The sequence below is a fragment of the Ornithorhynchus anatinus genome, chromosome 8 (genome assembly GCF_004115215.2).
Source record: "Ornithorhynchus anatinus isolate Pmale09 chromosome 8, mOrnAna1.pri.v4, whole genome shotgun sequence".
NCBI lineage: Eukaryota > Metazoa > Chordata > Mammalia > Monotremata > Ornithorhynchidae > Ornithorhynchus > Ornithorhynchus anatinus.
The window spans coordinates 19,704,859-19,849,037 of NC_041735.1; the positions used below are offsets into that span (position 1 = coordinate 19,704,859).

The 144,179-nt window shown below is 44.3% G+C and overlaps 1 protein-coding gene and 2 long non-coding RNA genes across 3 annotated transcripts in view; 2 read left to right on the plus strand and 1 right to left on the minus strand.

The window, feature by feature from the left end:
- Window positions 1-48,291: 48,291 nt before the first annotated feature.
- Window positions 48,292-115,055, minus strand: LOC103170484. The gene is made up of 3 exons (XR_486209.2): window positions 115,005-115,055; window positions 63,345-63,428; window positions 48,292-48,599 (listed from the first exon to the last, which is right to left on the minus strand). It is a non-coding gene; the product is annotated as an uncharacterized LOC103170484 (long non-coding RNA).
- Window positions 115,056-121,771: 6,716 nt separating this feature from the next.
- On the plus strand, window positions 121,772-123,617 carry LOC103170485. Its single transcript, XR_486210.4, has 3 exons — window positions 121,772-122,003; window positions 122,253-122,455; window positions 123,129-123,617. It is a non-coding gene; the product is annotated as an uncharacterized LOC103170485 (long non-coding RNA).
- A 5,411-nt stretch (window positions 123,618-129,028) lies between these two features.
- Window positions 129,029-144,179, plus strand: part of LKAAEAR1 (LKAAEAR motif containing 1) — a 17,853-nt gene continuing 2,702 nt past the window's right edge. Inside the window, exons 1-2 of the mRNA XM_029071033.2 lie at window positions 129,029-129,105; window positions 141,013-141,357. Coding sequence (XP_028926866.1) covers window positions 141,046-141,357 — 312 coding nt within the window. The 5' untranslated portion in view covers window positions 129,029-129,105; window positions 141,013-141,045. The remainder of the gene's footprint in view (window positions 129,106-141,012; window positions 141,358-144,179) is intronic.

Genomic DNA, 144,179 nt, shown 5'->3' on the forward strand with positions numbered 1-144,179 from the left:
TGAGGAAAAATATTTCCCTACTCTCATTGTGTCTCCAGTGAAAACTCTGCATTTGCCTCCCCTCTCTGTTCCTTCCATAGGCCCAAACCATCAATTAATCGTATTTATTGGGCACTTACTCTATGCAGAATACTCTACTAAGCCCTTGGGAGGGACATGATCCCTGACCTAGAGAAGGAGCATGGCATAGTGGATAGAGCGTGGGCCTGGGAGTCAGAAGGTTGTGAGTTCTAATCCTCCCTAAGCCACTTGCCTGCTGTGTGCCTTGGGCAAGTCACTTCACTTCTCTGTAAAATGAGGATTAAGACTGTGATCCCTGTGTGTGGCGGGGTCTATGCCCAACCTGATTTGCTTGTATCCACTCCAGCACTTAGTACAGTATCTGGCACACAGTAAGCACTTAAATACCACAATTATTATTATTATTGCTATTAAGGAGCTTGCAGTCTAGAAAAGGACCTTCTTCTCCTGACCCATTAAGTGCCAAAATCTTAGCAAGATAAAAGCACCCCAAAAAACCTAGAGCCTGGGCCTTATTTCTAAATAAAAATAGGAAAGCGAGCCTCTGACACCTCTTCAAAGCCCTGAAAGAAATTAAAAAAACTCAGTCTCTCCTGATTCTCTAATAGTTTTGCAGGGGAATCTGGTTTTGAAGAAAAACTGCCTGTGGCTAGGATTGCCAGAGTCCTCTTCCAGCAAACACATCCACAATTCCCTCCGGGCACAAATCTGCTTGGAAGCTTAAGCCCTAGTGAACAGAAAGGAGATGGAGAACTTAAATGTATTTGGGACCCATTACTCACTTTCTTAAGAACTTGGCACAGCAGGCCAGATAGCTAGCAGTACTGGTAACCCAGGCTGTGTAATTTGTAAAAACCTAGATTTTACACAGCCACAAAACTACTCTGCAAAATCTGCAAGATTTTGAAGAATCTTGGACCAGATCCCTAAGACAGATGGAGGCTGACTTTAATGAAGGTCTCCAGCCTCTTCCTCCTCACAGTCACACACAAAAGCCTCAGCTGCTCCTTACCTGTCCCTGCCCACTGGAGCATCACACGGTCACAGAGCTCTCCAACACCCACTTTCTTGCTTCATTCACAGACAAGAGACAATGTTGTTCACTACCTAAGCACCAAGCTCAGGCCCAGTGCTCTGCTTTTTACCTTCATCCTTAGAGATTTGGTCTTATCCTGTAAACTGTCACCTCTTTGTGGACAGAAATGGAGTCTACCAACTCTGAGAAGCAGCGTGACCTAGTGGATAGATCATGGGCCTGGGAGTCAGAAGAACCCGGGTTCTAATCCCAGCTTCACCACGTGCCTGCTGTGTGACCTTGGGCAAGTAACTTAACTTTTCTGTGCTTTGCTTCCCTCATCTGTCAAATGGGGATTAATACTGTGAGTCCCATGTGGGACCTGGACTGTGTCCAATCTGACTAGCTTGCACTATGTGCCTGGCACAGAGAAGACGCTTAACAAATACCATAAAGAGCTCTGTTGTACTTTTCCAAGTGCTTTGTACAGTGCTCTGCACACAGTAAGCATTCAGTAAATACCAGTGATTGATTACTAGGCCTGGCTAGTGTGAGTCCCCGAACAATCTGCCCTCAAATGAGCAGTAGAGCAGAAGCAGTTCCAGCATCCAAAGGAGGTAATAGCTGACAAGGTTATGAGGGGTTTATGCCTTGGATGTGGAAACATCAATCAATGGTGTTTATCGAGTATTTACTATATGCAGAGCACTGCATTAAGTGCTTCATCAGGGTTGCTGGGGGGTTGGGAGGTAAAGGGGCTGTCAGAGCCCTGGGGACGTGCTCTTACAGTATGGAGAATGTATTTCTGAGTACCAGATCTTCTCATTCTTGAGCATCAGAGCCCTGAGGACGTGCTCTTACAGTATAATGTATTTCTGAGTGCCAGTTCTTTTCATTCTTGAGCATCAACGTCTCCCCTGATAGAATGTAAACTCCTTGTGGGCAGGGAATTATTCTGTATTTCCTAGGGACCTGGCACCAAGTGGGCTCTCAATAAATATTATTACCATTACTACTATTATGACTATTATTAAGCTGCGAGAAGCAGCATGGCCTAGTGGATAGAGCACGGGCCTAGGAGTCAGAAGGACCTGGGTTCTAATCCTTGCTCTACCACTTGTCTGCTGTGTAAAACTGGACAATCCACTTCACTTCTCTGTGTCTCAGTTAACTCCTCTGTAAAATGGGGTTTAAGACTGTGAGCCACATGATGGGCAGGGACTGTCTCCAACTTAGTTATCTCATATCCATCCTAGCGCTTAGTACAGTGCCTGGCACATAGTACGCTCTTAACAAATACCACAATTATTATGGGAAGCAGCGTGGCTCCTTGGGGGCTTGGGAGTCTGTCCCGGCTATGTGACCTTAGGCAAATCACTTAACTTCTCTGTGCCACAGTTACCTCATCTGTAAAATGTGGATGAAGACTGTGAGCCATGGGACAACATCATGGGACAACCTGATTACCTTATATCTACCCCAGTGCTTAGAACAGTGCTTGACACATAGTAAGCGCTTAACAAATACCAACATTATTATTATACTACTTCTTCAGAACTTAGTTCACTGGGGCCCTTATCTCTGTCTCCACCACTCATTCCCTTTCAAAATACCCCCAAGACCCAACTGTGAGGCTAGGGAGAACTGAATACACAGCTTGACAGGGTATATGGTGCAGGAGGGCTACCTCTGACAAAAGGCGAGAAAGAGCTGGCAGGGCCTCAGGCAGAGACTTCTCAGAGATTCTCGGGATGGCTTAACTCCATGCTTTGATCTGTCAAAGGAAATGTAGCTTTCACTCATTATCTCTGACACCGGGAAAACACAGCTACTTTTCTGGGCAACAGTGTATTCCATCAGAAAAGCTTAGAGCCCCTTATCCACTATCAAACTAGGTTTCAACCCAGCTCCTCCTGTTATTCTTTGGAAAGAGAGCCTATCTTATCCTTCCAAGCACAGCAGATGGATCGGTGCCATTTAGATCTCTTTGTATCCATTTAGTGATTGTGTGGCACTTATCTGGATCCTTGCCAGAATCTCTGCATGCTTTTTAAAGGGAACTGACCGAATTTGAAAAGCAGAATTTTCATTAAGGTCTGACCAGTCCAGGATAGCAGAAAGAATGGCTTCCTGAACCAAGTATGCCACATTCCTTTGGAAGCATCTCCATATCAAGTTGGACTTTTGGACCCCTTCAGCTACTGATGATTGACTATGAACACCCTAGATAATAGAGTAACTAATAAAGGGGCAAGAACCAAATGGGGTCAGTTGTGTAGCATACTCAGCCCCATTTTCTGTTGCAGACTCACAGAGTGGGCAGACAACATTCAAACAGGCATTAGCAAATCTACTTCAGATTTCATTTACAGAGCTCTCTTCAGAGAGTCTTTCCTTGGACCCTGGTGGCAATTCCTTGCAGTTTGAGAGAAGAATGTGAGAACATGAAGAGAAGTAGAAAAAGCCATCAGCTTTATAAAAAATAGTGAGAGGCTTTTGCTGGAATGAGCTATTTAACCAAATGTAAAAATTCATATTGGAAATGTAATGGGCTGCCTAATTTTTTTATCATTATTATTATTCATACTCATAGTGATTTTGATACTTCTTTAGCACTTCGTATGAGCTAAATGCTGGAGTAGATATAAAATATTCAGTTAAGACTTGATCCCTGTCCCACAAGGGGCTCACCATAAGAATTATAATAATAATAATGGTATTTGTTAAGCATTTACCATATGCCAAACACAATATATTAGATAGAAGATACTCAAGTAAAGCACCATCTAAGAAGGAGGGAAAACAGATGTTTAGTCCCCATTTTACATAATACATTTCCCATTAATGACCACGCTCTTAACTTCTTTGTTAAGTGACTCGCCTATGGTTACAAAGCTGATAAGTACAATTTCTGGGACTAGAACCTTGTGTTTTGTCCACTAGAGAAGCAGAGTGGCCTATTAACTGGAAAGAGCCCTGACTCGAGCGTCAGAGGACCTGTATTCTGATCCCAGTTCCATCACTTGTCTGCTGTGTGACCTCAGACAAGTCACTTAACTTCTCTGTGTCTCAGTTCCCTCACCTGTAAAATGGAGGTTAAGACTATGAACCCTAGATGGAACAGGGACTGTGTCCCACCCAATTATCTTTGGCCTACCCCAGCACTTAGTATAGTGTCTGGCACATAGTAAGAGCTTAACAAATACCATAATAATAATTAGACCATATCTTCTTACTTTCTTCCACCTGTCTGGCTTCCCTGGAGCAGCCCATCCACACCTTGGTTAGGAATACAAGGGTCTGTGCTAATGGCTGACTGGTGTTGATATGCCAAAGCTCTTCCAGGTGCGATTGATGGGGCATCCCAAAATGACAGGGCAGATCAGCCTTTCCTTGGACATTGCCATTTAACTGAAAATACCTTCCAAAGGAAATCATAGACCCTGTTCCCTAGAGATTCTACTTCAGAGTGCCTCAGTGACCAACTCCTTCAATGGGCAAGTAAACCAGGAAACAGCAAAACCTCTGGACCAAACCCCTAAGCTTCCTAGCTGAGACATGACAAATTCACAGTCCAATTTCTACCACAGTCAGGATTAAGGAATAATCCTTAAAACATAGAGGTAGAGGACTCCCAAAATAAACCTTAGCATCTTCCACGCTCCATTAATACATTTCCCATTAATGACCATGCTCCAAATATAGGAGAACATTCAGAAGAATATGTAGAAGAGTTTCCTTATCTGAACTGTCCTTACAGAACACAAGTGACCTTGGAAAACTTAGCCTATTTGGAAGCTCAGCTTTTGAGGCAGGGGGTTTAGGGGTGGATGAGGGTGGGAGGGAGAGGCTCAGGTAGCTTCTAACCCAAGAGTTAATTAGCAGAACTGGACAATAGATCTTTCTAGCCCCACTAAATAGCTGTGGGTCTTTCAGAAAAAGTGACAGCATCCCAGCAGGTGTGGCCTTTTAGAGAATCTGCATGCTTCTGAACCAGTGTTGCTATGACACTCATATTTGCAGTTGCTAAGTTACCTGGACTAAGAACACGTGTGGAATGCCACAGAGTATCTATCAGAAGTACCTAGGGTACTGTGTTCCGTACCCCCATCTCTTCCTATTCCTCATGAATCTGCTTTCAGCCTCCAATTACACACAATTCTCAATCAGAGGTGATGATAGAAGTGACACTGTGTGTCACAGGATAACAACCTCGGTTGCACAGTTACAAGTCTGCTTAAGAGAGGCACCTAAAGTGACAGCTGGGATAGAGCAACTAACCTAGCCATGGAATTAAGATTGGGCCCCCATGTCTAGAAGAAAAACTGTTTCATCTTGTGCTTCTCCTTCCTAGCCCATCTGATTCTATTTCTAGAATTAGAAATCAGAAATTTTTGAGAGGGTTTTACTGCAGGCAAATTTCAATACTCATAGCCTAATATAGGAGGCAGTAAGAAACGGTGGAGATTGCTTATTGGTAAATGCGTTTCATAAAATAAAAGCTCCTGACCATCCAATTCAAACCTCTCCATCGGCTGTTGTGGCTTATCTACCTGCTCTCAGCTCCTGCTACACCCAGCTTATGTTCTTTATGCCTCCCAAAGAAACCTATTGAGTTTTGGACTCATCTAGCTCACATTAACTCACACTTTCTCTTTCCACCTAGGATGATAACTGTGGTATTTGTTAAGCACTTACTATGTACTGAGCACTGTACTAAGTACTGGGGTGGATACAAGCAAATAGGGTTGGACACAATCCCTATCCCAGGTGGGACTCACAGTCTCGATCCGCATTTTACAGATGAGGTAACTACGGCACAGATAAGAGAAGTGACTTGCCTAAGGTCACTCAGGAGACAAATGGTGGAGCTAGGATTAGAACCCATGACCTTCCAACTCCAGGTCTGTGCTCTATCCACTAAGCATAATGCTTCTTTGTCCTCTTGCCTCATCTTCATCAAACCATGTCCTTCTCTTCTTTCATAGCTCTTCTCATAAAAGTCACCTCCCCTAATAGGCATTTCCTGGTTAAGCCCTTCACTTTTCTGGGAATTTTTCCCTCGCTTCTCAACAGTTCATCTCTCCTATGCACCACTTTAATTTGCTTGTGATTTATCAGTTCATTTGTGTTTATCGTTTATATCTACCGTAACACTCATTTAACTGTGATGTATTTCTCAATATATTCTTGTTAGTCTTCACCACTAGCTCCTTGAAGACAGGGACCTTCTATACCACATTTTTGCCAAGACCAGAGCTTCACATAGTAAAGTTCTTAATAGAGTACTCAAATGTAAACTCCTGAAAGGCAGATGTTGGGCTTTTACCATCCCCGAACACTGGATAAAGCCTTTGTAATCTGTGACTTTCTGTAGGTTTTTCTTTTAATAATTTGGTTTCATTCAGAGTATTTTCAATCACATTTATTGAACACTTACCGGGTGCTTGGGAGAGTACAATATAATAGAGCAATTAATAATGATAATAGTATTTGTTAAGCACTTACTAGATATCAAGCACTGTTCTAAGCATTGGGGTAGATACAAACTAACCTGGGTTGGACACAGTCACTGTCCTACATGGGCTTTACAGTCTTAATCCCCATTTTACAAATGAGGTAAGTGACACAGAGAAGTTAAGTGACTTGCCTGAGGACACATAGCACACAACAGATAAGTGGTGGAGTAGGGATTAGAGGCCTGATCTTTCAGACTCCCAAGCCTATGCTCTATCAGCTAGGCTAAGATGCTTCTGACATATTCCTGCCTTCAAGGAGCTTACAGTCTAGTGGGGGCAACTACGGGGCAGAGATTTCCTGGGGAAATCCTCCCCTCTCTCCTCACCTTCCCGCCACCTCAAGCAACTTTACATTCAGGGAAAAATCTGAGGACATCTGAAGTTCTCCCACCTCCCCATTCTCAACACTGCTAAGAACTAAATAAATACTACTGATTGACAATGAAAATGCCTGTCAGTTCCCCTTAGTGACAGTGTGTCCCTAATCTGTAATGGTCTGGGTATCTGTAAAAATGTCTTCAAAAGTATAACTGTTAGCACAGGGTCTATTTCCAAAACAATCAGGCACTCTCACCTTCTTTTGACCTGGTCATTTTTTTTCTTTTAATATCTGATATTAGTTTTAAAAAGCAGTTTTTTAATCACCATAAAATTACACTTCAGATGGCCTCCTATTTATACCAACTCACTTCAGGTGAGAAATTCCCAATCTGATGATGAAGGACTCAAAGAGCTTTAATGAATTACCCTAAAGGGTTATTTAGATTGCCTTCTAAATCACCCAGGGGATGGACCAAATCTTTCTTCCTATTTCCTGAGTCCACTAAGACAGCAGGTGTATAATAACTACATCACAAGGGATTTCAACATGCGCAAGTCAGTCACAAAGCTCTACTACCACAAACATAACTCAGCACGTAATGGTTCTCCTGAAAGACTCAATCAATGATATTTACTGAGTGCTTACTATATGTAGAGCTCTGATGTGGTGTCCTGCCCATCAATAGGGAGACTACAAAAAATAAATGTCTCCTGCCTAGTGAAGAGCCGGGAAGGGGACCTGCTCTCTCATAAATATGCCACATGTATGTGTAAACAAATTAAAGCCCAAACTCTAGATCAAGTGTTTGATTTCTTCCTGAGAAACAATGTCTCCTAGTGAAAAGAATGCAGTCCCAGCAGCCAGAGGTCCTGGGTTCTAATTCCAGCTTGGCAACTTGCCTGCTGTGTGATCTTGTGACTTCTCTGTGCCACATTTTCCCCATTTTTCAAATGGGAATGCAATACCTGCTCTCTTTTTCACATGGACCTTACTGGGACTGACCTGATTACTTTGTATCTACCCCAGGATTGACATCCTTTAGTGTCTCCTTCACTCCTTGTCATCCCTGCATATCAGGTTTTCACTCAAATTCACTTCCAGCCCCATAGCATTTTGGGTGGAATGGTTTGCCATCATCAGACTGTCAGGCCTCTGATACCTTGAATCACTGTAGAAATCAATCAAACTTCAGAAGTCAAGCCCCTTGCATTCTGCCACTTTGTGAAAGATAGAATTCTGCCACTTTGTGAGAGATACAATGGGGGTGTTGAGAAGTCTGCTAATCAAAGCAGCCTTAATGAGTCAAAGAAATCTTCCTGCTTCTGGGCAGCCAAATCAAGCCCTATCTTGCATTCCAAAACACCTGAGGTAGTTTCAGTCTGTTCCCATCTCACAAAAACATCAGCTCTTTGGAAGAGGGAGCCTGGCTCTTTCATTTAATGGTTTTGTTTTTGCTTTTCCAGACTGATATGAGGATGGTCGTAAAAATGAATTTTTTCCCTTTAGGATTTTGTAGGAACTCACTGGAGCCACACAATTTGAATGCCCCAAGATTAGAGAATGGAATTTGAGTAGAATATTAGGCAAGTCTCTTAAATCTATGCCCTCAGTTTTCACATCTGTAAAATGGGTATTAAATAGCAGTTGTCCCTCCCACATAGACTGTGAATCTTACATGGGACAGGGACTGGGCCCCATCTGATGGTATTTACCCCAGCACTTAGCACTGGGCTTGGGCCATAGTAAACACTGAACAAATACCACATATTATTATTACATTAGCTCATACAGCTAAGCAGGGGAATGTTTACCCACCAGTGATTAGAAACAAACTATGAAAAACCCAAACGATATTCAACCCCCAGCCAGCCTCTCCTTTCCCTGGGAAGGGAATCGACTCCAGAGATGGGAATCAATTCAGGAGAGAACTCGTGGGATGAACCTGCTTCAAGGGAGGGAATAGTTTTTCACTCTCTCTCCCAACCTTGCCTCCATCTAGGCTACTTCAGCAGGCTCACAGATGTCCCTGCCTACCCCCTCTCCAACAGAAGTTGGTGGAAGAGGATTTGACAGGAAGGAAGAGACACCAGCATTACAAACACTTGTTACTCCAGGGCGTAGCTATAACAAGTCTCTATAACAAGCTGTAACAAGTTCCTGGCTCTTTTCCCTGGATTTTCCATTTTCACTCTGCACTTGCGCTGTCTTAACATGCATATCTGCTGCCCACATGACATACTGTAAATAGAGCTCTCTAATAAAGATTCCAAAGCCATGGAATTAAAAGCTCTACTGTCTCCACAAATTATTTCATTTAAAGTATTTGTTAAGTGTTTGCTACGTGTCAACCACTGGTTTAAGTGCTGGGGAAGATACAAGTTAATCAGGTCCAACACAGTCTCTGTCCCACCTGGGGCTCAGTCTAAATAGAAGAGAGAACAGGTTTTGAATTCCCATTTTACAATTGAGGAAACTGAGGCACTGAGAAGTTAAGTGACTTGCCCAAGGTCACATTGCAGGCAGAGCCAAGATTAGAACCCACGAATATCCTCCCAAGCAGAAGTCAGGCTTCCAGAAACAGCAGTGAAAAGGGTGTGCCTTCCAATAATAATTATTATGGTATTTGTTAAGTGCTTACTTTGTGCCAGGCACTGTACTAAGCGCTGGAATCATGGTGAGGCCTGAGACCTCTGCTGCTGCCTCTAATACAGACACTTGTTCCTCACAGAAGCAGAGACTTCACCAGAAGCCTTGGAGAAAGGTTAACCAGGTCTTCCCTTCCTTCCAAGTCTCCTCAGAAACTCTGTGCCCACAAGGAGTCCAAGTTCCTCTTTCATTGGTTCAGCTCCTGGGAGCAGCTGAGGAGAATACCAGGACAGGAAACTCAAGGAAGAGAGTGGCTGGGAGCATAGGCTCCCAGAATTGCGACCCAGGAATAATAATTCTAATGGTATTTGTTAAGTGCTTACTGTGCCCCACATCCTGAACTAAGTGCTGTGGTAGATACAAGCAAATCAGGTTGGACACAGTTCTTGTCCCGTGTGGAATTCATGGTTATCAATCAAGAAACACAAGGGGAGGGAAGGAAGAGAGTGGAGAGAGGCAGAGAGAAGGAGAAGACGGGGAGGAGATAGGGTATTGAGAAAGTGAGCAAGTAACAGGAAAAAAAGAGGTTTTGAAGGAAGGATTTTTTTCTTATGGTATTTGTTACTTTGTGCCAGGCACAGTACTAAGTGCTGGGGTAGATACAAGCTAACCAGGTTGGACACCATCCATGTTCCACAAGGGGTTCCCAATCTTAAATCTCATTTTACAGATAAGGTAACTGAGGCACAAAGAATTGAAGTCACTTGTCCAAGGTCACATAGCAGACAAGTGATGGAGCCATGATTAGAACCCATTTCCTTCTCACTCCCAGACCTGTGCTCTATCCACTGGGCCACTCTGTTTCCCAAAGATTGTTGATAAGAAGCCAGGGGAGAGGGACAGACCTAAGGGGAGAGGGACTGGAGGAGGAGCAGAAGCCACAAGACCATCATAAAATGGATGGAAAGGGGGCCATGATAATTACAGGAAGTGGGAGAAGGGGAAAGAAAGGGGGGCTAGAAAAGAGGGGAGCAAGAAAAGGGGGATTGAGAAAGGGGGGAGGGAGGAATGAGAAAGTGAGGAGAGAGAAAGGGGAGGGAGGAACGGGGAAGAGAGAAAAGTAGAGAGAGAAAGGAGGAAGAGAGAAATTGATTGGCAGACAAATACATCTCCTCCTATAGGACTTCCATGATTAATATTTCTTTTTCCTAAGTCCTATACCTCTGCTCTATCCTCAGCACTTCACAGCCAATCATTCATTTATACACTGGTAACAATATGTACATATCGACTGACATACCCTACTATTTAAGAACATATTCATCTACATATCTACTTTTCCTTCTCCTGCCTAGCTGTATATTACTTTAGTGTCTGTCTCTCCCACCAAATTGTAAGCTCCTTGAGGGTAGGAATTGGGTCGACTAACCTATTGAACTCCCCCGCCCCCCCTCCTCTCTACCGGGGTTTAGTATAGCTTTCTTCAGAGAGCAGTTGCTCAATTAATCCTACTGATTGATTGAGAGGAATGAAGAGGGGACAAGAGAGTAGAGACAGGAATTGCAAGAAAAAGAGAAATAAATCGATAGAGACAAGTAAATGGAGAAAGGAAGAGAAAGCCCAACAGATGAAATGATTCATAAAGGTGAGGAGAGTGACAGGGAGTGTGCAAGAGTGACAAGAAGAAAATTAAAGAAAGGGAGGAAAGGGAAAGAGTCAGAGAGAGGGCAAAAGCAACACGTCTATCTAACTCCTTGATGTCTGTTTGAGGGTTTGTGACTTTGTGTTCATCTCTTCTCATTAATCCTATAAACTTTCATTAAATGACAGCTCCCTACAGACCCAGCCCAAGGCTCTGCACGTGGCAGACATCCAGTTAATGACAAGGCCGACTTAAAAATAAGTCCTGTTACCAAATCTAGGTTAAAAGGACTCTAATGAGGATACAAATGGGGTTGGTCCAACCACTCTGATGCCCCAGTGTGAACCATAATAGGAGGATTGGACTGTGGGATTTCCACTGAAAGGGAACGTCTCCATTCCACTCAAGACTTCCTCCAGCGGGAGAGGCTGGGGTCAAAACCCCAGAGGCAGGAAGAAGCAGGAATAGAAATGCAAAGTCCCGCCAACTCTGCTTTTCCAGAGCGGAAGTCAAAGTTCACCATTGGGGCGCTTTGACTTTAATCTCACTGGTCATCTCCTCAGCACAGAAAGCAGCTTGGATTCCAGTTCGAAATCCCAAAAGAGACATAGCAAAAAAGCTGGAGGGTCCACGCCTAACCAACTCCATTCACTCAAGTGTCTGTTCAAGGCCCTGAAAGTTTGCCATCAAATGGCTGTATTTTGACTTGAGGTTCAGCACATCCCAAGGTGACTGCACTCCACTTGCCAATGGCGATGGAGAGTGGGAAAAGTCAAAATGGGTAATGCTGTAAATTGCAGAGAGTGAACGTCATGAATTATTCTCTAATTACATGTCAAGTACATGGCGCTTACTCACCAAACTCACTCTCCCGAAACATGTTTTAATGTAATTACCTTTGCCTATAATTTAGTAATTGCATATTAGGGGTTCAAAAGTAATTATCTTGGAATCTGCGCTCTAATTTGCCAAGTGAAAAAATAGCTCTACATTTTCTCCTGATGATGCATTTCCTCCAAGATTGGCAGGACCACTGCTAATTTTATGAATAATAATTACGGCATTTATTAATCCTAATGATGGCATTTATTAAATGCTAAACACTGGGATAGATACAAGTTTATCAGATCAGATCCAGTCCCTGCCTCGAATAGAGCTCACAATCTATCTTATCCCCATTTTATAAAGTAACAGAGGCCCGGAGACATTGCTAAATTCCATCCTTTCCTCTCCCTCCAACCTGCTACCGTATTAATCCAATCACTTATCCTATCCCACCTTGATGACTGTATCAGCTTCCTTGCTGAGCTCTGAGCCTCTTTTCTCCCCGTAGTCCAATCCATACTTCACTCTCCTGCCCAGATCATTTTTCTACAAAACTCTTCAGGTCAAATTTCCCCACTCCTCAAGAAACTCCAGTGGTTGCCCATCCACCTCTGCATCAGACAGAAACTTTTCACCAGTGCCTTTAAAGTACTCCATCATCTTACCCCCTCCTACCTCCCCTCGCTACTCTCCTACTACAACCCAGCCTGCACATTTTGTGCCTCTAATGTTAACCTTTTCACTTTACCTTGATCTTGTCTATCTCGCTGCTGACCTATTGCCTACGCCATGCCTCTGGTCTGGAACACCCTCTTTCCTCATATCTGACAGACAATTAGTCTCCCCTGTTTCAAAACCTTATTAAACACACATCTCCTCCAAGAGGTCTTCCCTAAATTCTCCCTTCCTCTTCTCCCACTCCATTCTGCATCATGCTATCTTCCTCCCTTTATTCATTCTTCCCTCATAGCCCCCCAGCACTTATTTGCAGATCTGTAATTTTAAAAAGTATATTAATGACTTTCTACCCCTCTATTCTCTTAGCTCACTGTGGACAGGGAATGTGTCTGTTTATTGTTATATTGTATTCTCCCAAGCATTTAGTACAGTTCTCTGCACACAGTAAGTAAATATGTAAAATCAGTAAATATGATTGACTGATTTCGATCACACAGCAGGCCAGTGGCAGACCTGTGATTCAAATTCTGATCTCCTGACTACCAATTTCATGTTCTTGTGACTAAGCCATGCCAGCTCTCCAAGACTGGCATCTTCATAATGAAGATGCAAAGGACTCTGGAGGTCGGGTCCTCCAGAATAGCTGTGGAAGTAAGATGTGTTCCACAGTCTCATCTATCTCTACAGTCTTCTGTTTGCGTTAGGGAGAGAGGAAGGTCTGCAGGGACAGCTGACCTTCTCTAAAATTCCCCATTTTCCACCCATGCTCCTTATGGGATGCCATGAGAAGACCCCTTTAAACTGTAGCGCCTTCCATCTGCCTGTCCTCGCCATAGGAAATCCACAATGCTGTCAGAGAGAGCTTGGGTTTGATTTTATTAGACTCCTCCCTCCTTTTCATTTTCTGCAGGGATGCATAGACCATGCGGAGCAATCAAAATGTGCAACTTTGCTTTCTGAACTGCGTTGACTGGCAAGGCTGGTTTAGGTGTTTAGTTCCTGTTTCTTATTAATGCCCCCTTGATGCCACCTGAGCCTTGGCCAGATTCAGAAAAGAGACACGAGGTTGAATTATGTTCCAGAAAGCAAATCAAGTATAGGAGGCCTAAAGATCTGACCGCTGGGCTGATCTCAGCCGGGCCTTATTGCTGCTTTTTTTGTTCCCTTGCAGAAGGCTGGATATTTATGTCAAGAAATCAATTTTGTTATGTTACTGCAGATAGCTACTACATCGGGCAGGGCCAGAGAGAGTGAGAGAAGAGATTGGGCAGGCTTTCAACCTAAGGGAAAAAAATCCAATTAACTTTCAGAATAAGGAAAAAACCTCTTCTATTAGCAAAAGAAACTTAGCTGTGTGGGCCCAATATGATGAGTTTGATGAGACATGCGGCCAAAAGAACATCTCTGAAGGTAACTGCAACAAAGGTGCCTGGAGATGATTTATTGATTGAGAGTTATCTGTTCAAGAATCTCTCCACTCCTTCAAGCCTCAAGTCTGGGGCTTATATTCTATCAGGAATAATTCAGTCCTTCTTCCCTGGGGAAGTTATTAGAAAGTACATTTTACTCCAAGCCAGAGGAAGGTAGATCCTGTCTGCTGGAATTCTGGGAGTTGATTTAGAACAAAAAACATGAACACTCTATTAAACACCCTCCCACGTGATAATAATAATAATATTGGTATTTATTAAGCACTGACTATGAGCTAAGCTTTGTATTAAGTGCCCGGGAAGATACAGTAGTGGTAGATCAAAGTCACTGTCCCATATTGGGGCTCACGGGCTAAGTAGGAGTAAGAACAGGAATTTAATCCCCATTTTACAAATGAGGAAACTGAGGCACAAAGAAGTTAAGTGGTTTATCCAAGCTCACAGCTGACATGTAGCAGAGCCAGGATTAGAATCAAAGCTGCAGTTGAACAGTCTATAAATCCACCTTGGGCTTCCTTTCATTCATTCATTCAATAGTATTTATTGAGCGCTTACTATGTGCAGAGCACTCTACTAAGCGCTTGGAATGTACAAATCGGTAACAGATAGAGACAGTCCCTACCCTTTGACGGGCTTACATTCTAATCGGGGGAGACAGACAGACAAGAACAGTAGCAATAAATAGAATCAAGGGGATGAACATCTCATTAACACAATAGCAAATAAATAGAATCAAGAGCAAATAAATAGAATCAAAGCTTCCTCAAACCTTCACTGACTCTCTACAGATAACTCTCTTTAGAGGTGGATTCCACCCCAACAAGCTTAGAGACTGGAATGCCCTCAAGCAATGAATGTGCTAATGAACTACATATCCCAGCAGTAAACCTGGAGAGTCACACAGACTCCAATCCACACATAGGCTTCACTCCTCCAGACCTAGCTCCAGAAGGGAGGGGGTAAGCCCAGCTGGGGCTCCCAGAATTTTGGCACATTTTTGTGGATACTTAACACTCCCAATTCTCCAACCTGTCAAGTCGTGACCCACTGCTTCGTTTACACCAAATATGCTGATGCTTGCTTTTCACTTGTCTACTGGATTGTGTGAGAGAGAGAGAGAGAGAGAAGGGAAGAGAGAGTGAAAGGAAAGAGGGAGAAAGAAGCAGAGAGAGAGAAGGGGAGTGAGAGAATGAGAGAGAGAGAAGGGGAGGAGGGAGAAAGAGAGAAGGGGAGAGGGAGGAAGAAGGGAAGGGAGGCAATTTTAGGAGGATTTTGAAGGTGGGAGAGAAGTGGCCATTGGCTATGAAGAGGTGGAGGGAGTTTCAGGCCAGAGGGAGGATCTGGACAAGGGGCTAGCAGACAGGGGCTAGGGATTCTATCTCTAATCTATTTTAATGGCTGTCTTCTCCCTGTAACTGTAAATGCCTTGTGAGCAAGCATCACATCTACCAATTCTTTTATATTGTTATTTTCCCAAATGTTTCTTAGTACAGTGCTCAATGAATACTACTGACTGAATCTCCTGGTAATATTAGTACAAATAATTGGAGTTTTTAAGTGGTTGCCATTTGCTGGGTTGAATAGAAGTTAATCAGTCTGACACAGACCCTGATCCACATGGGACTCCCAGTCTAACAGGAAGCAAGAGCAGGTATTCCATCCCCATTTTACAGATGAGGAAACAGAGACACAAAGAAATTGACTTGCCTAAGGTCATACAGCAAGTGACAGAGCTGGTATTAGAACCCAGATTCTCTGATTCCTCAGGCCATGCTCTTTTTCATTGTTTTAAAATATAGTATTTGTTTAGCACTTACTTTGTGCCAGGCACTGTACTAAGCACTGGAGAAGATATAAGTTAATCAGAGGCGACAAAGTCCATGTACCACATGGAGTTCACAGTCTTAATTCCCATTTTATAGATGAGGGAACTGAGGTACAGGGACGTGAAGTGACTTGCCTAAGGTCACACAGCAGACAAATGGCAGAGCCTAGATTAGAACCTAGGTCCTCTGACTCCCAGACCCATGATTTTTCTCCTAAGCCACATTAATTCCCTTATGCAAATCAGAGCCTTCTTCAATTCCTCTCCCTTTTCCTCTACTTCACTTTAACTCTATAACTCTAAGTTCCTGGAGTCCCATTGTGGATGAAAAGTGCTGCAATATTTCATCCGCATCGGTGTTGTGCTGCCATACATTTGGAAGCTTTTTATTGGCCCAAATATCTTCTTTCTGCATTGACTCATATATTATTGGTCACCAAGCAGGGGGACTGTTCCCAAAATGTCGCCTGAAAGTTACGAGCAAAATATACTCTATTTCTTTTTTAGGGAAATTATTAATTTTTTTGCAAAAGTCCAGGCAGACAAGAAGAGAAAACTTTAGGTCAGCATTTTGAACACCATCTACAATTGCTGGAAGGAGATGTCTTCTTGAGACAGCCACTGAGTTCGAAGGTCAGATGACGGCTTCTGCATCCAAGCTGGCTGTCACTGGCGCTGAAAAGCCTCCTTGTAACTGCCAGTTGTCGTCAGTGAAATGTTTTCTTTAATTGTTCCCCACTCTCTCCTTCTCTCCTTCAGTGCCTCCCACATAGAAGTGTTTAACAACTACCTCTATTCTATTATATAGGGACAGAATATATTATATTCACATCAGGTTGTTTTCCTGCACTTCATTACCTCGTGAGGAGCTTCTCCAGGGAAGCAGTATGGTCTATCAGAAGGAACATGGGCCTGGGAGTCAGGGAATCTGCGTTCTAATCCCGGCTCGATCCCCTGTCTGCTATATGACCTTGGGCAGGCCACTTAATATCTCTTGGCTTCAGTTACCTCATCTATCTAAACATCTCCCTCTATACTGTAAGCTCAGTGTGGGCAGGGAACATGTCTACCACTCTGTTATAATGTACTCTGCACAAAGTAAGCACTCAACAAGTATGGTTAAATGATTGATCAGTCTGTATCTACCCCAGCACTTACTACAGTACCTGGCACATAGTAAGTACTTAACAAATACCATTTAAAAAAAAAGACTGGTCTTTCAGACCCAAGCTTCTCTTTCCTTCCTACAGAGGGAGTAGAATAAAGCTGTCCTCTACTTAGTGGAGAGCCAGAGAGCTGCTGAATGGTCATAAAGCATGAATATTTTAAGCCAACTTTCTATTTGGGTAATCAACGTCCTTAAGGTAGACACATGTGTGGGGAAGGTTTTAGCTTTCTAAAGAAGGAAGGGATCAGAAATGTCTTACTAGCAGTTTCATTCTGCAAGCCTTCGGAGCCAGTAGTTTACTCCAGGCAAACTAAATTTCTCCAGTCAGCTCTTTCTGGTTCCAAATGTGGATCTAGAGCAGTGATGCCCAGTCTGAGGGCATCACTACCTCCACTGACTCAGCACCTCAAGGGTGACGCCATTAACTCCATCTTCCTACTGTGATCTGTTTCAAGCCCGACTGTCTACTCTTTCCCTTCTTTGTGCTTTGACCCCTGCAGACTACAAGCTCCTCATAGACGGGTATCGCATTTACCAATTCTGTTGTATTGTACTTTCCTTTGTGCTTAGAACAGTGGTCTGTACCCAGTAAGTGCTCAGTAAATAGCATTGATTGCATCCTACAGAGTCCGTGGTAGCTCTTTCTCTTCTGACTAAAAAGTATCTGAGAGGTTTAAGATTCAGGCTATTCAGCTGCCTGGTTTACTTTCCAAAAGCACAGGATGAGGTTAAGGTTCTAGGGGCCCAAAATAGGAAAAAACAGGTGGGCCCTTTCCTTCATCTTCCTCCCTACACCTCTAGGGCAAAGTTTACCTTCTCTCACCTCCTCAAAGCCCCCCTCATAGGCACCGGGGCCGTCGGCAGGCCAGCAGCAGCAGCTACTGTTGGCATGGCTGGGGCCACCTCAGGGTGGTGGTACGTGGGCAGATGCTGCTTCTGCTTAATGATTAAAGTCCTCCAACACAAGTCCCAAGATTAAACTTAAATTAGACAAATCCAGGAGAAAAATTCTTCAACCTTGATCCTATCCCAGCCTTTGCCATATACTGTAGCTCTTCTTGCCACAGTCAGTGCCTCTTCCCCACTCTGGCCTGAACTCCCAACCCTCCCTCTCCTTGAACTGTGTTTTCTCATATTGGGTGAGATTTCTTCATTCATCAACTGAGGGGAAATGAGCTTGGTTGTTGAAATGGCCCTTAGCAGCTGTGGCAACCTCAGCATTATTGATTGCTCAATTTTCTCCACTATTGAGTGCCTTGTCCTGGAGGCATACGGCCATTTTGCCATCATATTTACCTTATTTAGTCTAGAATATACTGTGGGTTCTTTAGGCCCCCTCTTTCATTTTGCCCATAATACTGTCAAAGTATTGGTCTAGGAAGTAAAGTCCAGTCCCTCAGTTTGACCACTATTTACTGCTCTTAAGTACCTGGTTCAGGCTACAAGTTCTTAATAATAAAGATAAAATGTAAAAAAGTCCCTTTCCTACTAACCTGAATTATCTTGGGTTTGGGCTGCCACTGTTTCGGTCCCTCACTACGACAGTGGGGTCAAATTGAGAAGTAGCGTGGCTCAGTGGAAAGAGCACGGGCTTTGGAGTCAGAGGTCATGGGTTCAATTCCCGACTCTGCCACTTGTCGGCTGTGTGACTGTGGGCAAGTCACTCAACTTCTCTGTGTCTCAGTTACCTCATCTGTAAAATGGGGATTAAGACTGTGAGCCTCACGTGGGACAACCTGATTACCCTGTATCTATCCCAGCACTTAGAACAGTGGTCTGCACATAGTAAGCGCTTAACAAATACCAACATTATTAATATTAAATCAATCCATCAGTGGTATAACTTAATAGCGTGGCCTAGTAGTTATTTATATTAATATCTGTCTCCCCTCTAGACTGAAAGCTCACTGTGGGCAGGGTATGTGTCTGTTACATTGTTATAGTGTACTCTCCCAAGCGGTTACTGCATAGAGTACAGTAAGCACTCAATAAATATGATTGACTGACTGATAGAGAATGAGCCTGGGAGTCAGAAGGACCTGGGTTCTAATCCCAGCTCTGCCACTTGTCTGCTGTGCGACCCTGGGTCCATCACTTCACTGTGTTTCGGTTATCTCCTCCATAAAGTAGAAATGCTCAGTTCAGTTGACCCAGAACATTCTGGCACTTGTAGTACAGACAGGCTAGCATAGTAAAGGACTGTAATCAAACATTTGTCTCCCAACCCTGTTTGCAGAAGAAGAAGGCACAGGCATACAAATATAATAGTAACTGTGATATTTTTTAAAGGACTACTATGAGCCAAGTACTAAACTAAGTAATGGGGTTGATACAAGATAATCAGATAGGGCACAGCCCTGGCCTACATGGGGCTCACAGTCTAGAATAATAAAAATAATTGTGGTATTTGGCAAGCATTTACTATGTGCCAAATACTGTTCTAAGCTCTGGGATAGATACAAGGTAATCAGGTTGAACACAGTCCATGACCCTCCTGGGTCTCACAATCTTGATCCCCATTTTACAGATGTGGTAAGTGAGGCACAGAGAAGTTAAGTGAGGTTACACAGCAGACATGTGGCAGAGACAGGATCTAGAAGGGAGAATAGGTATTTAACCTCCTTTTCAAAGATGAGGAAACTAAGTTACAGAGATGTTAAGTGGCCTGTGTGAGGTCATAAAGCAGGCAAGTGACAGATCTAGGATTATAACCCAGCTCCTCTGAGTTTCAGGTTCCTGCTCTTTCCAACAGGCCTCACTTCTCTTGTCCCAATTTCCAATAAAAATAATACAGTCGGTCAGAGCTGTTTCAGTTTACCTCCCTACCAACAGCTCCCGGTTAGCTAGCTACCTTTGAGTCTCAATCCCCTGAATGTGTTCTGCTTCTGGCCCCTGTACAAACACAATAGAACTTGGGGAAATTAGAGTCATGCAATCAACAAACTGGCCTCCAAAGCTTTGGGCGGAAACTAATTAGTCTGGATGCTGGCATGAGGTCTGACAGTATCCAAAATGAGAGCACTGGGAAGATGCAGGCAACATTATTTTGTTGCAGGAGTGAGCACTTTCCAAGATTGTTGAATAGACTGTTATCGGCAAATTAATTCTGAATTAAGCTGTCAACATTTTGGGCTCTCCTGTCTAATCAAACATAATTTCTTAATGTGCCAGGCAGTCAGGAATATTTCCTCTACCTGAAAGGAGGAGACGGGATCATTTTTACCTTGCAGTACAACATAAACCTCTAAATGAGCTGGTAGTAATTTGCTCTCTCTCAGAAGATGGAAGGAGCATAGGGAGCATTTTAAGACTCCACCAGCAAGAACCAGCTCTCTTCTAGTGTATGTGGCAATAAGACAATTTGTTTTCCATTAAATAAGCTCCACCAGCAACCAAAATGTCTTGGTTTCATCCAGTCACTCACAGCCGCATCTCTGATCACTTTTTTCCCCTGACTGCTGAGGGTCATTGTACTTCTAGAGGCAGAATTGAATCCTTGGCATCCCTCAGTGTCAGCCTGCTGAGATTGGTGACTTTACAGCATCAGCCAATAGATTTCCAGGAACTTGGAATACCTCAAGGAGTTTGACATACAAGGGTCTCCCAGTACAGGTAATGTTTTAAGGAGGTGAATTCACCTAGACCAGAGTATAATAGATCAGTGTGGACTTAATGGAAAGAGCATAGGCCTAGGAGTCAAAGGACCCGAATTCTAATCCAGACCCTGCTAATTGTCTGTTGCGTGACTCTGAACATGTCATTCAACTTCTCTGGGCCTCAGTTTCCTCATCTTTAAAATGGGTATCAAGACTGTGATCCCATGTGGGACATGGACTGTTCCCAACATGATTAGCTTGTATTTACCCCAGTGCTTAGCACAGTGGCTGGCACATAGTAAGCACTAAACAAATAACATAAAAGGAGACTTCACAGCCCATCTAGACTCTCCTGCCAGCTCCAGGTAGGACTCCCTGCTTCTCTCATTCGTCTCCCAGCCCCTTATAACCATGATGTCCTTTCTGATGTTTCAGCAATACCCTTTCTACTCCAATTTCAGCTCCCTACAGTCTGGTCTAGACAAAATCAGAAAATAAATTACAGGTAAGGAGAAGCTACAGAGTTTAAAGGTATGTTCATAATTGCTATAAGTACTGAAGTGCTTAGGTGGCGTGGAAGCTGAAGAGGTGTGGGAAAGGTGGATATGATTGAGGAGGTGAGAGATTAATAAGGGAAAGCCTCCTGGAGGAGTTGTGATGTCAGGGGTGTGAGTAATGATCTGCCAGATGTGAGGACTCTAAACTGTAAGCTCCTTCTGGGCAGGGAACATGCCTACCAACTCTTTAACACTGTACTCTCCCAAACAGTACAAAGCTCTGTACACAGGAAGTGCTCAAATACCACTGATTATTGTCAAGGGGTAAGGGGCTCCAGGCAGAAGGGTGGGAGCCTGAGGTCAGGAGTGAGAGATGAGCACGAGATCCAGCAAGTACCATCATGTCAAGATGACATGAGAGGAACAAAGAGTGTGAGCTGGAGTGTAGAGGGAGAGGAGTGATAATAAGTAGGGGAGGGAGCTGAGTGAGTGCCTTTAAATACTCCTACTGAGAACAAGTGGGAAAGAATTCAATCCAATCCCCCAGCAGAGAGATTAGGACGGCTTCCCCACCCTCTGACCTATACCTTCCCAGGAGCCAGCTGAGATATGAGGTGGCTAAATGATTAGGAGACATTATCAAGTGTTCACTAATCCTCAGTATATTTGCCTTGCATACTGGTATTCTAATTTGAGGCTTTTCCTCCACTTCCTTCCACTGGCAGCTTTGAGGGCTACTGAAACCTTTTCTACTTCTGTTTCTCAAGAACTCCAGTGGTTGCCCAGCTACCTCCACATCAAACGAACTCCTTACCATTGGCTTTCAAGCATTCAATCACCTTGCCTCCTCCTACTGTACCTCGCTGATTTCCTACAAAACCCAGCACACACACTTCACTCCGCCAACCTACTCACTTTACCTCAATCTCTTCTATCTTGCCGCTGAGCCCTTGCCCACATGCTGCCTCTGACCTATAATTCCCTCCCCCTCCATATCCAATAGACCATCTCTTTAAGTATTTGATATCCACCCCACCCTCAGTCCCACAGCAGTTATGCATATATCCATAATTTATTTTAATGTCTGCCTCTCCCTTTAGACTGTAAGCTCCTTGTGGGCAGGGAAAATGTCTACCAACTCTGTTAAATTATACTCCCGCAATTGTTTCGTAAAGTGCTCTGCACCCAGTAAGCACTCTATAAATATGATTGACTGATTCATGAAGCCCCAGAACACAGGAGGGAAAGATAAGAGGAAGGCAGAGATTCAGTGACAAATCTGCTTAACCCCTCTACCCCAACAATCAGCTGTCCAGAGTCTCTCCCTCTACTTCAGGCTCTGGGGCCATGAGGAGTGAGGAACCTGTTCGCCTTAACACCACCGGGGATCAGACAGGCTCCATCTGGGAATTCAACTGTTCTGAAGCCTTTTATGCAGGGGAAAAAAAAAGCACTGATGTACAATGTTTCATTTTATACATTTGGAAGGGAACTAAATTGGTTTGAGTTCACTCATAAATGCTTCTTTATCAGGAAAGCATAGATAGATCAGGTTAATATAATCTAAATGGGAGGCTTCAAAACCCCACAGACTCTGAGAGATTTGGATGCTAAGTGTGCTGGCAGGGACTGGGAAGCAGAAGGCCAGCTTTCTGCAGTGCCTGGTCATCTCCTCAATTCACTCTATTTTGTCATGCTACCTGCCTGCCCAGATCGGAAAATGCTTTGTGGAAAGGGAGAAAGGAATGAGGTGAGGTTTCACAGGACCCAGGCTAACAGCATTCTGGAAAATGCATTCTGCTGCCTTTAAGAACAGGTTTTTGGTTTACCTTCTGATGTAGTCAGCCAATGAACCTTTCTCTGGCAAGTTACCTGGGACTGCCCCCTACCAGGAAGGATCAGCAGCAGGGCGGCCATTTTTTTTTTTATTATGCTCGGTTTACATATTTTAAAAAACTGTCATGCATCCCTAGATTATATCTTGGGAAAGGCGGAGGGAGAGAACAGGCAAATTTTTAAATACTCCAGACAGGAGAGTATGTTGGGGGAAGGGAGGAACGAGGAGGAGGGGGGCCATGCTTCAGATTTTTCATCTCACTAAAATGCCTGAGGGAGATGTTTTATGAGCGGATGCAGTTACAAGATTTGGGCTTTTTGTTTGGAGACCAAAAAGACTCAGAGAAGAGCCCCGAATTTACAAACCTTTCGAGGGCATTAGGAAGCTGGCAGCTGCTGCTGACGACGGTCAGTTAGCTCTGAGGAGGGAGGAAGAGGAAACGAGGCTGGTGAGATGGCATTCTAGAGCTGCAGTGTTCCCTGGATCAATAGTCCCCATTCCCCCATCCATCTCATTCCCAGAGGAAATCACGGAGGGCTGAATGTAAGCATCCAGCTCATGCGTCAGCCGCCCTTGCAGGGTCATTTGTCCCTCCTCCTCCTGCTCTTCCAGGACTGGAGTTGGTGCTCCCAGGATAGGCCCCACTAGCCTCCCGACTCCTTTATTCCAGAATGGATTCCTGGGATGGGCAGGGGTAACATTAGAAATTGGAAGGGGTCTGCACAATCAATTTCAGGTTGTGCTACACCCCTATCCCCTTTACCACCACAGAACCAGAGGCAGAAATCAACCCTGAAGCACAAACACCTCTGCAAAGGAGCAACCTCATCAAAGCCTTTCTAGCTTCAGCTCAGGGGCAGCAGAACCTGACAAGAGCCAGAGGGGACAACAGAGCGATCATGAGGCAGCCAGGGAAGGTGACCATTTTAAATCAATCATATTTCTTGAATGTTTACAGTGTGCAGAGCACTGTACTAAGTGCTTGGGAGAGCACAATATAACATTGTTTGTACACACATTCTCTTCCCAGGAGGAGCTTACAGTCTAGAGGGTCTTTAAAAAGCCACCAAGTTTGTCCACTTGGCAGCTGGAAATATTTGCAGGAGGGGCTAGCAAAGAAAAGTAATCATGGGGCAATGAGACTTGTAAGCTCACTGTGGGCAGGGAATGTGTCTGCTTAATGTTATATTATACTCTCTCAAGAGCTCAGTTCAGTGGTCTGCTCACAGTAAGCATTTGATGAATATGACTGAATGAATGAGCTGAAACACTCTGAACTTCAGCTCTTTTTTCCATAGACTCAAACTGGAAAAATTGACCTGACAGTATCAGTAATAATATCTATTAAGCACTTACTGCATGCAAAATACTCTACTAAGCACTTAGAAGTAATACACGGGTGGAAACTAGTCAGGGTCCCTGGCCCTGGAGAGGCTCACCCTCTCAGAATATAAAAAGGGGGGTGGGGACTGGTGACAGACACTTAGGAAGAGGTTAAACAAACACTAAAGCAACATAGCCAAGGACAAATATACAACATATAAAATATCAAGCAGTAGGACCCTGGTTGGAGGCACAGCCAGTGATGGGGTGGGAAATGGTTCAGTTAGGAGAAAAAGCTGGGTTCCTGTTAGCACTGCAGAAGGGGAGATATATGAACTGGGGTTAAGTGTCCCAAGTCACAAAACCTTCAAGACATCTTCCCAACTGCAATTACTCCCTCTCTGTTCTTGCTCTCCCTGGGGAAAAGTGATGCTCCTGACATGGATATTCTAAGGACCATAGACAGGGTCAAACCTTGTTTGTATTTTATATTTATAGTGTGTCCTTGGAGCTCATGGATAATGCTACCAATGTATTTCATGGGGACATAAGTGTGACTACGATCAGCCAACTTTATCTAATCAGTACAGTGGGCATGGACAATTGACCTTTGTCATGCTAATCTGTTTACCATTTTCAGTCCCTGTCTGTTTTTGAATCTGTCTCACGATATCCCAGTAATCACAAGCCCTCTTCTCAAGGAGAACTTCTCTGCTGAAAGCTGCATTCGAGGTTGTTCTGTATATTGCAGCTGTCCATGGATATTTTTATGGCATTTATTGAATGCTTACTATGTGTCAAATACTGTTCTAGAAGCTGAGGTAGATACATACAAATTAATCAGGTCAGACATGGTCCCTGACCCACATGGGGCTCACAGTCTAAGTGGGAGGGAGAACAGATGGGGAACAGATTTTACAGATGGGGAAACAGAGGCACAGAAAAGTCAAGCGACTAGTCCAAGGTAACATAGGAGGAAAGTGGCAAGGTCAAGATAAGAACCCAGGTCTTTTGACTCTCAGGCCCACACTCTTTCTTCTAGACCATGCTGCTTCTCAAGGCTAGGGATATGTTGCTTGAGATTTTGCCTTATTTTGCCTTTAAAACATTTGCTTTGGCCTTCCCTACTTGTCTGGGGCCCATTTCAGTTCACCATCCAGCAGTTGCTGGTGAATCATGCCACCATCCATTGTTCTCATGAATTTTGCCAAGCAAAATCACATTGCTGTAAGCATCACCTTGATTCTATGAAATCACAGTGGTCCAAGGGGACCCTCGTTGATGATATCACTCATGCCAACCTTCTCACTGTGCCTCATTCTCATCTCTCTTGCCATTGATTTCTTGCTCACTCTCCCGTCTGTTTGAAACTTTGTCACCTTTCACATCTGGATGTTGCTCTTCCCATCGCCAAAGCCCTTCCAGAATCGCATCTCCTCTAGGAAGCTTTTCCTGATTAATCTCTTTTTTTTAACAGTATTTATTAAGCACATACTATGTGCCAGACACCGGACTAAGTGCTGGGATAGATACAAGATAATCAGGCTGTACCCAACTCATGCCCAACATGGGGCTTACAGTCTTAATAACCAATTTACAGATGAGGTAACAGAGGCACAGAGAAGTTAAGTGACTTGCCCAAGATAACACAGCAGAAAAATGGCAGAGTGGGAATTAGGTCCCAGATCTTCTGATTCCTGGCCCATGCTTTAAAAAGAGAAAACTTAGTACAGTGCTCTGCACACAGTACGTGTTCAATAAATACCAGTGGTATTGACTGATTCTCACCTTATTTTTTGCAACTACTGGTACTTCAGACTTGCTCATTACTTAAGTACTAAGCAGACCTTCTTGGCACTTCTGAACATAACTTGAAAATCTGTCACTCCTGCCTATCTCTACTTCATTTTAGCATCTGTCCCCTCCATCAAACTGTAAGCTCCTTGAGGACAGAAATTTTGTCTCCTAATTTTATTGTACTCTCCCAAGCATTTATGGCAACGTTCTGCAGAGAGAAAGTACACAATAAATACTATTGATTGATTTTTTTTCTTTGTTGACAGTCAATCATATTTACTGAGCCCTTACTGTGGGCAGAGAGGCAGGGAGGTAGGAGGCTGGACCCAATGATCTGTGGGGTCCCTTCCCACTCTAATAGTCTCTGACTTGCTCAGGAGCACACACATAAGATGAAGCGGCCAGCATTGTCCATTCCTTTCATGGCTCCTCTACCAACCTTTAGACCTTGCCCACCACAGTTCAATTTACAGCAGTCCTTCAGTTTCTTTAATGATTTATCAGGTGCAGTCTGAAGAATGTCTCTCCCTGGCTTGCTCCCTAGAATGCTAATTAAATTCAGCACTGTTGGGAAGTTTTTCCTCCCACCTCAATGGGCAAACATAAACCTCATTTTGTTGCCCTGTGTCTCTTCTTGCATTTTGGTTTTCCTGAGCTCTTTTGGATTCTCTTTCAGTGTTTTTCCTTACAGTTAGCCATTAGCATTTGGAATTGCCTTTGGCTATTTTTCTGATGATACTTCTGCCCTCTTCTAAAGAGACTTTTTTGTGTTAGTGCTTTGCCTTCAGTGGTTTACATTCTCTCTCAGACCACTGATAAAGGTGTTGTTCAAAATCTATTCTTGTGTTAAGTATTGCCATGAATTATTTCTTAATATTTTTAGCCTTCCAACACCCTTTTAGTCTTCTCTTCCCCTTCAAATCAGTTCAGTTAGTTTGACAAGTATCACTTTATGAAGCATTATTAGCTGCCCAAATAACATCCAGATTTATAACATCTTTTATCCATGAATTTATATTCCTATTGGAAAGGATTGCCAAGCTTGCCAGATATAATTTATTCTTTATAGGTTGTTGGCTGGGTTTGCACAGGGCAAGGCATAGTTTTTGAAAAGAAATTTCTCATGAAAAATCCTTGTGACCTTGAACCCGTCAACTTTAAGACACTCAACCGGCTCTCTCCCTCTTACAGACTTCACTAATCTCTTACTACAACCCAACCCCACACTTTGCTAATCTAAAGTCAATTTACTCACTGTACCTCTATTTTATCTATCTCACTGCCAACCTTTTGTCCAAGTCTACCCACTGGCCTGGAACACCCCCTTCATATCAAACAGTCCACCCCTCTCCCCACCTTCAAGACCCTGCTAAAATTGCATCTCCTCCAAGAGGTCCTTCCTAAATCCTCATTTCCCCAACCTGCCCTTCCCTCTGTCACCTAGGATATGTACTATATGTATGTGCTAAGATATGTACCCCCATTAAGCACTTGATATTCATTCCACCTTCAGCCCCACAACACGTATGTACATATTTTTATACTCTGCCATTTTCCTTATCTGTAATTTATTTTAATTTCAGTTTCCTCCTCTAGACTTTAAGCTCCCCTGGTCAATGATCTTGTCTACCAACCTTATTGTATTATATTTTCCCATTTAGTGCAATGGTCTGCACCCAGGAAGTGCTCAGTAAATACCATGGATTGATTAAAGTATTGACTGATTGAATGAGTTGTGCAGGTCATATTCCTCACATCAGCACATTCAGAGCCAGGTCCCCCCTCATCCCACCATCCCAGATAACCCACTATCAGCACATCAACTTAATAACATCATGATCTTTCCTGGCTCCAAGCCCAACTGCTGCTCTGGAAAGCTCCAAAGCTGTCTGCCTGTCCCAGTTAGATTGGCAGCAGTATAGGGGGAGCCATGCACTCCAAGAGAATAGCTGTCAATGAGGTCAACTCCAGGTGCAATCAAAAGACATGGACAAACACAGTTTCTCAGTCAGAAATACATGCCTGGGTTGGCACTCAGTTGGACTCCAAAATTTCCCCAAATTTTACCTTTGCCAAGCCCCTTTTGTTTAAATGTTAGGGAGCTGAACACAGTTAAGCAATAGGTGGTGGGGTCTAGGTTTTCTTTATAAAAATGAGCACAGATGCTTCATATAGATTTGTCCGGTGCTACTCATTGCTCAAGATTCCATCCACACCTAGATGTTTGTAGTTTCCCTTTCACCTACAATTTCCCTGTTTCATTAAATGGTACGCCATGATAGTGCCTCAGATCCTCCTTCTTTCTGGTTCTTTTTATTTTATTAGCAAAAAATTCTATTCTCTTGATGTTCATATATTAGCTCATTAGTAACAGACAAATCTCAAAGTAAATTCTAATTTCCCATCTTCTACCCCATGTGTGATTAAAATTGGCCACTGTTTATTTGCTGTCTGTGTTGGTTTGGAACTGGTCAGTGCAAGGTGGATCTTCAGAAACAGTAACCTGCATTCCTCTACGTGAGGCATTTTACACTCTATCTCTTGCTTCCCGGTTATTTTTATGCCTTGCAGCAGCAAGATAGGAAAGTGGTAACTGGAAATAGCAGCCCCACTTTAGTTAACACTTTTTCATTCCAGCCTCTCCATTCAGGGTCTGATTGTGCCTGTAGTATACTAATAGATGAGAAAAAGAACACATTCTCATTTTCTTTCTGGTGTTTATTTTTGATGGCTGGGTTTAATTCAGCAATGAGACGATGGAAATTAGAAGGAGTAGAATAGCTCAAAATAAATGGACAAGCCAAGAGTGAATTGGTCTCATTGACTGCAAGAAGGGTTGCAAGTCATATAGGAGTTTATCCTCCACAGTAGAGCTTAGCTAGTGTTTTGTACAGCCTGGGGTAACCTAGTAGTCCATTGGGTTCCAGGGACCACTGGGGAAAGAATGGTTCACCAAGACAGTGAACCATTTCCCCAGTGATTCACTGGGGAAAGAAGCAGAGCCTGGAAGAATGTCTGTGCATTTTGACATGAGAAGAATGTCATGAAGAAGTAAGCACATCACTTTATTTCTCTGGGCCTAAGTTACCTCATCTATAAAATGGGGATTACGACTGTGAGCCCCACATGGGACAGGGACTGGGTCCAACCTGATTAGCTTGTATCTACCCCAGTGCTTAATAGAGTGCCCAGCTCCTAGGAAGAGTTTACAATTACCATAAAAAAATTATTATATCCAAAATATTATTTTTGACTCAAATCGGCAGCTCGGGCACTTATGCATGGATAGGCCAACTTTCTTGAGGATGGAGGAGAAATATATGTGCATAATGATGCTTTGATCAAGGCAGTCTAGGGCCTGTGTAGCCAGCTATGGGCAGAAACTAGAGAGAAAATAAATATGTGAAAGTTGGAATCAATGATATTTACTGAGTTCTTGTTCTGGGTAGATTACTGTACTAAGCACTTAGGGAGATATAATAGAGTGAGTAAATATGACCTCTGCTCTCAAGGAGCTTACAATAAAGGTGGGAGTCAATGTCTCAGGATAATCAATTTCCCATTGGAGGTTTTTTCTTCTTTGCCAACAGGTACTGTCAATAATAACAATAATAATCATAATAATCTGTGGTATTTGTTAAGCACTTATTGTGGGCCAGGCACTAAGTGCAGAGGTAGATATAACATAATCAGGTCCCAAATAAGGCTCACAGTCTAAGAAGGAGGGAGAACAGGTATTGAATCCCCATTTTGCAGTTGAGGGAACTGAGGCACAGAGAAACAAAATGATTTGCCCAATGTTGCACAGCAGGCATGTAGCAAAGGCAGGATTAGAACCCAAGTCCTCTGACTTCCAGACCTGTGCTCTTTCCACTAGGTGACAAACTTGACCATTCCCACTGACCCCCAATTTTGCTGAACTCTGTGAACAATTTCTCTTGCAATGAAGCATTTGGTAGACTAATTATGTTGGAGTACAAAATTGCATTTAAAGCAGAGATCTGGCAGTTAGCAAAATGTCAACCAGGTCAAGCTATTCTGCCACTGAGGTAAAAACAAAAACATAAATACCAGGATGCAGATTAACCTCTGAAAAACAATTACAACCCCACAGAGCAGTCATAGAAGAAGCTAAGCATGCCCACTATGGAGGTTGATTTCACTGTGCACTACTTAGGAGATGCAGTTTTAAAAATCCAGGTTGTCTTCTTCCTATCTTTTCAGGGGTTTATTCTCTGTTCACACTTTCCAGATAAAGAATTGAAATTGATTTGTTCTTGATTTACATTTACAGCTCTTTTTACTATTTAAATCCTCTCAAAATCTTCATTATTGTATTTCCATCCGTTTACAATTCCTCATTTTCATCATCAAATCGTAAACTCCCAAAGGGCAGAGATTGCCTCTCACACTTTCTGTATGAAGCACGGGACTCTGAAGACAAGAGGTTTTCAATTAATGCAATTGCAGCTGCGGTTGTTGATAATGATGAAAAAGACTAGCTACACACCTAAGAGGCAGAGGAGTCAACTGGAAAGGAAATTATTGGCACCATCTTTTGATTCCATAGTGGCACCAAAGAGAAGCCACATGGCCTACTGTATAAAACATGGACTTGGAATCCAGAAGACCTGGGTTCTAATCCCAGCTCCACCCCTTGTCTGTTGTGTAACTTGGTCGAATTGCCTAACTTCTTTGGACTTCAGTTTCCACAACTGTAAAATGGGGATTCAGTACCTGTTCTCCCTCCTACTTAGATTGTGAATCCCATGTAGGACAAAGACTGTCTGACCTGATTAACTTGTATCTACCCCAAGCTTAGAACAGTGCTTAACTTAGTAATAGTAAGTTAAGAATGGTTCACATTACTAATTAGCTTAGTAACAGTAAGTACTAACAAAATACCACAGTTATTATTATTATTGATAATGTACCACTGTGTACATTTCTCAAACAGAAATATTCATCCACACAAAACAATTTGCTCCTTAGAAGTTAAATCCACACAATAGGGTTGTGTGATAGGCAGGTTTGAGTTTGAGGGCTCCTGTAGCTATATATTAGTAGTAGTATTTATTGAGCACCCACTTTCTGCACTGCATTGTACTAGTTGCTCAGGAGGTACCAAGCAAAGAAATTATATTTCCCTGCCCACAGGAACTTATACTCCAATGGAGTGTAACTATCAACTTTCTCTAGACTGAAAGATTCTTTTGGGCAGACAACATCGCTACTAACCCAGTTGCATTGTACTCTCCAAAGTGCTTAATACAGTGCTCTGCACACAGTAAACTCTCAAATACTGTTGATGACAATTAAGATGACCAAACCTTTCAGTGACCACATTTTAAAGTACATGCTGCTTCTACTGAAAACATTGAAGATATTGACAATTCATCACACAAATGCATGATGGAATTAAGATGGATTTGTACACTGATCATTCTGGTTGTGAACATGTTAAAAAAAGCAATTTTTTTAAAAAAGATATGGTTTCAAGTGGAATTTTTAAAAAATGATTTAGGGGGTAAATCGGGTAAAAACCATAAAAGTCCATTTCTTAGTGCACTATTCCAGGCTTATCAAATATGTGGTTTGGACCAATCGAGGGGGGAGGGCATGGCAGGCTAAATTGCTGGTAGCTTGCTCCCCTTCTCCCTGAAGGCAGTTTAATACCTTCCCCCAACACTCCCCTATCCCTGCCCATCTATTAGGTCCAGTCTAGCTCAGAAGAGCAAATCAGATATCTCCACATGTGCAGACAAAATCTTGGTGTTGATTCTTTCGATAAGATATTCTGAGTCCAAGACTTTGGCTAGAGGTGCAGATACATGAGTTAGTGGCAGAAAGCAATCCTAACCTGAGATTTTCTATATGAGAAAACACTCATAGGAGAAGGGCACCATGGTCAGGCTGAAATCAAGTTACATCTCTTCAGAATGTGACCGAGAAATTGCAGTGTCGTCTTCCAATGGCAAAGTCCTCTTTTCTTCATTTCATTAGGTTTACAAAATATCGGTTGATCAAGATTGGATGGCTTAGGCAGAAGTTTCTAGCTTTGTCTGTCCCTATAAGGCTATCTGTAACTGGATTGTAGGATGTCTGTTATTGGGATATGGAGAATGGGAGCTAGTTGCCCTAGTGTACTCAGGCTGTTGGGGGCCCATCAAGAGGGGAGTTACGTGGGCAAGACCACTTCCAGAGCTGAGGTGTTGCCTGGCAGTTAATAGTTGGCCAGCAGCCATACCAACAAGGTAGTAAATCCTGTGGGGAGGAGGAGCAACTTGCCTAACCTGGTTCCTTTCACCCTCTGCCACACCAACAATATTGTTGGGGACTCAAAGTGGCCCATGCTTTGGAATTTGAGTCCCCAATTCTACCACTGGAGATCATTTTGTTAGTTTATTAAAAGCATTTCAATCTCTGCAGTAGGTCTTCTTTCTCCACCTGATACCTGCCTTTCTCCTCTTCATTGCAACAAAAAACCCAGCTCATTCTTTCTAAAGGTCCTTTCCTTGCAGAAAAATGAAAAGAAGAAAATAGAATATAATGCACTGTTTTTAGAGAGTTTTCCTCTTTTGAGTGGAGTTTTCCATTTAGCGTATATCTGCTTTGTCTAACACGCTCTTCCTCCACCCTCCAAGTCTGGGTTCATACAATGTTAAAATGTACAATGACGGGTGCTTGCCAATGCAATAGAGAACATTCCCTTCTGTTTTAGTGAAAATACTCAGTGACTTCCTTCCTTGAATCCAATTCAAAGAGGAGACACAAAAATCCAAGAATTCCTTTGATCCCTCATCATTTGGCAGTGCTCCCACCTCTTAAAAATAAGTTATCAGGTGAAACCATCTATATTGGATGTTCTCCAGAATATTCCATCAGCCAGCCCTAGAAAGACTACCTGTAGTAGGTATCCCGGGCACAGGAGGAAAAAAGAGGAGCAAGGAAAGAAGAAGAGAGATGAGAGCTAGTAGTCTCATAAGTTTATATGCCCCGAAGACTAATAAATCCATGTCAAGCCTGACCAGACACCAACCAGGGGATTGGCAATCATCATATTTTCAAGGCATCGCTTCAATTGCACTCTCACTGTTGAAGTCACATTCATTTGCATAGGCAAGTGGCACCCCGGGACTCGGTTAGCAAGATCACTGGGCCCAAGTAGGATTTTTCCATGGTTCTAGAGAGGATAGCCTGAGATTCCCAGGAGAACCCTGATGGACAGGTCTAAGGGAAATAGCTTCAGAATCATCTCTGCTGTAAGTATTTCTGCCAGAGCAGTCAGGCAGTTGGCTCAATACTGGCACTGTTAACATTTGCACCTGCTCCATCTTTGGTCCTATCAAAAATGGTATCCCTTTACTGTCCAACAAGCTCTTACTAGAGAGCTCTCACAGTGAGTCTTGCCAGTTGAACCCTGGATTACTGGGATGATTGAAGATGAAAGGTGCTTTTATAAATCACATTTTACAGAAAACACATTTATATTGTTCCAAGCCAGTTGGAAAAACAAGAGACGAGACAGCTACGGTGTTCCACCCTCTCATGACAGAGAAGAGAGTTTGCAAGCCAGTTGATCGCTCGTAGCTTTGAATTTCCTGAAGCAAACAGTATCCACTGTGGTCAAAAAAGATCATAAAATATCTCCCCTTTGTGGAGAAAATTTGGCAACTATAAAAGCTCTCTAACAAGGTATTATCTACAAAATGAAATACTGCTCTCTGCTGCGTACCACTCACAACACAAATGAAATCTAGCCCACTCACAACACAAATGAAATCTAGCCACAACATAACCAAATTGTTTACACTACTTTAGGTTCATGCTGAAAGCCTCAATTTAATTTAGACTGCATTTCTTAAAAAAGAAAGAAATGGAGCTGCTCATATTTGAACTCTCCTAAGTAAAGCAGGGATAATTTAAGTAACCTAAGTTGCCTAAGGCTAAGCAAGTACTTGCTTGAAAATCCAGAATCAAAACTCCACACATTTTTAACCACCTAAATGGAAATCAGATGAAAAGGAGGCTTGACATTGGTCCTTTGTCATTTTTGTGGATCGATTTACCTCCATTTGTTTAAATCAGGGTTCTGTTTCCCATAGGATTATTTTTCAGGCTCCTAGTTGTTCCATAGGTCTCCAGTGATTGACCCCTTCAGCCAGGATTAAAAATCTTTGCTCTTTCTTTTTATCTCAAAATGTGTGAATTCTATCTGCTTTGAGTAACAGTTTGTATTTTCTTAAGATGCTAAGAATAAGAGTACTTTGGTTCACGGAGGAAAAAACATTTCAATTTCCACTAGAGGAGCAGCATGGCCTAGTGGAAAGATCACAGACCTGGAAGTCAGCAGTCCTGGCTTCTAATTCTGGCTCCACCATTTCCCTGTTAAGTGACCTTGGGCAAGTCATTTATCTTTTCTTGTCTAATTTTCATCCATCTTTAAAATGAGGATTCAATCCCAGTTCTCTCTCCTATTTAGTCTGTGAGCCCCATGTGGGGCAGGGATCGTGTTTCCCCCCCTTTCCCTCTGCTTCTACCCCTCTCCCTTCCCCTCCCCTCAGCACTGTGGTCATCTGCTCATTTGTATATATTTTTATACCCTATTTATTTTGTTAATGAGATGTACATCCCCTTGATTCTATTTATTGCTATTGTTTTTATCTGACTGTCTCCCCCAATTAGACTGTAAGCCCATCAATGGGCAGGGATTGTCCCTATCTGTTGCTGAATTGTACATTCCAAGCACCTAGTACAGTGCTCTGCACATAGTAAGTGCTCAATAAATACTATTGAATGAATGAATGAATGTTGGATTACCTTGTATCTACCCCAGAGCATAGAACAGTGCTTGATACATAGTAAGTGCTTAACAAATACCACAGTCGTTATTTTCCTTCAGGGAGATAATTTCTCTTCCCAGATCCTTCCTGACATTCCCCTACAATACTAAAAACAGGCACCGATAAAAACGGAGGAAGGTACCTATGATGATAATGTTGTAAACAGACAACTCTCACTGTCATCCTCTATTTTCAAGATCAATTTGAGAGGGCTAATTAATAATAGTGGTATTTGCAAAGCACTTACTATGTACCAAGTACTATGCTAAGTGCTGAAATAGGTAAAATGGAGTCAAATCTGAAACAATTCCTGTCCCACTTGGGACTCACAGTCTAAGGTGAGGGGAGACTAAGTAGTTAATCCCCATTTTACAGTTGAGGAAATTGAGGTACAGAGAAGTGAAGTGACTGACCCAAAAAACATAGTGGTAAGTGGCAGAGTTGGGGTTAGAACTCAGGTCTTCTGACTTCCAGACCTGTTCTCTTTCCACTAGACCATGCTGCTTTGTTTTTCCAGAGCTTCCCAGGGCAATTGTAGGGTAATGGAAATGGTCTAGGGGTAGGTGGAAGAGCCTGATAAGCAGCTGTCAATCACCTCGATGGGGTGATAGCAGGGTTCTGTAAGAGGACTCAAACAGGATCAGTCTGGGAGGTCCAGAAAATAAATCTTGCTTGGGGCAATGTTTGGCATCTAATGTTTAATCTGCATGAAACAAACCTAGGTCAAAACTAATTTTTCAACTGGAAAAATCCTCTAAGTACTCTTTCTAGAGAACCTCAGATAGAATAGCAAAGTGTCCAGCCCAAAATATATATATTCCAAAATCTGTCCTCCACCTCAGGAAGAACTGAGTCATAATTCAAGGGGACTGGTATTCTCCTTTATTTGTCCTACCTGAATCTTTGCTCTCCTTGAGCAAGCAAGACTATAAAATATCACCAAGACCACCAACTCTACCTCCTGTTTGATGTCTGGGGAACTGCCACCCTACAATTACAACTATTCACCTATTTGATGCAAAAAGAACCTTTTCAGTTGCCGATATTAGCATCAACAGCATTTGTTGAGCTCCTGTAGGCACAAAGGATTGACTCAGACATTTGAGGAGCAAACAAAAGAAGAAAAAGACATGAATCCATCCTCATGGAGTTTCCCACTACCCTGATTTCAATCTATCATATTTATTGAGCGCTTACTGTGTGCAGAGCTACACAGTACTGAGCCCTTGATAGTGTACCATATAAAAATATAAGTAGTGTACTATATAACAATATAACAGACACATTCATTCCCTGCCCACAACTGGCTTACATTATAGAGAGGGAAACAGACTTAAAACAAGTAAATAAATAAATAATGGATTTGGATATAAGTGCTGTGGGCTGGGAAAGGGGATGAATAAACGGAGCAAGTCATGGAGATGCTAAAAGGAGTGGAAGAAAAGGAAATGAGGCCTTAGTCAGGGAAGGCTTCTGAGGAAATGTGTCTTTGATAGGCTTTGTAAATGCCTCCTATTTCTTGGACAAGTATTTGCTATATTAAAAATAAAAGAAATCAGCATTTTGGGGTGGGGGCGGGCGGGGAGTAGTTAGTTCAGTCTCAAAGCTGAGGGTTACACACCTGGACCATAAGCTTTGAATAACACACCTAGTGGTCCAACCTGTTTGTTTGTCACTTCTGAGCTGCAGGGAAAGTTATGTTGGAGATGGTAGTGGACATTCAGCTCCTGGAAATGGGAAAGATTTACATTCCCAAGGAGAGAGGACATTTCAAGTCTGGTGTAATTGGAGCAGAAACACAGACTCTGCCAAAGAGCTGTATAAAATAATTGGCCATGACAGGGTTTTGCTTTCACTGCAACAAAATTCAGCTCTAAAATTAACTTTGCAAAATGCAGATGAAGACAACTTTCTAGCTCCATGGGGAACTTGGTTAGTTGCTAAGAGTTAGGGCTGATGAGCACAGGAGTGAGTTATTGGCTGGGAAAAAAAAATGAACATATAAAATGAAATGTGCAAAAATATATGTATACGTATGTTGAGGCTCCAAGATTGGGAATACATTGTGTATGGGTTGCTCCTTTTTGCAGTGTCTTTTTTGATTCACAGATGCTATCACCAATTTTGGGATTCCCAACCATGTATGTGTCAGTAGCTGCAGAATCAACCAGATAGCAAACATAAGGATCATCCACGACTGTGCAGTTAACAAAAACTGTGATATTTGTTCAGGTCTTACTACAAGTCCAATACTGTACTAAGTACTGGGGAAGATAAAATACAAATCAAATCACTTGACTGATGAGCGACCATGGACGAGTCACAAAACTTCTCTGTGCCTCAGTTACCTCATCTGTAAAATGGGGATTAAGTCCTACTCCCTCCTACATAGACCATAACCCTTAAGCAGTACAGAGTGTGTCCAAACTGATATCCTTCTATCTACCCCAGATCTTAGAACATAATAACCAGGGCTTTGCAAATGACGTTTAAAAAAAAAAAAATCCCAGTCCCACACAGGGCTCACAATCTAGTGGAGAAGGAGAATAGGTTGCACTTGCTAATTTTAATTTTAGTGCCTAAAGCCTTTTGCTATCACATCCTTCCTAAAGTCTTGCTCTCTAAGAGCCACACTGTTTCTGATTGGTGCACACACTGGCCCACCTGCCAATCCTGTCAATTAACCCAGCAATCCTCAGCTATACTTTACTTTGGAAAATGCATCAACTCTTTACTTCACCATAGCATCCTTGAGTAAATCCCTGCTCCAGAGTGTTAAATGATGCCTGTCCTGCAGCTCCTAATCTTGCTGGCAGAGCTCAGCAGGAACTGCCCCTTTGTTACTGTTCTGCAGGAGCTGGTCTTTGATTATGCACCAAGATTAATATCGGGAGGCCACAAGTCTTCCCCAATTACATTAGCATTGAAAGCTGGGGGTTTTTTGGTATTTGTTAAGCATTTACCATACAAGCTAACCAGGTTGGACACAGTCCTTGATCCACATTGAGTTCTGTCTTAATCCGCATTTTAGAAATGAGTTAACTGAGGTACAGAGAAGTTAAGAGACTTGTCTCAGACACAGCAGACATGTGGATTAGAACCCAGGTCCTTTAGGCTCCGTGCTCATTCTAGTAGGCCACGCTTCTCCAAGATAATAATAGAAATAATGGAGTTTGCCCAGCTCTCCCTCCCTCTTGGAGGATTAACTTCCTTCTAAACAGAAATGAACATACACCTCAATTATATATTCCTTTCCTTCACAGAGTTTTCCCATTTAAGTTCAGAACAGCTCTTTGAGGATGGGAGAAGCAAAAATCATTTTCCCCATTTTACAGATGGAGGAACCGAGGCCCTGAGTCTACTTAAAGTCAATGAGTTAGAGTCAGCCAAGCCACGAATGGAGATTTCCTAGCTCAGGGGATCAACGCTTCAGCCGCTAGGCACCACTTCTCTGCTCTCAGCAGCATCCCTCACAGGGGTGCTTTCTTATGTTTTATCTTGGCATCAAGGGTTATCTCCATTAATTATTCCTTTCGGCATCCTCTCCATCACTCCTTCAAGAATCAAATCCCCATCAGACGTTTTGAATGTTCAAATAGTCAATTCACTCTATGATTTCTCGTTCTCCTGGAATGGGAGTTTATAGTAATAACAGCATGGAGAGTTAGTTTATATAGAGATGTTGATTTGCCTCTCCCAACCTTCTCTGCCTTGTCCCGTTTCCTGTCTTCTCTCACATTTCCTTTTCCTTGCCCCAGTATTTTACCTTATTTCCCACTCTATTCATCTTCCCAGCAAACTCCTGGGCCACTCCTCTCCCCAGTCCCCTGCTATTTTTCTTCCTTCCTCCCTTTGTGGTATCACCCAAGGAGGGAATATGTCCACCAACTCTTTTGTATTGAATTCTCTCAAGCGTTTAGTACAGTGACCTGCACTCAGTAGGCACTCAGCAAATACCATCCATATATTGGGAAGGGTCCCCATCAGTGCTAGTTTTCTCCTCCACACAGGCCCAGAAACATCAGGAAAAATCCATAAGAAATCAGTCAACCATGGTTCTGGACCCTCACTGCAATTTATTTGTCTTCACAGACTGGTCGATCCAATGATCTGTTTTACCCCAGCACTTAGAAGAGGGTGATCTCATTCATGCATAAGAAAATAAAAGACTCACTTGAGGGTGACAAATCATAGTGGAAAGAGCACAGGTCTGGGAATCAGAGGATGTGGCTTCTAATCCCTGTTCAGCAACTTTGCTGTGTGACCTTGGACAAGTCACTTAACTTCTCTGTGCCTCAGTTACCTCATCTGTAAAATGAAGGTTAAGACTGTGAGCCCTTTGTGGGATACGGACTGTGTCCAGCCCAATTATCTTTATCTATCCCAGAGCTTAGTACAGTGTCTGGCACATAGGAAGCGCTTAAATACCATTAAGAAAAAATTCTCCATATGTTGTGATGAAGAAAGTGAATGATTTCTCAGCTACCAAGAACAAGAGATAGAAATAGTTCCTCTCAGAGGTGGCAGCATGAAAAAGCAGGAGAGGATTCATTGTGGGCAGGGAATATGTCTGCTACATTGCTGGGCTGTACTCTCCCAAGCGCTTAGCACAGTGCTCTGCAGAGATTAGTGCTCAATATGATTAATTGATAGGAAACCCAAGACATGAAAGCTCCCCTTCACAGATGGGGAGGTCTCAGACAATAGCATTCCTGGAGAAAATTGGCATAGCTCCCTTTGGGCCCTGGGGACTGAAACCCCAGCTGGCGCTTTCTGCTCACAGACCGCTCCTCTCCCTACTCTTCAGCAGGTGATCAGCAAAATGCTTTTCCTCACAAGCTGAGTGACCCTCTTTGTCATCAAATCAATCCAGAGATGAAAAGATAATAATCAGTGAGTAATGGAAGGAGAGGAGCCTCTGCCTTTCAAACGGTACATGCTACTTTTCCAAGAGTTCAGCAGGTAAAAGAGGAGTTGAACAGAAGATGGTTTTTGGCTTTGTTCGGTTAGGTGTCTCTAGTTCCAGAGTCACTGTTCCCTGAATGATTAAGTGTTGGAGGCTATAATCAGCCACCGCAGGTCTTCATCCCCTTCCTAAAGACTTCTGTGCCTTCATCTTCCCCCACCCCACCTTCCCAAACTCACTGACCAAAAGAGAGAGGCCACCAGACATGAGCAGACCCAGCAATGCTCTTCCTGTCTTCCATGGTGTCTTCCTCCATCAACATCCTCATCCTTCCCAATTGCCTCCCACAGTCCTTCAAAAGCTAACTCATTGATCTGTGCCTTATACCTCTTGAAAACACTTGCTCTTGCCCTCTCCTCTTACTTCCTCCTCTCTTAAACCCTTCTCCTTTCCCTGGCTTCTGCTCCTCTGCCATGAACTGCAGCCAATTCTGCCCTAGCTTAATAACAGCATTTGTTAAGCACCTACAGTGTGCCAAGCATTATACTGAGTGTTGATGTAGAATCAAGATTATCAGTTCAGACAGTTCCCATACTACTCGGGACTCACAGTCTAAGATGAGGGTGAACAGATGTCTATTTCTGACATCTGTTAAGGCACACTACTAAGCAGTGGGATAGATACAAGGTGGGACACAGACCATGTCCCACATGGGGCTCACAGTCTTAATCCTCGTTTTACGGATGAGGTATCTAAAAAATAGAGAAGTGAAGTGACTTGGCCAAGGTCACACTGTAGACAAGTGGTGGAACCAGGATTAGAAATCAAGTCCTCTGACTCCAAGGCCCATGTTCTTTCTGCTACACCAGGATGCTTCTCACAGTAATAATAGTAATAATGTTGGTATTTGTTAAGCACTTACTATGTACCAAGCACTGTTTTAAGCGCTGGGGTAGATACAAGGTAATCAGGTTGTCCCACTTAGGGCTCACAGCCTTCATCCCTATTTTACTGAGGCAACTGAGGCACAGAGAAGTCAAGTGACTTGCCCAAGGTCACACAGCTGACAAAAGGCGGATCCGGAATTAGAACCCATGGCCTCTGACTCCCAAGCCTGTGCTCTTTACACAAAGCCACGCTGCTTCTCTAATGATCAAATAACGGGGTGTGTAACTGGGTAGCTATAGATATGTAAGTACTGAGAATGGGTGTAAATAAGTATACAGATGTTAGAATCTCCAGTCTCCCTGTTCCCCAAACCCCCAAAGTTGATTCCTCTCTCTCATTTTACTTCACATTCATTCAATCATATTTATTGAGAACATACTGTGTGCAGAGCACTTGGGAGAGTGCAATACAACAGTCACATTCCCTGCCCACAACAAGCTTACACATCCAATCTGTCTCTATTCTTTCTCAGTATATCCCAGAACCAACTCTTCATTCATTCATTCAATCATATCTATTATGCGCATACTGTGTGCAGAGCACTTTCCCTTCACATCACCCTCTCTAATAAGAGCTCTACCAATCTCCTGTCCAGATTTCTAGAACAGCTTAATATCCCCGCCTCCATCCTCTCCCTTCTTCAGTCTTAATCCACAAGAATCTCCTAGGTCACTCAAAGAACTTTTTCAATTACTATTTGGAGCACCTTTCTGAATGGCACAGACTTTCCTGGACTTCTCACAGAAGACAAAACCTCCTGTGCCTACCAACTCCCTTGTATTGTACTTTCCCAAGTGCTTACTACATTGCCCTGCACCCAATAAGTGCTCAGTAAATAGCACTGATTGATGAAGGGGAAGATGAGAGGAGAAGAGGAGAAAGGACCAGAAATGTACTGGTTTATGATGTTGTTCAACATTAAGGGAGGATTGAGCCCTCCAGGCTCAAGCAAGACTTAATAATCAACACTGCATAGTCACCACTCCTTACAACACTCCAAACATAGGTTTTAAGATTGAATGTTCCATGCTACTTTGGCATGTTTCTGGTCAATCTCACTACTTATCCTGGATAAAACATCTCCAAAATCTCAGACTGTGATAGTACAGTGCTAAGTGGATAGAGTATGGACCTGGGGGTCAGAAGGACTTGGGGGTCAGAAGAACCTGGGGTCTAACACCAGTTCCACCACTTGTCTGCCATATGACCATGGGAAAGTCACTTCACTTCTCTGTGGCTCAGTTCTCTCATCTGTAAAATGGGGATTAAGACTGAGAGACCCATGTGGGACATGGACTGTGTCCAACCCAATTACTTTGTATCTACTCCAGTGCTTAGAACAGTGTCTGGCAACTAGTAAGTGTTGAAAATACCATAAAAAAATTAAACACGGCACTTTGTGGCCCACCATACCTTGCCCTCTGAAGGTGAACATGCAGAAGTGGGTGGTGCAGTTACCCAGGCACATAGAGACAATTACAAAAGAAAGATTAACCACCTAGAACTTCCCAGTGTCACTGGAAAATTTTCCTGCTTCCAAGACATCCCATTTAAGATGAGACTTGCTTAAAACCGAGTTCACTTAAATGGAATGTGCACACAGGCCCACATTAGACTCCAGCAGGTCTGTCTTTCCTCTGCCCCAGGCCACAGCCTGCAGGAGTTACCAACTCTTTGATTCCATCCGTGTTGGCATGCTGCCCTGGGGGGGTTCTGCCACCAGGGTGCCCGAGGAAGACAGACACTGCCAGCTCCTGGGACCCACGGTGGCAGTATCAAGACAAGCCTGCCAAAATCATCAAACTAGGATTGACCCTCTTAGGGAAAAGTCATCAACCAGATACTGTTCTGCCTCTTCAAAGCAATAATAATGCTTTCCCTGCCACTCTGCAGGGGGAACTGTGCTATTTCCATTTTTAGAGATGCCCAGTGCACCACTTCATTTCTTTGGGTTTCCAGATTTCCCTTCCAGGGCATGGGAGGACAGACACCAGGAGTCCTCAGAGCCCACAAGCTGAGAGATGCAGCAAGTGTTGGACAGATTCAGAAATACCTCAACCTCGACTTGGAGACACCATTCACTCCATGACCACTTGGATAGAGCACAGGCCTGGGGCCTGGGTTCCAATTCCGGCTCGGCCACTTGCCTGCTGCATGGTTACTTCACGTCTCTGTGCCTTAGTTACCTCATCTGCGAAATGGGGATTAAGACTGTGAGCCCTACGTGGGACAGGGGCTGTTACCAACCCAATTACCTTGTATCTACTCCAGCGCTTAGTACGGTACTTTGCACATAATAAGCGCTTAACAAATGCCAGAGTTATTATCTACGTGGCATTTCCTACCTTGCTCTGTTCAGGGACATGAGGCGGGGCAAGAGCTGCCTCAGGAAAAGAGCAGCCAATTAGCAGAGTTTCATAAAGTGTTGCTCCTGGATCAGAAGTATCTGAGAGACCTGGTGGGGGGTGGGCCTCATGGCAATCCTAGTGGGAGCCCATTTTCCTATTAATGTGGTCCAGGTGGGAGATCGATAGCAGCAAATCCATAGATAAAAGCCTATTACCTTCTTCCCCATCCCTCTGCCCAAAGAACAGGTTTCTGGAGAGACTTTTGGGATATTGCAGGAGTAGGGAAATTGAGGCAGTGGTGCTTTTATGGGGACAGGCATTATATCTGGTAACTGTCTTAATTTTCTTTGTCACAATTACCACTACGCCATTTCTTCTTTTTTCGGCATGGGCAGAGTAGTAGATAATCTGCTCATTAGATTGGTAATGCCCAATACCAGCTCATTTCAGTTTGCTTATTCCTAGGATACCGATCTTCGATCTTTTGAAATGTGGTGTTGGAGGTTTTTGTGAATACCACGGACTGACCAAAAAACAAAAAAAGTGGATTTTGGAGCAAATTAAACCAAAGTGGTCTTTGGAAGGCCAAATGACGCGACTTAGTCCTTCTGATTATGTGTCCAAAATATGCTAATCTAATTCTCTGGAGAAGACACTAAGCTAGGAAAAGTCCAGGGAAAACATAGAAGCAGCAGACCAGCAGCTAAATGGATAGAGACCATAACAACGATAACGGAAGAACCATTAGAAAGTTGCAGATTATGGCAGAGGACAGGACATTCTGGAGAAACTATATCCATGGAGTCGTTATAAGTAGGAAACGACTCTACAGCACTTAATAATAATAAAGTTCCAAGCACTGTACCTAAGTGCTGAGTAGATACGAGCTAATCAGATTGGACACAGTCCATGACCCACGTGAGGCTCACAGTCTTAATACCCATTTTACAGATGAGGGAACTGAGGCACAGAGAAGTGAAGCGACTTTCCCAGAGTCACATAGCAGACAAGTAGCAGAGCCAGGTCCTTCTTTTTCCCAGGTCCATGCTCTATCCCCCTGGCCATGCTGCTTCTTAGTAGTAATGGGAAAGGGGGCAGGAATCAGTCATTTCTATTGATTGAGCACTGTGTGCAGGGCACTGCACTAGGTGCTTGGGAGAGTATAACACAACAGTATAACAGACACATTCCCTGCCCACCATAAGCTTACAGAGCAGAGAGGGAGAAGGAGAAAAATCTCATTGCTGTTAAGAAATAAATGTCAAAAGTGGATTAGACTGTAAGCCCGTCAAACGGCAGGGACTGTCTCTATCTGTTGCCAACTTGTTCATTCAAAGTGCTTAGTACAGTGCTCTGCACATAGTAAGCGCTCAATAAATACTATTGAATGAATGAATAATAATCAACATTAACTTTAAGCCTCTTCTCCTGATTCTACATATCTATGTGTGTGTGTGTGTGTGGAGAGAGAGAGAGAGAGAGAGAGAGAAAGAGATGCTTACTCTCTGTATGTTGTGAAGGGAGAAAACAGTAGTCAGGTGTAAAAAAAAAAAAAAAGAAACAGAAGCAAGCATCTCGGATTTCTATAGCACTTTTCTCCTTAAGAATTCAAAGCTCTTTCTTAGTAGGTCATCTCAGAGCCTCCATCAAATGACAGGGGGCAGATCTAGGAAAGCAGGGGAATTGAACTTCATTCCTCCAGGTAGCTGCTGCTGTCAAGCATGAACAATGAGCCTCCTTCTGGAAAATACCCAGGGGGCTGGATTCCTTGTAGTCAAATTCAGGCAATCAAGAGGAGAGCAGCTCTGGCAGAACTGAGCAGGGGTTGCCAGCCTATCGAATCTCTCTCTCAGTGCAGCCTGCTAGAGGGCCAGGTCAGGACTCTGGCCCCTTCCTTTGCTTGGCTGTTTTTTCATTCAGCTACTGAAGCTCCTCCAGGGGACTTTTACCAGGACACAGCAGTCATGAAAATTAGCCAGTCCCCAGAGGAAGCAAGGCAGGGGATCTACAAGCATTTGATGAAGGGGGCTTCCTCCTATTCCTTTCTGCTTGGTGTTCACAGAAGTTGGGACAGAAGGAATTCTTTGTATGGTATGCCTGTGTTTGATCAATCTGGAAACGTGGGCAAGGAGAGAGAGGATGTCAGTGTCATGAGAGGATGGGAGAAAATATTAAGAAGCAACTTGAACTAAAAGAAAGGCATAGGATTGGGAGTAGGAAGATCTGGGTTCTAATCCTGGCTCCTCCATTTGTCTGCTGTGGGACCACTGGTAAATCATTTAACTTCTTTGAGCCTCAGTTTTGTCATGTTTATGCCTCAGTTCCTCATTAATATTGCTAGTAATAATAATAATTATTGTCCCATGTAGGTGGAACAACACAGCCCCACTATTTTTCTCTCATTCTTAACCAGGATTTGCACTACCCCATAAACTGCCCTCTTTAACATGCATCATCCCTCCCTTTCCCAGTCAAACACAGGACATTTTAGATTTCCATGTGTAATTTCCCTTGCAGATGAAGAGTTACAAGACACCTCAGAGTCTGATTCTTATTTGATGAAGCTCAAATCAGCCAATAATGCCACCTCTGGGAAGTCCAGCACTCTCCACATCCCATCTCCTTCTCTCCATGACCCCCCCTCAAAGACTGACCTTGCTCTATTTCCCCTCATCAAAGGCAACTGGCTGCTCATCCCTCATCCTGAAAGTACCACCAAAGACTCCGTCTCTGGGGATAAAGGAGAATTATTGAGCAAACTCAACTGCAAGTAGCATTTCTTTAGGGACAAGATCTGAGTTAAATTATGAAACTAAAAATGTTTAATTTTATTTGAAATCATCCTTAATTTGCTTTCACCTTCATCATTTCCAACCTGGACTTGCTAAATCAACTGGAAGAAAAAAAACCTTTTGAGGTTGGGGGAAGGTGGATAACAAGAGAAGCCACCCACTCATGTGACCTTGGGTCTCTCTATACTTCAGAGTTTACCCATCTGTAAAATGGAATTGGTAAAACAAGGCCTCTTTACTGCTCAGGAATATAGTGAAGATAATATGAGTTAAGACCTGGGAATGCACAGAGGAATGAAGGTGCTCTATAAACACAATACAACATTGTGGATATTTATTTTTGCTAATGATAATAATTGTATTTCTCAAATGCTAAGTGCCACGTACTTTACTAAGCTCTGGGGTAGATACAAGATAATCAGGTCGGAAACAATCCCTGATTCACTTGGGACTCCTGGTCTAGTGAATAGGAAGAACGGACATTTAATCCCCACTTCACAGACAAGAAAAACTGAAGAATGGTGAAATGACTTGCCTGCGTGTGTGAATTTGGGCTTATGGAAGAGCTGAGATTAGAACCCAAGTCCCCTGACTCCCAGGCCTGTGCTCTTTCCACTAGGCCAGCGATGCTTCTCAGGGGACTGCCCCCTTCACCCCCACACTCGGAGGACATTCTATCTCCCCTCCCACCCCATGGTCACATTGTCCCTACTTTTTTCTTCCCAGGAGATCAATATATTTTCCTACATAGTGTCACCAATATGGTTGCGGTAGGACTATGAAATGAACAGGAAGACGTGACATTTGGGAAACTCGGGAAAATTGGGAAACTGAGGCAAAGCAGGGTTGAGCGATTTGCTGAGGTTATGTAATGAGTTCGCAGTGGATCCAGAACTAGAAATCAGGTTTGCAGTTGATGCCCAAAATGCTGAGCTGTTGAATGGTTTTTTTGTTGGCATTTGTTCAGCGCTTACTAATGCCAAGCATTCTACTAAGAACTGGGGGAGATACAAGCTAGTCAGGTTGCACACAGATAAGGTTACTGAAGCACAGAGAAGTTGAGTAGCTTGCTCAAGGTCACAAAGCAGACAAGTGGTGCTGTTGGGATTAGAACTCAAGTCCTTCTGACTCCCAGGCCTGTGGTCTATCCATTAAGCCACACTGCTTCTCTACAGTTGTCCTGAAGAAATAAGCCAATCCCAGGAAAATGGCAGGGCACACAACAGCTACAACTCAGGACCTGCTTCCACCAGGGTGTTGTTGGGGGGTGGGGAGGGTATCGTTGCAGCCCCCATGGTGACTCCAGACGTGGTACATTCATTCATCCATTCAATCATATTTACTGAGCATTTACTGTATGCAGAGCACTGTACCAAGCGCTTGGAAAGTACAGTGAGGTCTCTGGGACATCACACTAGGCAGTGTGGCTTAGTGGAAAGAGCACAGGCTTAGGAGTCAGAGGTTGTGGGTTCTAATCCCCTTGCTGCCACTTTTCAGCTGTGTGACTTTGGGCAAGTCACAACTTCTCTGTGCCTTGGTTCCCTCATCTGTGAAATGGGGATTAAGACTGTGAGCCCAACATGGGACAACCTGATTACCTGTATCTACCATAGCACTTAGAACACTGCTTGGCAAATAGTAAGTACTTAAATACCATCATTATTATTATTATTATTCTCCCAGTTGTTCCTGTTTCCTAAGATTTCCAGCTTCCTTCTACCTACTCCCAGAAAAGCTGAAACTGAAAAGATTGGTGTAGAGAAGAGATTTTTTAAAATGTCACTATAATTAGCACAAAATTGTTCCCGGGCACTGGCCAGAGGGCATGTGCCCACAGAGAAGATGTCAGGGCAGGGCTGTTCTTGTAGGGAGAAAAGAGATTGGCATTGTGGGAGGCAAGTGAATAGTTACAGCTGCTTCCTAGCTCAACATCCTGCGTCTAATTCCATAATTCACACATGTTAATGAGTTCAGCCTCCCTCCATTCTACCACCTGAGGCACAAACACACTCGAACTCTGGACTCAACGCTTGACACAAGCCCTGCAGTTGACAAGTAGCAGCTTTTGGGTGTGCCAAGAATTGCTAGATGAAAAGGGTCAGAGAGACAGACCAACTTGATTCCAAAATCACTTGCCAGGTAAGTAATCTGGTGGCAAGTATGAGCCTAAGACTCAAGAGATCTTGGCCCCAAACGTAGCTCTGACACTGATTTGCTCTGTGACTTTTGTTAACTCCCTTCTTTGAGCCTGAAATTTCACATTTGTAATTTAAAGCAAAATAACACTTTTCCCACACTGCCTCAGAGAAATGCTGTAAAGGTAAAATGAGATTCTTAAAATGAAACTGATTTAGGAAATTTGGGAGAGAAGTATACAAAATTAAAGATACTTTTATTTCAGTAGAAAATGACGCAGGAAAGTTTTATCCCAAATGAGGACCTTGTTCTTCCATTCTGATGAGCCAGCCTTTCCTGAGATTCTATTCAATTTAGACCCAGAGAATCTTAGGTGGTAGAAATCGAGAAAGAATTTCCCGTGTTTTGAGCGGCTTTCTTCTTACATCATCTCTTCTGCCAAAGGGCCTTAGTGATTGGCACCTCAGTCTGTGAGAAATTGTCATCATAAAGGATTCACAAAGTCACAGCATCTCTCTCTGTCTCTCAGATTGGAAGATTTCTTCCTAATAGGGAGGGAGGAATAGAAAGGGAGAACAGGGGAATGATTGAATTGACAGATTTAAAGTATATTTTCCCCACAATTTTCTACAGCATTTTCAATGATCTTTGGAAGTCTGGATATCCTTCCAAATTGTTAATAAACAATTAAGTAGATTGACTCCACTCAGTAGGCTCTCAACAAATACACTGATCGGTTATGAGCTAAAACCAGCAACTCCAAACTGTTTATCATCAGGTCAGTGATAAAAAAGCTGTTTTGTTTTAGTTTAAATTTTAATTACACAATAGCACTCTCAGTCTTAACAAAGCCTAATGCTTTAAGAAACCTAACTTGCTTCGGCTGGGACATTAAGCTGGCTTCACTGATCTATTAGTGTGTGTACCTGCAACTGATAAGACTTGGGGGGCGGGGCGGGGGGGGGGGGGGTCCTTTATTGTGTGCAAAGATTGTCTTTTGTCCCTCTCAGCACTTCTGCATTTGCTGCCTTTTCTTGATTCTGCCTCTTGGTGGTTTGACTTTTCTGGAAGCTTCTCCTCTGAGTTTTCTCTTCCCCTCCACTTGTAATTTCCACCGGCCACAAGCTGATCTGACTGCAGTGGCTACCTCCCTGCAGTTGCTATACATATTGTCCATATTGTCATCTGAGAGTGCTTCACCGTGGCTAGCTTTCAAATGTTCTCTCCCATACTTCTGTTCCACTTCAGCTCAACATATTGGGCTCTGCCAGCCATTCTCCTCCTTTCCACCCACCTAAGGTGCACCCATCAAGCATCATCTCCAAAGATCACATCCCTTGTGATCCAGACTTATTGGTTGGTCCAATGATCTTCAATTCGGTGTGAAGCTTGAAGCTCAGTTTCCTTCCTCTTATACTATAGCTCTTCCAGAAAACATGCCAGCTTCTTTTACTATTTTTAGTACTTTACTATTGTACCATTAGGCAATGTACTTCCCCAGTAGTAGAACATATAGATATGACCAGACAGAGAAGTAACAGATCAGGAAAACCTTTCCCAAATATGTGAAAAAGCTTGCCTAGACAGAGAACAATGGACTAGTTGACTTTTCAGCTCTCCAATTCTATGAGTCCCTAATTTCTTGATTGTATTGATTGAGCAACCCCTGGGTACAATATACAGTACTAAGTGCTTGGGATCCATCCCCACCAAAAGCTCCCATTCTAACAGGGCAGAACTGGGTTGGGGAGAACTGGGGGGACACTAGCTATATCTACTATAACAGGATACAAGTGAGGCACAGATGTCATGAACGGGAACAGAGTCTGAGTAGTGAAAAGAGAATTAAACGTCCTCTGGCAACAGCATGACCTCGTAGAAAGAGCACAGGCCTGGGAATCAGAGGAACTGGGTTCTAATCCCAGCTCTGCCACTTGTCTGCTGTGTGACCTTCGCCAAGTCACTTAACTTCTCTGGGCCTCAGTTACCTCACCTGTAAAATAGGGATTGAATCCTCTTACCCCTGACAGACTGAGAGCCCTGTGTGGGACAGGGACTGTGTCCAACCTAATTATCTTGTATCTAACCCTGGCTTAGTACAGTGCCTGGCACATATTAAGCTCTTAAATACCATAAAAAGTAAAATCAGGTATTTTCCCAGGATCCACCTGAATGCACCTCTTCCTGTATCATAAGAACTTCAGGACTGTTCCCTCTTGTCCTGTCTTCTCTGTGATTCTAAGACACTGAACTCTGGGGTGCTTCTTACCCTATGCTGTCCCCATCACAGTTGTCACTATCAGCATGATACTTTGGGAAGAGCCACCTTGAAGTGGGGAGGCGGGGCAGTGAAACCTGTCCAGAAAAGGAAGTCACCTACCCAAACAATGAGTCAGTGGCTGTTGGCTAGTAATACTGGCTTCCGGCCCTTCCCTGCCCCGGATCAGGTTATATTTAGGAAGCTGGAGATTTACAGGAAGCGGGAAAATTATCTCTCAGTAAAGAATTCATGAGCTTGGTGCGCTGAACTTGAATGACTTTTGCAACCTGGGCAGATGAAAACTTGGTCCATAACCCAAGAGAGTAACAGCTGGGAGGTAGTGGAATTATGCTCTGGACTGGAAACTCTGCTTCCAAAGTGATAAATCTTTTCCAGCATCCCAGAGCCAACATCTTTTAGCCTACAATTCTCACGTTTCTTGGAATAAATTTTAGCTTTCCTTATTACTTAAGTGGGCGAGGGAGTCTATCAGACAACTCTAGTTTCAGAAATAAAACTTCAAGTCCTTGTCTCTTATGGTGTCCTTGTGTTTTTAATATTTCTTCTCCCTTTATGTCATCCTTTTCCTCCCTTAGTCTTTGATTGTAAGCCCTTAGGGGACAGAGATCATGTATAATTCTCATCAAGGTACTCTTAGAAATGCAACGTGGCCTAGTGGAAAGAGCACAGACCTGGAGTCAGAGGATCTGGGTTCTAATTGCAATTATGCCAATCACTTGCTGAACTTGGGCAAGTTACTTAATTTCTCTGTGCCTCAGTTTCCTCATCTCTAAAATATGGATTAAATACCTGCTCTCTCTCTGGCTTATGCTGTTGTCAGACGGGAATGGTATCCAACATTATCAGCTTGTATCTATCCCAGAGCTTAGAATAATGCTTGACATCTAGTAAGTGCTTAACAAGTACCGCTATTATTACAATGGATTGAGCATAGGACTGGGACACAGGGGACCTGGATTCTAAATCCCAGCTCCACCACTTGCCTGCTGCATGACCTTGAGCAACTCAATTTACCTGTACTTCCGTTTCCTCATCTGTAAAATGGGGATTCCATGCCTGTTCTCCCTCCCACTTAGATTATGAGCCCCAAAGAAGACAGGGACTATGTCCTATCTGGTGGTATTGTACCTACCCCAGTGTTTAACAGTGTTTGGCACAGAGTAAGTGCTTAAATATCACAAATACTATTATCATTGTTCCCAATGCTTAGTCCAGTCCTTAGCACCCAGGTGATATTAAGTACTTAATAAATACCACTGGTTGATTGAGGAAACAGAGATGTTAAGTGACTTGCCCAATGTCACACAGCAGGAAAGTAGTGGAGCTGGGATTAGAACCCAAGCCCTGAGCTCTTTTCACTAGGTTACACTGCACCTCAAGCTTAGCAAGACACCATGTTCTGCTGGAACTCTCCAAGCTACTGAAGGTACCAGTTACCTTCCTCCTAGTCCCCAGTTACTAAATCATATTTACTGAATGCTTACCGTGTGCAGAGCACTCTAAGCAGCACTTGGGAAAGTGTAATATAGCAGAGTTGGGAGACAAGTTCCTTGCCCACACGAGCTTTCAGTCTAGAGTCTGTACAGTCCCCCTTCTGACTCTGCCCTTAAGAGCAAAACCCAACCAGCCAATGAGTGAGGAGATCCAGAAAGGGTAAATGTCTGAGATTCCACTTTAGGTATCCAGTTTGTAGCAATGACGTAGGCAAAAACCTTTAGAGACTGAGCCTAAATCTGGAGCTTGAGAGAGAACAGAAACAAGCCACTCTTGAAACCTCCCAGAGAGAGAGGAGAGAGGATCTGAAATCTATTTACACCTTTGAAAGCCAGCAACCCCAGGATTGAAAGAAGTTTAGAAATGAGTTATCACAACCCAGCAGGAAAAAGGAAACTGCTTATAGCTTGTTGAGCGAGGAAGACAAGACTTGCACCCTATGAGTAGGAAAAAGTACATAATCAGGTTTCAGGAAGAGGTTGCATTTGCAGGGTCCTGTGGGCATCCAGTTCTTGCCTATTTGTGCAGGACCTATCATGGGGTAGACCTGGAGGGTGAAACAAGCCTCTGAGTCAGTTCATACCCAGAATCCTCTCTGGGGAGAAGGAGAATGTGTGTGTAGGGAGGAAGGAATATGTGTTGTAACAGTTTGTGTCCTTATTAGCCTAAGATATGTCCTAAGATCTCCCACCTCTTAGGAAAAGTCAGACATTTCCCAAAATAAAGTCTAGTCAAAACCACCCAAAAACAGGAACTGAGAAGGTGCCTGGCCCCAGCTCTCCCCAGTTTTTATACCACCTGATCTTGCTCTTTATAAATCTAAGATCGAATCCCTTTAGATATTCATCTCTACCCTAAATCCAGAAAGCCCTAGTTAACCAGAACCCTCATAAATGGGATTAGGTGTTTTTCACATCCCTGCATGCCTCTCCAATGACTCCAAAAATCCACAGAGAGTGGCACAAGGTAGAAACAGTGACTTTTTCCATTTTCTCTTTCCCTAGCATGGGACCATATTCAATGGAAAAAACTATCCAAAATGGCCAGTAATCCAAATCAAAGCTAGCTCAAGTGATTAATTTTTTTTTTTTAAAAAAAAAGCAGGACCACCTTGATAAACAAAAGTGTTGCCAACTAATCACCCTGAAACAGTATGGTCTAGTTTTGTTCATTTGCTGGATCTGATACTCCTAAGTAGCTTTGGCCCTGATTAGTTTGGATTTTCTCCCCTTTGCTTGTTTTTTAAGGAAATCATCTCTTTCCTCAAAGGCTTGAGAACAGGTTTTCAATTAACCTGAAAGCAGTAGTCAGAGACCACCCTAATCTGCTTATTCTTTTCAGAGATGTTCTATAGCCTCAGCTTTCCGTCTGCTTTATAGTCCGAGGAGAACAGTTGGTGTCTAGGGAACTCCTAAATTCAGCTTTCATCTATTAGCAGTTTACTCAGAATCGGTTTCAGTAAAAAAACACAGCCTCAGAAAAATTTGAGTGGGCAGGTCTTAAACTACAAAAAGAAAAGTGTATCCTCCCTGGACTCAGTAGCATTTGGATTTGATCCTTGGGCTTTAGGTGATGCCATTCTAGACGTGAAAAGGTCATCTCTGTTTTTCAGTAACACAATCAATCCACACTGTCCCTGGTACCAAAAAGAGTAAGAAGATGATCTAGTTCAAAGTAAGTTTTTCCCTGCCTTGAAGTAGTTTAACTATTTCATTCAAAGTGCAACTTTCCCAGAGTACCAAGCAAAGGCTGAATGCATTAATACAGGCATTGATGTTTCCTGCCAAGAGAGGCCACTTAATGTCCTGGGGATGTGGGGGCATTATCATTTAATCCAACATGGAGGCACATGATCCAGTGGTTGTCCAGATAACAATCTCACCAGTTTATTTCCAGCCCCAGCCCAGCCCTGGAAAGGTTGGATTCAACCTCAGAGAAGCAGCATGGCCTAGTGAATAAAAGACTGGGTCTGGGGCTCAGAAGGACTGGATTGTAATTCAAGCTCCCCCACTTGTCTGCTGGGTGACCTTGGGCAAATCAGTTCACTTCTCTGTGCCTCAGCTACCTCATCTGTAAAATGGGGATTAAGACTGGGAGTCCCATGCAGAACATGGATTGTGCCCAAACTGGTTTGCTTGTATCTCCCCCAAGTTCTCCCCGCCAAGACAGATCAAGAAAAACAACTGAAGTGGGAACTTGCTCAAAATGTTACACAGGCCCTCACACAAATATAAAAATCAATGTAGAGTTAAGTTTCAGGTAGAGAACAACTTTCATTTTTCTACATAAAATGATCCAACTCATGTGTTTGAGTTGACTAGATCTAGAGACTCTGCAAAAGCTCTTGGGTGATGGCTGGGATGGAGCAGCTATTTTAAAATAAATTTATCTTATCTCTGCCACCAAATTTTCAGCCACAGACACACACCATCCCTGCTGTAGCAGCTCTGGCTCATGAGAGTAGTCTTTTAGCTTATCTTCAAATTGTATGTCTGCAGGGCCCAGGCTAACTCTTTTACCTTCGCTACTCCCATCACTTAGTGTGTGATTCAGTTCTTCAATCAATCATATTTATTGAGCACTTGCTTTGTGCGGAACACTGTACTAAGCACTTGGAAGAGTACAATAAACAGAGTAGGTAGACACACTCTCTGCCCAAAGTTGAACCTTCATATGTAAAAATGGGAATTAAAAGCTCTGATTCATTAGAATGGTGTTAGGACAAAATGAAATCCTAGATGGGAAAGTACTTCGAGTTCTTAGGGAGAAAGTGGGTGAGATAAGACTAGACATTATTATTACCACTATTCCCTCAGGACAGATATGGTTTGTATTTTCTCCAAATGGGTTTTCAATCACTAGAAAGCCTCTCTTCAGGGGTTATCTAGGATGGCTATTTTATTGGATTCCTTTTGACAACAGACCACTTTGTAATGCAAGCCAACGACCTTTCTACTTGGCTTTCAATTGAATCACCTTATGCAAAGCAGAACATACATTCAACTAGGTCCATCCTTTGCTTTCACATCTTATTTCTTTAACCCTCCATTCATTCATCCATCCTCCATGCATGGCACTTTCCCACCTGAAGCCTAAACATCAAAAAATCCATGCTTTGGATCTGGCAGCTAAGAGCAGCATCCTGAGTTTAATAATTATAAATCATCTTGGTTTTAAGTGCCAATAGGAATATAACAACAGATAATCATATTGGATGCAATCCATCTGCCACTTGGGGCTCGCATTCTGCGAGGAGAGCAGATATATCCATTTTATAAGGAAGGAAACAAGCTTAGAGTAGTTCAGTGATTTGCCCAAGGACCCACAACAATCCAGTGGCAGAGCTGAGATGGGTTCCCTAGACTCCTGTCTTAAAGTCCCTTATTCATTCCATTAGACCATTTAGCCTCCCAGGCTTTAGTTCTTGTACCCAACTTCACAGGGAAGGAAGATGAATGAGAAATGAGGGGAAGATAACATACAGAAAGAGTGCAGGTTTCCTTGTACTAAGAAAGATTCTAAACCTCTTCAAAAAAAGTTTAAATTCTTCATTTTGGGTTCATGTGCCTTCCATAGATACCTTACATCAGTTACATCAGAGGTTGACTGGGATCAAAAAAAGAACAGAGAAAATTCCATGACTATAGCAGCATACACACTGGAAAATGTAATCCTCTCAGATAAAAAACTATTCTGTGACATTAAAATCAAGGTCTGTGCCTTTTTTTCCAATGGAAAAGCAGGCAGAATTGTAAGCCCAAATCCAATATACCATATGAGTTTCGTTTATCCCTAAATTACCAGTAAAAATCATAGTGATTGATTAATTAAATCCCATCACCCATCCCAGAGGTTATCCTTAGGAAGATTATTCACACACTGACATGTCTGAACCCATCAATTTTAGCGGTAATCACATGCACTGGGAAGCACTCATTTCTGGAATGAAAACAGAATCTACTTCCTGTCATAATGGGACTAACAATCTAAATCAAAGGGAGGAGGATTTAATTTTACATGTTACAGCTGAAACAACTGAGGCACAGAGAAATGACTTGCCCATAAGGCAGAGAAGTGGAGGAGCCAGGATTAAAACCCATTAGATTCCCGGGCCCTTGTTCTATCCACTAGGCTAAGATGCTTCCCTAGGTCCCATTAAGGCTCAAGAATCCAATTTGGAATGGATTTTCTCAGTTGTCCCCAGACCTGTGTAATGGTGATCTGAATCCCCTGCGTGAGGTAGGGGAACAAAGGGGTCCTAATTGAGCTTATCACCCTGTCTTAACTGGACCAGAAATATCCCACAAAAGAGAGCTGCTTTCATCACCTACAGAGCCCCTCTCCCCACTTCCGAATCAGGAAATCCACAGACAGGTCTAGCCCATCTCATACAAATGGTTCTGGTGGAATTGGATCTTGCTTTTCTTTTTGAACGACATCAGGTTTCCTATTTCAATCTCACTGTAGTGAAACCATTCAAATGGAGCTTGGTAGCACTTACCAGCAGGTATTTAGCGAGCCATCAGCACGCTTAGGTGCAGCACGTGAACAAGACTTCTGGGACCTGTGTTCTACTGAACCCCTTGCCTTCTCTGTGAAATCAGTTCATTCCCCAGTCTCTGGTCTGCCCATTAAAAAAGGAACGTCATCTATTTAGTAATTGCAGAAGAATCTCCGAATATGAAATCCCCTTTCAAGATGGAACAAGTTGTTCAGTAGCAGCCAAGTGGAACTGACAACGTCTGTGGGAATCACTGGAAAGTTTACATTTTTCCCCCCTGTGCCACCAATGAACAGCTGCCGCCCTCATCATCTTCCCCAATGGTCGGCAAATGCAAATTCCTTCGGGGGAAATGATGATTAGAATAGTGGGGGACATGGATGGAAACCCGAGAGGGAAAGCATAAGAGAAGAAAAGAGGCACTGAGGTGTGGATGTGGGTGTGGAAGAATTAAGAAATATGGCAAAGGGGTCAGCTGAGATAGAGGCAGAGCCAGGTGAAGTAGGAAGGGTGGAAAAAACTTCAGAGAGAGATGATGGTTCTGTGCTCTGAAAGGCAAGGGGCAGGGCTGGAGTAGTTTCTCACAGTGTTGGGGTTTCATGCTTCCCTTGAGATTGCATCCTTCTTACCCCAGAGACTGACCTTTACCACAGCAGGCTACCTGTTTCCTGTCCTTCCTGCAGGCCTCAGCCCAAGAGAGCCTTCACACCGGGGGACAGGTAGGAAAGGTCACAGCAATAAATGTGAAGAGCTGAAAACAATCCTCCCAAGGGGAAGTGAGGCTGACAAGTGCCATAATTAGAAAATCAGCAAGTTGGGAGATAAAAGCCTATTTGCTACTGATGGAAGGAAGTTCTATTTCCATGATTGGAGGAGTGCTATTTTAAGACCTTTTTCATAGTGCTTTGAGATGAAAATGTCAAACAGGGATAATTAAAGGTGGGAAAGGTCCCATTAGAGTAATCTGGTCTGTCCTCTTCAGTCATACCCTGTGGTCCCCTCTAGCGCATGTTCAGCGATCAGCTCATTGAAAGTCACACCCTTGTCTTGCAGAATAATCTTGCTGTCTCTATTTGGAGAACTACAGCCAATTAAGGGGATGGAATCTGACCAAAGTCAAGTGTGCCTCATGAGGAGAGGAGCAAAGCATTCAGATTTGTTCTGGATAATGTTTTCCCCTTCAATCATGTCCAGGAGTCCCATGGAGCACTTTAATGACTAAAAATGCTTCCCAGAGTAGAGATGGGGGAAGGGAGGCTAATTCACTCTCAGTCAGTAGTATTTTCAGAGCACCTACTCTGTGTAGAGCACTATGCCAACTGTGCAGGAGTAGAGTACTATTGAGCCAGTAACTGAGTTAGTACTTATTGAATTTACAAAAAGAAAAGGAAGGAAGAGGGGATATTTTATAAAGGGGTTGGTGCGTAAGTATTAGGATAAGAAGGAATCTGTAACTTGCTTCTACAAAGTTAAACAGAAAGTCTGCACTTTGGAATTTTCATAGGGTGTCCTGAGACTTGGGGGGCAGCTTTCTCATTTTGCCACACATGCATGGTTAAATGAGTGTCATGGTGATGGTGACGTCATCGTTGCGTGGTATGTGCTGTGTGTGAGCATCCAGTCTTCACGCTCACTGGCTTGTGAATATTTTAAGACTGCAACTTTTTTTGTGTGGAGAGCCCCCCAGTTACCAGGGCTCGTTAAAAAGGGCATTCACGAAGGCAGGGGGCACCATCTTGTCCTCTCCATTCGAAGCAAACGCAGACTTGGGATGCCACTTGTTCAGCTCTCCCCAAGACACCTCTTTCAGGTTCATGAAAGAAATGTGGAAGGGGAAAGAACTAACAGCTGTTGTTCCATTCAATCATATTTATCGAGCACTTACTGTGAGCAGAGTATAATAATAAACACATTCCCTGCCCACAATGAGTTTACAATCTAGAAAGTCACCCCTAAATGGGCCTAGTGATTATTTCCCTGCAAAAGAACTCCACAGAGCTTCCTTCCTGGCAGGATAAGTGGGGCAGAAAAGAATGTTTGGCCAGCAGATTGGGTGAAGGAATACATGTTTCCCAACCTCCAAAGAAGCCTCAAACTTGCCCCACACAGCTATTCCTATAAGTCCAATGTGTGAGCTGCAGTGCTTTCACCTTGAAGAATGGATGAGAAGAGAGTGATGGAGAGAGACAAGGGCCTCTAAAAATATCAGTCCTCTTAAGTCTTTGTTCAGCCAGTGCATAAATCATAAAGATATGGTAATTGGGGTATTTTGTCAGTACCTATTATGTGCCAAGCACTATGCTATGGGCTGAGGTGGATGTAATACAATCAAATCAGGCACAGGCTCTGTGTTGCACATAAGTTCACCATTTAAGGGGAGAGAACAGGTACTTAACACTCCCTTTCACTGAGGAGGACACTGAGGCACAGAGAAGTGACTCACGCAAGATCACACAGCTGGTAAATGGCAGAGCCATAAATACAACACGGGCCTCCTGTCTCCCAGTCTTGAGCCCTTTTCATTAGACCGTGCTGAGCTCCAGTTTCTTAAACTCTCCACTCTCTCTGCCTGGTGGCTGTGCTCTTCAGAGAGAGAAAAAATAACTGATACCAACATTTCCAATATTTCCAAGACGACAGCTCATTTTTCTTTTGTGCTGGGACACAGACCAATTCCAGGAGATTACACCATTCCCTCTGTCTCCACCGCCAGAATTACCAACTTGTCAGTGTCAGGCCTTCGGGCATTAGCACTCTGCTCCACTAAGTGTCAGGGAGAAGAAGGGTTGTAAGTGGGAGAGACAAATGGAATGAATCATATCCTGCTGAAGATTAGAAGTTAGTTCACTTTGGCTGCTCTCATCACCTAAACCAGCAATTTGGAAAGATCATGTGAAAATGAAATTGCCAAAAATATGTTGATTGTAGGGGAGGGAAAGCAGAGAGAGAGGAGGATACAGAAAGAAAAAAGCAGGCGCCCAAGTTTTTTACCTAATCTAAGTAGCATGGCCTAGTGCAAAGAGTCCAGGCCTGGGAATAGAGGACTTGAGATCTTATCCAGGCTCCACCACTCACCTGCTGTGTAACCTTGGGCAAGTCACAACTTGCCCAAGTTTCCTCATCTGCAAAATGGGAATTCAATGCCAGTCTTCCCTCAATGGAATAGGAACTGGATCTAACCTATCTTTATTCTAATCCAGGGTTTAGTAGCACTGTGCTTGGCAAATAGAAAGTGCTCAAATACTATCATCACCATCATTATTACTAACATAAGAAACCCAGGAGACAGAAGATGGAAAGGAAGCTGGTATTAACAATTCATAATTATTCTATTCCACAGTCTTTGAGGCAGAAGACCACAGGCAAGAAAGACAAACTCTGTTTTCAGGGAGCTTACAATCTAGTAGTCATAGCAGAATTTACTGATCACCCACTTGGTGTGGTGCACTGCGCTAGGTACTTGGAAAGTATAAAATAATTTCTATTCTGTTATTTTCCCTATGTGAAATTTGCTTTAATGTCTACCTCCCCCTGTAGATTTTAAGCACAATGTGGGCAGGAAACATGTGAGAAGCAGCATGGCTTAGTGGAAAGAGCCCGGGCTTGGGAGTCAGAGGTCATGGGTTCTAATCCTGGCTCTGCCACTTGGCTGTGTGACCTTGGGCAAGTCGCTTCACTTCTCTGTGCCTCAGTTACCTCATCTGTAAAATGGTAATGAAGACTGTGAGCCCCATGTGGATCAACCTCATTACCTTGTATCTGCCCTATCTACCTATCGAAGCAGCGTGGCTCAGTGGAAAGAGCATGGGCTTTGGAGTCAGGGCTCATGAGTTCGAATCCCAGCTCTGCCACTTGTCGGCTGTGTAACTGTGGGCAAGTCACTTAACTTCTCTGCGCCTCAGTTCCCTCATCTGTAAAATGGGGATTAAGACTGTGAGCCCCACGTGGGACAACCTGATTCCCCTATGTCTACCCCAGCGCTTAGAACAGTGCTCGGCACATAGTAAGCGCTTAACAAATACCAACATTATTATTATTATTACCCATCTACCCCAGCGCTTAGAACAGTGTTTGGCACATAGTAAGTGCTTAACAAATACCAACATTATTATTGTTAAGCCTACCAACTCTGTGGCATTGTAGTCTCCCAAGCACTAAGTCCAGTGCTTTCCACACAGTGAGCACTCAAATACCATTGATTGATTAATTGAATAACAAAGTGATACATACCCTGCTCAGAGAGAGTTTACACTCCAGAGAGGCGAGGTTGAAAGATACATACAAAATGGATCTCGGATTGGAACTTGGACAGAACTTTTGAAGGCAAGGAAAGGACACAAAAACAGAGGATTTGAGGGAAGATTAACATTTAGTGCATTTAAATATAATGATCAGTGGTATTTGAGTGCTTACTGTGTACAGAGCACTTTACTAAGCGCTTGGGATAGTACAATACAGTTGTGGTTAGGACTTCCCTGGTTTAAATCCAAATTCCTACTCCCCAGAATACTTCTTCAGACAAACCCAGGAGGCCTGGGATAATCTTCACTTATTTTCCCTAGGAGCAATCAATCATATTTATGGAACACTAGCTATATTCAGAGCACTCTAAGAACTTGGAAGAATAAAATACAACAGTGGGGAGACATGTGCCCTGCCCAAAAGATCTAGGATTTAACCTGCTAGATAAGAACCTCCCTATTTTTGTCAATGAATGGTATTTATTGAGTGCTGAGTACTTACTAGGTGCAGAGAACTGTTACTAAGCACTTGGGAAAATACAACAGAGTTGGTAGACTTGATCCCTGCCCGAAAGGAGTTTACAGTCTACAAAGGGAGACAGATTTTACAATAGATTAGGAATAGGATAATATGTTTCCAAAATATAACTCAGCTCCAGAGCCTCCCACTGTTGTAGGTCAGGATTGGGTTGGCTATTAATCCTCATCTCCTCTCAGAATAGAGGATGAGGACTATCAGTGACATTTTACAGATCTGAAAACTATAGAATTCAAAGGGTAAATAAATTTCCCAAAAGCCACAGACCAAATCAGCAGCAGAACAGACGAGACAAATGTCAACCTTCAGTTCCCACTGTCCCCACCACTGCACGCCTTCTTTCTTTTCTCCTTAGTTTCACTAGGCAGATTCACAGAAAGCTAACGGAAAGAAATTAATGGATTAAAGTGTGAGTAAGCAGAGGGTAAGAATGTGTGAGACTGACAGTAGCAGAGAAGATGGTAACAACAGCCTTTTTGTCATCGCCAGAGGAACACTCCCAGAAATAAAAAGAGGTACATTCTCAACTTATAATATCCACAACATCCACTGGCATTTTAGTACATCAAGAGCTCATATATTCTGCCTTATGTCTGGAGGAAAAGGAGGCAGCAAGACTCACTAAGCAATACCTGCAACGAAAAAATGAGATGACCAGTCCACTGAACACCTGGAAAACCCTAACAGACCATCTGGGCCTCAGAGTGAACTCTGACTACATATGCAAATGTATCTGTTCAGAGTAAGACATATAAATAAATGCCTCAGGGGCATTATTCAGAGAAGCAAACAGAATGAGGCAGTAGGGGGCCGGTCTGGAGTCACTGATGGTCAGTAACTGCTGTCCTCCTCTCCTGCCTCTGCAGTGATCGATTGTTTCCCGTAATAAACCACAACCAGCCCAGTCCAGGGTTCACAGTGATGCAGCATGAAATATTCCAGATATGTAGAAGTAGTATGGCTTAGTGAATAGAATATGGGTCTGGAAGTCAGAAGGATTCTAACCCTGGCTCTGCCACATGTCTGCTGTGTGCCTTGGATGAGTCATTTAATTTCTCTGGGCCTCAGTTACCTCATCTGTCAAATGGGGATTAAGAGTGTGAGCCCCATGTGGGACAGGGACTGGGTCCCACCTAATTAACTTGTATCTACCCCAGCACTTACCACAAAAGCACTATTATGATTATTATTATTATTAACTGGCTCTGTATCCTACTAATTCCTTACCACTCTCCAAATCTTCAAACATTGCTTAGGCCAGCAACTCAGCCACCAGTAACTCAGGCCGGTTGCCTAGTCCATGTGTTCCCAGGACCCACTGCCAAGGAGGACATAGATGTCCTTGGGAATAGGTATAGATTTCTTCCCAACTGAGAGGTGGGTGGGAGCAGGGTCAGGACATAAGTCTAAAACTCTTACAACCACAGGGATGCTAAAATCCATCTTTTTCTTCCAGGTGATAGCAACATTAAGGGCTTCTTTTATCTCACTGCATCTGAGCTGACTGGATACATTCAGGAAAGATTACTCTGGCCCCACTCCAGGACCCACAAAGGCAGAACTATAAAAGGACTCATAAAAAATAAAAAAAGCACTGCTTAATTTAGAGATACTGTCTGGATTCTGGAAGACCTCTGGGAGTCATTTCACCATTTCAGACAACTATGACTGGCCACCAGAGGCCCATTTGGAAGCTGTTGTGTAACTCCAAGCCTATCTCCGTGCCTGGGAGGGGGCTGCCTTAACGTGAGGGGATTCTACTACATATCCAAGTATCCTAAGCTTCTCTCATTGGTGGACACTTTAGTTTCAACCCCAAATCAGTATCCGACTCGAACTCTCACAACTGCTTGGATCTGAGCCCAGGCCAGAGTACATTGCCATGAAATTTCTTTGTAGTTTCAGTTGTCTTTTTTTCCCCCCTCCCATGTATTTCCTGTTCTAAACTATTGCTCTGGGGCTGCTGAATTGGTGTTCCATGTCCAATAAACTCCAAAAGAACCCCCACCACTGATTTGAAGAGTTTAGGGATCCTTGGGGAGGGAAGAAGTAATTCCACAGCCACAGGAGTAAGCTGTCTGACTTCCCCAACAGAAAATGCTGTTGGGAATGATTTTCAAAGACTAGTAAATAAATGGGGGAGGGAGCAGAGCAAGGTGGAGGAGAAAAAAAGGAGGTGATGGAGGGGGAGGAGGGAGTACTAGAATACAGTCAAATTTTTCCAGAGTACTTTACCTTTCAGTAATCCTTTTTCTTCAATGAGGAATCTTCAAACTGTTGCCATATTTTCAGCCCTTGCTCCTGTTGACTGATGTCTGCCTAGGTCCATCAAACATTGAGAGATTCCCCAGATGTTTAAATGGGCTCATAAAGGGCACAGAAATTATAAAAACAGAGAAAAACACTTAGTATCTCTGTGGGAGTTTAAACTAGAGTTTTCTAGAAAATCCCATTCATACAGAAAGGGCTCAATTCTGATGCATTCCAGGGGGATCCAATTAACCTATATTTTATTTTCAACACTAAAAAACCTGTGTATTATGGGAGAATGAGTCACATTCAAAGTTGATGTCTGGGAAGTTCTGATAAATGATGCTTCACTGTTAAAATATTATCTTAGAAGACTTTGAGACTCAGAGACTGTTGAGTCCCTCAAGTCAGTAGCAATCTGTTGGGTGCTGGGGAAGTCACTCAGTTCAGATCTTAAAGGCATAGTCATTAGAATAAACCCAAAGTCTAACCCACAACCTCAATGTCACCCTCAACTCCTTGCTGTCCTTCAACTCTCATTCTTGAGTTAGTCACTTCACTTCTCTGTGCCTCACTTACCCCATCTGTAAAATAGAGATTGAGACTGAGCCCCACGTGGGACAGGGACTGTGTCCAATCCAATTAGCTTGTATCCACCCCAGCACTTAGTACAGTGCACTTTACATAGTAACAGTGCACCACCATAATTGTTATTCAATCTACTGCCCAATTCTTCCTTCAGAGCATCTTCTGGATCTGTCCCTTCCTCTCCACCTGAACAGCTACCATATTGTTTAGGCACTCTGGTCATATTGTGACTCAGCTGTTATACCAGTCTTCTCAATGGTCTTCCTGCCTGCAACTTCTCCTCCCATCTATATCATTCATGCTGTCTCTCTTTCTCTCTCTCTCTCTCACACACACACACACACACACACACACATATCTTTCCTGAAGCATTGCTTGGTTATAACACTCCTCTCATCTAAACCCAAGGCAGAAAAACACAAGAATCCAAAGAAAAACACCTCACAATTAGCTTCAAGGCTCTCCACAAACTCACCATACATTATATCTTTTCTCTTCACCCACTGCTCCCCAGCATGCTCTGTTTATTGTTATATTGTACTCTCCCAAGCACTTAGCATAGTGTTTTGCACACTGTAAATGCTCAGTAAATACAACTGAATGAATAACCTGCTCAATATGCTGTGCAGTTTTAGATACATGGTAGCTATGGGTACAACTCCCATCCTCTAACCGTAGGAGTTCCTCAAGGGTCAGTTCGTGGCCCTCTTCTGTTCTCCATCTACACTCACTCCCTTGGTGAACTTATTCACTCTCATGGCTTCAACTATCATCTCTATGCAGATGACACACAAATCTACATCTCTGCCCCTGACCTCTCCCCCTCCCTTCGGGCTCGTATCTCCTCCTGCCTCCAGGACGTCTCTACCTGGATGTCTGCCCCCCACCTAAAACTCAGCATGTCCAAATCTTCCCTCCCAAGCCCTGTCCTCTTCCTGACTTCTCTATCACCGTGGATGGTACGACCATCCTTCCCGTCTCTCAAGCCCGCAACCTCGGTGTCATCTTCAACTCGGCTCTCTCGTTCACCCTGCACATCCAATCCGTCACCAAGACCTGCCGGTCTCACCTTTATAATATCGCCAAGATCCGCCCTTTCCTCTCCACCCAATCGGCTGTCTTACTGGTACAGACTCTCATAATATCCCGGCTGGATTATTGTGTCAGCTTTCTCTCTGATCTCCCTTCCTTCTGTCTCCCCCCACTCCAGTCTATTCTTCATTTCGCTGCCCGGCTCATCTTCCTGCAGACACGCTCTGGCCATGTTACCCCCCTTCTTAAAAACCTCCATTGGTTGCCTATCGACCTCCGCACGAAACAAAAACTTCTCACTCTAGGCTTCGAGGCTCTCCATCACCTTGCCCCCTCCTACCTCTCTTCCCTTCTCTCTTTCTACTGCCCAACCCGCACGCTCCGCTCCTCTACCGCCCACCTCCTCACCGTCCCCCGTTCTCGCCTATCCCGCCCTCGACCCCTGGGCCACGTTCTCCCGCGGCCCTGGAAAGCCCTCCCTCCTCACCTCTGCCAAACTAATTCTCTTTCCCTCTTCAAAGCCCTACTTAGAGCTCACCTCCTCCAAGAGGCCTTCCCAGTCTGAGCTTCCCCTTTTCCCTCTGCCCCCTCTGCTGCCCCTCTACCCCCCTTCACCTCTCCTCAACTAAGCCCCCTTCCCCCCCCTTCCCTCTGCTCCTCCCCCTCTCCCTTCCCCTCAGCACTGTGCTCCTCTGCTCAATTGTATGTATTTTTTATTACCCTATTTATTTTGTTAATGAGATGTACATCAACTTGATTCTATTTATTGCTATTGTTTTTGTCCGTCTCTCTCCCCCGATTAGACTGCAAGGCTGTCAGTGGGCAGGGACTGTCTCTATCTGTTGCCGATTTGTACATTCCAAGCGCTTAGTACAGTGCTCTGCACATAGTAAGCGCTCAATAAATACTATTGAATGAAGTTGGACACAGTCTCTATCCCACATAGGTCTTACGGTCTAAGTAGGAAAGTGAACAGATATTTAATGCCCCTTTTACAGATGAGAAATCTAAGGCAGGGAGATTTGAAGTGATGTGCCCAAGGTCACACAGCAAGTAATTGGCAGAGCCGTGTTTAGAACCCAAGTTTTCTAACTCCCAAGCTAGTACATGTTCCACTAGGTCACAATGCTTCTTAATTGGGCCCCCACAGAAGACAAAGAGCAATACTAGACACATGGGGATTGCAAGAAAGATTAAACTTAGACTATAAGTATTTTGGTAGGTAGAAAACTAAGAGAAGAGAAAAGAGACAAGATCGTTGAATATACAATGTCAATATGTACAGTTAAAAACACTCCTTACAAGACTGCACTGAGAGGGAGGTGTTGATTGAGTTTTGTTGGCAGGTTAGAAAGTGATCTTTACACAGTAAGCACTCGGATATCAGTGATGATAATTTGATATCAGTCAAGGAAGGCTTGATGGAGAATATGACCTTGAATGTGGTTTTAAAATGACTCAGCATCTCACCCTGCAACTCTACTCTGTTTTGTTTTTATTTGGAAGTGAAGTTGTTTAGGCTGAGGCTGAGTGATGCATTGATTTCTTCACTTGCTGTGCTAATCTGAGAAGCTTTTTGCTTTGACTGGGGCATGTATTTTGCTCCTGGATACTTGGAGAGGGGCTCTGGCTGAGAGTCAAACAACTGTCAAGGAGAAGTCATGATGAGCCCCCAGGCTCTTTATCTCTGGGTGCTGTCATGCCCCAAGCAAGGGAATGGCTTGGCTAACCTCCTGAGCTTCCTTCAAGCCTGAAGATGCCATGAGCCAGTTGCTCTCTTTCTTCATGAGGATTCCTATAGCATGTTCCTTCCCATTCTCCACCCCTCACCAGCCCTGCCAGGAGCTGCAGGGGGTGGGTGGTTTCTGCTAATTTTCTTCCTCTCACAGTCAGACACAGTCACCGGGATCACTGCTACCCTCCCACCGAGCCCTCCCATTGTACCACACAGTATGGGACCTGTTCCCAACATGGCCTGGGCCTGCAAAGTAAGCTGCAGCAGTACACAGCTTCTACAAATTTGTGACTGGACTCTGGATGACCCATTGGTCCTCTCTGCTAAATGATTTGTTAGATTCTAAGCTTTGTCTTTTAATATTGTTTCTATATTATTTCATCTTCATATTGTGTCCGTCACCAAACCCCTCCCCACTTTCCTTTTGATTTTGAGTCCCTGGAGGGCCAAGCACAGGATCTAATTCTCACCTGTGAAACTTTTTTTTCCCTCCAGCACTTAGAGCAGTGCTCTGCACAGGAAAAGCACTTAACAAGTGTTATCACTATAGCTCTTCTGGGAAAAACAAGTCACCCCTCCTAAACCATGAGGAAGAACATTTTCCCACAACCCTTCCTTAATGCCAAATTGTTTCAGAAAGTCTTTTTTTCTTTCACAGTTTACTATATTAGCAAATAGTTCGGGAAAGAGATAAATTCTGTCAATACTCAATTTACCAAAGAAGTAAATGATTGCCAAAATCCTTTCCACTCACTTTGGAGAGCAGTAAGCGAGTTTGCTGAGGCAAAGCAACAGAGAGATATTATGAGATTAGTTCAAAACAATGAAGGCGTTTCAGTAGCTGCAAGAGAGTGCTTAATTTAATGGAATGGCAAAAAATTTGACTAATACATTCTCTCCCCTGAATTAAATCTGCAACTGGATATTCTCCCAGTGAGGGGGAACAACACCTCTAACAAATCGCTCTAAACAATAGAATAATTGGCTCCCAAAGACTAATTCATCACAGTCAACTCTAGCAACAAAGAGAGGTGTTTAGAATCCCAGTAGGAAAAATCCAAGACCTGATGAAGCATTTAGTTTTGTCCCCTCCTCAGTCTGAAGTACCTCTCCAAGGTAGAAAAGTCTGCTTTACTTCCACTACAGTGCTGCCTGGAGTACAGAATGAGCCAACACCTCAGGTGGGTGGGCTAGCCTCTGGGACTTCCCATTCCATAAGGTCTTCCCCCCACCCACTGCCCCCCTCATTCCATGTAAATCAGGCTAAATCAGCCCTCTATAACCTGAACTAACAAATCGTTCAGGCTAGGTCTAACTGCAAAAGCAGAAAGTGATTAAGTGAACCAGAAAATTTAGCACTTTAGCCTCACCCATCTGGACAATTTCTTCAACATTCCATTTTGCCATGGGGGCCCCCCAGGATAACAAACAGATTCTTCCCCTGTCAGACAAATCTGATCTTGAAGCTTCCCTGGGCACTAACAAGCCTTCGACATTCAGAGCTGGTCTGAAACCTCCCTGGGCATTATTAACAAGTCTTCCCAAAACAAAGCCCCTTCTTTCTCACACCTGGGCCCCTCATTGCCACAATTATGCTAAATGATACAGCAGCAGTGAAGAAATTGGGCAAATTGTTATACCATCATGCTATAATTTGGGAAACCTGTGACTTGAAACTATTGCCACTAGTTTTTCTGCTTCCCCGGCGATTTCTATTTCCAGAAAACATGAGAAAACAATAATCGTTTCCTCCGGTAGTGAGGCAGCCTCGAGAGTCAGCCCTAGCGATGGGCAGCAGAAAGTACCCACCCTGGGACAAGATCTGGGATTTGTCCAAAAGTGCTAGTATTTTCCTGATGGTCAATGTCAGGGGACAGGGGAGTTTGGGCTGCAAAAGAGCCTTTGTATCAGTTCAGATTGCCTGAACCAACCAGGACCAGCTGTGCCCATCAAAGATTACTGCAGAAGGGGCACTTCAGCAACAGGGTGGCAACAAGAAGGAAAAAAGTGAAGGATCAACTGTTAATTGTCCACAATACTGATGAGATTAAAAGCTGGCACCGAGGTCTTCGTTAATGGGCATTTCAGTAATCAGTCTTACTGGGTCCATCTCTGTATTCAGACAACGTCAATAAAATGCTGGAACAAAATAAATTAAGATAGAGAAGGAAAAAAGAAATTGGAGAAGGTAAAGTCCATCCAATGTGATACTTGGACTTCAAGTGTTTAAGGTTAGTGATATTAAAGGGATGTTAATCAACTGGCATTGATCAAGTGAGGAGCAGGTGCAGCAATGAGAGAAACATTTGGTGCTATATGGTATACCTTTGAAAGAAAAGGATAATAATAATAATGACGGTGATATTTATTAAGCATCCACTATTTTCCAAGCACCGTGTTAAGAGCTGGGATAAATACAAGATAATCACATTGGTTACAGTCCCTGTTCCACATGAGGATCACAGTCAGCAGCTGTTTTATTCTCATTTTACAAATGAGAGAAGCGAGGCACGGAGACATAAGCTCCAGCCTCCCTCAATTCTTTCCACTAGGACATGCTGCCGCACCAAGGGCAGAGGTCGGTAGGAAGAAGTGGGGTACCCCAGCAGGATGGTATAGTGGATAGAGCCCAGGCCTGGGAGTCCGAAAGTCATGGGTTCTAATCCTAGCTCTGCCATTTGTCTGCTGTGTGGCCTTGGGCAAGTAATTTCACTTCTCTGGGCCTCAGTTACCTCAACTGTAATGGGGATTGAGAGTGTGATTCTCACATGGATCAGGGACTGTGTCCAACCCTATTTGCTTGTATGCCTGGCACATAGTAAGCACTTAAATAACACAATTATTATTATTATCCCAAAGAAAGAACAGAAAGCTTTCAAATAGCTTGAACAATCTGGTAAAATAGTAGGTGAGGATAGTTGAGCTAGTGAGTTAAAAGGGCCAGTAGAGGAACATATGATTAGGTGTCTTATTACAGCAAATATTTCAAGATAAGGATGTAGTGAGCTCTATACTCAACCCACAGGTTGACCTGAGAATACCTCAACTCTCACCCTTCGAAGATGCCCACTCCTACAAAGGCTATCATTATTATTTCCTCCTTTCGGGTGTGTTTGCTATGGAGAAAACCCCCTGTCAACTATGTTTTTAATGGTATTTGTTAAGTGCTTACTCGGTGCCGGGCACTGTACTAAGCATGGGACTATTATCCACTGTCCTGGAGTTACAGAGTTTAGGAGATTGCAAACACCATCCAAAGGCTGTTGGGAAGGATTTATTGTGTTTCAATTATATTGGCCAGACTACCTGAGGCTGCGCTGTCCCAGAGGACACTGGGATGTCTGCCCAGGACCTGAGATGCAAACTGCACTTTTTTGCATTTTTTCTAATTGGATAGAGAGACAATGGCCCTATATGTGTTCTAAGTGCTGGGCTAAATACAAGTTAATTATGTTGGACACAGTCTCTGTCCCATGTGGGGTTCAGTCTAAATTGGAGGAAGGGGTCTAAGAAGGAGGCCCCTTCAACTTGGCCCCAATCCCTTACCTGACATTACCTTACTGGTGGTTACCGTTTCCCAGAATCTTCCTTCCTTCCTTCCTTCCCTGGAAGTTTATAAAAATAATAGTAATTATGGTATTTATTAAGCCCTTACTGTATGTCAAAAACTGATCTAATGACTGCGATGGATACAAATTCAGCAGGTTGGACACAGTCCCTGTCCCACATGGGGCTTAAAGTCTAAGTAGGAGAGAGTGGGAATTAATTCCCATTTTGTAGGTGAAGTAACTGGTGCATAGAGAAGTTAAGTTACTTGCCCAAGATCACATAGCAAACACATGGCAGAGCCAGGATTAGAACCCTGATCTTCTCACTCCAAGGTGCAGGCTCTTTCCAGTATGCCACACTGCATCTCTTTGTACTGGCATTCTGGCAAAATCAGAGGTTATTTGATCCAGAGTGACCAGGGTCAAGTTGGAGGATATTTGATCCAAAGCAACCTCCACCCAGCAAGTCTATCAAATCCCCTTGATCACTCAAGACTGCTGGAGAAAAGGGAATTCTCAGCAGTTCTGGGTATCCCTAGGTTTCTGGAGTTTCAGAGATCCCTGATCAGATCACCCCCAAATCACAGGGGCTTTTTTCTTTTCTTTAAGGCTCATACAGATTACTTCCCCTCACCCAGAACCCCTCAATGTGATAAACAAGCACCAGAGGGCAGTTTCACTCATAGAATCCTGAAAGCATCTCATGTTTAGGATATTAACAGGCTGATCACTCATGCCCTCTGGTCTGACTCCAACCTAGCTGGCCCAGTCATGCGATTTGGGCAGCAAGGGAAATGGTTCATTTGCTTTCCACTGTCCACCCTTCTGCTAGCTGAGGGAAACAAGGATAGTCTATCCTTGGTAAATGGATAGACCTTGTGTATATTTGTATATATTATTTCTCTATTATATTAATGATGTGTATATATCTATGATTCTATTTATCTATTTTGATGGTACTGATGCCTGTCTACTTGTTTTGTTTTGCTGTCTCCCCCTTTTAGACTGTGAGCCCATTGTTGGGCAGGGATTGTCTCTGTTACCGAATTGTACATTCCAAGCACTTAGTACAGTGCTCTGCACACAGTAGGTGCTCAATAAATACGATTGAATGAATAATAGTCAGGAGGCTGGTGTATGGGCCAAGCAAATTCTCTCCCTGAACTGCAGGGAGAGCCTCATTTTCCTTCTTCACCTGAAACAAACAAGAATCAAAAGGAAATTTCTGATATTTTGTTGCTTCTCCGTGGAACAGGGAAAATGTATTCAGCTAAGCAAGCAGGAGCCAAACATGCTCAGGATGACTCAGCCGTCAGAACAGTGATTTAACACAATGCAGAACTCCACAACGGAACACTAAGAGAGAGTGAGGTTCCTTCGAAAAGGTTCTCCAGAAAGCACCTAGCTTTGCCTGGGGGTCAACTTAACAACATGTTGGGAAATGGGGTTTGAAAAGTAATGGAATTAGAGCAGCAGGAAAAGCCAAGTTTGAAGGAATAAAGTGTCAGCCTGACCTCTGACCCGTTCCCAGTGGCAATGGGCAGGGGTGAGAAAGGCATTGAAAAGAATGCCCAGGGTGACTCCCCTTAGGCCATAGTCAGAAGTTGATTGAGATTTTGGAGGAAAAGGGCAGGTGCCATGAAGTGTGAAAGAAAAGGATGAAAACAATCCCACCTTTGGAACTCAGCATCTTGAGAATTCACTCATTGGAGATTATTAAACCTTTCAAAAACAAGAAACTTTTAATCTGTTTTAAAAAATAACCACCTAGTGATCCTACCATGCATCCTGCAAAATGCATTCAATTCATCTTATTTTGAAAAGTGCTTGACTTTAAGTGTTCCTGCAGAGTTCTGGTCATGCTAGATATTTCAGTGTGGTGAGTTCTTAATAGATTTCTTAATATATGGGGGTCTAAGCAGAGCCCTATGATGTTAGCAGAAGATGAGCTATGTTTAAAGGACCAAGCCTATACACATTAACTCCCTCCCTGCCTAGGTGCAAATACATGCTCTGTGAAGTTTATTACAGAGCAGACTGGGGAAAATATCTACTACACACAGTCACTGAATCATTTATTTGCTGTTTATAGAAAAGTACTTCAGATTCTATTTTGCAAAGTGAAAATCCTGCCTAAACAAAATATCAGAAAGAAACCTATGTTCCAAGATTTATGAAAGTCATTCCATTTGCTTTCAAAGCAGCAAATTCCTTGATAACCCCCATATGTCTCTCCATGACTCTCCTAGGTGCTGCATCATTTAAAAACAATTTTGTTTTTAAAAGGAATTGCTTTTATTTTCCCCTGGCCTAGACAGCAAGCCAGGCAACAGAGCGGGCCAGACTGGATCTAAATGAGACGATGTGTCACCATTGGCTCAGAGCATCTGTGGAAGCATTTCTGCTTCCTTCCTCCTCACTTCAAGGGTGAAACAGAACCAGGTGAAAATTGTTGGTTCTTTGGGTTCTTCAGCATGCCTTTTGGGGTGCATGTTTAGGGCATTTCCCATTACAGTTATTCTGGTGAGGAGAGGTACAGGGTGATTTCTCCTCCCTGTCTATCTCTTCCTACTCCAGCCCATACTTCACTCTGTGGCCCGTATCTTTTTATATTTTTAAACAAAACTTTGCAGACCATATACATTTCTTCACTCCTCAAGAACTTCCATAGTTACCCATCCCCCACTGCAAACAGAAACACCTTACCATAGGCTTTAAAGCACTCAATCCCCTTGCCCCCTCCTACCTTATTTCCCTGATTTCTTACTACAACCCAGCCCCAACACTTCGCTCCTCTAATGCCAACCTACTCATTATACCTTGATCTCATCTATCTCACCACCAGCATATCACCCACTTCCTGCCTCTGGCCTGGAACTCCCTCCCTCTTCATATTAAGAATCACTCTCCCCATCTTCAAAGCCTTATTAAAAACTCATTTCCTCCAAGAGGGTCTTCCCTAAGCCTTTATTTTCCCCTTCTCCCACTCCCTCCATCGCTCTTGCACTTGGATTTGAACCCTTTATTCACCCCTTCCTTAGCCCTGTAGCACTTATGTACATTATTATAATTTATTCATATTAATGTCTGTCTCCCCACTCTAGACTGTAGGACCTTTGTGGGCAAAGAACCAACTTTGTTGTATTGTTCTCTCCCAAGCACTTAGAACAGTGCTCTGCACAAGAGTAAGCACCCAATAAATACAATTGACTGACTGATTAACTCTCCTTAATTGCAGTCCACATTGGATTAAGTCTGGAGAGAAGCTAATTCCTCACAAGGCTTTGCTCGCTCCTTAGTACTCAAAAAAAAAAAGAGGGGGGCAGCTTTGAGAAATTTGCCACTTCCTTTCAAAGTTCTGAATACAACAGTCTGCATTCATAAAGCTCTTTGCTTCCCAGGAGCATAAAGTATCTTGGAGGTGTTATTCCAGTAATTTTCCCAATCCCAGATAAAGGGACAGAAGGTCAGCATTATTCCCAGTCAACTGAAGAAGAAACAGACTCCAGATGGATCTGAAGCCTGGGAGATGAAGCTTTTTAATCCAAGGTCCAGCTGTGAGGCAGGGCAGAAATAAGCCTGAAATTCAGAGGTTCTTTCCTTCAGGTCAGCCTTTGCATACACTATGCTCAGTCCAGTGGAAGGGTGGGTTTTTAGCTGTTAATGATGAGAACTCCTGACAGTGAGGAAGACTGACAAGGATCCCTTCTACTGCTTTCCTAGGTCATCTCCTGCCATAGTATGCTCTTTACCAGTATTTTTCCCCTCCAGCATATTTGGCAAACTACCTCAAACTTACATCTGTTTGAACAAAGATCCCAAATTGTTCCTTTCCCAAACATGCATAAACATACAGATTTTCCAAATGATAGCTTATTCTAATAGAATGAAAGGAAATGACCTTAGGGAACCTAAATCCAATTTGGGAGCAAACAGAGACTGATTGACTAGAAAATAAAGCGTGTCCAGGAAGCAGTCATAGTGAAACACTGATGAGCTACAACTAGGGATCACTATGTGGAGAGATGCAGTGAGAGTTTAACTCCGTTTACTTGAACCAGTTCCTATTTCTGGTGCCCCTTCACCATCTTGCCAGCCAGCCTCACCATCTTGCCAGCCAGTCCAGGGGCTCTAAATTTTCTTTTGGTCCAGGTGTCCCATAAGGATCCCCACAATTTCCTATGCCCCCAGTTCCACTTCTTAAAAAAATCCAGACTTTTTCCATCATCCAAAATATAATATAGCCTAGAGAGGGCAGACTGATGATGACTGTGGTATTTAAGCACTTAATATGTGCCAGACACTGTACTGAGAAGCACTGGGGTAGCTAAAACATAAGTGGATTGGACACAGTCTCTGTCCCAAATGGGGCTCACAGTCTTAATCTCCATTTAACAGATGAGGTAACTGAGGCACAGAGAAGTGAAGTGACTTGCCCAATGTCACACAGCAGAAAAGTAGCAGTGCCAGAATTAGAACCCTGAAGAGCCAGATAGGGGTAAGAGACCAACATTCCTCATTCATAAACCCCAGAAACCAGCACTGTCACCAACCTAGTGCAAAGGACATGGGCCTGGGAGTCAGAGGACCTGAGAGCAGGTTTAATTACTGTTCTATCACTTACTTGCTGTGTGACTTTGGCCAAGTCATTTTTACAGTTTCCTCATCTGCAAAATGGGGATTCAATACCTGTTCTCTGTCATGTAAGACTGTGAAACCTAAGTGGGATGGGGACGGTGGCCGAGCTGATTATCTTGCATCAAAGATCTGTGACCTATGAACATTTGATATTGACCTACCACACATATGTACATACTTGTAAATTATTTGTTTAATGTCTCCCTCTTAAGACTGTAAGTTCGTTGTAGAAAGGGAATGTGTCTACTGACTTTTGTATTGTACTCTCTCAAAGTTTAGTACAGTGCTCAGCACACAGAAGACACTCAATAAGTACCTTTAATTGACTTACCCCAGTCTTTAGTTCAGTTCTTTGCTATACGAAATATCAGAATTATTACCCAACCACTGATTTGGGTTTTTTTTTTTTTATCTCTGCAGCTCTAGGGTCTGTGACCAGATGTTTGCTTTTCAATTGTTTCTGTTAAATATAACTGACCCACAGTTCTTCCATATTCATGGGGACAGGTAATCTGGATACTTGGATTTAGGAGCAGAATGGCTCACTGAGATCCTGGGAAGATCCAGATAGCTTGGTGTGGGCCTCATCTCTGCCTGAGTGACTTAGAGAAGCTCCTTTACTTCCTCCCTCCATCTCTTTCTCCTAACTGGCTCTAAGTGACTCTTTGTTTGTCCCCAAACTACAGCTCCTCAAATCCTTCCTTCTCTTCCCAAACCTAGTTTTACTGAAACTTCTAGGTAAGAATTTCAGAGTCAATCCAGCCCTATTAGATTTCACATGTAATCCAATATTGCATTTAACTTTAGTTTTAAACTTTCCTATTTCACCTTTAACTTGAGCTGTCTCTGCTCTTATTTACCCCATAGCACTCAGGGAAAGGACTAATAAGTGGGAAAATAATCAGAAAGTACAGAGCTGGAAGGAAGAAGATAAACTAAGGTCCAGAGCAACCCACATCCAGAAGAATTAGATCCTACATGCTCCAACATTAGTAGGGATGGTATTTTTTGAGCAACTACTGAGCATGATGCCCTGTACTATGCATTTGGTCATATCTGGGCTTCAGGTACTCTCGGGTATAAACACAGTCTACTCCCAAAATAAAACAAGCTCATGTACAACATGTTTCTTGGTTGCCACTCACATAAAATGTCTCATAATGTTCAATCTCCAATCTACTGAAAAACGTCCCTAGATTAGTGTTGGCCAAAGAGTGTTTGGCATTGACTGCACTTTTGAACATTGGATGGATATTGAATGATGGTAATTATTATGAAGTGCCATAGAGTCTATTCCAATTCATAGTGACTCCATGGGTATACTTTCTTCAGAACGTCCTGTCCTCTACACAATCTGCAACCTTTCTAATGGTTCTTTCATTATCATTGTTATGGTCTCTAGCCATCTAGCTGCTGGTCTGCTTCTTCCTCATTTTCCCCGGATTTTTCCTAGCATTAGTGTCTTCTCCAGAGAATTAGTTCTCCTGATTATGTGTCCAAAATATGCTAATTTAAATCTAGTTATTTGGCCTTGCAAAAACCACTTCGACTTAATTTACCCTAAAAGCCATTTGTTAGTTTTTCTGACAGCCCAAGGTATTCATAAGAGCCAACACCACATTTCAAAAGAATCGATGTTCTTTCTATCCTGATTTTTCACTATCCAGCTTTCAGATCCATACACTGTAACTGAAAACACTACAGAATTGACAATTTGTATTTTTGTGACAATTGTTATATCAGCACATTTCATGACTTTTCCCAGGCTCTTCATAGCAAGTCTTCCTAACATTAATCTTAGGCATATTGCTTGACTACTAGTTCATTCATTCAATCGTATTTATTGGGCATTTACTGTGTGCAGAACACTGAACTAAGCGCTCGGAATGTACAATTCAGCAATAGAGATAATCCCTGCCCACATTCAGCAGAGAAAAACTGTCAACTATTTCAATCTTCTCTCCATCCACTAAAAATGTGTTAAAACTTCCAGTTGTCATGATCTTTGTTTTCTTAACATTCAAATGTAAGCCCATCTTTTTGCAAATAAGAACTGAACCAAAAACCATGAAAATGGCATTTCAAGGAATACATTTATTGTTCTAATTATTTTAGTATTTTTCAGTGGCCACCCCTATTTGTCCACTAGCCTCCCTTGAAGCCCAAAAAATCTCTGCTCTGGCTTACACTAAATGAAAATGAGGTCCTGACCCAGCTCTGCCTCCCCAAATCCAGCCACATTAGGGTTGGGAACTGATCTCTAGTATCAAGCACATAATAGGGGATGTTTGCAGAAAGAACTGGAAAAGCATTAATTATACGCAATTCTTACAAGTGCACTTTTTTTTTTCCAGTTGCTCAGTAGCAAAAACAGACAAAAAGCCCTGAGTGGTTTCCTTCCTTTGGAATAAACACTCTGATTTTCTCTAGAGCTTTTATCCTGGCTATTGTAGGCTGGGAGAGAAATACCTCCTGGGGGTGACTTTCTCTCCCCAGAGATCTGAGCAGAATGAACACTTTCAAAGTCCCAGGACAACAAGGTAATGGCCCTTTGCCTTAAAAAAAAGCTCTAAAGTCAGAGGAGCAAATTGGATGAAGTCCCCTCACCCAGCAGCTTGCTACTCATCATCAAAGCACAGCCCTTCCCCGTGGTTGCTTCAGTGAGGAGATGGGGAGAATTACCCATTGAACTCTCTCCTTTACCCTCGGACCCTTTAAAAGGAGGCGGGGCTACTGGTACCTGAAAAGGACAATTGAGGATGGTTAACCTGAAAAGGCAAAGTCTCAGGAGTGATTTCAAAGTCCTAGGGGGCAGGGACTGTGCCTGCCAACTCTATTGCACTCACCCAAGTGCTTAGTACAGTGGTCTGCACACACCAAGCATCAAATACCCATAATGGATTAATTGATCAAGCACCCACTGTATGCAAAGCCTTGTAGAAAACACCATTGGAGGGTCTAACAGAAGCTAGACTAACTAATTTAGTTGCTGTCTTACAGTACACCAAGGGAAACCAGGAGGAAGGCATGGACCAATTTTTCATCACATCCTTAAAGATCAAACCAGAAGATGGGCTTACATTTTAGCCAGAGGGGTCACTCTTACCTGAAGAACTTCCTGATTATCAAGGTGATAGAACACAGATAAAAGCTACCAAGGGAAGTCACAGTGTAGGTGACCCAGTTTTAGTAGTCTATGATTCAACAGGCAAGTTGTTGGATATTAACAGAATTCCCCTTCTCCATCTGAAGTGTCTGGATGGTTAGTTGTTCCATCAGAACTGGGACAAGAATTAGCAGAAAGTCCAGAGGAGCAAAGGTCTCCTTCTGGTTCAGCCTATTTGCAGGGGGATGAACCCCATAGATAATAATAATAATAATGGTATTTATGAGGCACTTTTCGTGTGCTTTCAGGAAGAGGAAGTCATGTGCTTCCCCCATCTGCAGGATTGTCACATCCAGATATTTTAAGGGGCCAGCTACACATTACTGCAGTTTGTGCTGAAACTGTTAAAGTTCACAAAGGATCTAATAGCCGAGATCCCCTGCTCTTCCTCCAGGGTTTCAGGCCTGCTGCTGGGATGCCCATAAATAGCTCCCAATCAGAGCTTTGCCAGACTAGCCTAGCCCTCACTGGACCATGAGTGTTGGCAGCATGAAGGACAAAGGAAGAGTTGAAAGGAGTGAGGGACATTAATATTTTAGGCAATGTCAAAATTCTAAGCCAAGAGCATGGATGGTTTCTGAAACAGGACTCTAGGTCCGGGCTTACAAAATGGTCGACATCTGCAGACCCTTTGAACGCTCCACTGGGCATGCTGAGTCTGGCAGCCTGCTTGATCACTCCGGCCCCACTGCAGTGATGTCCACAAAGCAGCTAACTCTTGCTATGCAGAGTGATGCTTTCCTCCTACACCTTAACCTCCCAGCAGTAGTAATAATAGCAGCCTTTATTGAGCACCCACTGGGTGAGGTGCACTGTATTAAGCACTTGGGAAGTGCCAGACAAAGCAAAACATTTGTTGCCCACTCTAAGGGAGAGGCAAACAAATATATTTACAACTAATGAGGTCAAAAATAGAGAAGGCAGACCTATATTCCATCTAGACTATAAACTTCTTGTGGACAATGATCGTGTCTACCAACACTGTAATAATACTTAGTACAGTGCTTCGCACCCAAGAAAGAACTCAAATACAATTGATTGATATATATATGTGTGCTAAAGAGGGTGTAAATGAGATGGTAAGCCACCAGAGTTGGCTGAATGGATGCTATGGCTCAGGATGCTGGGAAATTAAGTAGGGAAAGCTTGAGTCTAATTCCTCCCTCGCCCCTCGAGACCCTGGCAGAGGCATCGCCGCTAAATCGAATGCTGTGGAATTTGGCGTAATCAGACCGAATCAGCTCCCTTTGGGATTCCAGATTAGGTAAGGTCTGCTGGAGGAGATATACATCTGGGTCGGGGAACAAGGAAGCAGCTTCCTTCTGGAATCCCATTACTAACCAGGAGAGAAAAGATGTGCTGTTTGTGTGAAATGGATTTTCAGAGCACAGCAGAACTGGGGCTGGAAAGGATGTTACCCGGAGCCATCCAGGGCATGTCATCTTTTATGAGAATAGCAATGTCTTTACAATGACAATGATGATAGTATTTATTAAGTGCTTATGCAGCAAGTGTTGGGTTAGATACAAGGTTATAATAACTATGGTATTTGTTAAGCACTTACTACACGCCAAGCACTGTGCTAAATACTGTGCTGGGTTAGATACAAAAATCACCAAGTCGGACACAGTCCCTGTCCCTCATAGGGCTCATAGTCTTATATTCATTTTACAGGAAAGGATACTGAGACCCAGAGAAGTTAAGGAAGTTAAGTGGCTTGACCAAGGTCACACAGGCAGGCAGTGGTAAGGAGGAGACTCCAATTCAGGTCTCCCGATTCCCAGCCCAGTGCTCTTTCCACTTGGCCCGGCTGTCTCCTAACAGAACACCTTACATTGCTGCACCAATCCAGGACAGAGGGCTCAGTTCTCATTCCTTTCTACATGAGACCTTGGTGTTTTTCAATCAAAATCTTGCTCAGAATCTCTCTTTAGGCCAGAGAGGCAGACAAAAATTCATGGAAAATGCACATAACTATTTAGCATTTGTACCCACAGTGCAATTAAGAACTAATAAATGATGAGCCAACAAAAATTGCCTTCTAGAAGCCAAGTTTGTTCTGACCAGATGGTACTTGCAGCACAAAAAAGCTGAAATTCAGTATTGGTCAGAGAATTATCGTGGCCCCCTGCCCAATCTAATAAACAGAAGGCAGAAATACATGCTGTCGTCATAAATATATCTAAAGAGATGTAATAATCACAAGAATGAATTGAAGAGGAAGGGGTGGATAAAGGTGGCTGGAGAATATCAAAAAAAGTCTTCCTGCATGAGGTCACCTTGAATTTGCTTTCAGGGATTACACTATCCTGGTATAAAGAATCACGCACCGACTAGTAGGACAGATGGTTCATCAGAGACTGAGGACATTTACTGCAGCATTATTATCAATCAGTGGTATTTACTGAGCACTTACTCTGTGGGGAGGACTGTATGAAGGTGCTAGGGAGAGTCATTCTGGAGCAGCAGGATTCCTGGAGTTCCACGGTTGTTGGGAACACAGTGGCAGCTTTTCTCAGTCATCCACTGCCCACTAGCGTCCCTTCCCAATGTGGTCCCTTAACCCACTCCCAGACCCCTCCCCCCAAAGCCAGAAGCCATCCATGAGCTCAAAACTCCTACCCCATGTGACACACACACTATCACCATTAACCATTCCCATGCTCAGATGGGCACAACAGAAGAGCAGAAACATTAAGCAACTCATCTGTCACACCGCCATCTAGGATCAGAGCCAGGGTACATCCACCCTGTGCTACCTTTGGGGTCTCCCAGAACTTGCTTGCCAGATCCCACCTGGGTCTCTACCTCAAGATGTTCCCACTACAAGGGGGACACTGATTTTCTTTCACTTTTTAAATCACACGATGAATCAGATCTGAGCAATCTTGATGCTTATAACTTTCTTCCTTTTTAATTATGTGCCTGGACTATTTCACAGGGCTTTACGGTATAGTTCTTCAACAGGGCACCTCCTGCCAAGCCCCATGCCAGACTGATCATTGGCAAGAGAGTTAGGCTAGTGTCTGGTCAGCGTGGGAAATGACTGGAGTACAGTCACTCAAGCTGCCCACTGAAACTCACTGACTTGTTTCTCTCTTGCTCGCACTCCTTCCGAATCCCCCACTCTGTTCCTAACCTATGTATTAAACAGTGCATTTTCCTGTACTTCGGTAATCCCAGATCTGACTCTGCTGATTGCACGGCTTTGTCTATCAATTAGTGTGATTTATTGAGTGCTTACAAAATACCAAGCAGAGCACTCTGTGCTTGGAAGAGTTGGAAGACACAAGGGCTGCCCTCAGGAACTTGAATATAGTATTTACTGAACAGTTTCTAAGTGTTCTAAGCACTTCGGAGAATGCAATATAATATCGTTGGTAGACGTGTTCCCTGGCTTCACTGAGCTTACAGTCCAATGGGGGAGATAGATAATAGAATAAAATACAGTTCCACAACAGTCCACTAGGCAAGTGGGGGAATCCTAGAAGAGGGTCAGACGTCAGGCCAACCCTGTCAGGAATTCTGGGAGCCTATGTTGTACAGCATTTGCCTTCAATTCCCCAGATCTCCTCCCCCTACACTTTAACCAGTATAGAGTGGTCAAAGCACCTCTTGTCCTAGAGTCCATTTCTTCTCCCTGCTAGAATTTAAACTCTTTTGGGGCAGGGTAAGCAGCGTGGCTCAGTGGAAATAGCACGGGCTTGGGAGTCAGAGGTCATGAGTTCGAATCCCAGCTCTGCCACTTGTCTGCTGTGTGACTGTGGGCAAGTCACTTAACTTCTCTGTACCTCAGTTACCTCATCTGTAAAATGGGGATTAACTGTGAGTCTCACGTGGGACAACCTGATTACCCTGTATCTACCTCAGCGCTTAGAACAGTGCTCGGCACATAGTAAGCGCTTAACAAATACCAACATTATTATTATTATTATCTACCAACTCTGTTACACTGTACTCTCCCATGTGCTTAGTGCAGTGCTCTGCACACAGTAAGCACTCAACAAATAATTGAACTCCCTATCTTCAGAGCTCTTCTGAAATCACATCTCCTTCAAGAAACCTTCCCAGATTCATTTCTAATTTCCCCTCCTTACATCCATCCCCTCTATTGACTATTCAGCATTTCTGCAATACCTAAGTTCTTACAATTCCCCCATACCACTTTAGTACATAGCTCACATACCCTGGTACCTAAGCATTAGCTCATGTACTTACTCCCTTTTCTTCTTCCTCCAACCTGAAAAAGATTTTAGTGTCAGGCTTCCCTGTTTAATTCTAAGTTTTGTGAAGGCAGGGATCACTTCTATTCACCACATTGTACTTTGCCAAGCACTTAGTACAGTGTTCTGCACACAGTAGTTGCTCACTAAGTACTATTAATTCATAAACAGTCACTGATAGGAGAGAGCATCATTGTCATTCACCTAACTCTCTCCCCATGCTAGGGAGGCCTAGAGGAAGCCATCTTGAAACTTCATGGAGGAAACCCTCAAGACTTCTTCTAGGAGAGAGGGTGAATCTTCCCACTCTGCTCCAGAATCGGCACCGACAAGAAGGCGCCGGAAAGCAAATATCTTTAAAATGTCAATTGTAGGCAAAGTAACTTGGATATTAGCATCTGATCATTCTTTACTACAGTTTGGGCTGCCATCTCATCCTTCGCACTGAGAAGATGGGCCCCTTTGAGCCCAGGAGAAGGCCAGGGCACTTATGTAGACTGTAAGCTCCCTATGGGTATGGAACTTTCTGTTTTATGGTACTTTAGTCTGTGCAGAGCCAATGCTCAATTAATCCCACTGATTGATTGATCAATGAGGAAAGAAGAACACATCTTCCTCCTGCTCACAGTGCAAGGATGCTTCGTGGGACCATTGAACGGTGGCAACGGTACTATTTGTTGACCACTTGCACTGTGCAGAGCACTCTATAAGATGCTAAGGAACCTACTGCAGAAGTAGAGGGGATGGTCCCTGCCGTCAAATGTAACCCAACAAGGCTGTCAGAAGGGAGTCTAGCACACTGGGAGAGAGGCTGAAGGTGGGGAAGGGCTACAGAGTCACACCCCTTTGAGAGCATGGCCACCCCTATTCCCTGACACCCCAAAAGCATGTAAGGGCAGCCTAAGCCCCATGATCTGATAAGCAGTGAGCCTCCAGGCAGTGATTCTCTGTTTGGAGAGGTCTGCTTTTCTCTGCCGGTCCCACTGGAGAGAGAGTCAGATTTGATGTCCTTATGAATGTGCCCAATATTGTGAGGAGCCTCATACTCCTTATTGTACTCGCCCAAGCATTAGGACAGAGCTCTGCACAAAATAAGTGCTCAAAAAATTCCATTGCTTTATGGACTGATGGTTCTGCACACAGTAAGTGATCAATTAATAATATTGATTGATTGGGTCTTTTGAGGTAACCCCCAAACATTGCATGATTGTATCAATAGTACAAGAGGGAAATACCTTACCCTACTACAGTACTTTTTATCCATGGCCACTGAGTAGATTATATCTTGGTGAAGTCCATGCAACTACCACTGATGATTTGGGGGCCAGTTCGTTCAGTGAGTTTTTTTGTTGTTTTTAAATACCAGAAAAGAACATGGTTTTCGCTTTAAGAAAACCCCATTCCTACCCCATCCCATGTTTTCAAGGCAACCCTATACTTCCAAACCTTTCCATCAATCTTTTATTCTTCGCTTTTAGATGCAGTTTCACTTTGTTCCAACACTGAAGAAAAAAAAAACCTTAGCCACCACATTTATTCAGTTCGTCTCATCTTTTCTGTATTAGAAAATGTAGGTATTTCATTGTGATGTTTTTTGCTTTTCTTAATATGAAAAGAAGTTATTATTTCCTACTTGGCTAATGATGCATGGTTCATCTTCCACGCATCCAGTAGAGCCTGAAATCGTCATGGTAATGGGACCGTTTCTGTAGATCCCTCTGAAGGCTAGGAGAACTAGGTAGCATTCCTGTTGGGCCAGTATTTAGAAGAAGCTCTTGTCAATAGAGCACATTATTTCTGGTTTTAAATGAGCTGCCCTGGGATAAGCAAGCCTGGGGATTTGAATGGCAAAAGGGATTTGGAGGAGAGAAGGTCCTCTCAGTTCTAATCTTCTATTCTCCTCAGCTTCGCTATATCTCGAGCACCAAGAAAGGAAGTCCGTGTCCTTCAGTAAAATCATGAGCGGAACAGTAGTAGTATGGAGATCAACTTAAAAGCCATGATCTCAGACCCCAGTCCACATGAGGCAATACCTGTGGTATTGGCAAAGCATTCTGGGGTGCTTTCTTTGCCTTCCTACCCCCAAAATACTTCCTCCACCACATACAAAACACCAGAGTGAAGGGCAGATAAAACAGGGAGCACAGTCAGACTCATTGTCATTGAAATGAGGCCACTGTAGGATTCAAGGCTTGGTACTGTGCTCTCCCAGGAAAGTCGCCACCTTTGCAATGCCCCAGTTCTGCCCATACTGGAGCAGAGGGGTCAGAGAGTCAGTCAATCATATTTACTGAGTGCTTACTGTGTGCAGAGCACTGTAAGAAGTGTTTAGAAGAGTACAATATAACAAACAGATACATTCCCTGCCCACAGTGACCTTACGTCTAGAGGGAAGAATGGCAACAATAGGATATGAACCCATGTCCCCAGGGAGACTGGAGAAATTGGGAGTGCAGAAGATAGAAGTATTTAGTATCTTGGGATGTTTCTGCCTGTCAGATCAGGGATGAGGAAAGGGGAGACATTAGGTTGCTTAATTTTAAGTTGTTTCTGTGATTGTCTTCCTCACAAGGTTGTAAGCTCCTTGTGGGGTCCAATTGTATTTGATTGATTCTACTTTGTGTCTAGCACCCTGCGCTGTATATTCATTCATTCAATCGTATTTATTGAGCACTTACTGTGTGAAGAGACTGTACTAAGCACTTGGGAAAGTACAATACAACAAAAACTAACATTCCTTGCCCACAATAGGTTTACAGGCCAGAAGGGGGGTGATAGACATCAATGCAAATAAATAAAATTACAGATATGTACATTAGTGCTGTGGGGCTGGGAAGAGGGAAGAGCAAAGGGAGCAAGTCAGGGCAGTGCAGAAGGAGGTGGGAGATGATGAAAAGTGGGGCTTAGTCTGGGAAGGCCTGTTGGAGATGTGCCTTCTATAAGGCTTCGAAGTGGGGGAGAGTAATTATCTGTCAGATTGAGGAGAGAGGGTGTTTCAGGACAGAGGCAGGACACGGGTGGGGTCAGCAGCGAGATCAAGGCACAGTGAGAAGGTTAGCACGAGAGGAGTGAAGTGTGGGGGCAGTGTCGTAGAAGGAGAGAAGCAAGGTGCGGTAGAAGGAGGCATATGGCAGACGCTTAATAAATGGTAGAATAAGGGAGGTTAAAACCAAGGAGACCAAGACCCAAAAGAGGTCTAAGGTCAAAAGAACTGTGGAGCAGCTTGGTCTGGGAGTCAGAAGGATCTGGGTTCTAATCCCAGCTTTTCCATTTGACTGCTGTGTAACCTTGGACAAGTCATTTCCCTTCTCTGTGCCTCAGTTACCTCATCTGCAAAATGAGGATTAAGACTGTGAGCTCCACGTGGGACATAGACTGTGTTCAATCTGATTAGCTTGTACCTACCCCAGCACTTAGAACAGTGTCTGACACACAAAATACCATAAAATAAAGCACTGGATATAGCCCAATCCAAACCGTCACTGACAAACGTTCTTATCCCTTCCTCACACTATGTTTACAGAAAAAAAAGAATGTGGCAATTTTTGAAAGGATTCTAGGAGAAAGCAATAAAGCCACCAGGGAGATTTAGATGTCTGACTCACAGGGACTGTTTTCCTGGTCTATGTGGTAAGCAAGCAGTAACAGCAAGAGAAGAAATAAGATGAAGCTGCCTGAAATGCTATCGGTAAGCTTCTAAGGCATCAACACTAAGATTCCCATCTCTACCATGGCAACAGCAGGCTGGAGCCAGACCTGAGAAGGAAAGGACTAGAATCACAACCAATGCTTACAGCCACTGAGTCGGGTTCATTCCTGTGGTTGAGGCAGGATCAAGCGCCTCGGTCCCTCACACATAGACATGCCCCAGTTGTGGCCAAGAGCTTTTAAACCCATTTGGTTGAACTCCCAAGAGCCCTTGAGCTTTATCCTGAGACGGAGGAGCCAGACCATCCTAAAAGGGATGGGATCCTAGCCGCCGGCTGGGGTCCAACCACTCCTAACGGTAGTAGCAGGAGAAAATCATGCTTAAAGGAGGTTCCCCCAACCCAGAATAAAGATCTTCCATCCTTCCAGCTTTGACCAGCAGCCTTCTGGTTCTGTCTTTCAGTTCCCAGTCTCAGCAACTTGGGGAAGTTCCTTTTTGTTTTCAGGAAGTCAGTGGGGAAAGGGGGTCGCTGTCCTGTCACTTCTCCAGTCATCATTGCCCATTCATCATTACTGACCCCAGTCCTGGAGCCAGTGTTAGAGAGAACACCCAAACAAATGTTCCATGGACGATGGAGACACACTGAATCTGAGCATCCACCACATTGGTGGGCCTTGCTCGCCTGGTCTCTTCCCCTTTCTCAGGTATTAAGTCCCCATTTAATAGATGAGAAAACTGAGGCAAAGAGAACTTAAATGACTTGTCCAAGGTCATACAGCTGACAAGGGGTAGAGCCGAGATTAGAATCCAGGTCTTCCGACTCCCAGATCCATGCTCCTTCCACAAGGCCACCCTGCCTGTGGCAAATAAATTGAGGGGTTTGGAAATCAGGCAAATCATTAAAGCCCTCATGGGCTGCATGACCACCTGATTGATACGCTCCATGACAGGCAGAGGGAAGCGAAAGACTACAAGCTTGACCAGATCCTTCCCTGGTACCCAAGCGCTGTGCTCACAGTGTGACAAATAGAATGCTGCATTACAGCCCCCTTACCTCAGTCTGCTCTGTTTAGCTGTCGCTAGCAAGACTCCTCAACAACTGAGTCCATACCCATCAGTGTATGGAGGGATTGGTCACTCAGAAAGGAGTAATTGTTCATTCTGTCTCATTCATGTTGCATCTTTTGGGGACAGAAGTCAGAATTCTGTGCCAGATGGATCCAAAATGTTAGGACCATGTGAACCCACTCTCTGCTCAACTCTCCAAGCTCCTAGGGAACCTGGGTGTGAAGTCATGAATCCTAATGTATTGTTCATGTGCTGAACCAACCGCGGAAGTGATCGCAGACTTCCGGAATTGAAGTCTAGATGCAATTAGAAAAGGTCTAAGAGAAATAAGAATGTGAACTAATAGGATTTGATTAGCAAAAAGAATTACATAGACCACTCATATTTTGTTTGCCTACCTGCTCTTTCCTGTAATCAGATGCCCCATTGCTAGGATACTGGTAAGCGTGAGGCAAACTGAGAAATAATTTTTAGGGTTGTAAGGAGTTATGTGGTCCGGTAGATGTTTTGTTAGATGAGCAGCAAGGCTGTGCTAAATTATGCTGATTCATAAATGATCAGATGTACACATTCAGGGCTGCTGTTCCTAAATGAACCCAACTAGCCTGCGAGTACATCTAATCGTATGCTCCTTATGGGCTGGGAACGTGTTTGCTAGTTCTGTTGTATTGTCCTCTCCCAAGCACTTAATATAGTACCCTGCACAAAGTGCTCAATAAATAACATTAATTGATTGTAGGCTCTCACCTCCCCAGCCTTTCCTCTACTCACTCCCCACTTATCAATGCTTCCCTTTCCATTTTGTTTCCAGAATCTGGACAGTGGCACTCAGACTAGGCTGCCAACTGCCAGAGAATAATGTGTGTGCTGAGAAACGGTGCAATTAACATATTACACCTAGACAATGAATCACCATGAAATTGCTAGTATTTGTAATAAATGGGTGCAGATTCTCAATTTGCTGAAAGGATAATGGCAAACCTACAAACATCAGACTGTTTTCAAATCCTCTGGAACTGGGACCTTTTGTTCTGGGTTTCTTTCCCATTTTCCCTTCCCTCTCCCCATTCAGTTTGCCATGGAGGGAATTCTGCAGGACATATTAGAATCGCCATTCAAATGAGGATGGTGAGTTCTTCCTTGGCCTCAGGGCACACAACTTCGAGAGTGGGGAACGGTCAAAGAATATGCCTATTCTATAATGGATTGATTGATTATGGTATGGATGAAGTGCTGACTACTATTTGTGTTGACTACAATGCAAGTGCTGGAGAAAACAGAAAAAAATTTCAAACAAAGCCCTTGTTCCACAGAGGGCTCAAGTCCAAGTCAGGGAGGACAAATAGAGAAAGGAAATCAACCAATCAATAAGTAGTATTTACTGAATACTTCATTTATGCACTGTGCAGTACAGTTGGGAGACAGGATCTCTGCCTTCAAGGAGCTTATGGTTTCACGGTTCGTAAATGGTAAATTGTGGTATTTCTAAAGTCCTGACTACGTGCCAAGCATTGTACTAAACACTGGGATTAGTGCAAGATAACCAGGTCCCACATTGGGCTCACAGTTTATGGGGAGAACAGATATTGGATCCCCATTTACAGATCAGGGAACTGAGGCACAGACAAGTCAAGTGACTTGTCCGAAGTCACACAGCAGGCAAGTGGCAGAGCTGAAATTGGAACCCAGATCCTCTGACTCCTAGGCCCATGCTTTTTCCACTAAGCCACCCTGCTTCTCCTGACGCCCATATACAAAGTAAGACATTACAAAAGAAACATAATGATTGAAGTAATCCCTTCAATTAATCCCTTTTTCCCCACCCAAAATGAGGATCTGGAGACCAATATTGGGTAGCACCAACCCTAAGATTATTGTACTATTAACCTAAAAGAATCAAAAGTCGACAGAGTGACCTAAAACAGAGATCCCAAAATAATGCTTAAGACAATTCTTGCCTAGAAAGCTGACAACTTCAGGAAGAAGGGGCCTGAGAAATAATAATCATCATAATGATAGTATTTATTAAGCCTTATGTGCCAAGCATTATGTTAAGCACTGAAGTAGTGACTTGCCCAAGGCAATACAGCTGGAAAACGGCAGAGTCGGGATTAGAAATGAGGACCTCTGATTCCCAGGCCTGTGCTCTTTCAACTAGACCATATTGCTTCTCAGGATGCAAAGCTAAAAGAAACTTGTTCCAATCCATGTGTCCCCACTGCATTTTTCCCCTAGCAGCATTCCCAGTCTTCCCTGCTAGGCTATAAACTCCTTGTGGGCAGGGAACATGTGTACCACATCTGTCACATGGCATTCTCCAATGTGCTCTGCACACACAGCCAATGAATATGATTCTTCTTATGTCAATGGAACTTAGTTTAAGCAAAGACTGAGCCATAGGGTTTTCTGTAAATTCAATCCAATTTCTTTCAAGCCTCCCATTATTGTTTAGAACCTAGATGTGTTTAAAACACTGAGCCTGCTATGACAGTGTAAAAATAAAAAATAATCCTTTAAAGAAAAATGGGAAATTCTCATTTCATTTGTTGCAAGTTTACCTAGATTATAATTATTCTAAACCTTGAGTGCTTCCCAAACTAATTTTCTGGACCATTTGATCTTCCACACTAATGATATTCATAGCATTTTGTACTTTTCAGAAGTGAATCATGTATTCTACTGAACCTTGTAGAGAGCTGCTCCATTAGCCCCCTCTCCAGGATGTCTCATTCAGACACATATATTCATGATGCTGCTTGCTACTTTCCTCCCCAAGAGAGTGTCTTTCTAGTTGCTTCCTCCTGAGCAAGCAGGAATTGTAAATGAGCAATGAGGATGCTCATCCTCACTCCTGGAGCAAACTCAAGTGAAATCCTAGCCGGGTGTCCTGTGCAGAAAGTGAGGGGAGGACAGAAAAGGTTCAGGGAACAGAATTCTGGGAACCCCCTTCTTGGTGCTTAGGGAATGAAACAGACTGAGAACAAGCAAAAGCTTCCTTGACAGAAAGAACCTAAAGACATGGAGTCATTCTGAGACCTATATATACACCATTTTGTTTTGCTAGACCCTGATCCGTTGTAGCCTTTACGTGCAGGCACACACAGAAATACACACACACTCCCATGCCCTATTGACAAACCCTTCTGTGCTGGATGAGTTTCAATTTGCCTGTGAGAATCATAGACCCTCATCAAGTACTGCTGGTTGCTGGTGGTTGAAACAAAAATCTCCAAGCAGACAAAATTAACTAACCTGAAAAGTTTCCCCTCACCTCTCTCTTTCGCTAGTGAACCGCCAAAGCCACACGCCTCCCTACCCTTTCTACTCCCCACCTTACCTGGCTAAAAGACCTCAGACATCTGCCAAACACTTAATGTGTGGGAAGCAGCGTGGCTCAGCAGAAAGAGCCCGGGCTTGGGAGTCAGAAGTCATGGGTTCGAATCCCCCAGCTCCGCCACCTGTCAGCTGTATGACTTTGAGCAAGTCACTTCACTTCTCGGTGCCTCAGTTACCTCATCTGGAAAATGGGGATTAAGACTGTGAGCCTCAGGTGGGACAACCTGATGACCCTGTATCTACCCCAGCGCTTAGAACAGTGCTCGGCAAATAGTAAGCACTTAAATACCAACATTATTATTAGAAGCAGCGTGGCGCAGTGGAAAGAGCCCAGGCTTGGGAGTCAGAGGTCATGGGTTCGAGTCCAGGCTCCGCCACTTGTCAGCTGGGTGACTGTGGGCAAGTCACTTCACTTCTCGGTGCCTCAGTTACCTCATCTGGAAAATGGGGATGAAGACTGTGAGCCTCACGTGGGACAACCTGATTACCCTGTATCTCCCCCAGTGCTTAGAACAGTGCTCTGCACAGAATAATTTTGGTATTTGTTAAGCGCTTACTATTATTATTATACCCCAGGTCTTAGAACAGTGCTTGGCACATAGTAAGTGCTTAACAAATACCAACATTATTATTATTACTCTATTCAAATGGGAAAATATGGACTATTAAAATGTGCATGTTACTGTATGAATGTAAAGCCCCGCTCCCTGGTGGAAAGATCGAGAACTGCCCAGCTGGGAAGGATGAGCCCATTACTAACAAACACACTCAGGAAGGGTAAGTCTCGGGGGAGAAGGAGAAAATCCATTCCAATGGAAAAGAATAGAGAGAAAAGGCCCCAAAACACAATCTGTAGGGTTCCTGACCCACTAGGTAATAGCCATTCACCAAGGTGAAAAATGGCAAAGAGAAGCAGTGGGGCCTGGTGGATAGAGCATGGGCTTGGGAGTCAGAAGGACCTGGCTTCTAATCCCAGCTCTGCCACTTGTCTGATGTATGATATTGGGAAAGTCACTTAACTTCTCTGTGCCACCATCACCTAATCTGTAAAATGGGTATTAAGACTCTGAGCCTCATGTGGAACATGGACTGTGTCCAACCTGATTAGTTTGTAACTTATCCCAGTGCTCAGTCCAGTGCCTAACACATAGTAAGTGCTTCACAGATTCCATAAAAAAAGACTGCACATGAATGCAATCAGGATTTCCAAGAGCAACTTAATCAAGCAACGGTATTTACTTTCCAGATCTATGCCTGCTGTCAGAGGGAATTGCTGAGCAGAAAATGGATGGCAAAACGTTAACTTGAGAAAGCACAGATACAGTGTGGAAAGTGTCTTCTAGATCAGATGGGTGGAGATCTGCTGGAATGTCTGAAAATGACAGACAAGTGGGTGAAACCTCTGCTCTATCATTTACGTGGAGTTCATGGACCGCCAGCCCTCTCAGTGAGTAGATAACACCAGAAACTCAGAATGAAGACTGTAAGCTCCTTTCGGGCAGGGATTGCTTCTACCAACTCTGTTATAATGTGCTTTCCCAAGTGCTTAATACAGATTGTAAGATGTATTAGAGCTTTCCCAAGTTGGTTATGGGCAGGGACCGTGTCCACCCACTCCATTATGCCCTCCCAAGCATTTAGTACAGTGCTCTGCACACAATTAAGCACTCAAAAAATAGGATTGATTGATTGATTGCTCTGTACACAATAAGCACCACTGATTGATATGAAATATGTCTTCCCAATCCTCCCCCAATAACATGTGCCAGGAAAGAAACCTGCATTTCAGGGACAGCCCTTTTCCCTTGGAATATAAGAAAGTATTTTGGAGAACGGGTGATAAGAACACAAGGTGCAGAGGATCCAGAGGCAATTACACCAGATTTTGTATTTCTGAAGAGGTTCCAGGTGACCAGAGGAGTCAGAAGAGCCTGTCCTGGTCTCCCCTGGTCCCATGCAATTCACTCAGAAACCATAGCTTAATGTTTACTGATACTGTGTTGAATGGAGGTTCAACAAGGAGGAGCAGCATGGCCTAGTGGAAAGAGCATGGGCCCGGAAGTCAGAGGACCTGGGTTCTAATCTAGCTTGGCTACGTGCCTGCTGTGTGACTTTCGGTAAGTCACTTGACTACTCTGTGTCTCATACCTCATCTGTAAAATGAGGATTCAGTAACTGTTCTCTCTCCTGCTTAGATAGTAAGTCCTGTGTGTGACAGGGACTGTGTCTGACCTGATCATTTTGTATGCTCCCCAGGGCTTAGAACAGTGTTTGACATAGTAAGTGCTTAATACCATTATTTTTTAACAAGGGTCCAGATCATTATTTTTAACAAGGTTCTCCTCACAGAAGATGAATGAGCCAGACCTTCAGTTCCATGGTCAGCAGTCTGGACCCTACCCCAAGTCTCATTCACCTCATCAGCATCTGCGACAAGTGTTTCCTGAGGGGCAGCTTCAGGCAGAGAGAAGATGACCATCCCATCTTCTCCAATGGATGACCATCCAATGGCCCATAACTCATCCAACAGGCCCAGTTGCCCATTTCAAGCAGCAAACCTCGTCATCCTGGGAAGCTAGAGTGTTGCAAAACTTGAGTTCTGAAAAGCAGTCATCCAGTGGAAACAGCATGGAGCTAGGAGTTTCAGGTCTGCTATGGATGGCCTGTGACATTTTGGGCAACTCAACCTCTCTAGGCCTTAGTTTTCCCATTAATATAAGGGTTTAATATTACCAACTGTCCCCCTTCCTTCCTCTCAGTGATTTTATGAGGGCAAAATTGAAATCATTGACTTGGAAAACTGAAGTACTATGCAAATTTATGATTTAATCTTTCACCAAACCTGCAGTTCTGCTCAGAACATGTCCCACCTGAAAATACCTTCACCGGCTTGCAAAATATCCATGGACTCCACCCACATTCCTCAGCATAGCTCCCATTCCTCCACTCCATCTCAGTATCACTAAGTTCAGAGAACATCAATATCTACCCTGCCTCCAGAAAATACCCTGAGCTTCTCCTCATATCCAGATTCCCATGGAAACCCCAAACAGAGCAGAGAGGAGAGACAGAATTCTGGGACTGATTTCCTTTAACTGTTGGGCCCATATTATTTTGCATGGCTGAGAGCAGGGCATTGTCTTCAATACTCTGGGCTCTATGTTAAGTAACAAGGACTGGTTTTTTTTGTTTTTTTTTTGTTTTTACAGACCTTGGATTGATATGCTGACTTTCCAAAATTCAAAGTTTGTTCAGGACAAATTTCCCTAAAGAAATGTAACCCTTTCAAAATTTCACTACAAGACATTCATTTTATGATCTTTAATCACTTCTATTTTAAAGGAACGGAATGTATCAAATAAATATATCCCTAGCATTTGGCAATAGGCAGATGAAGAAAAAACATCCTGGCTCTGGCATGGAATGAGTTTCCATGAGACATCATGGAATCTCCTTCAGAAAAGAAGTTCAATAACAGGAGAAGCTTCCACCTACTTCAGGGAGTTGGGATGAAAATGCCTGCATGGGGAACTAGAAAGCCACTCCTATCTTCTGATGATATCCTTTAGACTGTGAGCCCCATGTTTGACAAGGACTGTTTCCATCTGATTATCCCCAGTGCTTAGTATAATGTTTGGCATGTAGTAATCACAAATACCATTATCTACAGATAGTATTATTATTATTCAAACACCATGATCTACAAATGGCATTATTATAATTTATTCTATCTGGAGTGTTGCCTCAATTTTCCTGATTCTGAGCATGCCCACTCTTAAACCCTTGTTCCAGGCCAACTTCCTCAGGAAGACTTCCCAGATTGCCACCTAATCTACAACCTAATTTCATCCTGAACACACACTTACCATTCCATTTATCTCTTTGTACATGCTTACGTTGTTTTGCGTGCTACTCTATCCTCTTTCCCCTGTTAGATTGCAAACTCTCTGAGGACCCAAACTGAGCCTTTTCTTATTCACCTAATAAAAATAATAATGATAATAGTAGTATTTGTTAAGCACTTACTATGTGCCAAGCACTTTACTAACCACAAGGATAGATATGAGATAATCAGGTCAGGCAGAGTCCCTGACCAATATGGGGTTTACAGTCAAGTAGGAAGGGAACAGATATTTATTCCCATTTTGCAGATGAGGAAAATGAGGCATAGAGTACTTAAATGATTTGCCCAAGATCACTCAGCAAGCAAATGGCAGAATCAGGATTAGAATCCAGAGCCTCTGAGTTCCCACTCAGGTGCTGCCCAGGACAGAAACAAGTGGCCCAACTTCTGTATCAGAAGCCCAGAAACCAGTCCCCAGCTTGTTTTGAGCTGGGAATGTGTCTGATTATTGTTATGTTATACTCTCCCACTGCAGTGCTCCGCACACAGTAAGCACTCAATAAATATGATTGAATTGAATGAGGCAATATGATGTCATCACATGACCTGCCTCATGACATTACCAGCTCCCATAAAGGGAGAATTCATTCATTCATTCATTCAATAGTATTTATTGAGCGCTTACTATGTGCAGAGCACTGTACTAAGCTCTTGGGATGAACAAGTGGGCAACAGATAGAGACAGTCCCTGCCGTTTGACGGGCTTACGGTCTAATCGGGGGAGACGGACAGACGAGAACAATGGCGATAAATAGAGTCGAGGGGAAGAACATCTCGTAAAAACAATGGCAACTAAATAGAATCGAGGCGATGTACATTTCATTAACAAAATAAATAGGGTAATGAAAATATATGCAGTTGAGCGGACGAATACAGTGCTGTGGGGATGGGAAGGGAGAGGGGGAGGAGCAGAGGGAAATGGGGGGAAAAGAGGGTTAAGCTGTGGAGAGGTGAAGGGGGGGTGGTAGAGGGAGTAGAGGGAGAAGAGGAGCTCAGTCTGGGAAGGCCTCTTGGAGGAGGTGAGTTTTAAGTAGGGTTTTGAAGAGGGGAAGAGAATCAGTTTGGCGGAGGTGAGGAGGGAGGGCGTTCCGGGACCGCGGGAGGACGTGGCCCAGGGGTCGACGGCGGGATAGGCGAGACCGAGGGACGGTGAGGAGGTGGGCAGCAGAGAACCCAACTGAACTCCTGCATCAAGGTGGCTAAATGTCTGAAGTCATTCCTGTCTGAAAATATCTTTAAATTAAGCATTATAAATTACTTATATTAATGTCCATATTTCCCTCTAGACCAGAAGCTCATTTTGAGCAGGGAATGTGTCTGCTACTTCTGTTGTAATGTACTCTCCTAACTGCTTAATACAGTCCTCTGAACATAGTAAGTGCTCAATAAATACCATTGATTGATTTGTAAATACTTGTGGTCTGCTGCAGGGTGAGTAGGATATTCAGCCGGCAATCTTACATCCTGGGCAGAAAATGATGGCCCATTAGAAGGAAAGAGGGAAGGAGCATAGCTGTCAACAAGAATCTCTAGCTCTGCCTCCCTGAAATTGTGCTTTTTTTTTCCTTTCCATAACATGGCATTCTCTCTGAGCTCCCTTTTACAGACAAGAAAAATGCACATTCACTAGGTACCCATTAACCACAGCTGCTTCTCAGGGCTTCCAATTATATTCACAAGGTAGGAAGTGCTTGTTTAACTTGGGCTACCTTGTTCTTTATTTTCTTAAACGCCTGTTCTACTGATTGAGTTATGCTCAGGATTAAATTGTCACCTCAAAGGCTCCCTCTTTAAGACAATGTAATCATCATCCCCCTAGCCAACAACACTAAATTTCAAAAGTTAATCTTCTTTATTGATGAAGTTAATAAACTGGGGAAAGCTAAGCAAGACTTCAGAATGAGATCATAGAATCCCATGTGGAATCTTCAAGCCTGCTGATTCTTAATCTCTTAACACCCAAATAGCCCACTTTCCATCTGGGGAGGGAATTTTCCTTGTTTTGTTTTTTTTCCTTCTGGAACTAAATGTCAGAATTGGTCTCTGACTTGAATACAAAGAGTTACAACATTAAGAGGGTGGAAAAAATGTGGAAAAGACAGAGATTGTTCAAGCACCTTTTAATTGGAATGTTATATAAAGAACCCAAGAACTGTCAGCCTCGTTAATCAACTCCTACTGCAAGTATAATTAAATGGGCTAAATGGCAAAGAGATGGATGACATTACAGACAATAAATATTGCAGCATTTGGAGAAACGATAGCAAATTAAAGTCATCGAACCAATTGCTCCATATCTAATGGTGCTGTTGGAATGAGTAGAACAAACCATGTTACTCTTTTTAGAAAAAAAACACAATAGTCTACATTACCAAGTTAAGCCTACACATTTCCCAGAGTGACTCAAACTCAGTTTGTTTGGACAATTCATATAAATAAAAACAAATGGAATGCTCTCATTGGGGAGGATAGGAAATATAAGCACCTCAAAATGTGCCTTGGGTAGCATTATTTCAATCAAACTGAACTGTTCATTACTCTCCCATATCCTTTCCAACACCTAACTTCACCATCCCAGATGACACCAACCACCTCCCACCTCTGCAGCCTGTAACTTTGACATTATCCTAGATTCTTCCCTCTCTTTCAACTCCCATATTCAATCTGTCATCAAATCCTATTGATTTTTCCTCCACAACATTTCCAGAATCCACCCCTTCCTCCAAACTGTCACCATGCTTATCCAAGCACTTGTCATATCTGGACTTGACTACTGCATTACCCTCCTGTCTTCCATGTCTCCAACCTCCAGATCATAGTAGGTCTTGCCAGAATCATTTTACTCAAAAATAGTTCTCTATACATCTCCTCACTCCTCAAAAACCTCCAAGGTTTACTCATAACTCTCTGCTTAAAGGAGAAATGTGTTTAAGGCAATCAGCTCTCTCCCCCTTATATATCTACTCACTACTCCAATTACACACCAGCTCACACACGCTTCCGGGGGCCACTGGCCACCTGTCATGCCAGCTGCAGAATAATGGCAGTGAGGTACCTATACTGAGCTTGTATGAGTCCAGGGGGGACAATATGGTCACCTCAGGAATTTCTCATGGAGAAAATTCACACATACTAGCATGAAAACAAAGATTGCTAAAGGAAAACGGCCCTGTATGCTATAATCGAAAGGCAGAGGAATTAGTGCTGTTTGCATTATCAGAAGAGGAATATTGTTGGAGAAGAGATCCCTTCACGTTCTCTCCTACCATCAGAAAAAGGAAGGAGGAACAGAAGGAACTTGATCAACGTGCGGACTCTGATGGACTGAGAACTAAGGAAACGAGACCGGGAAGCATTCGGGAGTTTGGATTTCTTTGCTGCAGAGGGTGCATCTAGCAGATTATGCTGGGATGGTGACCCCTGCTGTGTGAGAGCAGAGGGTCCCTTTCGTAAAGAAGATCTGTCTTTAGCCAGGATTCTGGTGCGATCCCTTGAGGAGTGGTTGCCTAGCGGAACAGTACCCAAGGGGGTCATTGATAGTCAGTGAGTGCTGAGTGCTTACCACATGCACAGCAATGTACTCAGCATTTGGGAGAGTTCAATACAACAATTTAAAAGACACATTCCCTGCCCATAATGAGTTTGTAGCCTAGAGGACCAGTAATGGCACATTTCATTCCTCTCAAGACATCCTATTCACTCTGTCTTGTTCTCATCTCCCCAGCCATTGACCCGTTGCTCATACCCTCCATTCTGCATGGAACTCCCTCCCTCTTCATTTCTGGCAGCCTACTGCTCTTCCCTCCTCCAAAATTCCTGCTAAAAATCCCATCATCCCCTCCAGTAGACTTTCCATGATCAACTCATCTTCTAATAATAATAATAATAATGTTGGTATTTGTTAAGCGCTTACTATGTGCAGAGCACTGTTCTAAGCGCTGGGATAGACACGGGGAATCAGGTTGTCCCACGTGGGGCTCACAGTCTTAATCCCCATTTTACAGATGAGGTAACTGAGGCACCGAGAAGTTAAGTGACTTGCCCAAAGTCACACAGCTGACAAGTGGCCGAGCAGGATTCGAACCCATGACCTCTGACTCCAAAGCCCGTGCTCTTTCCACTGAGCCACGCTGTCTTCTCTGTTTCAGCACCTCTAGATAGTAAAATCTTTGAAGACAGGTATCATGTCTGTTTATTCTTTTGTACTCTAAAGTCTCTTTTTTTGCTGTCATTTTTTTTATAGTACTTAAGTGCTGACATGTGCCAAGCACTGGATTATGCATTTGAGGTAGATACAAGATCATCAAGATGGAAACAGTCCCTGTGCCACTTGAAGCTCCCAGTATAAATTGGAGGGAGCGGGATTTAATCTCCATTCTACAGATGAGGTAACTAGGGTATAGAAAAGTTAAGTGACTTGCCAGAAGTCACACAGCAGACAACTGCCAGAGCTGAGAGTTCTTAGCATAGCTCTACAGGAGGGCTCAGTGATAATTATGGTACTTGTTGAGCACTATCTATGTGCCAAGCACTGTTCTAAGCCCTGGGGTAGATACAAATTAATCAGATTGAACACAGTCCCTGTCACTCATTCAGTCAATCGTATTTATTGAGCATTTACTGTGTGCAGAGCACTGTACTAAGTGCTTGGGAAGTACTGTCCCACATGGGGCTCACACTCTTAATCCCCATTTTACTGATGAGCTAATTGAGCCCCAGAGAAGTGAGGTGACTTGCCCAAAGAGACATAAGGCAGAGCTGGGATTAGAACCCAGGTCCTTCTGATTCCCAGGCCTATGGTCTATCTACTAAGCCATGCTGCTTCTCAATAAATATGATTAAATGATCAATTAGCTAAATGTAAGCTCAGCAAAACCAAATAGATCAGGCATCCCATGAAACATGGATTTGCTCAAAAAAAAAAAAAAAATCAAAAGTCTAGGCAAATAGGGGCTTCTATCCAAAAATAAAACTACAGCATAGTTTAGACATTGACAAAACCAAAACAGGCTTGGTTCAAAATTCAATCATGTTTTCCCCATCTACAGAGGGTATTGACCCCAAAAATGAAGTGTGGTGGCCCTAGCAGCCTCAAAATCATTCTTACAAGTAACTAGACTAGAACAAGAATGTGGATTCTGGCAACAGGGAGATTTATTGACATCTGTGCTGCAATTGATTTACAACAATTATGCTCACATGATTGCTTTTCATTTTAAAATATAACACTTCTAACGGAGAAAAATAGCCATGATTCTTTTCAAATTATATTCTTAATATTTGATTTTCCATTTAGGATGGGGGAAGTTCAGAAATTGGTTTTTAACCCATCAAAATTTATGGTAAACAAGTGATATTTAGACATGGGCTTAATATAAAGCTCTAACTGCATTTCCCATAATAACCCAGGTTTAGTTTACAGAATAAAAATGCTCTAGAAGGGAATTCATTCATTCAATAGTATTTATTGAGAGTTTACTATGTGCAGAGCACTGTACTAAGCACTTGGATTATATTCGAGAAATCATTTCATTAATTTCCAGTTTGTGCACTTAGTGGAAGACTACAGAACTGAGACTCAGGAGATCTGAATTCTAATGCTGGCTCTGACATTATCCTACTATGTGGCCTTGGATTTCCATTTTCTCATCTGTAAAATGGGGATTAAATTACTGTTCTCCCTCCTGACCTGACTGTGAGTCCCAGTAGTACAGAGACTGTGTCAGAACTGACTGTATTTCCCCTTGCCCTTAGCACATAATTACCATTTAAAATCATGATTATTATTAATCCCTCTAGTGGGATGGGGGTTAAACAGTACCCAAAAGCTCACAGAAACAATAGCCATAGGGACTTGGAATTTCCAGGAAAAATTTCATTCAAGAATCCCTCTGAGCAAAATCCCATAAGCAGCTACATATCTAAACTCTCTCACCCTCCCAATTGCCTGACTTTTTTTTTTTTAATTCAGCAACTAGCATCAAGCCCAGTGTATAGGATGCAAACCAGTAGGAAAGGCAATTTCTCTTCCTAATCCTCAGTATTGTCATTGAAAGCACCACTTCCAAACTAAGTAGGGGAAATTCACGCTAACATGATTGGTATTTTTTGAGCACTTACCATGTGCAGATAACTGAACTAAGCACTTGGGAGAGGGCAGTATAACAGAGTTGGCAGACAGGTTCCTTACCCACAATGAGCTTTCAGTCTAGACTGGGAGATAGACATTAAAATATAGTATATCATTTAAAGATATGTACATAAGTGCTGTGAGGTTGAGGGTGGGACAAATATCAAATGCCCAAGGGCATCCATAAACAACAAATGATGTAATTACCCTTGGCAATATTTAATTTTAGGACCTGAACTTACTTTCAAATGCACAGTCTTAATTAGTCCTTGCAAGTACCCAGGGAGCAAATTAAAACCATTTCTTGCCACAGCAATTAAATATTACTGAAGGGAAGACATCCTTTGGAGAAAGAGGGAGTGTCCCACCACTTCTATTCATCCCTCTGATCCACAAAAAAAAAAAACAAACAACTCATTTATTGAGCACAGTAGTAAACTGATAAATAAGCAGCATGGCCTAATGGGAAGAGTCCAGGCCTGGGAGGCAGAGGACCTGGGTTCTACTTCCAGACCCGCCACGTGTGACATTGGGCAAGTCACAACTTCTCTGTTCCTGAGTTCTCTGATCTGCAAAATGGGGATTCAGTGTCAGTACTCCCTCCCAGACTGTGAGCCCCATGTGGAACTCTCTACACTTAGAACAGAGCTTGGCACACAGTAAGCGACTGAATACCACAATGAATTAATTAGTAAGCTCTTGGGAGACTATAACAGAGTTGGTAGACATATTCCCTGTACACAAGGAGCTTAGTCTAGAGGGGGAGACGATGCCTCAAACAAATGTCTCTGGTGTTGAAACTACCCCAACTGAATATTGGATCCCACAATGAGTTTCTCATTGTACTAAATGCCATTTTTAAGCTAATTATGAATTAATCTGAATACAGACTATGTTTCCCTTCAAAATTTATCTCAAATTGGTACTAGGGAACTGTTGCTCAACGTATTTCCAGTGATGATTTCAGCTGAAACCTAGGGAGATAAAACATTAGCCAAGCAAATCCTCTCTCCCAGAAGGTCTGAAGCACAGACTCTCTTTCCCCAGAGTCAACCCCATTCGAAGGCTGTTCTGCCCAACAGAGCCAAATGCAAGACCTAAATCAATCAATTAATTATCCCTAACCAGCAGGGCTGGGTTCCATATTCCACACATCCTCCCTTTAACAGAAGCCGGTTCAAGGTCTTGTCTAGTACCGCTACTTAAATCAGGCTTTTAATTAGCAATTCATTGTGTCAGCTAGGGAGCCTCACGGAGTCGTTGGATGTTCATGGTAATTATAGTTATAGCTGTCATGTTTCCTATTGTCTCTGGGCATTTTGGGAGACATCACTTCTAAACTTGCAGAGTTACCTTAAAATGTCCAGGCCAGAGCCCTTATGGGAGCAGGAGTCTTCTGGGCAATAGGCAATCAATCTCTTTGAGACTTTCTCTGATCTGACCTTCAGCTGGGCTTGAATTAGGAGTCCGGTCCTCAAGTCGCTCCCTACCTGCAACACTGAAAGGAGGCAGCGCAACTTAATGGGTGACCATAAGACTGAGAGTCAGACTTAGGTTGGAGTCCCAGCTTTATTGAGTGACCTTGGACAAGACGCTTTTAGCTCTCCTGGCTTCAGTTTCCTCATCTGTAAATTGGGGATTAAAATACCTGTTCTTCCTCCTACTCTTCTAGCCACAGTGCCCTGCTGGATTTCTAATTTTATTTTCATAACTCTCTATTTCTCATCTTTAAGGTTTTTTCTGTACTTACTGTTTTGTCTTTTCTCATGTCTGTCACCACTCTCCTTTTCCCCAAGGGCCACGGAGCGGGTCTAACTCTCACCTCTGTATCCTTTCCCAATACTTACCATAGTGCTTTGCACACAGCACTGCACTAAGCTCTGTGCCTGTCCCACACGGGGCTTATGATCTAAGGAGGAAAGAAGAGGTATTGAATCCCCATTTTAAAGATGAGGTAACTGAGGCACAAAAGTGATTTGCCTAAGGTCCCACAGCTGGCACGTGGCACAGGAGATGGATAGCCATGGAAATGTAAGAGCCAAGGTGCCTTCCTCCATTTGGGACACCAAAAGGTGGCCACTGATGGCACTTATGGATATTGGACACCTTGAAAAATGGGATATAGCATATGGTGCTCCAGGCACAGAATGCAGAGTAATGCTCTCTGCCCACTCTGAGTCTGTAAGCTCCTTGTGAGTAGGGTAAATATCTACCTACTCTTCTGCATTGTACTCTCCCAAGTACTGAGTACAGTGCTCTGCAAACACTACTCAAATACCACTGATTGATACATACCATATTTTCCTCAAGTCCTCCCCAACTTAAAGCAGTCCACCTCGGGGTTCCCCTCACTCCCCACTTGGTCCAGAGCCATCGCATACCATTCCCAAGTCCCTATTAACATAGGGGCCCCTTCTGAACTGTGGAACTCAGCAGGAGGAGCAAAATTGAAGCAGTGTGGTCTAGTGTATAGAGCATGGGCCTGGGAGTCAGGACCTGGGTTCTAATCTCAGTTCTTTTACCGTCTGCTTTGTGACCTTGGGCAGATCACTAAACTTCTCTGTGTCTCAGTTACCTCATCTGTAAAGTGAGAATTAAAACCTTGAGCTCTATGAGGGACACAGACTGTGTCCAACCTGTGTACATACCTGTAATTTATATTAATATGTCTCCTCCTCTAGACAGTAAGCTTGTTGTGGACAGGAAATGTGTCCATCAACTCTTTATATTGAACCCTCTCAAGTGCTTAGTACAGTACCCTGCACATACTAAGCGCTCAATAAATACAATTGATTGATTGAACTCAACTAGCTACCTACCCCAGGGCTTAGTACCATACCCGGTACATAGAAAGTGCTTAAATACCATAATTTAAAAAAAAAAAATGATGAAGGGAAGTTGGAAGCTTAAAATAAATATGCTGGATACAGTCAAAGGGACAAACAGATAATAGGACAAGCTAGGTGTATTCATTCATTCAATCGCATTTATTGAGCCATCACTGTGTATCATATTCCTCTGTTTCTATATGGGAACAAAGCCTGGAACACATACATTTTGAAAAAACCTAGCTTTAAAACTGTGGTTGTAGCCTTAAAAATCTCATTTGTCCAACAAGCTTCCTAGATCATTTTCCTGTGCTTTGTCAACTTGCAGAAGAGAGCAGCTTGGGACCCTCCACTCCAGACCCTCTCTGTGCCACAGGACAGGTGTTCCTCACTGATTAATGGTCTGGCAAAGAACCAGAGCAAACCAGATATTTCCCCAGGCCAGCACTTTATACCCTGAAACCGAGAACTCTCCCTCCTTGTTACTGCACATAAAAAAGTGTCTAGGGTAAAATATCATTGTTCTTGCAGAGCAATGAAGCCATATTTCCTGACACCCCGGAGCAAGCTGGAAGAATGTTAGGTAAGAGAATCCCTGGTGGAGTGTCTAAAGAGTTACATTCTATGGATCTGGGGGAAGAAAAAAAAACAAAAAAACTTGGGTTTTGTCGACCGGAAAGTCTTATCATGCCCCTCTGTGTACAGAGCATAGAGCTGGGGTCATTATATATCATTCTCCATAAACGAAGTTACTTATGATTTAGAGTCTTCTGATCCTTTTATTATTCCAGTCCCCAGGTGATTGGAAGATGAGACCAGCTGGGGCCGAGTAAGAATGAATATGGTTTCTTAGACTACAGATTTCACCTTCTTTCTATGTCCTTACAGTTCTACTCTTTTCCTCAAAACTGCAGCACATTTAGGAGAAAGTGTGGTTGTCAAAAAGCTGCTTAAGACTCTGGGTATGACTCCCTCCACCATGAGACCCTGCTGAGGTTTCTTCAAAGATGAATTTAAGGAGAATGGGAGTTGGCACCTAGGACTGTAAACAGCTTATCTTCACTCTCAATCCTAAAGGAGGTGAGGAGAGCAGAAGGATTTATCTGTAATGTTCCCAGTGGTGCTTTTTTCCCAAGCCATTTTAAGGTTGAACTGGAGGAACAGCACTTGAAATTATGCCAAGATGGGCAGGCAGAATTATGGTGCTGACTGGGAAGCCAAGGAAGAAACTGAGCCCAAGAGAGAGTGATGAGAAAATGTCAAGGTTGTTTAAGATCAGCTAGTGAAATGGATCTGACAAATCACAATCTGATAAACTATTCATTCCTATGAGGCTTTAAAGAGCTGGAGTTAAAATGCTGAGAGTCAAAGAATTAAGAATGACTATTGATGCAGAACGTGTACTTGAGGAGAGAGAACGGATTAGAAAGTGGAGGCATCATAGCTGCTCTCTCTCCAGCCCAAGCTCATTCTTATGCGCTTCCAAACCTTGGCCCTATGCACTGCATTAGCAAGTTTTGAGATGGGCTTGATTATTCATTGGGTTGGATTTTGGTCAGTGGTTCGGCATGTGGTCCAAGGACAGACATTATCCATTTTAGGAGAAGAGCCCTAGTGCCCTACATCAGGCCCCAAGGTAGGTATAAGAGAATTGCACTACATCAGGCACCAGGGTAGTTATAAGAGAATTGCACTCGACACAGTCCGTCCCACGTGGGGCTCACAATCTAAGTAGGAGGGAGAACAGGAATTTAAGCTTCTCTGTGCCTCAGTTTCCAACTGTCAGATGGGGATTCAATTTCTGTTCTCCCTCCTACTTAGGCTGTGAGCCCCATGTGGGACAGGGACTGTGTCCAGTGCAATTCTCTTATAACTACCCTGGCGCGTAATGTAGTTCTTGGCACATCTTCAAATGCCAGAGTCATTTCCGACCCACAGCGACTCCATGGACACACGCTCTTCAGAATGTCCCATCTTCGATCATGAAGTCATTCTGGTATGTGTAGCCATGGAGTTTTCTTGGTAAAGATACTGAAGTGGTTTACTGTTGCCTTCAAACCTGCAGTAAAAACTTGAGTCTCTGCCATTGTCCTTGATCAAAGTTTTGATCACTTGATCATTTGCCTTTGATCTTTTCCCATGTCACTGCTGACTGACACAGGTGAATTGACTTTGTCGGTTGCTTCGGCTTGGACCTTTCCATTACAGGTAGGCCTACATGGTATAGTTCTAAGCTTCATCAGTATTCGCAAACTCTCCCGACATGATAAGGCATCAATTCACAGGAGAGTCAGGCACATACCACAGTGATTTGCGTTATCCCTGGTCAGGAGGGAGAAATAGGAATTCTCCTTTCTGGGATATTGCAGGTACGCGTCTCTTGAAAGCAAGACTAGAGCCTGGTCCCCCACAGGGTCTGAATCTGTAAATATTTCAATTGATGCACATTACCATCCATAAATATACAAATGAGACATTTCCCAGAATCTTTTCCCAAGATCCTCTGGGACTTGGAAGAAGGTGGGAAGAAATTAGACACTGGTGAATAAGTGAAAATTCAACCAAGGAGACTACCAGGAGGCAGTGTTTAAGATACCTGCAGGGGATCCTGATTTTCCTTCTCTGATTTTCTCCCCTCCATGTAATTAAGCATGTCTGGGGAGACCCTGCTGACTTTGAGGATAAATTACAGTTTCTGAGTAACTAAACAATATGAATCTCTCCTGAGGAATTCTGCCTTGGAAATGTGAGTGTTGTGCCTATACGTTTTGATGAAATTAAGAGTCTGCTAAAAGAAAAGAGTCTGGTTTTTGGGGTTGTTTTTTTTTAGCGCCAGTTGTTTATAGGAAAACTTTTGTGGCTGGTGTTTGAGCTGTAAGAAATTGAATCTAGTTTCCATATTAAATCAGGATTCCTCTGTAGTGACTTGGAAGTATTGTTGGCAATACAGGACAATACCATAAGCATCTCCATTGTCTCTCCTCCATCATTATGTCACATGGATTATAGCAATCACAGTGTGGCTTAAACCTTAACTCATGAGACTCTACAAAGCACAAAATCTAACAAGGAGGAAGCCAGCTGGGAGCCAGGCATTAGATAAGATGTGAAGTGGAATGTCTGAGCCTGACTACAGTTCATTAATACAGCCAGAGGATGCCAAGCACAGGGTCATTCCTAGAGTAAACCAACCAAGGTAGTTACCCTGGGGGAGCCCATCCCTCCCAGTGACTGGAAGTTGTCAGGTGACTAAATCACTGGCATCCATTTTCTGTTCCACTCCAACCCATCCTGGCACTGCCCAGTGGTTGCTCTCCAAAGTCCCACTTCTTGGAAGGACAGCACCCTCTAGAAGTCTACTGGAGGATGGGGGGGGGGGGGGGGAAGGGGCAGCTTACTGTGCACAGCGGACTGTACTAAGTGCTTGGAAGAGTACAATATAACAGAGTTGGTAGACCCTGCCCACAGTGAGCTTACAGTTTAGAGGGGAGTTTGCCATCAGAGTCTACAATCTAGCAGGGAAGACAGACACAAAAGAGAGTTCAGGTTGGAGGAAAAGTTAGTTCTTCAGGGATCTGCTGCCCTTCATCTAGTGACCCCAGAGGCAAGGTTCTGTGGCTCTGACTTTCACCTCCCATCCCACAAAAGGTCAAAGAATAAGTGTTCTTCAATGTCAGGATCAGAAGAGAAGCCCAGACCTCATGGATAGATATACATTCTCTGTTCAATGTACATCATTATGCACAAAAGTGCTACAAGTACTTGCGACTGCATGAATGTGGAGGTGGTGTAAAAGGACTGAGGTGTTTTTTGGGAGGAGGTGCCATTTGGGAGGAGGAAGGCCTCTGGAGGAAATCGGAATTTCAGAAGGGCTTTGAGGATGGGTATAGCTGAGATCTGGCAGATATGAAGGGATAGGGAGATCCAGACAGGAGAAAGGAGCTTGAGTCAAGGGTCAGAGGTGGGAGAGATGAAGGGCCCAATCAATAGATTAACTTCAGAGGAACAGAAAGTGTGAGCTGGAGCAGAGTGGGAGAAGAGAGTAGATAAATAAGAGGCAGGCTGCCGATGGAATGCCTTAAAACCCGTGTTCAGGAGGTTCAAAACCAGCCTTACTGGGAACACAGCTATCTAGATCAGGGAGGCCAGAGCATCATCCATGAGCCTAAGGCTTCCAGCTTTCCCTGCCAGGGATAGGCGCAATGCAAACTTTGATGGCCAAGCTGGCTCACGGTCTTTGGGCTCCAATTCCAAAAGACATTCAACCCCTATGCTGCCCAGCTCCCAGCCACACAATTAAATGCTGGACATATGCACCTTGCAGTGGAGACAGGGAAGGGGGGAAAGAGCTATACTTGGAAGAACTCAGTCTGACAGGCCAGAGAGCAAGGGTGGGGGCCTCTAGACTGTAAATTCATCGTGGGCAGGGAATGTCTACCAAATTTGTTGTATTGTACTCTCCCAAGCCCTTAATACAATACTCTGCACACAATAAGCACTCAATAAATACCACTGATGACGATGAGGGCCACCGACCTGACCAGGTTAAGCCTTGGGACTGGGAAATGTGTGCTCTGTTGATGAGAGGAAATGTTTTCTAGCCAGGTGCTTTCCAATTTCCCACTAATCATCTCACAAGTGTCAGATAAAGAGGAAAGACTCCCTGGCAGAAACATCTTTGCCAGAAAGCCAGTGGAGCCCAAAGTTAAATCCTGCTTCCGGACGTGGGCTCTGCTTTGGTGAATCCAGAGCAAAGTCGGGGTCTCTCCATCAAAGCCAGCCAAGAGAGGGTGAACCTCTGGAAGAGATCTGAGATATTCATATTCATCACCTTGCTTCCAGAGCCAGATTACAGTTACTGACTTGATTTTCCTTCCTCCCTCCATGGTCCCAAGTCTTTCTTACACATAGTGAGAAGGGGAATTACCTCAATTTCATAAGACTGGTGTGTGAAAATCTGATCTTATTGCTTTGCAATTTTATGGCTGAAATATTAAATCTGTCCAGTTTCTGTTCCTGAGAAATTCAACAGGTCAGACTTCCTAGCCATCTTCAGCTTTGGACATCTCCAGAACAAAATGTCAGAGATGGAGCCACCTCTAGTGATTTAATTGTTTTTCTTTCTCTCTCTGGGCTATCTAATGCTAGAGAGGGGCCCAGAGGAAAGCTCATCTCATGGAAGCTATCCGCAATCCACTCCCACTCAAACTCCGCTTTACAACATTCTAGTTCAAGCTAGACACATCACATAGTCCAGACTCCCCCTCAGTGGAGGATAGAGGTCAGCCCCAGGCCATGCTAAAGCAGGCGGCTACAAATCAGGCCTGTCTGGCCAGGCCAGGGCCCAACAGGGGCTGGATGACCATCTCCATCACCCATTTCAGTGTCTCATTGAGCTGCATGTGAAGCTACAAAGTCTGTATCCACATCCACACCACATGTGGTTTTGAAGTCCCTGCAGTCCCTAGAGACATCCAGCTTCCCCTGCTCCCCCAATTCCTAGACCTAGGCTCTGCTCCCCTCCTCTATCCAAAGCCTATAGCAAACATCTCTCCCTGATGGAGATTTCCTTTATACACTGGGTCCATAGAGTAATGTTCCTTTTTATGGCCATTTCCTAGAACGGGAACATCCCCAAATCTATCCTTCCTAACCTGGGACAACCAAATATTTAAGATACAAGCCTGACTTTCCTGACTTGGTCTTCCTAGTTGGACATGGCCTCCAGCTTCCTTCTTTTCTTATTTGGTGAGGAGAGGGAAGGAAAGATTCTAACTCTTCTCTTCAATTTAATTTAAAAAATTGTTTTGTCCCACTTTGGCTTTTGCTCTACTGGATTTTGCATTACGGGAATATATTTAGTCAGTGGGACACATCAGTAACCTCAAAGTCATCTGGTCCATCCCCCTGCCTTCAGGCAAAACTGCGCACAACATATTCCAGACCAGCTGCATTCTGCCTTCTTCCTGGAAAATCCCCAGAGGGGACACCACACCCTCCCTATTGAGCTTCTCAACCCTGAGTCAGAAAACACTTCTGAACATAGAATTAATTAATTACTCTAATTCACACTAAAACTCTAGAGACTGCCAGATTACGCCTATTGGATTGACTCTTTCAGTGCCAGGAAAGAAATCTCTGTTCTGGGCTTGAGGGCCTCTGGCTTTGGAGGTTAAGGCAATACTAAGTGCTGAGTACAGTGCTTTGCACCCAGTAAGTGCTCAATAAATACAGTTGAATTGTAGGTCTCACGGTTAAGCCCTCTTTCATTCATTCATTCAATAGTATTTATTGAGGGCTTACTATGTGCAGAGCACTGTACTAAGCGCTTGGAATGTACAAATCAGTAACAGATAGAGACAGACCCTGCCCTTCGACAGGTTTAGTCTAATCTAACCTCTTCTTGTCCTCCCCACATCACCTTCTCCATGGCCAAAAGGGAGGTGTCAACTTAAGTCTGGGCAGCATCTTGTGCTTCCTGAGGCTGGAGCTTGAGTTTGCTGGAGTAGCGGGCCTGGAGGCTGCTGGCCGTGAACAGGTAGCCCTCTTGCAGCTTCATCTAGGTCAAGGTCAGCAGGAAAGCCAAACATGGGGCATTTGTTTCAGTTTATGGGAAACTCCAGACTCAGACATCCCCTTCTCCCTGCTTGTCTCTCACTCTCCCCTTCACTTTATATCTCTCTGCCTTCCTTGATCCTTCCTCTCCCAATCCTTCTGGGCCACCAATCACCCTGTCCTCATCACAAGTGAGGCAAGACTCCTCCTCAGGACCCTGCCAATTCTACTCCTTCCAACCTGAGAGGAAATGATCCCAAGAATTGACCGGCCTCCAATCTGATTTGCAATTTAACTTACCCCACTGAAGAAGACCCTGGAGACTCTGCAGCTAGCTGCTCTCCCAGGATCCCAGGAATCCCACTTTCCAGAGCAAATAAAGCCACAGCAGACAGTTCTGCTTAGTTTTATCTGCTTTGTAGGGAGGTCTGAGAGCCTCCCCTGCCCTCTCCTTTTGAGGACATCTGCCCTCTGAGATGGGCACCTTCCCACTTCAACCTTCTCTCAATTCCAGGAGGGCCTGATGAAGAGGAGATCCTGTCTAGAAAAGGTGGTAAACCTACCCAGACCTCTCTCAACACTGCCCACTTCACATCCCAACCTTGTCCATCCCTCTCTTGACCCCACAATGCCTCTCTCATTCCTGATCTGCTGTTGTTTCTGGCCCCTCCCATTTGGGGCCATTAACAGCAGCCAGCATCTCTTCTCAGAAGCTTGCTGTTTCCCCGGGCCCTGGAGAAATTCATCTGTCCCCAAGCCATATGGAGGAGGGACAGCTGAGTCAGCATATTGTCGGGCCAGGTGGCAGCAGGGTGGGAAGCCAGGCAGACAGCCACACTTCCCCTCACAGATTGCTCCCTTCCGCCACCCCACCCCCAACTTTGGCTCAGTGGAATATTTGTTATCTGATCCTGTCCTCAGATCCCAGGCCTGGGGCACCTGATAAGCAAAAGAGGGGATTGCAGGGAGCCCAACTCAGTCTTCATCAGTGCTCGTCAATTAATTCTTTCCAGCCCTCCACTCTGCCCAGGAAAAAATAAATAAATCTACCTATCATCATCATTGCTCCTGAGCAAACCTGGTCAGTTTGCCAACATGTTTAAGTGAGAACCACTTTGGGATACGAAAGGGCCTTCATAAAATCTTGATCTCTCACCTCCCCCCAACCCCCTACAAGTAACTCCAAGCTCATCTAGTCTATCCCCTGCCTCCAAAGTAGTGATGTACTGAGAGGGATAGTGAGCATCAAATATTTTATATATTCCGTCCTGCAGACTTGTAAAACGAGCCAACTCTGGCCCAAATAATTGCCTATCTCTGCACCCAGGCCTGATTGGGGTCCCAGGAGTTCTGGGCACACATCCACTCCAGGATGCTCAGTAATTAACCTCTTGGTGGTTTGGAACCATAATAGCCCCCCAGGAGCAAACTAATCCATCCTCCTGTCTCTGAGCAGGCCTGGATAAACCCCCAATCCAGCAAAGCATTCCTGAGTGCCTTCAGAGAAGGAGATTTCCCACCCTTCCTTAGAAGCTCTGGCACTTGTCTGCTGTGTGACCTTGTGCAAGGCTTTTAACTTCTCTTGCTACAGTTACTTCATTTGTCAAATGGGACGTGGGACATGGACTTTGTCCAACCTGACTAGTGTGCATCTACCCCAACACTTAGTACAATGTCAGGCATATAGTAGGTGCTTAAAAAATGCCATATTTAAAAAAGCTCATTCTGGTCATTTAACAACCTACGTGGTTGGGATGTGTTTCTTGATATCTAACCTAAATCCTTGCAGCTGCAGTCTTGGCTCCTTTTCTCTAGTTCCCCATCAGAGGAGATGGAGGAACAGCTGATCACCTGCCACAAACAAGCCCTTCATCCACCTGAAAATTGCTATATCCCACTGAGCCTACCCCTTTCTGGAGAAAACATCCAAATCCTGTATCCTTTCCACATTAGTCTCTTTTCTGATGCTTTCACCACTTTGCCCAGGCTGCTCCCTGGGTCCTTTTTAGATCTCTTTGCAAATGGGTTTGGCTCCCACACCCAGGGTGACCAAGACACAGAAAGACTCAGGTCCTGTGTTCATTTAAAGGGGAGTGGATGTGGGGACCCTCACTTTAAATCTTTTTTAAGCATTGCTCTCTATTCTCCAGCTCCTGGCCAGAAGGGTTGTTCAGAGGGCAGACAGTAGAGAATACCCCAGCTGAGAAAAGGTGATGAGACCCCACTAACAAAACTCCCAGCCAATCAACCAATAGTATTTTTGGAGTGCTTATGTGCAAGAGTACTATACGAGGCTCTTGGGAGACCACACTGTCTTGAATAGATATGATTGCTGCCTAGTGCATGTGCTTCCTGGCCTGATAAATCACAATTCCAGAATGTTTGTCTCAAGCTGTAAGCTCAAAACTGTAAACTTGTTATGGACAGGGAATATCTCTCATGTGTTGTATTCTCCCAAGCACTTAGTATAGTGCTTTGCACATAGTAAACACTCAATAAATACCATTGATTGATCGAGCTTTGTTCAGGGAATTGAAGTCCAAGCTCTGAGAACCACCCTGTCACCTACCTGGGGTTGCTTAGCAGCCTGGGGCTAAGTAGGAAATTTGGTATGGGGGGGGGAGGGGGGGGAAAAGAGAGTCATAGATGAGGTCTGTTACTGCCATGCCTTCTTCAAGCAACTGAGAAGCAACATAGCTTAAATAGAAAGAGCACAGCCCTTTGAGTCAGAAGACATGTGTTCTCTAATTCCAGCTCTGTCAACTGCCAGCTGTGTGACCTTGGGCAAGTCATTTAACTTTCAGTGCCTCAGTTTCCTTATCTGTAAAATGAGGATTGATTACCTATCCTCTTCCTTACCTGAACTGTTGAGCCTCAGGTGGACTTGAACTCTGTCCACCTGATTGACTTGTATCTACCCCAGGGCTTAGAACAGTGCTGGACAGAGTAGGGTTTAACAAATTTGATTTTAAAAAAAAAGAAAGTTCTCCAACCTCTCCCTATTCTACTTTCTGGAGCCTCCCTCTGGGCACATATGGGATTGTTTTCAAATCTAGAGTTGAAGAATTTACTATTCCCCTAATAACTGTGGTATTTGTGAAACATTTACTATGTGTCAAGCTCTGTGAAAAATGCTGGGGTAGATCAGGTATAATCAGACCAGACCCACATGGAGCTCACAGTCTAAAGGGAGAAAGATGACAGGCACTTAATTCCCATTTTACAGATGAGGAAACTTAGGCAGAGAATTTACGTGACTTGGCCACAGCAGGAAACTGAGGGAAACAAGGATTAGAACCCAAGTTTCCTGACTCCCAGTCTTATGCTCTTTTCACTCTGCTTCTGAAGGATCTGTCTGCCCATGGACTCCTTTGGAAAATGTTTTGCCCTTTCTGAGAGCCCTTGAGACCATTTAGAGGGGTCTGAAACACAATGTAGTCTGATGGAAAGGTCCTGGAAGTCAGGAAACCTGGATTCTAATCCCAGCTCTGCCACTGGTCTGCTGGGTGACCGTGGGTAAGTCATCATTCCAAGAGATATCAACTCCTGAGCCCTCTCTAGCACTTACATACATACTCAGCTTCAGCACTTATGTATACACAGATAATTTGTTATTCTGTAAATATTTTATGCTTGCTTCCTCTATTAGAGAATAAACTCCTTGTGAGCAGAAAATGTGTCAATTTTTTTTTTTATACTTTCCAAGATCTTAATACAGTGCATTGTGCCCAGGGGTTACTCATTAAATGCTACTACAAGAACCATTTTTTATTACTACCAACCTCTCTGCATTTCTGTATCCTCATCCGTAAAATGGGGATAATATCAGCTGCCTCTCTCAGCCTCATTGGGATATTATGAGAGTAAATTGAGACAAGTGATGTGAAAGCACTTTATAAATACAAGGTGTTATCAATATGTATTGAGCACATTCTATGTGCAGAACACTGTATTAAGTGCTTAAGCAGTGTGGCTCAGTGGCAAGAGCCCAGGCTTTGGAGTCAGAGGTCATGGGTTTGAATTCCGGCTCTGCCACTTATCAGCTGTGTGACTGTGGGCAAGTCACTTCACTTCTCTGTGCCTGAGTTACCTCATCTGTAAAATGGGGATTAAGACTGTGAGCCCCACATGGGACAACCTGATTCCCCTGTGTCTATCCCAGTGCTTAGAACAGTGCTCTGCACATAGTAAGCGCTTAACAAATACCAACATTATTATTATCATTTATTGTGTACTTTGTAAAGAGCACTATAGTAAACACTTGGGAGAGTATAAACAGAGTTGGTAAACATGGTCTCTGTTCCCAAGGCGCTTACAGTCTAGGAGTCATCCAACAATTCCATGCCAGGGAAACACTGGGCATGTAACCTGAGCAAAGCTGCCCTAGCCAGCAAGCTCCCTCTTGACTTCTTGTATTGCACTGTCCCAAACGTTATAGTGCTCTGCACCTGCTAAGTTTCAATAAATACCATTCATTCAATCATATTTATTGAGCGCTTACTGTGTGCAGAGCACTCTACTAAGCACTTGGTACAATTCAGCAGCCAGATAGAGACAATCCCTGCCTACTGATTAAATGTGTGTCCAGAACAGTGCCAAGCAGACCACCACTCTACCCATCTCCTCCTGACCCTCTATTCAGGGATTCATAGATTCTCCCAATTCTATATCTCAAGTGGAAGCTCCCAGGATTGAAGCAATAGGAATGCATCATCCCATAAGCCAGATGACTATGCCTGTCAGACTTCATCCATAGCCTGGCCACCTGCCCCGACCCTCTGCAGCCCAGCCACCTGCCACCTCACCAGTTCTGCCATCTGGACTCCCACAGCCTTCTGCCCAAGTCCTCACACTGGGACATGGCATAACCAACACAGTCCTAGGTTTGAGACAATAACTGAATGAGGAAGTAGGCCTTGAAGAGAACATAGTTCACACACCCATCCACACATATCAACCCGTAGGGACAAGTGGGTGTTTCCCCATTCACCTTTGGCAGTAAAAGCTCGGTCTGGACCTGACCAACCTCAGTGGCAGTCATTGCCTCACCCAGCCAGGTCAATTGGACACTAACCTTCCCCAGAAAGCCACACTGACCTGCCAGTTCACTCTCCACTCCATTGGCCAAGACTCCCACTTCCCTGCACCAAACAGGGGTGGATTTGGCTCAGTTAAAATGGAAGAGACTTAAAGCTTTACTGACAACTTGAGAATAAGACAAACAGACAGGGAGAGAGGAACTTACAAGCCAGCCCAGAACGACCTCCCACACAGCTCCTCAACCCAGCGTTGTGAGGAGGGCCCTGTCTGCTGTGCCTAAACCTTCTCTGTTAACCCCAGCCACCTGTTCTAAATTATCATCCTCACCTCCCATTAACACAGCCAAAAGAGATGTGAGTGATCAAGGGTTGCTCTCCTCCGCTTCCTCCCCCTCCTTGGCTCCCTGTCTTCAGATGGCTCTGGATGACTCACTCTTACTGGGAGCTCGAGATAGCTTCTTTAATCCTGGAGGTTTGGGAGTTTAAAGCCCTCAGAACTTGAGATGCTTCCTCAGACCTAGCTGGGGTTCCTCACAAAAAACATGGAATCAAATTTTACATCAAGAGACTGGCACCTCTTTGAAAGGGCCTGATCTCTGCCCCTTGGATCCCAGAACTCTTTTCAGAGTCTGTTCATAGCAGATGACATACTGGTGGGCTGAGCACTGTGGATCCTGTGTTGAGTCCTTTCTGTCCCACCCCGCCTTCAGTGCCATCTCTGGAGACCCAAGTGGAGACCACAGTGGCCCCAAGAAAGTTTTTACATGAGCCTGGGAGGCAAAAAGCTCTGCCACATGTCTGCTGTGTGATCTTGGGAAAGTCACTTCATTTCTCTGTTCCTCAATTACCTTATCTGTAAAATGGGGATTAAGAGTATGAGTCCCTTGATTCTGCAAGGGGTGCAATTGTTTGACAGTGGAAAGCTCCAGGACTCAGTACCTTTACATCCCAATTATCCCTTTGCCCCTTATCAGTGTTGGACAGTAGTAGTTTTCCACATCGGGAAGATTTTCCTCAGCATCAGTCCTCCCTCAGAACTGCCTTCTTTGAACACACACTCTCTCTCTCTTTCTCTCTCTCTCACTCACACACTCTCCCACATACACCAAAAAGCCCAGGATCCCTTGTAATTCACACATTTTAGCAGACAATCCCACAATCTGTATTCTGCTTCTTCTCTACAGAGCTGCCGTGGAAGCATATCCAGAGTTCTTTTATAAACCAGAAATCTTGATTTCCCTACAATCTAGCTTGGAGCCTAGGGAGGGAAGACAGACACCTAGATTTTCCTATTCCAAGAGATTGGAGATGGAGGGATGCCAGGGGTCAGATGGCTCTTTGAACTAAGCAAGGACCTCAAGGACCTTAGAGTCTAATAATAATAATAACTGTGGAATTTGTTAAGTGCTTACTATGTGCCAAACTCAATACTAAACACTTGGTAGACACAAGATAATCAAGTCAGACATGTCCCTGTACCTCATGGGGCTCAAAGTCTAAAGAGGAGCGAGAACAGTTATTGAATCTCCATTTCAAATTAGGAAACTGAGGCACAGAGAAGTTAAGTGATTTGCCCAAGGTTCCAAAAAAAGGCAAATAGTGGGATTGGGATTAGAATCCAGGTCCCCTGTCTCCCAGACCCATGCATGCTCTTTCCACTAAGGGGTCAACTATTCCAGCCCGCTGCCTTTCAGGGGGGCTAGCAGAAGGGCATCTCTTCTATCTGTGGGGCTCCCCTGCCGAGTAGTTTGTCTGACATTGCTTTTTAGTCATACCATCTATCCACCTTATGGCCCTCATGAGTATCCCGGCTCGGCCACCTGCCAGCTGTGTGACTGTGGGCAAGTCACTTCACTTCTCTGTGCCTCAGTTACCTCATCTGTAAAGTGGGGATGAGGACTGTGAGCCCCATGTGGGACATCCTGATTCCACTGTGTCTACCCCAGCGCTTAGAACAGTGCTCGGCACATAGTAAGCGCTTAACAAATACCAACAAATACCAAATATATCTATTTACTTTTGCATTCTCTGTTCATATGTTTACTCATTTTCTATTATTTGTATCTCTTTTCCTACTCACTTACCTATAGTTAAGTGGCAATCTATGTCTTTTAGAATACAAACCCCTAGAGGGCAGGAACCATCCCCTTTACCCAGGATTTAGTAAAATTTCCTGCATACAATAAGTGCTTAGTACAAACAATTGCTGATGCAAGGGGTCGATGACAACATTGTACAGAAATGGTGCTTAATAGGTGACTTACTTATGGGAAGCTCTTCCTTAAAGGTAATTTGATTTAGTTCCCCCCCCCCCCCAATTCTTTAGTGTGCATTTTACCCTGAAATAAGTCGTTTATTTTCAAACAGGATAGTTCTGGTGCCTTTAAAAAAGTCCCTGGGAACTTCCTTGACAAGTCAGCATCGCTTGCTGGTTTTTCCACTTTTGGGGTAGTGAATGGTAACCCTTTCCCAGCAGGTAGCTATAATCCGCCAGAATCAATGGAAAGATCCTTCTTCTGACATTGAGAGAAACAAGTCCAGCACATATTGTCTTTCCTCTGTTCTCCCTCCCCACCCACTCTCCACAGGAGGGTAAATAAATCTGTGAAAAATCAGGCTCAGAGCTGCCTGTGTGTGTTGGCTATTGGATTCCTGGTGTTAACCTATGTCTCAGTTAAGCAATCAGTATTTACTGAGTGCTTTCCACGTGCAGAGAATTGAACTAAGAGCTTGGGAGAGTGCAATATATAAAAGTTGGTAGACACAGTCCTCACCACAAGGAGTTTACAATCTCAGCCCTTGACTCTCAGAGTGTTCTCCCAACACCTTCAGATAGATGCTAACAAATTCCAAGTAGAGTGGTCCCCCACATTCCCCCCCCACCCCAAAGGGGTCCCTATATGCTCCCTGTGGGCAGGGCACATGTCTATCAACTCTGTTGCATTGTACAGCAGCAGTCCCTGCCCACAACGGGCTCACCCGTTGTCTGCTGGGTGACTTTGGGCAAGTCAGTTAACCTCTCTGTGCCTCAAGTTAACTCATCTGTAAAATGGTGATTAAGACCGTGAGTCCCATAAGGGTCAGGGACTGTGTTGTCTTGTGTGTGGCACATAGTAAGCCCTTAACAAATACCAGAAAAAAGCAAGGATGTTGGGATGGAAGAGAGTTTAGGGAGGTAAGGAGATCTGGGGTAGCTCATGCCTGACAGGTTTGATTTTGTTAACAAAGTAGTTGGAAAGGTCATCGGGGTAAGAGAAGGAGGAAGTGGAAGTATCGAAGGGTTTCGGGAGGTAGTTCAAGGTGAGGGATTAGTTAAAGGTGAGGAATGAGTGATGGGGTAAATGGGTGGAGGTGTCAATCAATCAATCAATGGTATTTACTGAGCACTTATTATGTGCAGAGCACTGTACTAAGCGCTTGGGAGAGTACATTACAAGAGAATTAGCAGACACTGTTGTTGGTATTTATTAAGCGCTTACTATGTGCAGAGCACTGTTCTAAGCGCTGGGGGAGATACAAGGTAATCAGATTGTCCCACATGAGGCTCACAGTTAATCCCCATTTTACAGATGAGGTAACTGAGGCACAGAGAAGTTAAGTGACTTGCCCACAGTCACACAGCTGACAAGTGGCAGAGCTGGGAGTCGAACCCAAGACCTCTGACTCCGAAGCCCAGGCTCTTTCCACTGAGCCACGCTGCTTATAGGTCCCTGCCTACAACAAGGCTGCAGGAGAAGTTATACTGCTATATAGAAGAAAGGACACATTTTAGCAAGCAGGATGAATTTGAAGTGGATGAGTTCAGCCTTCTGCTTGAATTTTCACCAGCAGTGCTCCACAGTGGGAGGGCAGGAGCTGAGGAAACCTAATGTGAAGGTGATCAGAGTTTGGGGTTAGCAGTCCAAAATTTAACAGCAGGATGGGGGATTGAGGGAGTTGAGTAGGACAAAGAGGGTGGTTCTGAGGGCCTGATTTTGTGCATCAAGAGAGGAGGGGTTAAGAAGGGACTACAACTGACGTGTGGTGGCGTGGGGTAGGTGTTGAGTTGGTGGAGGCCTAGTGATCTCGGGTCTCTTTTGGCGGGCAAGAATGCTCCCCAGTTTTCTATGGTGTTGTTTTGGGGACTTAATCAGAACTCCAGCCATACCGTGCTCCCCGTTGAGCCGATGGCTCGGTGGAAAGAGCCCGGGCTTGGGAGTCAGAGGTCATGGTTTCGAATCCTGGCTCTGCCCCTTGTCGGCTGTGTGACTGTGGGCAAGTCACTTAACTTCTCTGTGCCTCAGTGACCTCATCTGTAAAATGGGGATTAACACCGTGAGTCTCACGAGGGACAATCGGATTACCCTGTATCTACCCCAGCGCTTAGAAGAGTGCTCTGCACATAGTAATCGCTTAACAAATGCCAATATTATTATTATTACTGTTATAATGCAATAAATCCTGGAAGATAGGTCCATTTAGCTGCCTTTGCTTAGAGAGCAGGGCAAGTTGGCTTTCGAGAGCCTTCTAAAGTGCCCAGGCTCACAGATGGCTAGGCTTTCTTCCCTGGTGGATCGCTACCTACTGCCTTCCCTCCTCCACACTGTCAAGGGCTTGGTCAAGCCCACAGGAACCAAACCCTGGAGCCAGCTCAGACTAAGAGAAATCAGAACCCTAGAAACTCTGACAAACCCTTTCAACCGTCCCATCCCCCGGTGCCACATTTCAGACAGGTGGCAGCAGCCAGGCGGAACAGGAAGTGAGCAGAAACTCACACATGAGGATGAACACATGGGGCTGCCCGTGGGCTGGCAGAGCTAGATTCCGCAGGCAGCCTTGAAGTACCTGCAGGGCCTGCCACAAAGCCAGTGCTAAATTTACAGCCAAAGAGGCTGAAGTGATTTAAAAATCTCACGTCGTAAATCTGAGATGTCTTCGAACGCTACCATGGCCACCATTTATCTCATCCTGCTCGGGCTGAAGCCTACCGCTACCAGAGGAACCGAAAGGCACTTCCGGAGAACCCCGGCAAAAACTAAGCCCTGCCCAAAACGACGTTTTCAGCCAATTCCATTTGGGACCAAGCACCTCTGGCTCAGCAGATTCTTGGTGATATATATGATGGCATTTGTTAAGCGCTTACTATGTGCAAAGCACTGTTCTAAGCGCTGGGTGGGATACAAGGTGATCACAATGTCCCATGTGGGGCTCACGGTCTTCATCCCCATTTTCCAGCTGAGGTAACTAAGGCCCAGAAAAGTGAAGTGACTTGCCCAAAGTCACACAGCTGACAAGCGGCGGAGCCGGGAGTCGAACCCATGACCTCTGACTCCCAAGCCCGGACTCTTTCCACTGAGCCATGCTGCTTCCCTTAAGCTGTGGTGATGTCTCCACAGCTGGGACTAGGACAACCCAGGCCAGCATCAGACCGGACAAGAGCAGCAACCAAACCACTCCCTCCCTTACCTGCTGCGTGACCTTGGGCAAGTCGCTTCACTTCTCTGAGCTTCAGTTTCCTTATCTGCAAAATGGAGATTCAATACCTCTTCTCCCTCCTTTAGCTCATGACCCCTAAGTCTGTAAGCTCACTGTGGGCAGGGAATGCGTCTGTCTATTGCTGTACTGTACTCTCCCAGGCTCTTAGTACAGTGCTCCGCACACAACGAGTACTCAATAAATACGATTGAATGAATGAATGAACGGGGATCTCGTCCGACTTGATTATCTTGTATCTATCCCTGTGCTGAGCACAGTGCTCAGCACACCGTAAATGCTCAACAAATATTAGCAGTAGAGAGAAGCAGCGTGGCTCAGGGGAAAGAACACGGGTTGAGGGGTCAGGGGTCATGGGTTCTAATCCCGGCTCCGCCACCTGTCAGCTGTGTGACTTTGGGCAAGTCATTGAACTTCTCGGTGCCTCAGTTACCTCATCTCTAAAATGGGGGATGAAGACTGTGAGCCTCATGTGGGACGTCCTGATTACCCTGTATCTACCCCAGCGCCTAGAAGCAGAGAAGCAGCGTGGCTCAGTGGAAAGAGCCCGGGTTTGAGAGTCAGAAGTCATGGGTTCTAATCCCGGCTCCATCACTTGTCAGCTGTGTGACTTTGGGCAAGTCATTTCACTTCTCTGGGCCTCACTTACCTCATCTGTAAAATGGGGGGGAAGACCATGAACCCCACATGGGACAACCTGATCACCTTGTATTCCCCCCAGCACTTAGAACAGTGCTTTGCACATAGTAAGTGCTTCACAAATACCAATATTATTATAGAACAGTGCTTTGCACCTAGTAAGGGCTTTAAAAATACCAACATCATTGTTATAGAACAGTGCTTGGCACATAGTAAGCGCTACACAGATACCAACATTACTATTAGTAGTAGTAGTAAAATTGTTATGATTATTATTTGTATTATTTCTACTGGTATTACAAAGAAGCAGCGTGGCTCAGTGGAAAGAGCCCGGGCTTGGAAATCGGAGGTCATGGGTTCGAATCCAGGCTCTGCCCCTGGGCAGCTGTGTGACTGGGGGTAAAGTCACTTAACTTCTCTGTGCCTCAGTTACCTCATCTGTAAAATGGGGATTAAGACTGTGAGCCTCAAGTGGGACAACCTGATGACCCTGTATCTCGCCCAGCGCTTAGAACAGTGCTCTGCACGTAGTAAGCGCTTAACGGACGCCCACATTATTAAGCAGCGTGGCTCAATGGCGATAGCCCGGGCTTGGGAGTCAGAGGTCATGGGTTCGAATCCCGGCTCTGCCACTTGGCAGCTGTGTGACTGTGGGCAAGTCACTTCACTTCTCTGGGCCTCAGTTCCTTCATCTGCAAAGTGGGGATGAAGACTGGGAGCCTCACGTGGGACAACCTGATGACCCTGTGTCTAGCCCAGCGCTCAGAACAGTGTTCTGCACATAGTAAGCGCTTAACAAATACCCACATTATTCATCTTAGCAGATCCAGCCCTGGAGCGTCGCCAGGCCACGGAAGGATCCGGGCCGCGGTCGGGCCAGCCTGCGCATCTCCCTTCCCGCCACCAGGTGGCGGACACGACGCACTGCAAGAGCGGCCGTTCCTCCCCTGGGCTCTGCGGCCCTGGCAGCCCAACGGCTAACTAACTAACTAACCAACCTATCGCCTCCAAAGGAAGCCAAACTCGGCCTCTAGGGACACCGGCGAGGAAAGCCAAAGCTCAGCCTGACCCCAGATCTCACCAGAAAGCACGAGGTCAGAGAGCCGCCCCTGCTGCCAGAGCCAAGCTTGGTCGGTTGGGCCAGTCAAGGGATCTCCGTCGAGTCGGCGCACCTGGACTCTCCTCTCCGAGCCCCGGGATCCGGAGGAATCCCGAGCGGAGAACAAATCTGCTATGACAGGACACCCCACCTCCAGTCCCTCACCCCCCGTGCCCCCCAACCCCCCGGGAGGAGTCGGCAGAGGTCACTTTGCTATAATAAGAAATGACCTTTTACTTTCCAGGGAGAAAGAGGGAATAATGTAGCCGGGGGAGAAGAAGAGATCCAAATCCAAGTGGGCTATCCCCAAGCGTCGCTCGCGACCTCTGCCCACCCAGAGAATTCCACACGAGGGGCAGATGGAGGGGGAAAGAAGAAACCGGCAGCTCCAACCGGGAAGAAAGGCCCCGCAAGCTTGAAGCGTGTGAAAATAACGTAGACATTGAGGTATAGTGGAAAAATCGTGGGAAGGAGAGTCCAGGAGACCAGGTTTCTAATCCCAGCTCAGCCATTTGTCAGATGAGGGACCACTGGCGGATCGCTTGACCTCTCTATGCTTCTGTTTCCTCATCTGTAAAATGGGAATAAAATGCCTTCTCCCTTACTCTTAGATCATGAGCCCCATGTGGGAAAGGGACTGCGTCTGTTCTGATTATCTTTTGTTCAGCACTTAGTACGGTGCCTGACGCATAGTAAGCACTTAACAGATACCATGAGAAAGCACTTAATGAATATAATTATTATTTCTCTAGCATTTTTAGTTTCCACAACACTTTCAAATCAGTTAACTCATTGGTCCTCGTCACTACCCAGCGAGAAAGGTCGGGACACAGATTAGTGTCCTCATTTTATTGATGGGGAAACTGACTTATGGGGAAGTGAATTAACTTGCCCAAAGTCACCCAGCAGGTCAGAGGCAGAGAGGTCCGCTAAAGCTTAAGATTTTCAAGCTTCCCCGGATGAGAGGGCTTGGCGTGTGTGTCACTGAGTGGAAATCAGGACTGGGTGTGGAAGAAAGTCCAGGAATTGCTGCTTCCTAAGACTGCCGGGCCCTCGGGGGCCTCGGACTCTTCCGTCAGAATGCCTTTCTTAGACATTTTCCTTCTCCTATTTTCCCCAGGGGATGATGAGGATGGCGTTTTCTTAACCTTTTGTGGAAGACAGGAGAAGGTGCTGGTCACCAAGTCTTCTGAAGACTCTGCAATAACTGCTGGTGCAGTTGAGTCCAGGAAATGCCCCAGTACCAGAGGGGGGTTTGGACGATAGGCAGACCTCTCCTAGCTGACCACCAGAGGATTATCCCTCCACTCTTTCCCTCCTTCCCTCCCTTGACCGCGAAGCCCTCTGGCCATCACTTCGGTAGCAGCCAGAAGAGCAGTGATGAGCCTCACTCTGGCATCTTAAAGGCTCCAAGAAGAATCATGTTCTCTGGTTTCCCAGAACCACAAAAAGGACACTATTTCCTAAAGCTGAACATCAAATAACACTCTGTCACTTTGAATTTGTTCCCACAGAAGAGGACTTCAGACTGAACAGAGAGATGCAATCTTATTATTTTTAGGGAGTGAGAAAGAAAGTCTTAATAAACACAAGCACGCACATACACACACAATTCTGCCGTTTCCTCTTTCTGCTGCACGAGGCACTTCTCTCCTATGAGGTAGACGTTCCTCACGGGCATCTTCAAGGCCATCGTGGGGGAAACTCGGTGCCAGTGAATTCGTTCAAACAATCAAACAGACTTTGGGTTTTCCAAAGAGGAAAAAATAGAAGGAAATTTGAGACAGTGACAAAGGGACTATGAACTTTCTCATCTGAGTCACTCTCCAGCTTCAGGTAGCTGGTGTTGGAAATGGGGGTGTCTCTCCATCCCAATTCAGATCCCATTACAGAACTGCCCTCCCTGGCTCCCAAAACAAACCAGCCTTCAGGATTGAGGGGCCATGGTGAACTGAGGGTTGAAAGCAGCACGTGTTCTTCACTTTGGCCCCAAATGCCAGGAGAGAGAGAGCAGGGGAGGAAAGGGACCTCAGAGGAGATCCTGCTAAAATGGGAAAGCAAACAAAATCCAGAGGAACTATAAAAAATGAGGGTTGGGATTTTCCAAGGGGATCCCAAACAATGGACAATTGGAGGGCGGAAAAAGCAGAAGAAACTAGGAGACCGTGAGAGCTTCCGAGCATGGCTGGGGCTCCTGCTTCCTCCTCTCTTCCCCTCAAGAACTTAGGCTTATTGCTAAACTCTGGTTGTCAGGGCTGAGAGTCAAAAAGTGATTTTGTTTGTTACATGTTCAGAATAACGAGAGAGGGACTGCTGGGAAAACTGGCCAAAAGAGTGGGCTTGGGGAACAGAGACTAGGGAAGACTATGACACAGGGAGAAAGGAGGAGTTTAGCTAGGGAGATTAGGAAGAGAGGAAAATAATAATAATAATATTGGTGAAATGCTTACTATGTGCCAAGCTCTGAAATGAGCTCTAAGGTAGATATAAGATAAGCAAGTTGGACACAGTCCCAGTCCTTTATGGGGCTCACAGTCGAAGTAGAAGAGAGAAAAGGTATTGTATCTCCATTTTACAGATGAGGAAACTGAGGCACAGAGAATTAAGTGACTTCCCAAGGCCACATAGCAGGCATGGGGCGAAATTGGGATTAAAGCCCAAGTCCTCTGATCCCAGGCCCGTGCTATTTTCACTAAACCACATTGCTTTACGGAGTTTGGGGGAAAGGAGGAATCGGGGAGATTTTCCTAGAGGGAGAGGAGAATGTAGGGAGATTTTGCTAAGCAGACTAGAGGGAGAGGAAGAAGGGGGAGATTTCTCCCCATGTGGGCATTAAATCCATGTGATGAAAATCATAGGCACAAACTTGGAAGTGAGCATCCAGATTTGGGAATTTTCTGAGTCACCAAACAGTAATACTTTTAAGAGTCACAAAGACTGGTTATCAGAGACTGTCAGAGACTGACTCCTCCCTTGTTTCAGAGGCTAGCACATTATTTTCACTCATCCCAAGATGATTGTTTCTTCTTAAGACACTGCTGAATGAAACTTTAAAAGTCACCTTTTCCAGTCACCCTGGCAGAAATTATCTCCTGTCTCTTTAAGACTTATATTTTCCTCCTGCCTGCACTTTTTCTCCCTCTAGCAGACATGAGCTAATGCCTTTACAAGAAAACTGGAGGCACCAATCTTGGGAGGTTTGTTACATGGGACTTGTTTGGCACAATCTTAAATGTTGTTTGCTGGGACCAACAAAACCTTGATTCTGTGGAGCTTTCTCGTAAAGAGGATTTTGAGGGAGGGGTTTTGCTATGGTTTCTAATTTGAAACCTTCCTCCTCTGAGGAGGGTCTTCAGGTGGTAACCTCTTCTGGCTCTCACATTCAGCCGGGGGCCCGTCCCCCAGGCAGCCTGTACTGGAGGAATTTAATTATTAGGCTGAAGTGAAATGTAATGCTGAAACTCCTTTTTCCCAATCAGCAATTCCGAAGACCTTGCCAGCAGTTTAGCCTGTAGTCCGCCAACAGATTCAGACTCTGATCAATTCTCCCTGCAATTTTTTCCCCCACTCCCTGCCTCCCACACCCCAGATCTCCCCATATCCTCACTCTGATCCATTCTCTTCCATTTTCTGAGTCCCCATAATTAGTGTGCCTGATGAAGAATCATCCTAGTGATAGTTCTTGGTTCCAGGATGCTGTTTTTCTTCCCGGTGAACCACCGTCCATTGGTAAATGGGAGCAAGTGTGCTGCCACAGCCAGATAATCAACTGTTATTTATTGAGTGCTTACTATGTGCAGAGGACTGTACTAAGCCCTCAGGAGATTACAATACAATAGAATAGCCATATTTTGTGCCCACAGTGAATTTACAATAAGCCCCGGGATCCCTACGCCTGAAACCCACCATGCCTCTGATGGAACGGTAGTCCATCTCTGGCCAAGAGCAACCCAAGCCGGAAAGAGCCCAGTGAATTCTCCCTCTCTCACAACCAACATCTTGCCTGCCTTCCTGCCTGCCGGCACCATTCCACTGAGACCAGTAGGAAAGATCGAAAGAGCAACCCAAACGAGGCTCTTCATTCATTCATTCAATCTTATTTATTGAGCGCTTACTGTGTGCAGAGCATTGTAATAAGCACTTGGGAAAGTACAGTAATGAACAGTGACATTCCCTTCCCACAACAAGCTTACAAACTAGAGGGACGAGCTTACGGCCTAAACCAGGTGGGAAGAGGTCTTAACTAATAGTAATTATGGTACTTGTCAGTGCTCACTACAGGCCAAGCACTGTTCTAAACACTGGAATAGATATAAATAAATCAGGTTGGACTCTGTCCCTGTTTCACACGGGGCTCATAGTCTAAGAAGGAGGGAGTAGGATTTAAACTCCATTTTATAGGTGAGGTAACTGAGGTACAGAGAAGTTAAGTGACTTGTCCGAGATCGGGCAGTAGACGTGTGGCAGAGCTGGGATTAGAACCCAGTTCCTCTGACTCCCAGCCCATGCTCTTTCAATGAGACCACGGTGCTTCTCTCACCTGACGCTGCTCAGAAGGCCTAACCTAATGGGCAGGGATTGTCTCTATCTGTTGCAGAATTGTACATTCCAAGCGCTCAATAAATACTACTGAATGAATGAATAAAGCCGTCTTTGGAAGGCGATCCCACAACCTCCCTCAATAATCTGGATCCATTGTCTCAAAGTTTCTTTGGCCAAAAAGTTATCTCGCTACCTCCCTAAATCCTTCCAACTGAACTTCCTTCTATTTCCTTTCTTCAGTGGAAATGGAGAGCAACTCATCCCTCCTCGCCTCCCACTTCACAATCAATCGGTGGCATTTATTGAGTGCTTACTGTGTGCAGAGCACTATACTAAATGCTTGGGAGAGTACAGTATAACACAGTTGGTAGACATGTATCCTGCCCACAAGAAGCTTACATCTAGAGGAGAAGCTTCAAGTCTAGAAGAGAGCTTACAGCCTTTAGAGACTTGGGGAACGTGGATATCCATTCCTTGGACCTAAATATCTCCTAGATTTCCCGGTGGTTCACTTCCACCCTTTCCCCTGTTGGCCTTATGAGGTAAAGTCCAGGGTCTCTAATGCCAGCTGGGCAAGATGAGAGGTATCTGCATCATTTCAACTGTATTAAAATTATTTCTCATCTCACCGAGGCCAAGCGAGACCGGATGATGGAGAGCTCGACCATAGGATGGAGGAGAGAATGTGTCTTTATTGTTGTATTGTACTCTCCCAAGTGCTTAGTACAGTGCACTGCACTCAGTAAGCGCTCAATAAATATGATTGATTGAATGAATGCACGATAGTCCGGTTGGAAGTGGAGACTGGGCTGGGGGGTCCTTATGCCTCTGGAGAGGAAGGGAAGTATGTCAACCCAGAGCTGGATTAGAAATGTAACTAGATGTGAACTGCACCCAGCCTGGAATGAGGAGATTTACTCTGTGGGAGAATTTGCTGTGGGTTGGGGAGAAGGTGTCTGCCGACCAGCTTCTTGGCAGGATGGATCTCTCTGGGGCCCGTAAGAACCTGTCCTCCAGCCAGAGTCACAGAGTCACACTGCCAGCTACCACACTCCCTTCAGGCACATAAGAAGCCCCAAAGCCAGAGGCAAAACAACTATAAATTCAGTGGCTCTGTAGTCATCCTCTAGACTGTAAGCTCACTGTGGGCAGGGAGAGTGTCTGTTTATTGTTATATTGTACAAGCACTTAGTACAGTGCTTTGCACACAGTAAGCACTCAATAAATATGTTCGAATGAAAGAACGAATCGTGTCCAGCCTTCCCAGCCCTGCCTACTGTGTCACTTGTACTGCCTCCCACGCCCTGCCCAATCACTAGGAACAGCTGACATCAACCAATCAGTCAACCAAAGGGATTTAACTGTACTAAATAATATCTTCAGCCTGGACCCAAAATCTATGACAGACTCAACACCACAAGATCTTTCAAAAAACTTGGTACTAGATTAAAATTTGGGAAAGATTATCTTCTGCCAAGGATGATTCATGTGTTGCTTTGACTGAACACAGCAGGATGATGACTACTCAAGTACCCCTCCAACCCATGGAGTATGTGGCTTTGGGGAGCTGGGATTCACTGAAGAAGGATTGAAGCAATGATGTGCCTTAAAAATAGGACTTGGGCCAGATTTGGGGTGCTTAGCACCTAGAGTCTGTGAGAGATAAAGAATTTGCCACTGAGGCAGAGCCCTGCTGAAATCCTGTGGCGACATTTCTCCGTATGCGGAACTGGGCAGAGGCAGCCAGACGAAAGCTATGCGGTTTCTCCTTGGACCATTCAACCAACTGACTGAAGAAAACAAGATTCCTCCACCCCCTCTAGCTGTAAAGTACCAACTCTTGTTATGTTGTTATATTGTACTCTCCCAAGCACTTAATACAGTGCTCTACATCTCTGTGGTGGCCTCTCTGCCCACATCCTGCCTCTGGCCTGGTACGTCCTCCCCCCTCTTATCCTCATATCCAACAGACAATTGTTCTTCCCTACTTCAAAGCCTTATTGGAGACATATGTCCTCCAACAGGCCTTCCCTGACTATGCCCTCCTTTTCTCTTTCACTCCCTTCTGTGTCTCCCTAACTTGCATCCCTTTATTCATCACCCCCCACCCCGGCCCTACAGCACTAATGTACATATCTGTAATTTATTTATTTATATTAATGTCTGTCTCCCCTTCTAGACCGTAAGCTCTTTGTGGGCAGAGAATGTGTCTGTTTATTGTCATACTGTACTCTCCCAAGTGCTCAGTACAGCGCTCTGCATACAGTAAGTGCTCAATAAATTTGATAGACTGACAGTAAGCACTCAATAAATGTGACTGATTGATTGACCGTCCCTGCCCAACCCCAACCCGATCTCTTTGGACCCTTCATCCCACCTCCCTGGTAAATCCTGTTAATGCACCATTCATGCTGTCCGGGGCAACGGGGGTGGGGCAGAGAAAGAGGAGTTGACTGGCTATCTGGTTGCTGGGCAACCAGGTCAACAGAAGCCGGAGCCTTGGTGAAACCCAGAATCCCGCGGAGCTGGGAGAGAAGGGTGAGGAGGGGAAGCAGGTAAGGGTTATGGTCAGATAGAAGGGAATGGTTATGGAAAGACAAGGAATAGATTCCGGGAATGGATCAAAAAGACTGAACACCCGGTGTGGGGAAGGAGGCATGGAGAGAGCCCTCGGTGGGCCTAGGGATGGTGGGTGGGCTGAGTCTGGAAAAGAAAGGGGAAGAATCAATCAGTCAATCAATAAATCAATATTAACCACTCGCTCTGTGCAGAGTGCTGCATTAAGCACTTGGAGCATACAACGGAGTTAGTATACACGATCCCTGACTTTAAGGACTTTACAAACACATGGGAGAGAACAACACTAATACATTACAGGAATGGAGAAGCAACAGAGTTTAAAGAAATCCATATAAGTATCATGAGGGCGGTGGTGAGCATTTAAGTGCTTAGAGCATAAGAACTCAAGTACATAGGTGATGCAGAAGTGGGAGCATTAGGATGGAGAGTTGAGCGATTAGTCAGGGAAGACGTCGTGGAGGAGATGTGATTTCAGTAGCGCTTTTAAGATGGGGAGAGCAAGGTTCTGCCAGACGTATAGGGGGAGGTTGTTCCAGGCAGGAAAGAGGATATTCCAAGCACACTAAACCCTAACAGACTTTTCCTTCCTGGTAAGGACCTCACCAGGCACTAGGAACTGAAAATGAGGATCCCTTTTCAAATAAGCAGGAAAAAAGACCAGCCAACAGCATTTCCTTCCTAGCTGGTGACCCCCAGATATTGCTATCAGGGTGATGCTCACCCAGCAGAATCTGCTATTTGCTGATTTGCAGTCCAGGGGTATTTGCTAGTTTGAAGGCTGAGGGAGTGGCTTGAAGGATGGAAATAAATTTCCAGGTAACTTCTGGAAGTCTTCAGGCTAACCTCCCTCCTTGCCCATTCTCCTCCTAGTGGGGTGTTTCCTGTGGGACCTTAACTCCCAGGCCAACTGAGCTTGCTTTTCAAATGGGAGTAGGCAGTGGGACAGTAGGGGAAATTGAAGGGAGAGGATGGGAAAGGGAAGGGCAGGAAGAGGGGCAGAGTCTATTTGCCTATGGTGGAGCCAACAGTCCGGGGAGCAGCCTGCCCAAGTCCATGTAAGAAGCGGCATGGCCTAGTGAAAAGAACAAGGCTATGGAGTCAGAAGACCTGTGTTTCGATCTTTGTTCTGCCATTTGCTTGCTGTGTGACCTTGGGCAAATTGCTTCCCCTTCTGTGCCTCAGTTTCCTCAACTGTAAAATGAGGATTAAATCCCACTCCCCCACTACTTAGACTCTGAACCCGGTATGGGATAGGGACTGCATCCAACCTGATTAACTTATATCTATCTCAGCTCTTAGAACAGTGTTTGACACATAATAATGAATACCAACAATAATACTGAATAATAATAACCAACTCTTTGATATCGTACTCTCCCAAGGGCTTAGTACAGTGGTCTCAACACGGTAAGTACTCAATAAAGATGATCGATTGATTGATTGACTGACGTCTTGGGTTTATGCCCTTGTCCCTTGCTATCATGTTCCTGCTTTGCAGTTGGAACTCTCTCTGGATCCAGATTTTAAACCTGTCACTCTCTTCCCCAGTCATTTTTTTTCATCGGATTTATCGAGCGCTTACTGTGTGCAAAGTACTGTACTGAGCACTTGGAATGTACAATTTGGCAACAGATAGAGACAGTCCCTGTCCAACAAGAGGCTCACAATCTAAGTTATTTCCACTGGGGTGTAGGCCCAGGACAGAAGATAGAGAGAGCGCCAGTGGAGAGCACTAATCCGAGCTATTGCCCCACCTATTCCTCTGGCCCTGCCCTCTCTCAGGGACTGTGGATGAGCATCAGAGACTTGTCAATGCCAAATTGTAATGAGCTGGCTGAGATTGCGGTCTGATTGGTTCCCAATCCAAATTCTACCCGAATTGGTCCCCCTGCAGACCCATAGGGGTGGCCCTTATAATCAGCTGGCTTAAAGGAAAGAACGTGGGCCTAGGAGACAGGGGACTGGGATTCTAATCTAGACTCTGCACTTGCCTGCTGGGTGACCTTGGACAAGAGACTTAACCTCTTTGGTCCGCCTTTCCTCATCTGTGAGATAGAAATAATTATATCTGCCTCTCCTTAGCTGGTGGGAATCAAATGAAATAAAAAGAATGGAAAGTGATTTAAAAAAATGTTTAAGGGCTATACAAATTTAAGTATTGTTGCCTTTTCCACAGTGCAACCTAGGATCTTTTAACTAAAGGTGGGTCATTTTCCTGGGGTTATGCATTCAACACCACCCCTTTGGGCATTTCTCTCACCACTGAACACTTATTCATATCCTCCTCTGTCCTGGAGTTCCCTCCCTTTTCATACCTAATAGACCACCACTCTCCCCATCTTCAGTCCTTCAAAAATCGTATCTTTCCGAGAGGACTTCCCTGACTAACCTCTCATTACCCCAACTTATTCACCTGCCCTTCTGCGCCACTTATGCATTTGGGTCTGTACCCCTGAAGCATCTTGACATCCACCCCACACCCAGCCCCACAGCACTTCCAAATATATACTTATACTCCGCTGCTTCTCCTATCTAAAGTTTATTTTAATGTCTTCTCCCCAACTAGATCTTAAGATCCTTGAGGGCAGGGACCGTGGCTGATTGCTGTCTACTAGCTTTATTGTATCGTACTCTCCCAAGCACTTTGTACAGGGCTCTGCACACACTAAGAACTCAATAAAGTTCCCAAAAAATTGAGAAGCTGCGTGACTTAGTGGATAAAGCATGGGTCTGGGAGTCAGAAGGACCTGGGTTCTAATTCTAATCCCAGCTCTGCCAATTGTCTGCTCTGTGACTTCGAGCAAGTCGTTTCACTTCCCTGTGCCTCAGTTACCTCATCTGTAAAATGGAAGTTGTGACTATGATCCCCACGTGGGACAGGGACTGTGACCTACCAGATCACTTGTCTCTACTCCAGTACTTTAGTACAGTGACTGACACACAGTAAGCACTTAACAAATACCATAAGAAAAAAAGTAAATACCTATAATTGATAGAATGCATTTTTATGTGATTTGAATTGAATGAGCCAGGTTCCTGCCTCAGCTCACTGGAAGATCTTAAGGTATCTTTATGGTTACAGTAGGCAGCTCAGGAAAGCAATTTCAATGCCATTTTTATCATTTACTTTAAAACTGCCTCTGCACTAGAGAGTAATCCTGGCATTCATCCAAGCAGTTTGGAAGTTAGTTGAACACAACAACCCTCTCGCTCCCTCCCATTCCATCTGGGTAGGTTGACGTGTTCTTTAACCTACATATACTAATTCACTATTCACATTTACTAATGAATAAATCACTTAGGCTGGATAAGATTGCTTAAACAGCACACTGGTCTTAGAGCCTCGGAAATGAGTCACTGGCTCAGATGCAACCTGGCCTGAGGATTTTTAAAGTACAGCAACTTTCCCCAAAACTATCATTTCTCTCCTGAAAGCTCCTAGCACCCACCCAGTTCACTGTTCTCCAGGGGGTTTCTGGGTTCACTGGATTGTGGCAAGAGGGAAGCTGTTAAGCGGGATCCCGGTTTCCTGGATGATCCTTGGCCTCAAGCCTGGACTGTGCCTTTTGGAAGATTAAAAAGCTTCAACTAAGCTCTCAGCACGCACAGACAGCAGCAAGACTTAGGCCTGTCAACTGCCTTTTCAGTTCTAGGATTAGGTTCCTTAGCCAACACCTGTTACCCTATCTCCACTTCCTGCTGGAAGGGAGTTCAAGAAGTAACTGTGTCCTGTGTCTGTTCCCCTGCCTTCAAGCAGATACGTCCCCAGCCCCCCCACCTAATCCATTCCAATCTCTCCGGATCTTGATCATCTCTTTGGCTGTAGATCTCTCAGCTTCCCTTGGTCACCCATTCCAGATGTTCACACCCCCACTGCGTAGGGAAGTGCTTCCTTATGTCTGACTTAAATCTTTCCCGCTGCAGTTTCAGGCCAATATAATCATGTTCTCTCATCAGTTCAGTTGAGGAGCCCTCCCCGTCGGAGACTAGAAAATTTCAATGAAGACTTCCTTCAGCCTTCTCTCACAACCCTAATGGGAAAGAGCAGCAACTCTGGGGAAAATGCAGGCTTAGAGAAGAGTCTTCACGAGGGCCTGAATCGTGAATCCAGGGACTTTGAGGGGTCCTGACTGAGTGACAGCCATCTCTCTGGTGCCTGAGAAACGTTGGCAAATTCAATCAGTCGAACCATAGAATTTACCGAGCACTTATTCTTTTCATAGCACTTGGGAGAGTACAGTAGAGTTAGTTGGAGCAATTTCCTGCCCTCAAGGAGTTTCCAGGCTAGTTCATGTGTCCTTTCTCCTCTGTCAGACAGTATTCTGCAATCTACCTTTCCTGAACTGACCCCGGAATCAGATTAATCCCTAAAAATAAGTAACACGCCACGCCGTGTCTACACAGAATCTTGCAGCCTGGGCAGAATGAACTGAGTTCCGATTCCTCTTCTCCCCTCCCCATCACCAGCCTGTTTGAGTCCTACTACATTTTTCAGCCTCGTGAATGAGGCACCCATCTGGGGTGTAGGGGGTAGAATCCAGTAAACCACTTGGAAGTCAAGAAAGTGGTGGCTGCTGGGTAGTTGGGCTGGAAAGACCAGGAATGAGAGCTCAGAACAATCCTCGAGTGTGGATTTAGAAGACTGACCTGAGCCCCGGGGCCCCAGCCCGTAAGGGAATCACCCTCCCGATGGGTCCTATTTTCCCGGCCCAGAACTGGAGCTGCAGTAGTGAACTCTGGGGTGTAAATACTCAGACAGTCAGGATAAGGTTTTCCATATGACTGAGTCTGGCATGCTATTGACTCCAGAAACAGAGTTGTTTACCCTCCAAACTCTGGCCTCTTGGCTTTGGAGCTGGGTGGGAGGGGGGCGAGTCTCTGACACAGGACAGCGGGGAGTGGGGCCCATGGATTTTGGCTTGGGGTAGGAATCCTGTGCCGTTTTTTCCACTCATTTTTGGGGGCCGGGGAATTCACAGGGAGTCCTGGCTTCTCTTCAAGAGCTGAGCAGGGGGCTGTGGCCGGGAGTGGCCAGATGTCAGCCGTGGTCTGGGCAGCACTCTCTCCCCCGGGACGGGACAAGGAGCTCCCTACTTGGCTCCATCTCCACACTCAACCCTGTTCTGGATTACCTGGCTCTCGGGCGTATCTGTTAAATTCTTATTATGTGCCAAATGCTGTGCTAAGGGCTGAGGAATATGCAAGATAATCATCTCTGACACATTCCCTGTTCCACACAGGGCTCACAGTCTAAGCAGGAGGGAGGGTGTATATTTCATCCTTATTTTACGGATGAGAAGACCGAGGCCCAGAGAAGTTAACTGAGTTGCCCAAGATCACCCAGCAGGCAATAGATAGAACCCAGATCCCCTGATTTCCAGGTGCATGCTCTTTTCCACTAGACTAAAATATGATTGATTGATTAGACCATGCTGTTTCTTTGAACCCAAGAGAGCAGACTTTGTTTTTTAACAGGACTTTGGCTCCTGCCAGGCAGTTCTCAAGGATAGCCTCGAGTAAAACCTATCTGGGGTTTTGAGAACCCTCCCATTCATGTCATTCTCAATCAATCAGTCAATCAATCCTTCATATGTATCGAGTGCTTACTGTGCAAAGCTTGAGAGAGTACAATATAATAAACGTAACAAACACATTCTCTGCCCACAACTCTAAACCACATAAATCCCGGTGTAGACAGGGAAGTGCATTGAACAAATGCCTCCAGTTCAGGGACAGAAGGAAGAGGGGAATAACTCTCATAAGTCCCATGTGGGACAGGGCCTGGTTCCATCTGATAAACATGTATTTACTCCAGAGCTTAGAGCAGTGCTTGACACATAGTAAGTGTTTAACAAATACTATTTTTTAGAAAAGTAGCCTCTCTTGCATGGATAACATTAGATCAGGATCATAAACTTTGGAAACTAAAGTGTGGACAGTCTGCATGAAAAGAAGCAACTCGAATGTGGTTTCCTCCTAGAGCCAGCATTGAACTGAACCTAGGGATTCCTATGTCCTTATCTATAGGGTGGCTGGACATCAGTCAACCCCTCATCTAGACCTCAGTTTCCCCAGAGAGACCAGCAGGGATTTTCCTTGTAGGAACATTACAGAGTTGAAAGGAAGTTATGATACTTTTAAAGGAGCAGAGAAATGAGAGGATGTGCAGAACATTAAAGAAGTTGGAATGGTCCCTTGAGGAAATGTTAAATAAATTGGGGTGGGTTAGCCTAGAATAATGGTCTTCAAGGGATGCTGTCTAGGTGTTCTCCATGACCAGAGAGGAATGGACTCAAGTTTCACAGAGAGAGAGAGAGTGAGAAAGTGTTTCTTTGGAGATTTGAAGAATACCCTGATTGTTAAGGTAATTAAACTTCAGAGCAGGCTACTAAGAAAGAATATGGAGCCTCGCACCCTCACATCACAGAAGGAGTCAGGGGGCTGAGCTAGATAAACTCTGAAAGTCTCTGTCAGCTAAAAGTTTCTAAACGATCCTCTGGATTTTAAGCGTCTCAGAGGTCAAATGGGCTAGAAATTTAATGTATTCCTGTTGAGGAAAATACCTCTGCCAATTCATGGTTGCTGACTGGCCATTCTTTTCCAGGGTTGGTTTTTCATCAAGATATTTGTTTGGAAATAGGATCTGGATTTCTCTCTCTCTCTACCACTCTCTCTCTATCCCCCATTCCCTTTCTTTTTCTCTCCCCCTGCTGATGCTCTCCCTCTGAACTCCCACGCCTTGTCACCAGCTTTTCCTCCACAGAGAATCATGACTTCAAAGGAGGAATAAGCAGATGATCTCCCAAGGTCCAGAGATCCTGTTTATGTGTGTGGATCCTAAGCCATAAAGAAGGCATCCAAGATACACACAGAGTCTCAGAGGCAGAGCAGCGCCTCAGCCCCAGTTCTGTCAATTGGACCGAAGCCCTACTTTTTCGGGGGAACTCAGTTGCCCTAAAAAAACAGGTGCACAAATATTCAGGGCTGGATTATGCCCAGATGATTTTCAGAAAAGCAGCCTGGCCCAGTGGATAGAGCATGGGCCTGGAAGTCAGAAGAACCTAGGTTCTAATCCTGTCTCTGCTCTTGTGACTTCACTTCTCTGGGCTTCAGTTATCTCATCTGTAAAACGGGATTAAGACTGTGAGCCCCATGTAGGACAGGGACTGTGTCCAACCCGATTTTCTTGTATCCATCCTAGCTCTTAGAAAAGTGCTTGTCATATAATACTTAACAAATGCCACAATTATTATTATTTTAATTATAGAAAGGAAGGATACCCACCCTCCCATAATGCAGGGGTTGGGTTCTTGCAGAACTCACCCCATGTCCAGGGTCTTGCCCATGGACACAACTGTTTCTTGCAACACCAGCATCATGTTGTGTCTGGAAAGATACAAGTGTGGGAAGAATGTTACCTAATTCTGCTTTAGCATTCTATAATAACAATAAGAAGAAGAATTGTTGCATTGGTTAAGCAAATACTATGTACCAAGGACTGTACTAAGCACTGGGATAGATACAAGATAATCAAGTCTCCCCCACAAGGCTTAGAGTCTAAGTTAGGAGGGACAACAGAAATTGAATGCCCATTTTTCAGATGAGGGAACTGAGGGACAGAAAAGTTAAGTGACTTGCCCAAAGACACACAGCAATCAAAAAGCACAGTGGAAACACATATTCTGGCAGACAAGAGTGTATATTCTTGGACTTTAAGGGCTTACCTGAGGTCATCCTATCTATAGCCCTTGGCTAGATGGAGATAGATGATTGACTGATAAATTGATAGATGATTGATTGATAGGAGTTGGGTGTAATTTCCATTTGTAGCAGCATTGTGGGCAGGAAAAATGGGCCAATTCTCCAAAATTCCTGAGACCCAGAGCCTGTGTTGTTCTTGGAAGGTCCAAGGGATGTGATATAGTTATTTAGTCATGGTTACAATTGTCTCTGATCCTTATTTGCTGTTTACAGAAATCTGACAGCACACTAAGCACTGGATGGTACAAAGAGGTCTCCGTTTAAACCAAGTAATAAGACATCTGAAAACTGATGCTCTGAACCAGTCCTTATTTCAACTGAGAAAAATAGGGGCTTTCTGGGCCGAGTCTAACCCTGAGATTATAGTGGAAGAAAGGCAATATTCCTTTCTATAGAATTGTATATATATATATTTCCTCTACAGAGAGTTTGTATCCAAGGAAGAAACCACTGGCATTCACCTAGCACTGCAGGTGCTAGAAAGGACAAAAATGTTCTCCTATTATTATGGTTCCTGGATTCTGGATCACAAAAAAAATCATGGCTCTAAATATATATTTGATGATATCCAAAGCAGGGAGAGCAGCATAGCCTAGTGGCAAGAGCACGGGCTTGGGAGTTAGAGGTCATGGGTTCTAATCCCTGCTCTGCCACTAGTGTGCTGTGTGACTTTGGACAAGCCACTTAATTTATCTGCCTCAGTTACCTCATCTGTAAAAATGGGGATTAAGACTGTGAGCCCCACATGGGACTACCTGATTACCTTATATCTAGTCCCAGGGCCTAATACAGTGCTTGGCACATAGTATGTGCTTAACAAATACCATAATTATTATTATTACTATTTTTAAAAACCTCCTCTTTCTGCTAAGTTTTGCTTAAACCAGGTATTTGCTCTCCTGTGCTCCATTTTTACTGGGGATGGTAAACACCATGCCAGGTGGGATTGGGATTTTCAAACCAAAAGCCAGCAAGAATGTTTTAGGCTACCTGCCTCTGGTAATCCAAAATTCAGAAAACTGAAAATAATGGGATTTAGCTATTGCAGCAGCACTCTCCCAGTTTGGTTTGATAATCCAAGTGTTTTTTTCTTGTTATTATGGAGAAATCAGATAAGTCCATTCAAGTAACAGATGTTCAGATTTCTGTTACATCTAAATAAAATTTCAGATCCCAGAAGGAAGTGCACTTTCAGGGGTCAAAAACTAGGAGTTTGAGAATGGAGCTCAGAGATGTATTCCCCACAACGGCTTCTGCATTCAATCCCGCGAGGGCTGGGCAGCTCATTCAGTTTCAGCCTGGCCTGGCCCGGCCCACTAGATCTCATCCTGTGAGGTCCGGAACAGGAGCAGTGTCCAGTGACTGCCTAGGTCAGAGGCCCTTCGACCCCTCCTGAAGAAATCTGAGCTTAGAACAGATCAGTGAGCCCAGATCCTTTCCCCTACCCTGGCATCTTCATTCTAAGGCTGGGTGGCCTTTAAATTCAGCTTTTCAGAGAGGCTTCTAAGCAGGCCGGTTGGGCGGGTGCTCTAACGGACAGTTCAGCCTGATGGTGCCACAGTTTCAGTTCCTGAATAGGGCTAAGTGTTGTAAGAGCAATGTCCTGAAGCAACATACCCCAAAACGGTTTGACTTCAAACCCCTTCCCATGGGGGCTTCCAGGGAGAAAGCCAACTCCCAAACAGTTTCTGGGCTTGGCCCTGACCCTGCTGTTAGGAGCCAGAGATAAGAGTTCAACCATGGGGATGAAAAGAGACCCCTACAAAAGATCACAGACCACTCCCCCAAAGTGTACACCCACAGGAGTACACATACAACCGCCAGCCTGCACCCTCAGAGGCTTCAGGCGCAATCTCCAGACCCCTCCTCCACACCACTTCCTCTTTGCTTTCAGGAACGCCCTAGCTAACTTCCTGCCATCGATCTGAGAGGGTAAGAGAAAACAAGAAAGATCATGCTGTAATGCAAAAACGGCCTGTAGCGCTCTCTCTCCCTCTCTCACGTTCTCTCCCTCCCCACCTTCCACTATTTCACTATTTCCTCTTTAGCCTGCTTCCCAGGAAGCTAAAAATCTTACTGAAGGAATTCAGCAGAAACCCAGTTATCCAGAACAATTTGGAACAGGGATTCATTTGGACAATTGAGATTTCATATAACTGAATTGGGCATGTCCATCTCTAACAGGACCACACCCTGTTGCGTTCACTCGTCTAAAAATCACTCTGTTCCTCCAAACTGGCCTTGAGTGGTATCATCAGTCCCTCAGATAATAGACATTTAGTTCATTTGAGTTCACCTTGGACAAATTTGAAAGCTCTCTGGGCCCAGTTGACAACTTTGGGAGGGCAGCAGCAGGGCACCCCTTCTCTGGAGAACTCTGGGAATGGGGAAGTCCTAGCCAGGACTTAGAGGCAGGAAGCAGGGGCTAAGGAGCCCTTGAAACCCATTCTGAAGCAGCGTGGCCTAGTGGATAGAGCACAGGCCTGGGAATCAGAAGGACTTTGGTTCTAATCCCAGCTCTGCCACATCCCTGCTGTGTGACCTTGGGCAAATCACTTCACTTCTCTGGGCCTCAGTTACCTCACCTGTAAAATGGAAATTAAGATTGTGAGCCTCTTTTGGAACAGGAAATGTGTCCAACTTGATTAGCTTGTAACCCTTGCATTTGAACAATGCTTGATACATAGTAAGCACTTAATAAATACCATCAATCATCATCAAGTACTCTAGGGTGAAAGCTTTTCCCCAGCACCACAGCTGCTTTTATCAAGCTTCAGTCTAGCCCATTTAATACTACTGTTGTTCACTGATGGTAAAAACTGATGGTTTTACTTGATGGTAAAACTGGAGACGCAATCATTCTGAGAATCTCAGAGAAGCCAGGAGTGCTGCCCCAGGTTAATAGAGAAACCACAACAGCAGGATTAAGATAGTCTTCACTTCACCCCCAGTAGGCTTCCTGGGAATCTCTTTATCTTCTTGGAAGTTTCAGAAAGTTTCCCGATATTCCCTGCTATTTCAAACAAAAATTCAGGTGGGGTTCGTATTCTTGTCCATTCCTCCTTGAGAAGTGGGGAGGCTGATCATAAACACGAGTGGCTGGTAATATTTTTGATACGTTTCCCCATCTCACCCCCCCTTTTTCACTGAACAGTTGATGAGTCACTACGTATATATTGAGCACGCAGAGGTTAGAACAGGGACCTGGGTTCTTGGAATCCATTTAGAGAATAGAAATGGTCCCTAGAGTGGTGTGCAGTGGATTCTTAAAGTCAAAAACGTGTCTTATCACATACCACGAAAACACAAAAATAAATCTCAGCAGATAATTTTCCCAGCTTCACTGTATCACTTTCAAGGAAGAAACAAATATAGATCAGCAACCATATTCATCCTCTCTGTTGTTCTTAATAGTAACTATAATTGTGATGTTTGTCACTATGTGCCGAGCCAAGGGGTAGATACGATTCAATCATATCAGACACAGTCCCTGTCCCGAATGGGGCTCACCATCTAAAAGGAAGGGAGAACATTTATTTAATCCCCTTTTTATAAAAGAGGAAACAGAGGCACAGATAAATGGCTTGCCCAAGGTCATTCAGCAAGCAAGTAGCAAAGCCAGGATTAGCTCCTGACCTCCTTCCCGTGCTTTTTCCATTAGGCCACGGCTGCTTCATGAAAGCTGATTCGAGTGGGGAGAGAACAGAGGTGATAGGATGGGTGGATACAGAGCATCCTACAGCTGTAATCCCCAGTGATTAGAGTTTAGAGACTGAGACAAGACCATCCCTAGAGCCAGGCTGGAGCCTCCTAAAACCTAGCATAGTGGGTAGAGCACAGGCCTGGGAGTCAGACGAACCTGGGTTCTGACCTGGCTTCACCACTGTCTGCTTTGTGACCCTGGGCAAGTCACTTCAATTCTCTGTTCCTCAATTATGTCATCTCTAAAATGGGGTTAAGATTGGGAGTCCCACGTGGGACATGGACTGTCTCCAACCTGATTAGCTTAGTTCTACTCTAGTGCTTAGTATAGTAGCTGGGACATTGTAAGTGCTTAACAAATACCATATATTTAAAAAAAAAAAAGGCTATCTTCCCTGAAGCTGCCTTCCTCTTTCTAGAGCTGCAGGTCACCCCAGTAGAGCACCTGGGAGATGGCAGAGGCAGAGCCGAAGAAGGAATCCTCAAAACACCACAGAGCACTGACCTCCAAGGACCTGGTGGCTCCGTCAGTAAAGCAGATGATCCGATATCATATGTTTGTCGAGCCCAGTGAGTTGCAGAACGAGGCCAAATTACTGTCCAGCGGCAACTTCCCAGAAGTCCACAAGAAAATTTTAAACCTGAACACCTGGCAACCTAGAGAGTCTGAGAAGGAGAGGCAGGCGCAGCAGATCGGGGTGCTGAGGGCCGCGGAGGCCCGGAACCGAATCCGTGCTCTGCGGCTGCGCTACGTCCACATGAGGGTGAGCGAATCTGTGAAGGCCCGCAGTGGGCCCACACTGTAGCATAACTGCAGGAAGGCGGGGTGACCTTGGTGGCCAGCAGAGAATTTGGAACCTCCATCTCTGTCCCTCTTCCGACCGGGTTCCATCTCAGAGGTGGACCCTCACACTTTTTTTTAAAATGGTACTTGTTAAGTGCTTACTATATGCCAGGCACTGTACTAAGCATTGGGGTAGATGGAATATAATCAAGTTGGACGCAGTCCTTGTCCCACGTGAGGCTCACGGTCTAAATTTGAGGGAGGAGGATTCAATCCCCATTTTATAGACAAGCAGTAAAATGACTTGCCCAATATCACAGCAAAAAGTGGTGGTGCGGGATTAGAACCCAGGTCTTCTGAGTCCCAGACCCCGGCCATGCTGCTTCCCTATCAAAGCAAGTAAGAATAGCTGGGGATCCCTGAGATGTGGGCTGATCAGGCGGTCCCAGCTCAAGGACATTTTTTAAATTATTTTCTAAAATTTCCCAAAGCCACTTGCAAAATGCTGGGACTGTTCTGACATTCAGAGCGACTGGTCAGCTCAAGCACCAGAGAGAGAGTTCAGGAGGGCAACTAACCCAAGATTCCCTCAACCATTCTGGTGCTACTCTCAGAGACAGAAGACCAGGTTGGGTGGACCAGTGGTCAGTCCTCTACACCGAAAGCTTGTTGTGGTAGGAAACTCGTCTTCCAACACTGTTGTTTTATACTCTCCCAAATGTTTAGTACAGTGGTCTGGACATAGTAAGTGCTCAGTAAATACACTGATGATAATAGCACTGTGGCCCAGTGGAAAGAGCCTGGGCCTGGAAGTCAGAAGGACATAGATTCTAAATCTGGCTCCGCCATTTATCCGATGTGTGACCTCGGGCAAGTCGCTTAACTTCTCTGTGCCCCAGTTCCTTCATCTGCAAAGTGGGGATTAAGGCTGTGAGCCCTAAGTGGGATAGGGACCTTGTCCAACACAATTATCATCAATCTACCCCAGTGCCTGGCATATAGTAAGCACTTATAAGGAAACACCATGGCCTAGTGGATCGAGCACGAGCCTCGGAGTCAGAAGACCCTGGGTTCTAATCCCTGCTTCGCCACTTTTCTGCCGTGTGAACTTAGGTGAGTCACTTTACTTCTCTGTGCCTCAGTTACCCCATCTGCAAAATGGGAATTAAGACTGAGCCCCATGTGGGACAGGGACTTTGTCCCGCCCAATTTGCTTATAACCACCAGTGCTTAGTACAGTGCCTGGCACATAGCAGGCATTTAACAAATATCACAGTTATTATTTTTCTATGATATCTGTTAAGGTCTTCCTATGTGCCAGGCACTGTACTAAGTGCTGGAGTAGATACAAGGTTGGTCCCAATCCCTGTCCCACGTGGGGGTTCACAGTCTTAATCTCCATGAAGGAACTGAGGCACAGAGAAGTGAAGTGACTTGCCCAGGGTGACACAGCAGACCAGCGGCAGAGCTGGTATTAGAACCCAGGTCCTTCTGACACCCAGGCCCAGACTCTATCCACTAGGCCACGCTGCTTCTCACTATTATTATTATCATTATTATGACCTCAGGAGTGGTTTGGATCTTGCCTGGCTTCAGGTGGATGGATTAGATGCCTTCTCCGAGTCCTGTCAGGCCTCAGAGCAATTGGTCATTCATGACCAACAAAGGGGGAAGGAGCTGGGAGGGAGGAAGGAGGAGTCAAGATGGGGAAAGTACGCTCCATCAATCATAACAACACAGTTGGTAGAAACTATCCCTGCCTTCAAGGAGTCTGTAGTCTAACAGAGAAGCTTGCAGTCATGCTGAAAGATTGGGTAAAGCAGGTGTTGGGGCGGCGGGGTCCGGGCAGACAAGAGATGGGGTCACAAAAGAGAAAGAGGAGACAAGGTGGCAACAAGCTCCCAGCATCCCCCCTCTACCTAATCTCCACTTGGGAGCAGCTCGACCAGGACTCAGTTCTGTCAGACGTCGGAACGGTCATTCGTTGGGCACTTAGCAGTACTCCCGGAGGAAGATTTGGCCAATCCCAGCAAGCATCCTCTGTAAATCTTCCCAGAACTCACCACCCACCAGGAGACAGCTAAGAAGGTCAGTGGGCCAGAGGCGCTTGAGAGCAGGAACAGACTAAGGTTTTTCTACCAGGTCATCTCATTCCTCCCCACCCCCATTTCTCCCAGGGGATGGGAGGGGAGAGTAGAGGCGTGCGCTCTAGGGAGGGAGGCTTGAGAGGTTGGACTGGCAATGACCTGTATCCCCAAGGGTTTTCCCCAACCTACCTCAAACCCACCTTCCAACATGGGTTATACTTTTCACAATTATTACTCATCTTGGAAATGCCAATTCCACTCGACCTAGCTCTCTGGCTCCTGGCAGAGTACAGTGAATGGCCCAGGTTCTCTTCTTTCACTTGCCCCTAGGCTGAAGTTTTCAACACGGTTCCCTGTGGGGAAAACCCTCACACCAGCCGAATTGTGGAAAAGTTTCTTATTTTAGACCACGAAACCTCAAAAAAGATATTTTTCCCCCTCCTTGTCCCAAAAGAAATGATATCATCCTTGGCAAGAGCAGTTACCATGGCACTGAGTTTATTTATGACTCTGAAACTAATAGGCTATAGTTAGCAGCGTTGGACAAGGCCTGCCTCCCCTGCTCTCCAACTTCTTCCCTCCTTCCTTTCTTCTTCCTCCTCCTCTTCCTCCTCCTCCCCTCTCACCCCAGGCCCTCTGGAGAGCAAGACAGAGCACCTATGGAGGGCACACTTGGTTCTGTCGTTGCGGTAAACAATGACAGCTTTTGCTGATT